Source organism: Cheilinus undulatus, linkage group 14, assembly GCF_018320785.1.
Source record: "Cheilinus undulatus linkage group 14, ASM1832078v1, whole genome shotgun sequence".
Taxonomy (NCBI): domain Eukaryota; kingdom Metazoa; phylum Chordata; class Actinopteri; order Labriformes; family Labridae; genus Cheilinus; species Cheilinus undulatus.
In genome coordinates, this window is record NC_054878.1 from 20,981,261 (window position 1) to 21,106,491 (window position 125,231).

Below are 125,231 nucleotides of genomic sequence, written 5' to 3' on the forward strand. Positions count from 1 at the left end.
CACTTTACCCAAACCCATTCAGATCCCCTTCAACTTTGGCTGGCCGGTAAGATCGTGAACCACTATTTATATTAGGACCGTTACCGTGTTTATGTGAGCTGCTTTGCATTTTGGGAGTGCACTTGTTTTGGTCAGCACATCTAATCCATTACATCACTTGATTCTCTCTATGCTAACAGCTTAGACTTTTAGTTTGAAATCCACACTTGTAATTTCTTCATAAATGTATTTTAAAACATCACTTCTTAATTAAATACAATAATCTAAATTAAATACAATTATTATCTTAATCAATTAAGACAATTAGTGCAATGTAAGTAATTAACTGTATGTGTTTCCTCCTTAGGGGTCATTTTCATTAATAATAGAAGCCTGGCATTCACCTTATGGAAATCTACCTGTAGGTAAGTGTTGCATTTTCCGCCACAGGAGGGAGCTCTTCCTGTATATATCACACTCCAGCCTCTCCAACTACTTTCTCATTTTGCACCAAAACATGCACCTGAAAAGAGAAAAATGCAAGGCTGTTAAGTACAAATCAATCCTTCAGCATGTTCTTGATTATTGTTCATAATTCTTACTCATTTTCACGCCTGTTTGCCCCTTTGTTATGAACTTCAGAACACCTTTTTCATTCTTATACCCAATACAATTGAACTTCCTGTGGTTTATTTTTGGCGTGGGAACGAGCTGTGGGCTTTGGTGAGAATACACAGCGCTTGCCAAAAAGCCCTGACTGCATCTTCCTGTATTTTACACCTTACTCTGTTCCGCCCTTTGGAAGAGAGGACCGGGCCTGGGAATGTTTTCGCTGACGGAAAAGAAAGAGGAAATTTCAACCTGAGTTTATCTTTCATCTGAGCTGTATGGGGTTTGATAAGGGATGCAGCTTGATAATGGGGCAGGTTATTAAAGCGAAAGTGGGTGACTTTTGAACCTGCGGGCCATTTATGATGCAGTTGTTGACATAAAACCACAATCATGAAGAAAATATCCTTCACTGATTCCTCTTCCTTCTCTTTTTTATCCTCTTTCAGACACAAACAACAAAGACTTCCTGATTAGCCTTTTCGCCATTCAGAGACAGCTGGGTGTGGGAACTGACTGGTCTCAAGACATGTTGACAGCAAAACAAACAGAGCTGAGGTACTCTTACAGATTCATCTGCAATGAGAGTTACTATGGAGAGAGTTGTTCCAAAAAATGCACACCAAGGGACGACAGATTCGGACACTACACTTGCAACCGTGATGGGCAGCTCTCCTGTCTGCCTGGCTGGAAGGGAAAATACTGCGAAGAACGTAAGAAATGCAACAAATCTCTTTATTTGGCCTGTTTTAACCTGGATGATACACTTTTTCTACATAGTTTTGTTTATTTGAATAGAGTAGGGCTCTTAACATGGCTAAATGTGATTTCTACATGTGAGGGTCATCCAGATGTTTGCAAATGACATGCAGGATTAACGCTTACCTAATAGGAGTTTCTCTTTTCTGTTTCACCTTTGACCCTTGTTATTATGGCTTCAGTCTTAGAGAGAAAAAAGATTTTGTGTGATTACAGTTATCAGCTGCTATTGAGAAGTATAATAGCTCAGGGGTCATCATCATCGAGGCCACAAGATGATGAGTACTTTAACAAGACATGATGTAATCATATCTGGCAGGTCTGATGGGCAATTTGGGTGTACAGTGCATTTTTCAGAGATATGTAATTTGTGTGATGTGAAATTGGTTGTGGGTTTGTGAACCCTCATGAATATGGGTTGAGGGACAGACGGCTTAGCATGACAACAGGCACATTATACTTGTGCAAACCCACTTGACGAAAATCACAGAGCAACACTCCCATGTTTTTGGACGCCTCTGAATGGGTGCCTCGAAGGAGGCCCGATGCCATTTGGCTCCACAATACCAAGGGCCCTTTTCACCAAAACAAATTAATCAAAGAGTAGATTGGAAGGAGGCACCATGAGAGTAATAGTTACCATGTGCTGGATGTATGCGACCACATGGGTGACAGCGGATCTGTCATCCATGTCACTCTGGCGGTGAAAGAGAAATTGGCATGTGCTATTTTGACTGTGGCGCCAAATTCTAACCAGATGGGCTCACGTGTTGCAATTACAGACACATCAATCGTGGGTGACTACAGAAAATATACATGAGAAAGATAGATGGGGTATCTTTCAGACGTATAATTTCCCCTTTCTCACACTCCCATACATCAGTTTTAAACAAGGCTGCTCATTTGGGCCTACATGTTTGGGTGAAGAAGCTGAGCTATTAAGCGCCAAAGAGAGTTGAAGATAAGCACAAGCTAGCAGTATTACATCATTGTAGCTAAAGATGCTGGCTAAAGCACGCCCGTAAATGATAATTAGCTTGTCAATTGTCATAGTAGCTTACACAGGTGCGCATTTACCTGGTATTTCCGGTGTTAAATAGAGTAGACATTGGCATAGCAGCCTATACGTCGCGTTTATAATCTTAAAAGTACCAGTTTTGTACCCTCATTAACTACTGTACCTCGCGTGTCCGGTAACATAATCCGCGAGCTGGTGGAAGAGGGGGGCGCGAGCATTGATTGGAGAAGCTCGGCCGACTGCACGCGCCAAGGTTAATCGCGGCATTATTATCCGCCACGCGCCATCGATGTTTAGTCCCCTCCATTGTTGGGCGCGCGGTAGTAGCAGCTGCAAATATGGTTCTGGCAGACCACAAACAACAATAGTGACAGCTGTCTGCTATTGAGAGCGAGCATCTGTTGTGGACTAAACCGGCCGCTTACCGTCAGCAGCCTGATATGAAGTCCTGAGAATCAGTGTCATGCAAGACCAGGACACTTAAAGCAGGACAAACAAACCCTTAACATGCCCCCCTATGCCAGTGAGGGGTGTGGCTGACACTTTTAGATCAAATGGAGGCTTTTAAAGTTGGGACACTTTGAGGACTCACGGAGGCTCTTTCAAAATAAAGTTCAGTTTGCTACATCAGGAAATAAGGGCGATGTTGGTATGGGGCCTACTTTCTTTCTCTATCCTGCATTTCCTAGGCCTATAATTCAGTTATTATGCTACTGCTTGTTTTGTTCAAATAATCTGAAAGTTCTTGACCTTAACTTAAAGTACTGAATATATTACCAGGAAAGTGCTTCAGTCTGTTTGTGTTCTCCCTCTTTGCTTCAGCTATCTGTCTGGAGGGCTGCAGTGAGAGGAATGGAAACTGCTCCAAACCTGGCGAGTGTGTGTAAGTATTAATAATTGTGAAGTGTTGAAATATGTGTTGGCTGTGAGCGTGTAGGCCGAAACACATATGGGAACAGTGTGAGTTACATCCACACAGAAAAGTTTGGTTTTGTTTATCTTAATTCATTTCTTCTTTCAAGTCGTTAATAGTATTAGGGACTCTTTCTCATGCAAACTCTGTTTATGTAAAACTAATTGGAGCTGGATATGTAATCCATTGCAGATGAATGGAGACAAATCATGCTTTTGTAGCACTTTCATGAGGACTAAAGTTCGCGCTTTCTAGAAAACTTCATGCTTTTCCCTCTCATGTTTCTTTGCGTCACTCACTAACCTCTCTGCTTCCCATGTTCTTTTCCTGTCACTACCCTGTCTCGCTCACTTACTCGCTCACAAGGACTGTTTCACACACCCCACACTGTGAGAAATTCCTCCTGAATCCTATTTTGCCCTCTTTTTTGGACACAAATCCATGACTCCCATTGCTAAAACAGGCCTAAATTGAGGTTAAACCCTTCAGATACCCTACACCATAATGCTGTGCCCATGCCTTTGCTCACTCAGCAGAATATGTTGCAACCTTAAAAGTACATCCCAAGTCTGACAGGCTGGCAAGGTTTCTGCACACTGAACTGAGAAATTGATATTCATGGGAAATGAGGAAAAAATGCTTTCTGTTTTGGCTTGATGCCTGATATTTTTTAAAGCAATGTTTCACCTCTGTCTGATCATGCCAGCATTACTTATCTGTAATGTGTTGTGCATACTTAGATGCTGTTTAAGTATAGGCTGTCTACTTAATTTGCATTCATATTGTTTGCTAAATACACAGTATACATATCCTTATTCACCTTGGTGATACAGAAAAGTTGCCTGTGTGCAATCACTGCTGTGCAATAGTGCAATAGGGCTAAGAAATAAAATTAAAAAACATGATGGCGCATTATGCAGTGATTGAAAAAATCTGTTTAAATTTTACACTTTCTGTAATGGACATAAATGAGATTTTAATGATTGTATCCAACTGTGCATGGCTTTTAATGTCTACTTACATGATTAATGACTAGTTTCATAATTGCCAGTTAATCCATGACGGCCTGTAAAGCATAAACGTCTGCACTCATTTAATCAAAGTCAACTGAATTGATGCTTAATAGAATTAACAGTGTCATTTTTTAGGTGTGTTAGTCATGGTAATTATAAGGTCTACATCATGGGGAATAAGAGTTTAATTAGGAAATGTATTCTGTCATTTTTCAGATGCCGAGACGGCTGGCAGGGCACGTTCTGCGACGAGTGTAAGAAGTACCCGGCCTGTAAGCACGGCACCTGCCAGCTGCCGTGGCAGTGTAATTGTCAAGAGGGCTGGGGAGGCCTATTATGTGACCAAGGTACACCCGACAACTCAGAGCACTGCTGCTGGCCTTTTTACAAAGATCTTCTCATGTTACCTACACGCTGTTTTCATTTGAATTAACTTGAAAGCATTAGTAAATTAGGTTTCCTCTGAAGCAAGCTTAGAGAGCCCTCCTGTAAACAAACTCTCTCCTCTCTCCTCTAGACCTGAACTTCTGCACTCATCATCGGCCCTGCGTGAACGGGGCCACCTGTATGAACACAGGACAGGGCAGCTATACGTGCACCTGCCTGCCTGGTTTTACAGGGGTCAACTGTGAGCTGGAGATGCAGGAGTGTGACAGCAACCCCTGCAGGAACGGAGGGATATGCACAGTAAGAGATACATTATCTGTTTAGTTTGCTTATCAAGGGTTATCATGCAATGACATTGATCATTCATACATAGAAATGAAAACATGGTTGCACCAGATTTAGTGAGTTGCTAATTTCCATCTATAGTCCCATGTAAACCTGACATTAAACATTTCATTTATTTATTTAACCTTTATTTAACCAGGAAAAGACTTGTTGAGATTACAATAACTACAATATTCACAGATGTATTCTAAATACATAGGTTGGTTCAAAAACATACTATATAATAAAATCGTAGATAAATCCTATTATATGAGATGTACAAAGTGCAAAGCTTTACCATAAACTAGGGGTGTCCAAACTATGGCACAGGGGCCAAATGCGGCCTGCCGCACATTTTTGATTGGCCCTCAGCAAATTCTAAAAATGCAATGAAATATGGCCCACATTAGACCACAAAGCTTGTACTTTATTGTATGTTCTTCCAAGTTTCAGCCCAAGGTGGTGCTACTGTGCAAATCCTGCAAACATTTTGACAAGATTGTTTTTTTATACTAAATTGAGACAACACTGTAAATGGTAAACATATTGGCAACCAAAATAATAATAGTATTATTATTTGTACTGTTCTGATGGCTTACAGCAGCAAACAGCAGTAGCAACTACATTCCAGTGACAAAGACAGTGGTAGCCAGAGCTCACAAGGGCTCCTGAAATCTGACTGGCCTACCCAAAATTTTTGTTAAATGATTGGCAGTTTGTCTTGTCAAACATTATCTAGGCATTTAAGCATACCCAGACATTTAGCATATCTTTACCTTCATCTAATTGGCTTTACTGACTATATTGTAGTGTTGTGGCCCCATCATCCTTATATTTTTCTGTATACAGCACTCAGTGGAAAAAGTTTGGACACTCCTGCCATAAATGTACCAGGATGCGATAGCAGCAATACAGAAATAAAGGAAAGCAATAATTATAGCATTACCAAGACACAATAGCAACATTATGTGGTGCCCCAAATGCAACAGTTAGATTAAAAAGTAACCAGAATACATCAGTAGCATTGTGAGCTACCAAGGTTTAGTAGCTACATTATAAAATGACCAAGATACAATAGCAGCACTATGAAATCATTAACTATAATTACTAAATGACTAAGTGACCAGATATAACAATTATATTACTGTAATGGCACCTCAAAATTTCTCGTCTTTTTTTTTTTGTTCCTCAAGAATCTGGAAAGCGGCTACATGTGCACGTGTCCCGAAGGTTTTGAGGGTTCCCACTGCGAACACAGCCTCCTGACATGTGCAGACTCCCCGTGCTTCCACAGTGGCAAATGCTGGGAGAAGGACAATGGCCGCAGCTACATGTGCGAGTGTCCCCGCGGCTACACCGGACTTAACTGCGAGAAGAGAGTGGACAAGTGCACGTCGCTTCCCTGTGCTAATGGTACGGTCTTCCTCCCCTCTTTGACCCCCTCCTCTCTCCTAACTGAACTTCCTCTCGCTCTTAACCCCCCCCAAATTCCTGCAACTGGAAGCAGTGTGAAACAACAGGAATCAGTGGGAACTTGGTGTCTATTGTCCTCCATGTAAACACTCGGCAGCTCCAAGCAGCAGCTTGTAAATGTCGCCACGGTTTGCTGCAGTTGTTGATGAAAGGGGACAAATATCCAGCGCAGATCGATTTCTGTCCTTTTGTAAACATGGAGGACTTGGGGGTTCTGAAACAATACAGAGCACTGTGGTCACATTGTAGATTTGATGGAGACGTGTGAACTCCTGAGGCCTCATGGAAAGGTTTATGGAGAACATGCTGTGTCCGTTGTAAAAATGCTAATGGCAGCTGACGCTAACTGTTCTCTCCTTTTTTCGATGTAGGTGGTCTCTGTCTGATCCACGGTGGCATGCGTGTGTGTAGTTGCCGTGCAGGATTCACTGGCCAGCGCTGTGAAATCAACATCAACGAGTGTGCTGGAAACCCCTGCCTCAATGGAGGAACCTGCCAAGACCGGATCAACGACTACACTTGTGCATGTCCTGCAGGTTTCGGCGGACGCAACTGTGACCGTGTCCTGGACGAGTGCTCTCTTTGGCCCTGCCTCAACGGGGGTGTCTGCACAGGAGGAGGTGGACCAGGGAAACCTCCAGCATCGTGTGTCTGCGCATCAGGCTTCACCGGGCCTCGCTGCGAGTTCTTCGCCCCTGTCACCTCACCTGTAGCCCAAGGAGAGATTCAAGACGGCTTCCAGTGGGCGGCGGTTTCTCTGGCTGTAGGGCTGGTTGCTCTCCTGGTTCTGTTGTGCATGGTGGGCTTGGCGTTGCGGCACATCCACAGGCAGGCCCAAAGAGAGCGGGGAGACACAGAGACTATGAACAACATGTCAAATGTTCAGAAAGATAACTTGATCCCAGAGGCACAGCTGAAAAACACCAACCAGAAAATTGGACTTGAGGTGGACTGTGATACGGAGAAATCAAACTTTATCCACAAAAATTATCACTTGGACTCTTACCACTCTAAATCAAAGGAGTTCAAGGATGAAATGTTACAAGAGGATAAAAGTCTAATTTATGATAAATGTTTAGAAGACAAAATGCCTTTGAGTAGAATGTACAGGTAAGACAAACTATTTTCGCTATGCTTTATTAAATATAATGTTTATGACATGATTAAAGCTGTGTCCTAATTCACAGAGAGGAGAGGGGTCTGGCTGCAGACTGTACATATTTGATGCCATTCACACAGACCATATCTGAGAAAGGAAGTGTCGTTATTTGCTGGTGTAACGTATTTCCAGTTTTAGATGTTTTAAAACTCAACTTTATTCATAAACAACTGTAATTGGCAGTTACATTCATGAAATAACCACATTGCAAACATTACAGACTAAGTAACATGTCAAAAATAAACCTGAGAAAAAGTCAGGGGTCAAATCCAGGTCTAAATTATGTAGAGACCAATTTTAAAAGTAGTTACATGATCGGTGGCTTACTTTTGCAATGTGAGCTCTAACAAATAAAGCTAAAACTCAGTTAACTACATAGATAATGTACCCACATGGCTTACATAGTTGCTTTGTGAGCTTAGCTGTAGCTACGTAGCTATGTAGCACAGTTTTCTACGTAACTTGTGTATCTAACGGAGCTTTGTCAGCTATTACTGCGCTAGAATGTTTTCATGAAGGATAAGCTTTTATTTCCAGCAAGCAGACTAGTTACTCTTCTTTATTAAACATTTTGTAATCAGGTTTTGCAGGTCACGTTTTTGACTTTTAACTTTTGGTATCTAAACCATACCATAACCCTTACACTTACCCTAAACAGAAGATTAATCTGATTTTATTTTGAAAATTTAAGCATGTATATCTGAGATATACAGCGTCTCAGATGAATGGTCTGTTAGATTGGCTGTCAGAAATTAATGCATGTATCCACCAGTAAGGGGGATCTGAAATGAGACAGTCTAATTTATTGAGGATTTCCTGTTTGTGCACCAGCTGTCCCGACCCTTACCCCGTCATTACTGCATTGGAACTAGCTAACGTAGCCAATGTCAGATGACTTATTATTTTAAAGATAATCTTAAATTTTGAGGCCCCTTTTGACATTTTAATATCTTTAGCTTCTGATTGAGATGAAGTTCTTTCAATGGGTGTGCTATGAATCATGGGATATGTCGAGCCATGAATGATGCACTAGATGAATATGTAGTGGCCTAGGAGGAGTAGGACACATTTGAAGGCGCCTTCCAAATGTGACAGCCTACAATGTGCCACTGTAATGTAATTTTTCTTGAAATGCACCCTTTGAAGGATGCTACCCCTGAATTGGGACACAGCTTTTTTTTTTCTGATGGCTTCCTTTATCTATGTTGTGTATGTTTTGAACCCCGCTGAGTGTTTTTAACTGTTAACGGCTGCTGTCACTCACACACAATTTTTTGAAACCAACAGTGAGTTCAATTACTTTTATGCTGGAACTAGGAAACCCTGCATTCTTCATTTGCACACAGTTTACATACATCTGACAGTTATATCTCTCTGCTGCCTCACCGTATATGTGCATGCCTGATGCAAAGGTTAGCCATGTGCTTCTAGTTTGTGTTAACTGAGTGTGATTTGTGTTTGCAGTGAAAAGCCAGAGTGTAGGATATCAACGATATGTTCCTCAAGAGACTCCATGTACCAGTCGGTATTTGTTATAGCGGAGGAGAGGAGGGAGTGCGTCATAGCAACAGAGGTAAGCCAAAAAAAATCACATCTTCATCTTCAGTATTTCCGCTAATCCCCTCCATGAGATGCATCCCCAAAGAACAATCCCTCATTAATGCACCACATTTTCTACGCTGGGGATGATTCTATTTGTAGAAAGTCTGGTATGTTGAAGCTTTTTGTAAATTACAGTGGCTATTCTTTATCTTGGCCATATGATGATTTAAAGTCTAAACTTATACTGATTCTTCACATATGTTTGGCTGTGTTTGGTCTCAAAGGCACTATGTTTTACTGCTGTGGCATTTAGAGGAATTTTCAAGGTGCTGACATCCAAAGAAAATATGTTGTTGATATTGGAGCGTGTGACCTTTAACAGTTAAAAAAGCAGTGGAGATTACTCCGCTTAAGGGTTATTTTAGGGGATTTTATTTTGAAGACTCCTACTACAGTTTTCCTCTCCTGTTTTTTTCCCACAGGTATAAACTGTGAGGGGGTGAAATCGAAGGAACATGGGGATAAAAAGACACAATCGAGGCAGAATTGAATATTCTGGATTGTTTACAAATGCTGAGAAGAGACTGGAGATTGTTTGAGACGTCCACTGCTGCTCTGGAACACTTGAGAACTGGAGGAAGAAACACTAAAAGGAACAGAACTGAGAAACTTTATGTTGACCGAGTGTTTGTATGCAACACATGTACAGTGAAGGACCTCAGATACAGACTGGCGGATTGACTGACTGCAGAATTATTAATTTATAATCTCGGACAGTAGAAGGAGGTGAAGGTGGATCGTTGCTTCTCGAGTCTGACCTGGCCTTGTGTGATAATCATGACTTTTTACAGCCAACCAATCAGTGAAAAAGGTGCCTATAAGATTTGAATCCGCCCCCATCCACACTCACTCCTGCCATCTTCGCCTGCTATGCAAGACTCAGGGTCGAGACGAGTGAACTCACCCACTGTCACAATCCAAACACTGAGATTAATGAATGTCTGAGACTAATCTTCAACTGTCAATCATGTGAAAATGACTGGTTGGACTTTTTTAATGCAACGGTGAAGATTGTATGCAGCCCAATTTCACTAGAAGCCTTAAACAAGAAGGGGTTTGGATTTTGAGCCCTTATATGTTTCTTGGATCATTTGCACTACAAGAAGAAGAAAAATCGGGGGGAAATACTTCTCAATCAACAGGGATTCAAAGAGAAAACCACAGGAGCGCAATAGTCAGTGCTGTGCCAGCAAGATCCAAGAGAAAAAGTTTGCATAAAAAGTGTTTTTTATGCAACCAGTGTGAGGAAAAACAAAGAGACTAACAAAATGAGGAGAAAAGACTGTCACACCACTGCCTGCCTATAATAAAATTCAAAAATACAGAACCAATAATGTAATTTTTTTAAATGATTATTTCCAGAGTTTAATTTAAATATGACACACTGCTCTTTATATGTTTTATAATATTATTTTGTATATAATGCATATTTATAAGGACCAAACTTCTGAAGAATAAAACTTCCTTGAAAACTGTTTTTAATTTGATGTCATTGAATGGAGAAAGGAAATTATTTTTTGAGGTGTTTTAATTAATGAAATTGACAACAAACAGTCTGATGTGTCTTTCATGTGTTTATTTATCTGGGTTTGATTTATGAGGAGATTATGAAGCTTAATCTCGTTTTAGTCCTGAAGCTGTGCACAAAAGTGTGAGCATGTCTGTGAATATGAAATCCAGCTGCTCTGCTAAAGTCACACATTTAATGTTCTGTACAGAGTGCCTGTAAAAAAGTATTCAACCTGTTAAATGTTTTACCCTTTTATTGATTTATTAATCAATAAAAGGGTAACGTAGTTTGGCTTTTTTGAAAAAAAAAAGGGAAAGCAGATTCTACAAATAAATGTCAATTAATAAGAAATATGTAATGCAAAATAAGGGATTGCATAAATATTCACCCCCTTCAAGTCAGTATTTAGTAGATCCTTTTTTAAGTCCAGCTAAAAGTTTTCTATTGGATTGAGGTCTGGGTATTGACTGGGCCACTCCAGAACATTCACCTTGTTGTCTTTAAACCATATCTGTGTAGCTTGCACTGTATTCTTTAGGCCATTGTCTGGCTGGAAAATAAATCTTCCCCGAGCCGTAGTTCTCCTGCAAATTGAATAAGATTTTACCCTCTACCTTTACAAGCCTTTCAGAGATGGCTGCCAAGAAGCATCCTCACAGCATGATGCTGCCACCACTGTACTTCACAGAGGGGATGGTGCCTTTGTGGTGATGTCCACCAAACATAGCGTCTTGTCAAACAGCCAAAAAGCGCCATTTTGGTATCAGACCAAAGAATTTGTCAAAATTTAATATGGCTTTTCTTCAACGGCTGCTTGCTCTCTGCCACTCTCCAATAAAGCTTTGACTAGTGAAGAACCCAGGCAACAGATGCTTGCAGAGTCTCTCCCATCTCATCTGCTGAAGATTGTAACTCCTCCAGAGTAGTCACTGGTGTCTTGGAGGCCTCTCTCACTAGTCTCCTTCTTGCACGATCACTCAGTTTATGAGGACGGCCTGATTTAGTCAGATTTACATGTGCTATAATTTTGTCATTTCTTGAATATGGATTTAACTGAACTCCATCCCCTGACTTACACTATTCAATAACCTTTTTTCTGATTTGCTTGGAGTGTTCTTTTGTCTTCATGGTGTAATGGTAGCCAGGAATACTGATTAACCAGTGACTTGACCTTCCAGACACAGTTGTCTTTATACTATAGTCACTTGAGACACATCACTGCACTCAGGTCATCATAATTTCCCTAACTGTAAGACTACTAGCATCAGTTAACTGGACCTTTGCTGAATTTGGTCAGTCGCTTTAAAGGGGGTGCAAATTTATGCAGTCACTTATTTTACCTTACATATTTTTGTTTAATTGACTTTGTAGGAGTCAGTTTTCACTTTGACATTAAAGTTTTTTCGTAAAATACATTTTTGTCAAAAACTCCAAGTTATATTGACCATGGTTGATTTATAAAATCCGTAAAAGGGTAAAAAAAAAATACAAGGAGGTGAATACTTTTTATTGGCACTATATAAAAAGTAGTCTAGTAATTCTTCTAGTAATTCCTGGAAACGCCTCTGGCTCCCACCTCGACTCACCCACCTCTCTCCCCCTCTCTCTCTCTCTCTGGTCCTAAATTGGCTTGAAATTCAAATCCGTTTCCAGGGATACCACCCCCTCAAGCTGGAAATGGCGAAACAAAGCCAGGCGCAGGGCAAAGGGGAACGCCCCCCCCCACCTCTCATAATGCTCACATACACACACTCAGAACCATCCAAACAGATGCCGTGGGGGGAGTGCAGAGTGAGTCTGCAGTGCCATAAAAACAGCAGCATATGCCAGGCCTCTCGCCCAGTGTGCATGACACACAGAGTGCACAGACCTCCTCCCATAAAAAAACACTCGAGCACTTACAGGCTCCCCCCAACTGCCTCCCCTCCAGGGTTAGAGGAGCAATTTTTCAAAGCTTGGTTCTGTACTACACGCTCCTGCAAACAAAGCTCGGGAGACGGCGTGGCACCAGTGGGGAGGGGAAACCAGATGGGAACTGTGAATGCACATAAATACAAAAAGATCTCTATTTGATGCACTATTCACACATACACAAATTTTCATAAAATACTCAGGGTGAGATGAATGTGCAGATGCACATAGCCAAATCTTTCATCTCTGGCTTTATCTGGGCCAGTCTCACATTTCTGCAAGACATCAGGGTTAGATGTTTTGGGAATACTGCCGGTAAAAGTCAGGAAAGTCAGCATCAGTGAGTGGGAAAGGGAACTGATGTTAGATCTTGAGCAATCTACAACTGGAGCAATTGTTGATGTGAGAAAGGAGCTACGAAGTATTTCTCTTCCTTTACATTTGTTCTCTGTTCTTAGATAAGCCCACTGACATGGAGCACTGATATGAAGGCAAAATCTGTCATCATAGCATGGGACAATTTTGGAAGACATCATGGGTAGTCAGTGCTAAAATTCTCTAGAAACTATCAGGACAACTTGACAGCTTTAAAAATTGACTTTTTAAAGTGTTTTGAGACACATTTTTATGGATGGCCCCATGGATGTGTCGTAAAATCTGTCCCTGTGTTTGAAAATCTGTTCTAGGACAGTATCCATTTAATACAGAGTAGTCAGTAAGTATTCAGATGTTGTATGTTGCAGCCTGATGCTACAGTCCAAAAAGTTCATTTTTATACTCAACAACCTAAACTCAGTACCCCAGCATGACAAAGTGAAAACAGAATTTTAGAAATTTTTGCAAATGTATAGAAAAAAATAAAATATCACATTGACACACGTATTCAGATACTTTAAAAACATTTGAAATTTAGCTCAGCTTCCTCCTATTAATCTTTATCCAATGTTTCTACACCTTGAGTGGAGACCACCTGTGGTGGCCTCACAGCTTACAATGCACATCAGAGCAAAAACCAAGCCATGAAGTCAAAGGAACTGCCTGCAGAGCTCAGATTGTTGTAAGACACAGATCTGCGGAAGAGTACAAAAAAATCTGTTTCAATGAAGGCTCCCTAGAGCACAGTGGCCTTTATTATTCTCAAATGAAAGAAGTCTGGCACAACAAGGACTCTTAGCTGGTCACCTGCCACACTGAGTAATCAGGGGAGATTGGGCCTTTGAAAGAGAGGTGACAAGAACCTAATGGTTGGAGCTCCAGAGATCCTGTGTGGAGATGGAACAAATTTCCATAAGGATAAACATCACTGCAGCCCTTCACCAGTCTGGGCTTTATTGGTAGAGTGGCCAGACGGAAGCCTCAGGTCGATGAGCAACAAATGAATGCTTTCACGTAGAGTGTTTTTCCAAACTCCAAGTTGGCTCTAATGTTTTGAACTGTCATCTCCATACAAGATCTCTGGAGCTCAGTCAGAGTGACCATCAGATTCTTGGTCACCTCTCTTATTAATACCCTTCTCCCATGATTGCTCAGTTTGGCCAGGCGATCAGCTCTTGGAAGCATCCTGGTTGTGCCAAACTTGTTCCATTTGAGAATTATGGAGATCACTGTCCTCTTGGGAACAGAGTTTTTTTGTAGCCATCCCCAGATCTGTACCTCTCAACAATCCTGTGTCTGAGCTCTGGAGGCAGTTCCTTTGACCTCATGGTTTTTGGTCATTGCCAGCTGTGAGGTCTATAGTGAGGTGTATGCCTTTCCAAATCATGTCCAATCAGTACAATTTACCACAGGTGGTATCCAATAAAGGTGTAAAAACATCTCAGCAAAGATCAAGAGAAAATGGAGGAACCTGAGCTAAATTTCAAATGTTTTTCCATATGGTCTGGATATGTATGTTTCAGTCAAGAGCACTTTCCATGGAGCGCATACCTAGAAAACCCCATATCGATATACATTTATGATAAGTGAATACCGTAAAATTAGTTTAAAAGTAATTAATCCATAGTAGCATGAATCTGAATATGAGGGTTCAACAAGCTTTATGCTATAAAGGAGGAGGCCGGGGTGGAGGAGGTTAAGCTTTGCCAGCAGCAGCATGGTGCAGAGATTAGTGAGAAGAACGTCATATTTAAATAAACTCATAAATGTGATATTTCAATTTTTTTATTTTTCATAAATTTGCAAAAAAATCTAAAATTCTGTTTTTACTTTGTAATGATGGGGCACTGAGCGTAGATTATTGAGATTTTTTTTTTCGATTGTAGCATAAGGATGCAGCATAAGAATATTAAAAAAAGTGACGCGAGTCTGAATACTTTGCAGATATCCTACAACAGCCAACACCCCTGTGTCAGCAGCACCCAACACCCAGAGCAGAGGATCTACATGCTTTTCCCTCACACATTTTCCTCTTGCATGTAAACCTGCAACAAGTTCATCTCAGCTACGGTAGTTTGTTTTGGATGGAGGGGTGGGGGTGTCACCTGACCCCGCCTCATTAAGTTTCATCCCTTCCTCATTTCACTAACACCTACAGGTATACAAAACCTCATTCGCACTTTTCCCTGCGACAAACACTTGCTAACACTCTGCTCTTTGGCCCCTGAGCCTCCATAACACAGCCAAGCATTTTCATTGTGTTATAATCACAGCATCCTGTTTGTGACCCAGTGACATCACTTCCTGTTTCCCTCACACACTCTGATTAAAAAAACTGCAGAGCATGCCGGCAAGGGCCAACTGGGTTTCTCACGCATCGCTTTTCTTTGACCTGCACTGGCTCACAAAGATGACACGAGTTTTTCAGGAAACAACCACAAAACAAGCGCGACAAACATACTAATCAGCTATTTATTCTGACAGGGGGAGAGGGGAAATGTGTGATACTGATGTCATGAATGGAGGGACAGGAAACAGATTTGATTCATATTTTAGTATCTTATGATAAGGAATGTGGAAGTGCCTTTACATAACATTTACATGAGCAAAAGTCTAGTGTCCATTTGATTTTAAATCTGCAGCTTTTTTATGTTGGGCCTTATTCTGCTATGGGCCATGCAAGTTTTTGTGCACATCATATTACTGCTTGATAATGTTGTCCTCTGTTACCTTCCCCTACAGTGCACTTGCAGTGGTCTCGTCAATTAACACTAGGTGTCAGTAAGAATCTCACACACACACACACCAAATGAATGCCAGAGTAAATCCCAACAGGTACAGTCATATTCAAAGCTAATAAAATGGCAATTTGTCCAATTTGCTTTCAGGCTTCTAATGATATTTTTCAAGTAATCAGCCCTGGAGATGCATTTCTTAAACAACATGCATGCCCCTTAACACTATGTTTGACAAGCAAAAGACCATGTAGTACCCCAAACTTTGATTACCTTCATAATACTCACATAAAAACAGACTTTAAGAGGGTCTCTTAGCTTAAATTTAACATCTGACATATTTACAGTGACTGACAATGAATGAAAAACCTACCAAACTGTTATTTCAGAAATTACAGTGGCTTGCCCCCCTTTTAATTTTGGAGGGAATACTATAGATGAAAGCTTTCTGGGGCCCAGCCATATTGGGGGGCCCATGGAGGTCAGCAAAATCATGGTTCATTCTAAAGTTAAGCTGTGATAACCATATTTTATGTTGAAATACATGGTGAAACTGGTCATAAGTGGCCAAAATGGGTGTAAAGTGGCAAAAATTGGCATGGCAAATAGTGAAATTTGGTTAAAATTGCAAATATGGGTGTTGAAAGTGGTGCAAAGGGATAAATAGTGGCAAAAAGGGGCACTAAAAGACACGAAGTGGCAAAAAATCACTTTAAAGTAGCAGAAATTGGATGAACAGGTGGTGAAATGGGATTAGAACGTGGCAAAAGGTGGCAGAAATAGGTGGCGTGATGTGTTAAAGTGGCTAAAACTGAGGCTTAAAATGACAAAAAAAAAAAGGTACAAAAAGAAAAAAAAAGAAAAAAAGGGGTTACAAGTAGCCCAAAGTATTTAAGTAGCAAAAATTGTCATGACAAACTGTAAAATGTGGTTAAAATTGCAAATAAATAAATAAACAAAAAAATTTGGCATATACTGTGGTGCAAAGTGGTTACTAGTGGCTAAAATGGGTCAGCAACAGACGGAAATCGACAAAAATGAATTAAAAGTGGCAGAAATGGGATGAATAAGATGTGAAATGGGATTAGAAAGTGGCAAAATGGGTTAAAGTAGAAAAAATAGGCTAAAGTGGCAAAAAATGGCAAAAAAGATGGTGATATGGCATTTTAAAAGTAGCAGAAATGGGTCAAAGTGGCAACATGTTTTCAAAGTGGTAAAAATGTGTGAACAGAGAAAAAAAATAGTGAAAACAAACATGGTGAAAGGGGGTTATGAGGGGCTTAAACAGGTTTAAAGTGGCAAAAACAAGCATAACAAATAGGGAAATACATTTACAATAACAAAAATCTGCTGGTGGAGCATTTAGCTCAGTTTAAGGTATACTTTTAGAGTATAGCTCTAGTATAGCAATTTTATTAGAACTGGGCCACATTTCTTTTTTAAAACAAGAGCAAAGAGCCACACTGAAAAAGCTTCACTAAGATGTTTTAGCTATTCTCCTCACCAGCCTTGGCATGAGTTTTATCCAACAACAAGCATTTGTTCATAAACTGCAGCAGCACCTTACCTGTGGAGCTCAGGTTACTACTGGAGCTGTACATGTATACTGTACGTCATTTTGTCTTGTTGCTCTGATTGGCCTCTGATGACTGCTACAGACAGGACGTTTGTCCAGTCAGCTTCTGAAATTTGTTTTAAAACTCCTGCCCTTCCCAAATGCTTTCTATTGGAGGTTTCCCAAATTAATATGAAATATATCCAGCTGCTTCATAGTATTTCTGATCTTTGGGTTGCTCACCACAATATATTTATCCCCTTTTGTTTATACTATGATTAAGTTAAATAACATGCAACAGTATGACCAAAAACTATCATTCCAGGCAAGATATTAAATGTTTGAAAAATGTTTCTGGTCTGCATGTATGGAGAACAAGAAAAACGTCAAGGCAGGACTCTCATTAAAATGCTTTTTTTATAGCATGTTTTTTTACCTTGTATCTCAATTTTTATGACTTTATTCATTTATTTATTTCCAATTGGTCACCCTTTACATCTAGTAAAGGAACAAATAATAAAACTTAAAAGTGTTATGGTTGTTTTCTTGCACATTCTAGGACCTACTTGTTGGTGCCACCAACCTGCCCCAGTAACCTTCCAGAAGCTCCTGACATCCTAAAGAATGTTTACATCATGCTAAAAAAAAAAAAAGCCCTAGGCATCCTTTGCTGCAGTATCGATGGCACACATGCAGCCATACCTGGTTTGTCTGCGTGCCATGCATATCTTGTGACTTGGAAAAGTAGCTATGTTTAACCAAGCTTTAAGTAATTTGATTTTTGTCTGTCTTTTTTTACTATTTATTTTAATTATAGCAGTTTGAGCACAAAAACAAATGAGTGGATACTGGACAAATGAACATGTGCAGCTGGTAGATATACAGCTTTACTGACTGGTGGAATGAATGGAAATTAAGCACCATGGCATGATGGGATGGATTCTTGTGCATGATGCAGGCCTGCCAATAGGCCAGGACTGTGCAGTGCTTTAGATTTATGAAGAGCTGATACAGTTGTCTGGCATCTTATCAGGGCAGATAATGCCAGCTATTTATAGATAATCTATCAATTGAACACAGATGAGCTGCTGTTATCACTGTGTATCAGGTCCAGCATGAGTGGCAGACATTTTTGTATGCTCTGCCAAGTGTTTGTTTTTTTCAAAGTGAATATGTGCTCTTCCCAATTTGTTAATGAGGTAAATATTAAACAGAAATCACAAAGTCTGTTTGAGTCTAACTTTGAATGTCAAAGCCAGATGTTTGGCAGTTAAACTGTGTAAAATATGACTGGTCTTCTTGTTTTGTGATTATTTGGTATATAACAGCGTTGGGTTAGATGAGTTGGGTTGAGTTAGATACCAGTCTAAACCCATGGGTGAGCGGGTCTTAGGCTCTTAGACAGACAATGTCAACAATTAAAAAAAAACAAAAAAACAAAAACTGTGATTACACAATAAAGCTAATTTAGGGAAACATGACTTTCCTTCCCTCTCTTTTTTTTCTCTCTGAAATTTGCTTTGATTGATGCTGTGGAGGTGAGGTCATCTGACAGTGACCTCTAATTTGATATTTGAGCTGTTGGTCTAAATTACAACCTTCACATGTTCTGGCTCATGTAAACTTCCATGTGAGTTGATTATTTGTCAACCCGCCTATTTGGACTGAGTTCTGTCCTTGTTGTAATTTGGCTCCTAAATGTGTTATATTTCATTTGTGTTAAGTTTTGTTTCTGTGAAATACCATTTAATGTTTTACTTTTCTAAAAGTGAAATCTCTTGTGAAATCCAGTACATCTCCCTATATAGACCTCTCTCCTATAGAGCATAGGTCTGATGCAACGTCTTGGTAAGTTGCCTTCAGGGTTTTGGCTGAAGGCCTGAAATGCTGGGGAATGTTGCATCAGCCAGTTTAAGTCTGAGCAATATGCAACTATTTCAGAGATTGACAACAAGGGCGTCCAATCAGAAATTGAGTGAGGTAGACGGACAGATAATAGGCCAATAATCATGAAAGGTGGGAGGGCTCCAGAAATAAGTCTGAGCCAATAGAATGAGCGGTTGGGTTGAAAGCCCTGCCTTATTCGGCGCACCGAAATCTAACTGGGTAAATCAAGGTAGCAAAGACATCCTCTTTTAATGTGATTGGTCGAAAATACAGAAACGGACCCGCCCACTTTAGCTGGCCTGTATAAAGACGAAAGAATCGCCTCGGCCATATTATCGAGGAAAAGCCGAGAACCGCCGGTGTAACTTCGCGAAGAGAAGCCTAAAAGCGCGGCGTTAACTCATTTACTTCTAAATTAGACCTCGATATTTCATTTATAACGGTTTTCTCCGTAGATTAACCGGCCGGCAAAGCAGCTGGCCGAAAAGATTTTCGATTTTTTTCCTTAACTGATCAGCAGGCCGAAGCGGCCGCCATGGATTTTTAAGGCATAATGCGGCACCTGTAATGCAATGGCAATGCATCGTGCAAGGCAAAATCAACTGCGAAATTCCATCTTCGCAACTGCTAAGCAGTTGGGCTCGAGTACCGTACGCGGTATACCTGCGAGCCAGCCGGTACCTCTCCTACTGGACCGGAGGAAGCTAACACTAGCTAGCTAGTCATTTAGCTGATCGCTTTAAGCTAAGAGTAAATCCATCTCTCCATCTATACGTCGCCAACACTATCGATCAAAAATGAAGCCTCAAGATATCATCACCGGGAAGACCAGCCTGTGGATCTTCGGGTACGGGTCGCTGGTGTGGAAGCCCGACTTCAAATACAGGAGGAGCAAGGTCGGCTACATTCAAGGCTACAAGAGACGATTCTGGCACGGAGACAACTTCCACCGTGGCAACGACGAGATGGTGAGGCATTTTAGTGTTTATGCTTACTTTAAACATGATGGTGGTTTGGTTTTTGTTGGCGCATCTGCTGTTAGAACTGAATGAGGCGTTGTCCATGACGTGACCCGTTTCTTTTCCTTTCCTTACAGCCCGGAAGAGTGGTGACGCTGATTGAAGATGATGACGTAAGTGGAAAGACATTTCCTTTGCATTTTATTCAAACAGCTGGAATTTTCCTCTGGAGTCACAACCAACTGTGGCCTGTTTGATGCCGCTTTAGCACAATTTCTTTGATTCTTTTTTTATATATATAATTTGGACGTCTTACAAAAAAATCTGTAAACTTATGTTAATGTATCAGCAGCTGATAACAAAGTAGTCGGTCTGGTTGAAATTGAGGGTATATTTTGTGGTTAAATAGCACATTTTCTTGTCAAATGTTGTTAAATTGCTTTGCTAGCATTCTGCCATTTCCTAGCTGACTTAAGGAAAGCTGGTGAGATATTTCCATTATGATGGCCAATGGTTTTACAAGTGCTGTATTTTGTTGCTCAATTGAATATAAAAGTAGATTTAACCCATACACTAAGTGTGACGTCAGAGGAAAACTAGTGCCACATCAACTAAGAAATTGCCATAAATATCCTACAATCTGTTAATTAAACTTGCTTTCTTTTTCTAACAGGCGAGCACTTGGGGCGTGGCATTCGAGGTGACCGGCTCCCAAGTTGAGGAGTCCCTCAAGTACCTCAACGTTCGCGAGACGGTCTGCGGTGGCTACATCACCAAGATGGTTGATTTCTTCCCTGAGGGGAAGGACGAGGCCCCAGTTCAGGCGATGTTGTATATCGCCACCCCTGACAACCCACTCTACCTGGGGCCTGCCAGCCCAGAGGAGATTGGCATCCAGATCGCTGTGAGCAGAGGGAAGACGGGCCACAACCTGGAGTATCTGCTCCGGCTGGCTGAGTTCATGAGGAGCAGCTGCCCACATGTGGAAGACCACCACCTATTTGCCATTGAGAAGGCAGCACTGACCGTGGTGTCCTTTCTGTTGGCAGCCCAGTAGCTCGTACCCTTTGTCTTATAAGCTTAGATAGTGGATGAACACACATACACAACACTGAGGCTTTTCACCTGTACTGCTAATACATCATTAAGTTGTAAAATTCATCTTCACACTACAATCCAGTGTACTTGATTCCATTAAATGCCACTGAAGTGTTTCTAAAAGGGATGCACGATGTTTGTGTTTTTTTTCCCTTAAGCATGACATGTTTATCTACATGTTTGTACAATGGTTAAAAATGTGTTCACACGGGTTTATGACTGTAAGATTGTGCAGTTTTTTTACTTTATTGCACATTAAGGTTTTTATTTGCACAGATCAAATGCTGTCCACTCAAGATGGAAATTTAATGTTTGTTCCAACTTTAAGTCGCAATTTGTTCATCCAGTGTAGTGACAAAGGCAAATAAAAATGAGTAAAACAAGCTTTTCTTGTGTGTATTTTTTCTTGCCTCACAGTGCCTGCAATGAGCCAGCATGTTCAGTTCACTTTGGAGCGCAAGCTCCATGAATGCTCCAGTAAAACCTCTCATATTTGTTTCCACTGTCAAGCTTTTGTTGTGAGGGAAAATGCTGGCATTATGAAGTACTTGCATGCATGTAAACAATATTGTATGGCTGCGTTGTATTCTATCAGTGGAAAGGTAACAAAGGTGGACTGATGAGTGAAAAAGTTCCCACCAAATTCTTTGAAGAATCTGGGAGGTAGGGGACAAATGGTTAAGTGTGAAACTTGAAGCAATTTTTTTTAACAAATCCTTTGAAATTATCTTGAGAAAAAAAAATGTGAATCACAGGAACCTAGGTAAAAGGAGACAATTTAAAGGGTCATAATGTACTACAAAGGTAGTTAACCACCAAATAATGTGTTATCTGCACATGTACATGCATGTTCTACATATGAGTTCTAGGGATCCGTCTGCATAACTTCATGTAGGCAACAGCAGTATCCAGAAAACTAAAACCTTGGAACCAGGCACTGAAAAGCACACATAGACAGTATACAAACATACATAAGACACTCCCAAACGTTGGCTGGAGCAGCTTGTACCCTGGAAACAGATTCAAGTCAAAGAGTATCGCAGTGCTTGGGCTTATATAAGCTTTGGCAGGGAACAAGCTCAGACCTGGAAGTCCTGTGTTTACAGTCTGCTCTGTGGTCATGTCAGGGTGCACCAGGAACAACGGACTGCAGAGGACACTCATCCAGATGATGTCATACTGACCCAACACCAAACCATGGGAAATGGTCATCACGTGAATGCAGGTGCACTTTTGAGGTTTGGCTCTGCTGCTCATACATTTCAGAAACATAGCTTTGAGCTTTTGGTGTTCAATCCATTTAGAACAAGACCTCATCAACTAAAATTGGTGGTTATGGTTGGGCCTTGGTGCTTCTACTGTATGCTTCTGCAAGGTATACAATGGCCAGACAGTGAAAGTGCAGTGGCTGGTCAAGATGGGTTGGAGTGGTTTCTGACCTCTTACTTTCAAATTGTACTCAGTTCATCCTTAGATCAGAGCAAGGCTGCCCATGAAGGGGAGAGAGAGCTTTCTGGGCCCATGGAGATCAGCAAAATCGTGTTCCATTGAGCTGTAATAAACATATTTGATTTTTTACCTGAATAATTACCACTCTTATCAAAGAATTTTTTTTAAATGGACAGAAAAGGTATTGAAATTGGATTTAAAAGTGGCAAAAATGGGTTGACAGAGGCAACAAAGAGGCAGAAAATGTCAAAAATGGGTTATAAGTGGCAAAATGGAAAAAAAAATTGGTGAAATATAAGAAATGGGAAAAAGTGGGTCAAAGTGGCAAAAACATAGGCAGAAAGTGGTAGAAAGGATTTAAATTGGCAACAACAGGCAGAAAAAAGCTAACAAGTGCAATGGACGTGAGATAAAACAAAAAATAATTGTGGTTGAAACTGCAGAAATTGGCATAAAAAGTGATTCAAAGGGGTCAATAGTGGCAAAAAATAGGTTAAGCAGAGGCAACAATAGGTGGATGGGGGCAAAGATGGGGGAAAATTGGCCCAAAGTGGCAGAAAAAGTGGTGAAAAGCATTTACAAATTACAAAAATGAATGTAAAGTGTTATCAGTAGTTCACTTATGAGCTATCTACTAGGAGTGATATAATGTTAATAATATTGTGCATGGCTCAAGGAAAAGCATGTCTACAAAATAAAATAAAATAAAATACATATAATTTGTTGGAAAAAAAAGAACTTATTCACAGTATTCTGTATGTAAATCGGGGGCGGGGGATGGGGGGGGTTCTGTGATAAGGTCACTTCATATTTTTCTTGCAAAACCATGAAAGACATCCATAATATTAATCTAAATAGTCAAGATCTTGAGAAAAACAACCCTGAAAATACACACAACAAAAAATAAAGTGTATAGACCCATGTCCAATACATGCTCTCATAATTGATAGTGATCATTGTGTTTCAGGGACATATGTGCTGTAACATTTAAATATCTATAACTGCATTTGTTTAGGGTGTCAGGAAAAAACAAGGTACTGTTACTGGCTAAAGCTGAAACATAACGCCTATTGGGAGGGGAAAAGAGAGAAAAAGAACCATAAACTAGAAAAGCATTCGGAGAGCGCACACCTCCATTAGCCCTATCTCCCAATAGTACAGAGTCCTTCAAAAAATTCCTGGATCCAGACGGTGATCCAGGAATTTTTTCACTCCAAAATCTAATCAGTTCTTCCTTATGCCATTTCTGATATTTCTTGAAAATATTTGATATCTGATATTTCATCAAACTCCGTCCATAATTTTTTGAGTTATGTTGCTAACAAACTAACAAAGTAACAAAGTAACAAACCCTGCCGATCACATAACCTCCTTGGCGAAGGTAATAACTGATTTCAACATCTGTTTTGCAGGCAGAGGCTGTTTTTGAACAGTAGTTGTATATGTAGCAATGGTGCAGATTAGGGCACTGGTGGGCTGGAGGTTAGTTTACATGCCCCATGTACAGAGGCTGTTGTCCTCAAAGTAGGTGGTCCAGTTTTGGCCCCTGATTTTCCAACTCTTTCCACTGTTGGGTCATTTCAATAAAGGCATAAAAAGCCCCCCCAAAAATCATAAAAACTACATTGTAGACTAGAATTAGTAATGCTTATGTGACTGAAAGAAAAGAATAAATCAACAAAGCATAACAAGTAATTTAGCACTCTTTTATTTTAGGTTGGCTCCTCCTGTTAGTAAAATGGCATATGCATTTCGTCATATGTACACATGAGCTATAAAAATAGACAGGCAAACAAGGGGAAAGCCAGAGGAAAGTGTCGCTCTCATCCTTATGTACATCAATATAGAACATCATATTTTAATCACACTATTAACACAAAAACAAACAAACCTAGAACAGATGTAGTGCTCAACTTAGGACACTGATGCAAACCTTTTTTTCATCTAAAACATCAATGACATCAAAGAGAACCACAGACTTCTCATCACAAGAAAACAACCTCTGAAAATAAAAATGGCTTCGGTACAATTTTTACACTGTTTTTACAGCTGAAAATCCCATTCACAGTCATCATGAACTGCCCCTGTTTTCACACAACTCAAATAAATTAACAATTAAACAACCAAATACTTTGAATGAATTCATACTTTTTCTCTTAGCAGCATTGCTTTATCATTTTGGAATATAATTTAACATCATTTTGGACAAAATATATATATAACTGATACAATTTCCGTCCATACAGCAAGAAATTTTCAAAACTCTAAGGCCTGCAATACTTGTTTGGATCCTAACATCTTTCTTACAAAAATAAGAGCTTTAGTAGAAAAGCTGTGGACATGTGGTTTGGTAAAGTCTTGGTTGGTAAGTTTCACATTATGCACTGTGGAATACAGATTCATCCACCAGTTAGCAGTGAGCATTTTTACACAACAGTTAAATAACTTAATGTACATGTAGAAGAACTAATAACACCAAATACCGGAAGACTTGGCTCAGTGCATTTGACAGAAACTTCTTTCACCCCTCTTCCTTGGACAACACAAGGATTTCACAGCCCTTAAAGCTACCAACGCCACTTCACGTCTTTTTCAGAACATCAGAACTGGGTAGCAAAACAAAGGAGTTTCCTGTCATGGATAAAAAAAAGTTTGTCTTCTCAAAAAGCACTTGAAATACTCTTGTCACAATGCAAAAAAAAAAAACTCAAGACTGATTTTTATCCACAAATTAAAATATGAATTGTCCCCAGGCTGCTGGGAACTGTACCTTTACATTACTGTGTGTGTCTGTAGGTGTGATGAAGGTCCTTTAAACTAGGTTTCCACTGCAGTTACCCTCGCAAGAGACTAGGAACTTCAGGAGGTACTCAGTAGGGTTGTCATACTACCAGATTTTTAAACCTCAATATGTTACCAGTAGAAATCCAATGATACTGACACCACACCACACCAAGTCCTAGGCACCTCAAATTAAAGATCCTGTTGCTGCCAATTACCAAAAATTGCAGGCTAACTCCTATTCACTGTCTAAACCATATTTATGTTGCAAATGTATTTGTGTAATGTAGACAGTGAGTGTCACTGCCACCATCTTTTCTAAAAGACATTCATGTGTCTTTTGCATCTTTCTGAGCCAAAAGGACTTATGAAATGTCAATATTAGCTGACCCAAGAAGGGTCTGGCTGCAGACTGTTCATCTCTGACCGTCACTCTCACGGACCTTTCATCACACTGTATGTCCCAGAAAAACTGCCGTTATTTGCCAGTACAACGTATGACAAGTTTTAGCTGTTTTTGTTTAAAAAAATCCACTTTATTTATAAAAAAGGTCTAGCAGCTACATTCATGAAATAACTACATAGCAAACATTACAGAGTAAGCAACATTTCAAACATCTACCAGAGAAAAGACCATAGGTCTAATCCAGGATTAAATTATGTACATACATGTTTTATAAGTTACACAGTTGCTTGCTTTAGGTTTGTAAGCTTTGGCTAAGCTAACATAGTTACGCTAGATACATAGTTAATGTTACTACATAAGTCAATGTAGCTAAGTTAGCTTTAACAACATGAGCTTTAGGTCATGTCGCAAAAGCTAAAGTAGCTACAAAGGTAAACGTACCTATGTAGCTTACTTAGCTGCTTTGGGATCTTATCTTTTGCTAGGTAGCTCTTTTATCTATAGCTAAGTTAGCTTTAGTAATGTGAGCTTTAGCAATCAAAGCTAAATCTTACATAGCTATACAGAAAATGTATCTATGTAGCTTACATAGCTGCTTTGTGAACTTAGATTAAGCTATGTTAGTTACATAGCTCCATTATATATGGGTAAGTTAGCTTTAGCTACAATTGATAAGCTAAAGCTTACTCAGCTATGCAGATAACATTGACAGTTATCTTAAATTGCTGCTTTGAGAGCCTAGCTTTAGCTATGTAGCTCTGTTATCTACTTAGCTCTGTTTATGTAGTTGGTGGAACGCTGTAAGCTATGCTTGCTGCTCAGAGTGTTTTACTGGCCGAAGAGCTTTCTTCCTAAAAGGCAGAATATTAATTTGGCTTTAATAACCGCTTTGTAGTCAGGTTTTCTATGTCAAGTTTTTGACTTTTAACTTTTGGCATCCTAACCCTTACCCTAACCCAAAACAGAAGTTTATTCTGCTTCTATTTAGAATGTTTTTGTCTGTATTTCTGCTCTGAGATATATGGCGTCTCAGATGAATGGTCTGAGAGTGGCAGTCTGCAGCCAGACTGTCTTGGCCAGTCTTGGATTTAAATGAATCACTGCTGCTTTCTGTATTGTGCCTGTGACAACTCCTGGTTAAAATTTTTGAAGTATTTCTATTTTTCTTTTGATCAATCATGGGTACTTTTAAACACCATCAACCAGTGGAAAAAAGACAGTTGCATTTATTTGAATTATTGGTTGTTAAAAAGTATTCAAGTATGGGACATTTTGACAGTCTTAGCACTCAGTGAAGACCCCAATCCCTGAAGTGGAAACACATTAAGTCCCAGGAAGTATAATTTTACCCCCAAAAGTTCCCAGACTAAGGAGTAGTACTTTCTGAGGGTGCATGAACTTCTGGATAGGACTTGCAGCACTGAACATTTCTTGTTTACATGAAACTTGTTGTGTCTAGTTTGCCTAATCTTCACCTCATAAGTCCTTGGTGTAAATACAGCTTAAATGGGCTGGAGGAACCTTAAATCCCTTGAGAAGCTGCTTCTGTAGCTATAAGTACTTTTCCTAATGTGGTTCCAGCTAGACTCAACTCTACTCAGTTTTGGTACCAGGCACTTTGTTTTTAATTACAACCTCAATGAAGGCGAGGCCATCATAGTGCAGGTGTGGGAAACTGCCATGACATCTACACCAACAATAATGGAGGACATTGAGGCAATAGTGATAGTGATGAATGGCTTTTTGCCACAGAAACGAGGCTACTTTTGTTCCAGAGAAATTTACTTCCAGCAAGAAAAAATGGTGTTGAAAAGCACAGGACAGTTTGGGAAGCTGTACAGTAGTACAAAGCAAACACAAAAAGGGGGTAGATTTCTGTGTTGGATATCCCACTCATGATGCTCCTAGTGACATTACTCTGGTTCAGCAGTGTCACGTTTTAGTATCAGCTCAGCTTGGATGGAACCTTGTTAGAGACGATACCAAAAAAAGCACCAGGTACCAGTTATGATCATTAACAGAAAATCAGTAGATTCAAGATGAGTTGAGCTGGTGCCACAAAGTGGAAAAGCACCACAAAAGTTCCTGGTATTTTTTGTTGGAAACATAGCTTTATCACTAAAGCTGTGGTGAGTTTTAGTAACTGTATTCATCATCAGATACTTTAGACGTAGTGTGTCTGTGGGGGTCACAGTGAGAGTAGGTCAGTCATGTGTTGTTTTGTGTGCGAGCATTTGTGCGTATGTACGGGGTTTATGAGTGCATTATCGAGCCCCGGGACCAGCAGGGCCCTTGCCCTTCCTGACTGCTCCGTGGCTGCTGTGGTGAAGGTGGTGGTGCCCGGGGGTCAGCTGTTTATGGGGGCTTGGGGCCGAGGTGCCTCCTTTGATCTGGGGGGAGGAGCTTCTGCTTGGGTTGAAAGCTGGGCTGGTACCAGACCGGCCCAGGGAAGGCTGCAGAGGGCTGGATGCAGAGAGGCCCACTAGAAGGAAGGACAGGGGCATGCTCAGTGTGGTGCTTTACTTAAACATACTGTAAGGTCTCAGGTATTGTCATCATTACTTCAGCAGCAGATGGAAACATGTTTTTCCCATTAATCATTTGGTTTTAACTCCAGACTATCTTTGTGTCTTCATTTGTTTCAAACCATGAAATATAAAGTGAATGTTCATTTTCACAGTGCTACTTCCATCAGCATCTTATTGTTCTGAGATAGTCCTTCAGACCCTTATGAGACTAACCATGTGTCTGTTGTCCAGTTTTTATGAAAAAAATAAATAAATCATGAAAATCTGAGATATAAGGGTTTTGGTCTGACGTGAACAATATGTATTTTTATACAGAGCCTTGGTTCACATTGACCTTTTTTTGTTCTCAGGAAAACAGCTTTATATGAGAATTCCTGGTATTGAAACAGTCCCAGTCAGCAGTTTTGGCACTCAGTTTATCAAAATATTTATGTAATAACCATTTTATATAAAAAAGAAATGCTATACTTGTCAATCTTACTGAGATTTAGGAAGTTGACTGCCAACTACACACCACAAAGGCAATATGACATATATTTATTTTTATTTATTGGCTATCTGTTGTTTGGATGTTCACCAAAGTATTTACAGCCTCTTTAACTTAAAAAAAATAATTTCCAGCTGTAAGAAATCGAAAACCTCTTTGCAAGTCTTCAGTTAAATCAAAAGTTTTATGACAGCATTCTGTTGCTTTAGAGCGACTTAACATTGCTGTGTTTCCCAGTGTGAACTCAAGTTGAAACCTGCTTTGAATCAGTATGTAATACTGGTTTGGATGCAGCTCACAGCTGTAACATACTGTTTAAATTGATATTGACAGCAGATTTTTCTCTGCCAAGGCTGAGTGTTTAAAGTAAAGCAACATGTGTGTTACAACTTAGGAAATAAATGTTTTTTTTTAAATAAGAAAAAAGGTTTTCCATAAATGAGAAGGCATAAAGAATACTTGTAGCAAGGCAATGATAATAATAAAAATAATTATAGTATCTCATCTGATTTTGCCCACTCACCTTTAGAAACACTGTAACCATAAGCAGCATAAGCTGCTGCAGATGCAGCAGCAGCACCAGCCATGGCTCCTGCCATAGCTGCAGCACTGCCTGCTGTTGACTTGCGCCCACGTCCTTTTCCTCCAGACTTGGCTCCGCCTCCTGAGCCTTTAGGCCGCCCCCGACTCCGCCCAGATCTGCCTCTGCCAGGGCTGATGGTATCAGAGACTGACACCCCTGAAGATAGAAGACAAACACAAAATCAGAAAAATCAGGGTTTTTTTTGAAGAAAACTGATAGATGGATTCTGTTGAAAGATGGGACAGCAGATAGAGCCTGAAATAGGGAAAGAGAAAGGGGAATGACATGCGGGGAAAGAGCCACAGACTTGAACTTGGGCCTCCCATTTCCATGGAGAGCAACCTAACCACTAGGCCATCTGCACTTTGGGCTCAGGTACACCCGTACAGCATGTACTTATACTCTGAATTGCACAGGAGATGTTGAAGTAAGAAAAGGGAATATGTTGGCATCTTAAAGATGCTAAAAACATCCATAGTAGTCAGGAGGATGGGACTTGATTGTCTGCACAGAGTATAACCAAATGTCAACCCAAGTCGTTGCTATCTTGTTTCATCTTCCTTCTTGTTGGTGGATTTTAAAACCTATAGACACCTTCTAGGGCTGGCCAATTAATTGAAATTTAGATTAAACTGCAATGTGTCCTAGTGTAAATTTCAACTTAAAGAAGGGGCAATATTTCTTTAACTTGAAATATGTTTCAAAATACCAGTTTAATACATTTTTTGCAGCAGAAATATGTGCCACACATTATGCAACTATTCAAGTGTCAGTTTTTCCTAGAATAATTTGCAAAAAATCCTACTTACCTTGTTTTTATTTGTCTTACTAAAAATATGGCTGAATAAGAATAAGACTAGCCTAATATTGGGTTATAAAATAAAATGATTTTTTGCTTGTTCATAGAGAAATACGTGCAGATTGACAAAAAAAAAATTGCGTAAAAATCACAATCACAACACTGGGTGTAGCTTTGCTCCCTGGCACAGTATGAAACAATCATCCTTCATGCTTAAACGCCCCTATGCCTGTTTTAGACTGGCAGTTGTCTCACCTGTCCATACGGCACACCGTCATGCCAGCTTTCATACTAGGTACGAGCATGCTGTGTGTTAGCTGCATCTCCCTGCAGTTAAAGTCCCATCATTCTTCATAACTTTTACCTCAATAAACCTCCATACAAGTGACTTGATGCAGTGTATAGGGGAACTGTGCCGGGAACAATTCAAAATAAAAGCATTCTGTACCATTGATGCAAGTTTCTCCAAAGAAATGCTAAACCGGGCTTTTACTTTGAAAAGCAAAAATCAGAATAGTACACTAACTGTTTACCTCTCCTGTGGAATATTGTGTTGTAAAAACAGAAAGCTTCACAAAAAACTTAAGAGAACATCTTTATTAAGCAGATTTGTTTTAGCTTGTGGCCTTCATCTGGGTCATCAAGAAACAGATTGCTAACATATGCTATAAATGTGGACGCATTTGCAAAAACAAGATAAATATGGCTCTCTATCATTTTTCTGTCTATTTTGGCCAATAACTGCATAGGTGAGATCTCAATTCTCTAGATTCTTCACATGTAAGATGTGGCGCTCATGCAGGCAGTCTGAAAGCCCTGACTTGTTAGCATACAAATAAACTGAAAATCAGGCAGTGTTGTCGCCAAGATGTGCATTTCACGCTGCCAGTCTGAAATGGCCATTAGAGATAGAGCATCCAGAAATCTCACGAGGCAGTCATCAGATGCTTCAGCCTTAAAGGGACACTTTAACATTTTCGCAAATTTGCCCATTGCCATAATTCCTATAGTCTTAGTAATAGGTTCGTTTCCTTTAGTTGTTGGTGCAAGCTGTTTCTAGATCTGGGGTGACTGATATACCAGCTGCACAACTAACACTATGGAGACAGATGGTATTTTTGGCTTTCCCCTCATCAAACTCATCAAATACACAATCCAACAACTCCAAAACGCTCTCGTGGACAAGTTGTGACCTGCACATTCACCACGCTATGAAATAATCATGGAACGTTACAAGACAGAGATGTTTTAAAGCTAAATGCAAAGCCAGAACTACCAAGTAACTACAGCACTGCCACAAGCGCGCACTGTGTCACTCCGTCCAGTGGTTTATTCGGAAGGTAGTTCAGAGTATTCGTTTCATGTGTCGTAATGTTACATAATTATACGTTATTATTTCATAGCGTGGTGAATGTGCAGGTCACAACTTGTCCGCAAGAGCGTTTTGGAGTTGTTGGATTGTGTATTTGATGAGTTTGATGAGGGAAAGCCAAAAATACTGTCTGTCTCCACTGAGTTGGCACAGCAGCTCCGAACTCAGCAGCGCTGATCTAAAAATAGCTTGCACAGACAACTAAAGGTAACGAACCTATTACTAAGACTATAGGGATTATGGCAATGGGCAAATTTGCCAGAATCTTGAAGTATCCCTTTAACCTTGTCCTTCATAGATACTACATTGGTGGTTTTTATATCATTTACACATAAATCCCAACCAATGATTACAATAAGTAGAGGCTCAAGCAAATTGCTCTTTTTCCATTACGTGTGCAGTTTAAAAAACTGATGTCTGCCTCTCTGGCAATGTACCTAATCCTTCCAGTACCCCACTCTCTCCACTGGTCTTCATTTCTTTGCATGTTTCCATCCACCCTGAGGTAAACAACCCTTCTCAGGGGGACATGAGCCTATCCCATCACTAACACTGAGGCACACATGAAAACCCCTCCACAAATCCCTCACTCGTCTCCTCCCTTTAGCTCCTAATCTCACTCTTCCTCCCCTTTTCACCACTTGTCCAAGTTTTGCAGATTGCTCCCTTCTTCAAACCATTCATTACAACATAATTCACATTTCTGAGAGCACCAACTTGCTCTTAGGCTGCTCTATCTATTTAGTAGGGTCATTAATAATCTCTCTGGCAGCAGCCTCTTAGCATTGCACCATAAATCCCAAAAGGGTTTCAATGAAGCTGCATGCATTTAGGAGGGATTACCTTATTGCAAAGCATCCAAAGTACAAATATACAGTCAAAGCCTTATAAACTATAGGCTCACTTTTTTATCTGGATCCAAAGGAACAGAACATGCTGGAACACTGTGGCCATAGCAAAATAAAACCCTCGTAAATCTACAAAAACACATACGAGGTACCAGACTACTTGTTTTAATGGATGCAAGCCTATTAAAACACAAGTCCTGATAGTGAAGAGAACAGACTGAACCGGCGTTATTACTGCACACAGAAGTCTGCTTCGCTTCTCTGACATCATTCCAACATGATAAAACTGCCTCGTGATGACGGGGGTCATGTTTTATTTGGCACATTTAGAGCTTTTAGAAAGAATACCAGCTCAGATACAATGTACAGAAATTATCTAAGATGTAGAAAACAGAAAATATAAGCATTTTGACATTTTATCATAAATAATATATTGTGCACGCAATTACATTCATAATATGATACATTTGGGACTTAATTAAGGTTTTTGAAGCTTAAAGACTCTCTTGATTATTTAACTAGAGGTAAAACACAAGTTTAAATCAAACCAGCAGTGAGAAGAGAGCTACTGTGAACAAAACAGCATAAATTATCTCTTTGTCGATCCTTTCCTGTATGTAATTTATATGTGCAGAACTCTATAAAGGAAACCCTCCTACTGCTTCCTTTCAGCTTACTAATGTGCTTCTCACTGTGAAACTTTGTCTGGATTAATGTAAACATAGCCTCTTATGGTCTGCATACTCTACATTACTTTGTCTGACTCCAACTAGTGACTGACATGAAAAAATAACTACCACTCTAAAGAAACAGGGAATCTTCAAGCTGATGATAGGCTAGTTTGTTTTTGTAGGTCATGAAGAGTCATTAGTCTAAATTTAGACTGTTTCATAAGTTAAAACTGCTAACAGTACATCTTAATGGTTAAAGAAGAAATCAGATTCTTTCTCTGGGTTATGTAACAATAAATCAGAGCAGCACTATATTGTAGCTTTGAATTCATAGTTTTTGGGGATTCATAGTTTTGACCTTCATTAAAAAAATGTTGATTCTGATTGTTGATTTCCTGTTTTTTTTATATTAGAAAAAAGGTCAAACAATGTATATAGAGTATAGGCAACACTGATACAAGGTATCCTGAGAGGCTTATCAACTCAATGTTAAATAGATCGACAAGATGTCTACATTTGTCTGAAGGTACTATAGAGTTAGCAAAGTTTTCCACAGAGCAACAGGTATCTACATCCCCATACATCATGTCACTAATGTCATGTAGAACATGACTTTGTCCCACCCCTTTATTTTCCATTGCTTATCAAAATGTAACATACCCATAACAGAGATTAAAAATTTGAAATATTTGTAACTCCATTGTTAACATGAAATATTTGCAAAATAATTGTTTAAGTCACAGAAAACTCTGTCAAAGATTCACTAAACTAAGTTTCTTACCATTCATGTTGTCAGAGACTGATCCTGACACAGAGGATGGAGAGTTGGTTGCCCGAGACTGTGGTGCAGAGGACACTGGATCATCCACGATGACCAGCATATCGCTGCTGCTCTCATCTGCATCAGCATCCGGGGGTAAAGATCCGGGCTGCAGCTCGCTACTCAGAGAGATCTGACCATGCAAGGGAGCAGACACAGACACAAACACAGGCTGGGAGTCAGCACCATGGGGAACAAGGGAAACAGGCTGGTACAGTCGAGGGAAAGAGCAGAGGAAAAAGGCAAAAAGGAAAAGAAAGAGAGGGGAGAACAGAATATAAAAGAGAATGAAAGTAAGGAGTAAAGGAAGTTGAAGGAATTTAGAGAGGGAAAGAGAAGTGGCAGAGGGATAGGATGAAAAACCAAAGTATTACATGACAAGAAATCATTACCAACGAAAGAAGTAAATATCAAGAGAAAACAACAGGCAGATTCGAGGTACACTGAGTTAGGAGCATCACATACAATTGCCTTTGTCTTTGATAAGTAATGCCTTCTGTCTTCCCTCACCTCACTAAAAGGACTGGGCATGGCTGAGTCCATCTCCACACTGATGAACGAGTCGTCTCCGTCTGCAGACAGGTTAGAGTTATCAGCTGACGGCGCATGAGAAATGACCAAGTTCACCTCTTTTTTCCTCTTGTTCTCTGACTCCTCATTCTTCTTCTGCAGAAAAAAGAAGCAGAAAATGTTAATGAAACAGGTTAGATTTCACAGATTTTATTAATTTGTTGTGCTATATCCCACATCTCTTATTTAAAACTTAAACCTTTAACAAATGTCAAGTGTTGAAAAAGTCTGCCTGTCAAACTTGAGTTTAGACTCTGATAACTCAACTAGTACGGACAGATTGCAAAGAAATTGATTTGCATGTCTCCTAGAGGATGATATCTAACGTTCCTCATCACCCTCTGACCTCACAGCTAGCGCTACTCTAATGTAAGACAAGGTATCTTTAACGAATGGCTGGATTTCATCAAATGAGCTCCCAATAAAAAATGTCCTCAGAGAAAAACACCAAATGTTTTCTGTGACTCTGCCTTTGGTTAACAAGAGAAAAGGTCAAACTTTACTGCTTTATAAAAGACAAAGCTTTACTACTTAAAGTTAGATTAAAATGCAGCTTGCATGACAGCTTAATTCCTCCAGAGGATGAACCCTTTCTGTTTTAGACACTTAATGGGTTTTAATATTAGCTACCCCATGGCTAAAATGTCATCTTTTAAGAAATTTTTTAATGTCATAATATAGAAAGAGTTTGTAATGTGATGATAATTTACACTCTCAAGGGGAAAACATTTAACTCTCTCTTTTGGGACCATCTTCAGAACAAATTAGCATGTTTTGCAGCTTATTTAGGCCTTTCCTGAATACTTCATCCATTTTCCTCACATCATTACTTTTCATTGTAACGTGCCACATTTCTTTCAGGCTCTTTTCTTCTTCTTATCTAGTACACACATTCCCTCTATGATCAATCATCCAACAGCTGCTGATGTTTGATGTTCCAGGTGATAATGTTATACGATACCTTCTCAGCATATTTCTCCCTCTTTCTCTTGCGCTCTTTCACCTTGCTGCTCTCCTCCTGCTGCCTCTTTTCCTCCTGTCTCTGACGCACTGCAGGAGAAAACACAACCAATTATAATTTTCTTTTGACCATATAGATTTTAAATCAAGTAGAAGATATCGACTTGTACGTTTGAAAATACTCACGTTTCTTCTCCAGCTCATCATCGTCTAATAACAGGCTGACCACCTCTTTGGGTTTGAGTGTGTCTGGTTTGAAGTTGCCTCCAGAGATGACCACCCTTTGGATCTTAATACACAAGAGCAGAAAAGTAAGGACACATTAATCAGCCATGTTAGGAATTAATATTTGCTGTGGGATAACATATTTTTTATTCACTGGTTGAACAAGATAAATGCTGGATTAAATTATTTATTCTAGCTTGATTTTGAGCCTTTGACTTTATTCAGAGAAAATAGTGGATGGAAAAGGAAAACCAGGAGATAGAGTTTGAAATGACTTCCAGGAAATGAGTCACAGAATGGTAAAACATCCAAGAAGATGAATACTTTATACAATTTAACCATGATGGACATCTCATCCAAAAATTTTTTTGATTGTTTCATGGGTACCTTGAACACTGGGTTTATTGTATTAAATTAAGTGTAATTAGTTATATCTACAGTGAGTTGGATTTTATCTCTCACCAGGTGATCAACCCAGTAGAAAAAGAAGACTGGGAATGTCATGTAGGGACATGAGGTGTGATCCTCGTCCAGTTGTGTATGATATACCGACAATAATCTAACTATTCTGATAAGTTATGAGTTTTTTCTTCTAAATTTAATATTAATGACTCAATGTAGGACATTACAGATTGTTAGCATTAGTACTGGAGTTTAAAATCATTGCATCTGCAGTGCTACAGGCTAGGAGAGATTATTTTCTCCCATGGGACTCCTTGCCTCCAACTGTGGCTTGATGCCGATTATATCTATGGGTCATGACTGAACCACTAGGCCATCAGCGCCCAGGAATGCAGTCTTTATTAAACTGCACATTTATTGTTACTCTTTGGTGTATTTGTGTTTGAATGTGTGCCTGTGTTTAAGACCTCGCTCTTCTCCTTGGCACGCTGTAGGATCCTCTCCTCAATGGTCCCCTGGCAGATGAGGCGATACACAGTGACCTGCTTCGTCTGGCCTAGCCTGTGCGCTCTGTCCATGGCCTGTTGGTCCACTGTGGGGTTCCAGTCACTGTCATAGAAAATAACCTAGAGGAAAACAAAACAAAAAGTTACAATTATCTGCAAGATTTTTCACATTTAATTCTGCTGTATTATTATTATTTATAACACGGTTCAATTTGTGTGATGCAAACATCCTTATTATTCTTTATTTTCCAAAACAAATTCAGGAATTTATTATCCCAAAAGGACTGCACTTTGACAGGATGGATGTTTTGTTTTAATAATCATTCAAAACTCATCATCAGAAAAGCTAAGCCCATTTGAATGAGGCTACAGGGACAGAAAAAGAGATTGTGCTAAGAGATGTTAATAGACTAAGAAATCATCATTCAACACATTCATACAGCAGTTTATGTAAACATGTTATTAATGCATAAAGACTGATTATTCCAAACTATTGAGACACTTTATTCTGGCTCAGCTTTTGGCAAATTAGGTAAAAATTTTTGTTGAACAAGCTTTGATGTTGAATCAGGGGGGTTTTGTTCTGTAATGTCCTGTTGACTCACAGTGTCAGCAGCAGTCAGGTTAATGCCAAGCCCTCCAGCCCTCGTACTCAGCAGAAAGACAAAGATATCCGTCCTACGGGAGGAGAGAGGAACACAGAGAGAATTGAAAGGTATTATTTACATCCGTGAAATACAATTGCATATGAAATCAGAGCGCAAAATTAAGTTAAAGTGCAATCTAAGAACCATCCCTGGCAGCAGACGAGGGTTTGGCACAGTTTTCTCCAGCATATTAAATTTAAAGAGGAGAAATCTTGAGAGGAGAAGGGTATATGATTCATGATATTTTAGAGCGCACCAAAGTAAAGCTGCTTCAATAAACCACACACTGTCTCACCTTCACAAGAACCAGAGGAGCACTAGTGCATTAGAGCTGCTTACTAATGTAAACCAGAGGGTTGCACTCAGTAGTAAATGCATACACACATGTGCATTTTTGGATCTACACATGCAAGATTAAATGGTTCACTTAATGCAGCGATATAGAAGAAAGGCAGATTTGCTGTAATTCATGGAAGAAGAGAGTTTTTGGTTTCATGCACACCCACACACACATTTTAGATCATATTTTTCTGTACCCACCGGCTCTGGAAGTCTGCCACCATGTCTCTGCGCTCAGAAATCTTAGAGGATCCGTCCAGGCGCATGTAGGTGTGCTTACGATAAACCATGTACTCCTGGAGAGAAGGGAGAGGAGAAAATTCTAAGGTTGTTTTCATGAAGCACGTTTCATTGCATTCTCAGACACTAAAAACATTTCTTTTCACCAAAGCATCTTACTTTTTCATACCATAGTCTGTATATAGAAATGGTTCTGTTGTGATGATTAGTCATTATCAAGTAGTCATTTTTTCTTAGTAGTTTTGTTGTAATCAGTTCAGTGAAGGCCACTTTGTCAAGAAATACACAATTTTCAGCTATAATTATTTCACTATTAGCAGTTATTAATTAGCATTTATTGCTGTTATTTATGTTTGGCGGTGTTTGGCTGTTCTGGGCCCCCCTGCTCTCACCCCCCTTGTCTGTTATGTACCTTATACGCTCATCAAAGTGACACAACATATAATGTAGTGAACATGCACCGGTGAGTAAACTACATAAGATGAGCTCGACAGGCAGCTACTATCATTGTTCACTAACAGTGGAGCCAGCTGGGGAATCAAACTCATTCTGAAGCAAGTCAGGAGAAGAGCAAAGACATCTTCTCTGCCAAGAAAAGCTTTCAGAGCAGTTCTCTGCTCTTCTTTCAGTAAAGAAATGCTGTTCAGCTATGCAGCTATAGCTACAACCAAGCTAATCGTATCACCAGTGACAGCCAGTGTTTACTGGCTTGCAGTACGACTAAACCACGACTGTATGTACTGCGTTGTTCTCCTCAAATGATGCCAGATCGGCCACAAACATTTACAGTTGGAGCTTTGCTAGATGGATCTGCCTGACAGCAGACATGGAATCTAGTCCATTGATCAGCTTTGCTTAGTGCCAACAACTTCTGTTTCAGAGCACTTCTAACTATCATAGGTCAAAACAGCTGACTTTTGCTTTCCTGCGTCGTAACTATAAGGTTTTTAAATAGCTTTGTGGCAGAATGTTTTCCTTTATTCGAGGGTAGTTTTGCACTGAGGACTCTGAGCATTGACAACACCGCAACACATTGGATTGGACAGAAAATGAGCTCTTCTAGCACAAAAAAACAAAAAACAAACAAACAAACAAAAAAACGTAACTGTGGATAGAGCCCTAAACGAGGAAAGGCATGAAAAAAACCCTAAAACTTACAATACAATCATACAATTTTTCATGACTAAGAGCATTCAACTAACACAAACATCCCTTCTGTTGTTAACCGTACAGGTCTGAGGGATCTTTGACATTTTATCAGTAAATTCAATGTTAGTACCAGTTTGTGGAAAAGGTGTGTCAATTCCGTGGTTCCATCAGCCAGCTCTGGTCTGCTCATGTTCTGGCTCTTAATCACATTACCAGCACAATATATTAGTACTTGTCATTAGGCTAATTTGACTTCACTTCTGTACAAGAGGGGAGACAGAGATGTGTTGTCCACATTGACAAAGTTTTGACCTTATTACAGGAAAAGTATTGGTTTGTGTCTTGCACAGATGTCAGTAACAAAAGTTTTTCAAATAACTGTTTTTGTTAAGCCAAGCCTCCCTGGATCACTTTTGTTATTAATTCTGAAACCATCAAAATTCAACTCATGTCACCCACACCTAATAAACTGAACTTTTTTCTTGGATTTAACATGCTGTAAAACATGCACTTCTATTTAAGTCTTCATCTAAAAAGCAGAAAAGTCCTTCAGGTCCACTTTTCGTCTTCAGAGGATTGAGGAATACAAGATTTTTCTTCCAATAGCAACTTTTGCCCTAAATATGAAAATCTCAAATTTCTTTGACACATTTTCTGGAGTTGAAACCTCAAACTCTGCCCAGGGAGACATTGAGAAATGCCGAATTTGATATTCTATCCCCCAAATGTCTCCTAAGCTGTTCTGCAAAAAGTGTGTGGGGGGTGTGTGTATTTGTGTGTGGGTGTTATGTCTGCTGGGAGGGGGCACTGATGAGGTGACATGTTGATCTCTCTTTAAGCATCCCAGCCCCCCCCCCAACTCAAACATGTCAGTGCCCCCCCCGACCCAAACCAGCCAACCAGTCACAACCACTGACACACATCACAACTCACCTTTCACCATCGTTACCAATGACAGCAATGATTCCACACCATGTTTTCTGTGACCCCCGCCCCAAACCCCTGTCATGACACCAGGGGCCTCTTGCCCTCCTCGCTCTGTGCGCCTGGCTCTGTTCCCAGCAGCCCCATCTGCTCTGAGTGAACACTACATTAGGGACCATTAGCCCAACTGCTGCTGACCCCGCATTGGATCAAGCTTTGATGGCGTGCCAGCAGGATGTTGCAGATCTTGCTGCTCTTCCAGAAAGCCTTACTCAGCCTTTTCCTAATCTTAAAACTCATCTAAGTCTTAACTTTCTGTCTTCACCACATAGTTTCAGGAGATCTGCTAAAACCTTTTAGACTCAGGATTCATCTGTTTCAAACTTGGCCACATTTAAATCACTGCCAGGATCTTTCTGCAACATTAGAACAACACTGAAATCTAACCTAAACATCTGGCAATGTATCTTATTTTTGTTGTGTCTTTTATATTTTTGTAATTTTTCCCTTATTTTCTCATTTGTTCTGTTGCAAATGTCTTAAATCAAGGTGTTGGTTTAGATTATCCTTGAAATGGACAAAATGTTGGTCTTATTCAACAAACTGTCAAGAGCTTATCATGTGCTTTAGTCTTTATGGTTTGATATCTCACAAACAAGTTACGAATGATGTCAGAGAGGAGAAAGGCTTGGGAGAAAATAAATTAGTTTAAAAAGTTTGAAAAAATTTGGCTGTCTGATAAACCTGTCTCTGATCTGACTGCATTGTGGCTTTGGCATTTTCATGACAACCAGCTTTTTAAAAAAGAAAGGAGTGGCAGCAGAGTTGTTCTCAACTTCCTGAACAAGAATGAGTCCCCAATGTGGAATAAAAAAAAAACACTCTGAAGTACATGTTATGATTTTTTGTTCATCGCCTTTTTTAGCTTGGGAACACAGTGTGCAAAGTCACAGCCTGTTCTTTACCAAACAACTTCAAAAATGAAAGGAATATGGTGCACAGACACTGTAAATATGTAAGGAGAATAACAGCCGAGTCCAAAATGTGATCATTGCTACACTGTTATATTAAAACTGTGCACAAATACCAATGCGTTATACCTTCTTGAGATGCCATCAAAAGGGCCATAGGGCCTTAAAGAACTGTTGTCCAGCTCTAGTAAAACTCCAACTACAGCTACATTGATGTTAATTTTGTCAACCAAAACTCTGACTAAAAATGTTAGTCAACTAACATTCTTCCATGAAAAAGACAGGAACAAGTCACAGTTCACACAGGAATAATATTACCTAAGGACCTCTGTTAATTTGTAATAATCACGCAGGACGTCTGTGTTTCTACTCCATACAAATCAACCATGCCTGTAATTTGCAGAGTAGAAATTCCAGTGCAGCTTACACACCATATTTCAACATACATAGTACCACAGGCAACTCGAATCCCATGCAAATTGACATCTCTGTACTTTAGAGTAGCAATTATGGTTTTTATAGTCTGTGTGGCTTTTCTGATCTAAGAAATGATAGCAGCAGCAATCGTTAACAAAGTCTGACACATATGAGTTTTAAATAGTGCCTCTCTTTTTGTTAATATAAGCTTATGTGTAAAATGGCTTTATTTTACTTAACTTATTTATTTAAACTATGCTGTCCAAATGTGCAAGCACACACCGCTGCTCTCTTCATATGTACAGCACTTCAGCTCTGCTTCCTGCAGCTTCTCTTACAAGTCCCTGATCTTATACCGGTATTATTAAGCCAAACATTTCATGCATAACACAGTTTACAATTTGAAATAAGTTGCTCAGGGGTTAGGCTTCAACAGCTGATCTGTGCAAGGAGGGTTGTTGTGAATGCAAAATTATCCCAAATTTATAGGGTGTAGAATAACATCAACAGCATCAACTGCATAAAAACTGTAAAAAGCAATGAGAGGTTCTTATTTAACATGAGACATCTCCCTTACTTATATGGGAGAGATGTTCGACTTTCGCTCTCTTCCTCTGTCTGATCAGCTGCAGACACAAAGGTGACTTATGCGACCTTAATGCATAATGGGAGATTAGGGGAATATTTTTCACTAACAGCTTGCTATGGATCTAAAAAATGTTAAAATACACATAGAGAGAGGGAAAACACACTTAAGAGCATGTTGTCATTGTATAGGTCTATGTATAGGACACGTGCAGGAGATGTCACCTGCAGAACGCAATGTGCATAATATTGCATTTTTTTGTATGAATTTTTGGAAATAAAAAATAATTGTGCATTTTCATAGCTGCAGCCATGCAGCAGCCTTTTCTTTTCCTTCAGATATGTCTGTAAATTTAAGTACATTACAGACTTTGACATCAGAGGGTAATAATCATCAGAGGTCCACAGGTTATATTAATCCAGTGTGAATAGTACTTAAGACAAGCTAAAAATAGATCTCTGATGTCTCAAACTCTGACAAAAAAGTAAGTTTAGAGTTAGAGACAATTAGTGACTACTGTGTAATTTAGTTTTCGTTGGACTTTCCAAACTCATATTTCTCTTCTGAGTAAATCCATCAAAACAAAATGCATCTGTAGCTTTTCTGCCTTTCAGCTGTAGAAAGCAGGGATCCCAGGTTTGGCAGAGTGCATGAACACACTAGTATGATTTGCCACCACATTAGGCAATGTTTGGACAGAAAGTAAAGACTAAAATGTAATCACTTCCTACGGACTAAAACTGGACTAGTAAAATGTCTTTGAGTTCTCATCAACCAAAACTATGAAGACCAGAAATGACTAAAATGGGAATTAAACTACTAAGTATCCTAATCTTAAAACAAAACTAAGACTAAAATCAAAAATAGGATCCAAAATTAACACTGTGCTACAGCTAGCTAGTCTCTTCATTGGTTGCCATTGTTTACCAGCTTGAAGTCCAACTAAAACACAACACCCTGTTCTCCTCAAGTGACATTTATTGATACAGTCATTCTATGGAAACAAGCATTTCAGCCGGTGAAAGACAAGGAATCTGGCCAGTCAATCACCTTTGCAAGGATATATTTTTATCAATAAAGGGCTTAAATACAGGAAAAATTTTGTGTCTAGGCTCTATGATTGGCGAAGAATAGGAGGAGGTATTGCAGAGCTATTGTAAAAATCAACAAAATCGGCTACATGCAATAAGGTTCTTGACAGAGTTAACTGTGTTCATAATGGTTGTTTGATAAAAATAAATGATGCCAGATTTTGAGTCAGTCTCATGTAAGATCAGTATCAAAGTTCAGACTATTGCATGATTGTGGTTCATGATAGAAGCTGGAAAAATTTTAGAGGTTTCCATCCTGCTGTAACAGACCGAAGTTTACAATCTCATTCAATAAAACTCTTCTACCCATGGATCATATTCCATATCTGAGTGCCTTTATTCCTGCTTTATGATTGTTAATAATAAAAAAGAGGAACTGACAGGCCAATTTAGTTACAGCTTTATTTCTGTAATTTGTATTCTTTGATATAACTCTACTGTAGACATGTCAGCCAGCTCTGTAATATAAGCCGCAGACTGACAGTACAGTAAAGTGCTGTCTAAGCAGCCACAGACACACAACTCGAGCAGGAGGGCAGCGATTTGGCGGTCCTGCTCCATTATTGGTCACTGCCAGAGAAAGCCGACTATGTTATTTTTCTTCAGGCCACCCGGATCTTTGCAATCCATCACCCAGCAAAGTGATGTCACCAGAAGAACGGGCAGCCGACTGGCGACGAAAACAATGACGCTAATGACAGAGATTAGCATCAGCCTCTCTTTTAATCTCTCTCTTAGTCACAGTCCCATGTTCAGGAAATCAACTCCATCTGCAGTATTTTTTACCCCTGACCAATGAGAAAAAAAAATATACGGTCCAAGAAACTGAAGCCAGATTGGGAGAATATATGATTTCATTCTTGGATCTCTTAGAGCTAATATAAGTGGAGGTGCTGTCAAAGACTCTCATCACTGTATGAGCTCACTTTAACTTTAAAAAAGGCCATGTTATTCCCTTGCTTGGTCTTGAAATCAAAGTTTTGGAAGGATGAATACAGGTGGAGTTTGTTGAGGGGAAGAACATTAACACAAACTGACTCGCATCTATTATCCAAGTCATCTTGAGCATTCCCACCACTGCTGTTTTTCCTATTGCTGAGTCATTCCCACTATTTCCCAGACGCACAGGAAGACAGTCCTTAACCACCTGGGCTGGGTCCATCAGCTATCAAAAGATCTGGTTGTGGAAACAGCACCGCACCATGTGAATGAGGAAGGAATTCCCAATGACATCATGCCAAAGGCTTCTGGTTCCATAGCGATACTTTCAACAAATAAGGAGGCAACAATAGAGCATTGCACCGAGGCTGTCAACACAAAATCGCCCGCAGCGTTGATTTGTGCTATTGTTTCCCAACTGAAAGTTTAGATTAATAGATTCAACGATAAGGTAACAGCTGACTTCCAGACAGAATCCGCTAACAAAGCTGTCACTGAGTTTTATGTTCTGTTTTTCTTAAGCATGACGATAAAAAGCCTTATTTTTACATTAACTAAACAATATGAAGACATATCAGTGTTAAATGTGTGGCCATCAAAGCACTTTAGAGCATCTATCCTCTGTAGATAAAAATTAGAGTCACCATTCATCTATCTGGTGTTTCTCTTTTTCTGGCTTTGTGTTATCTTCCGTGATTTGATCCAATTTTTCCCCTCCTTTGTCTCCAATTTTCTGCAGAATTTCTTTCTCTTCCAACCCAAATCATCTTGCCACTCCCATCTCCCCCCTCATCCCTCTTTCCTCACTCCTTGCAGTCCTCCCTCCCATCTGGCTGCCACCCCTGCAGATGAGACCCCGCTAATTAGGCCTGACCTGTTAATTAGCCATCTAATGATCGCACAAGCAAGGGACAGGAAGGCTGATTAGAGGCACTGGAGCTCAATACTTACCCATAGAAGCCTTCCAGTTAAACAGGTGGGGTCGAACAACACGGGTGCACATGCAAATAACTCATTTTAAGGTGTGTTGTCAGGGAGCCAGATAATTCCTTGTAAGCCTGTACAGATGTCTATGTGCATTTTGTGTGTGACAGAATAATTAAATGGGTACTAGATAAAGCGAACATTGTAATAAAAAAGATTTCATAAAGAAATAGTTAAGAGATCATATCATATGGTTGTCTGTAAAGTCGTCACAAAATTTTGATACTTTTCACTATTCTAAGTTTAAAAATATATAAATTTTGTAATCTTAAAGGTTTAAAAATGCCATATCTTTTTTAATACGACATGTTTGTAAGAGAGAAAAAAAATTACAATAGCAAAAATAAATAGTATGATTTAGAATGGGTGCAGGAGTTAGGACCTGTTTCCACAGTCACTGTCTTTGCTTTTTTATGCTGGCAGCATGCACAACCTCAGCTTCAGAACACTTGCCAGCATTTAATGTTGCTAGTTTACCACTATTGCCTTCTCTTTTCTTTAGTAGTATCCATAATGCTGTTTTCAAAAAGCCCTGTGCACTTATTTTTCTTTTTCAAGAAAACATGAAACAATGTAAAGGAATCCTGTTCTGAAATTAAAAGCAGCTGTAGACCTTAAAACTTCACCCTCAAAAAGATGAGTCTCCTCCAATATTGCTGTTAATAAGCAGGCATCATAAATTCTGTCTCTCTGAGAGACAAAGATGAGCACAGCTCTGTTCCAAAAGTTAAACTGTTTAAAGCTCAGTGCTGAGCGCAGTGACAAAAAACAGCTGGCGCTAGGGGTGTTTTTTGCACTCAGGACAATGAGCACTGAAACACTGGACAACATTGGTTTTGGATTAATAAGTAATGCTACCAGTGCCAAAAAAAAAAAAAAACAGCACACACAGGGTCTCAACCCACACTTTGCTTTCGACAAAAAATACCTTTTGGTTGATGCCCAGGACTTCTAATGTTGTTGCCATGGTAAAGAAACAGGTATCCTTATCACTGTATTTTTTTGCAAGAAACATATCAAAGTATTAAAATCTTGTATTGTCACACAGTGTGTGTTCATACCTCCAACAGGTCTATCATGCGTGTCATTTGAGAGTAGATGAGCACTCTGTGTCCCTGCGCCTTCAGCCGACTCAACAGGATATCCAACGTGTGGAGCTTCCCACTCTCCGTGATCAGGCTCTCTTTGTCTGGAAGAGGGAAAGAAAAAGAGATAAAAAACCCCAAATCAGATCGACGCTGTGAAGACTTTAGACATCAAGCTGCTGCGTGAGAATAAATGACTGTGGGCCAAACTGTCTGATCTAGGGGGAGACAGAGGTGCAACATCAGTTCTAAATGAACTTCTAGTGGATATATACGCTGCAATTCTCGTTGGAAAATTTCTACATCCACTGAATATAATTTCTGCACTTTACAAAACAGTGATTTTTACCACAGTTTAACTAATTTACTACGAGGGAATTCGTAGCACAAATATGCAGTCCTGCAAACCATCTAGCATTGTCTAGCCATATAAAGGGAGATAAGAGTCTTGAGGAGTCTTGTACTAATCTAAACCAACTAAACCTTGCAGGATAAACATCAGAGAGTTGATGAGCAGTTTACGAACTAGCCTGTGCCTCAAAATGTCTTTTTTATGTAAGCTGCAGTGACATGCTCCTGTTTGAGAGCTAGTTTCCTCCGATCTTTTGTGTTTTTTAATCCACATTTAAAAGACCAAACAACCAGAGCCACTGAGCCAAAAGCATGGCAAATCTGTACTGAACCGGACCACTTTGTGGAAACAGACCAAACACGAGCAGCCTGTCCGTGCTTTAGACAGGGGCTTTTTTAATTCCTTCCTGCTGCAGTTTCTCTGAGTTTTTCTTGCCTGAATATTTCACTACTTTTAATTCACAAAAGTAGATCAAAAATTAAGAATGTTTACATTTTTGCACTTTGAATGCATGGAATAGTCTTACACAGTTTAAAACATGGCCTTTTGGGTAGAGTATCTCTATGCAGAAACCATTAACTGCCCCCCAAGGGATAATCTCTGCTGCTGTGTGACATCATCTGCCGAGAACCTTTATGTTTCCCAGCCAAGCTCCATGTTCATCATCAAGTAAAGAAAATATAAAGCTGCTGGTCATATTAGGTCAAAAAACTTAGTTCTAAAGCACATTTAAATCAATTGTGAGGAACTTAGCTAAATAGTCTTCCTACTAAAAACTCATTCTGCTTTCTTTGCATAGGCATTACATACTGTTAATCTTTGCTTGCATGTCAGGAGGCTCACTTTTGAAATAATTATTTAGATGAGCGTTGCCCTGATGCACCAGTGTGGTCAGAAACCATGACTTAGAGGTAGGAGACAGTTTCAGTGTGCTTATCTGTTAATTCAGTGTTTGTTAAACATTTTTGAAAGGATAACACTGTTACATGTAAAGTGACACCCAGGAGTGCATGTACAAAATGACCCACTGACACCCAGGGATCCCCAGATAATGTGGCAGTATTTGCACTTTTTTTGGAGTTCCAGTTTATTTGCTTTCTCTGTTTACATAACCCAGTTAAGGTTAAAATACCTTAAGAGAGTTTCTCTAGAAACTGTTATTTCTAATGTTTTCACTTTCTAATTTGTACTTTCCTGAGCTAATGTTAATCTAACTTCCTGCTTTACTTAGAGAGAACATATATTTTGTTTTTGTAAGTTTAAAGTCAACATTATCTTAACTATAGAAATAGAACTTACAGATCAAAAAGTAAATGTCTCCTATCTGCTGCAATCATAGCAGGCATTGAAAGATTTAGGATTTTAATTCTAGACACAGTCAAACTCAAACTGTTTCCCTTGATTTCTGTTTTCTATTTTTTACATGACTGATTATACTATGCATTTGAGCTTTATGCTTATTGTGATGTTCCTGTGACTCTTAAAATATTCTTTTGAGAATATATATATATATAAAGATTTGAAAAATAACTGTAAGTTGTGTTGCTAATGGTCTTTTTCTATCATCTAAAGGCCTCAGTATTAATTCCTGTCTTCTATATAACCATTTGAAAACTCTTTTCAGGAGCTTTAGTCTTCTCCATTAAAATAAATCTGCAATTTCAGCTCATCATTTCTGTTTGTTCTCTCTTCTGGTAAATACTCAGTGTGCTAATATATACTCTGGCACATCTGCTCCATGGCAGAATGAAGAAAAAAGCAGCCCAATCAATTGAGATGTTATTAACTCTTCCCTGATCAATACAAGTCCTCGATAAGACTGGATTTTCGAGGATAAAGATCCTTTCACCAGAGCGGATCAGCCTGTGGATCAATCCTCCTAAATCTGTCCCTGATCTGCTGATTGTTTAAACAAAGCGTGTGCCCTTATTGACTGGACTGCTAATGAGACCAGAGAGTGAGAAAGAGACAGACAAGAAGAGAGGAAAGAAAGGAGGAGAAATTATGAAAAGGGGCAATTCATAATGCATTTAAGACCGTAGCAAAAAAAGCAGGACAAATAGGCCCAGCAGTTGGTCTTCCTATACCACGTCGGGTGTTCTTTAAACTTCAAATGATCGACTACAGAGGAGCAATGAGGAGCAATCTGACCCCGGGCGTGCTGTTGAGGTGGTTCCCTCAACGTCCAGCTGATGAGGAATTAACGTCACGAGGCACAATGGGCGCCATCGACCCAGTGACAGGCACACTATGGTGTTTGAGCGAGGGGTCGTGACCCTGAGTGTGGCAAGCCTATGGCCAGGTCCAGGGTCAGGGGACAGGGTCAGGCCAGGGTTACAAGAGAGTCCCTATGGGAGAGTCAGGCTCAGTCCGTCTTGTGCAAGAACTGGACACTTGTTCCCAAGCCCTTTTGTACAGAGAAAACAGCAGATTATAAATATTTCCATGTCTTATTTCCTTGCTTTGTCAATGAAATGTAACCAACCGGGTTTAAATCACGTTCCATTTATCCCAAACATGAGGTTGGAAAATTTAAACTCCAGCTGAGAAAACACATGGAAAAGACAGTCTGACGAATCGAATGCCCCTAAAGGACTGATATGAAATCATCAAAACAAAAAAGTGATAAAATATACTTGATGGTGCAGAAAACTCACAAAACTTCCCATTTTGAAGCAGTAGCATTTGATGCTAATGTGTACTCAAACTGAACCCTGACCCGTGACCCGAGTATAGCTGCCCCAAAAAAGGTCAGGCCCTGTAGAGGTGTTAAAGAGGAACTAATAGAACAGACGAACAGGGGAAACACTCTGGGGAGGGTTTGGAGGGCTCACCTTTAGGTCACTGTGGAGTGGGGTCACCCTGTCAAACATATTCAGCGCTGGTCACACAATCACGGAGCTGCTGGTCAAGTGTTGACAGGATAAGGCTGAATTCAAGTTGTATTTATGTCTTTAATGTCATATGTTTGGGCCTCCAAACAGCTGGAGGATTGGGGTAGATTTGCTGTTCACTTTAGTTTAATATAAAGCTAACTGAAATGACTTGGGATTACATTCAAAAGCTCCAGCAAGAAAAAAAATATGCAGAGATAGATATTTAAAAAAAGATTAGGGTTGGTGCAAAATAACAATACTGCAAAACAACGCCACTCTGATACAATTATTGAATCATTGATGCTAAATGCAGCCATTTTTATTTGAAATGATGCTGCAGATTTCCCTTCCACTTTGAATCACTACTTCAGTCTCACCAAACTTCTGATGGTGACATTCATGACATGTATTAGGGTAATATGAACGGATGTTGATTCCCTAAAAGCAGATGTCAACATTGGAGTAAAAGAAGAAGAAAGGGAGATAATGTTAGACGGAAATAAAAATTAGAACAGAGATTAAGTGTGATAAGAGGGGAAACTGGCAAAAAACTCTAAATAATTAAATTAATCCTACACCTTACTTATTTAGGATATTTTATATACTACAGATTATCAGATATCATGATGAATCATTTAATGGTCTGAAGATACTTCTACATTGCAATATCAAAGTGTCATGTTACAACTGTAAACATGAACAAGTATTGCATATCATATTGGACTACATCTAGGGCTGTAAACAGTATTTGACTCTTAATTTAGAGTAGGGCAATCATTGCAATGTGGGCCACTGCAATTTTCAAATTGCAGAAGGTGCAATATTTCTTTGACCTGAAAATACCAGTTTAAAACATTTTTTTGCAGCAGAGATGTTATGCATTACATGTCATGCAATCATCCAAGTGCCATTTTAAAAAAATAGTCTACAAAAAATCCTACTTTCTATATTTTTTTACGTTTCTCTTATTCAATATGAGAATGACATCAAAATTATCACTCCCTTCAATACAAGAATTCATGCAATATGAGTCAGAGTCATCACAATTTGATGTTTTTTTCAAAATTGTTCAGCCCTTGTTTTATCTAAAATTGTGCTGGTTATAGTATAGAATGATTTAGTGCTTGTGTTTGTTGGAAAATACATAAGATGAGGAAATTCAGAAAAAACTGCATATCAAATTGCAATTGCAATATTGGGTGAAAAAAACTGCAATTATTTTTCTAAAATCATTCAGCCTTAATTAAAAGCAGAATTTCAAAACTTAATCGTGATTAGTCACCTTTTTATCACATATCAGAAATTATTTATTTGCATTTCAAAACTGTTTAACTGCCATATTGACAATGTGAAGCCACTGTTACCAGTGTCCTGATCTAGGAATCAAATTAATACAAAAAGATGTATTTTTAAGAGGCTCACTTCTAAATGATCATTTAAATGAGCACTACACCAGTTTCAATGTGCTTATTCTGTGAATCTCAATGTTTGTTTTTTTAGGGTTTTTTGGGGGCTTTTTGTGCCTTTGATGCTAGAAGCGGACAGTGGATAGAGTCAGAAACAGGGATAAGAGAGAGTTGGGGAGAAACATGTGGGAAAGGGGCACAGACTCGAAACCGGGCCGCCCATGTACATTGGGTGTGCCTCAAACCACCAGGCCATCTGCGCCCCATGAATCCCAATGTTTGTTTGTTTTTCATTTTGAAAGGGTGACACATTAAGTAACGGACCGTTTTGGAATTAAATGACATTCAGGAGGGCATGTACAAAAACACTCACCGACATGCAGTGATTCCCTGATAATGCGGCAGAATTTGCACTTTTCAGGGGTTCTACTTGATTTGCTTTCACTGAGTAAGTAACCCAATTAAGAGTTAAAAATTAAGCTACAAGAGTTTCTCTAGAAATTGTTCTTTGCAATGGTTTCACTTTGTAATTTCTAGGTTCTAACCTAAGGATACTCTGTTTGGATAAATGTGCAGTTGTCACAACATTTTCTTGATTATCCATGAAAAAATAGCTTGTTGCAGATCAAAGAGTTAATGAAGATAGCTTAAGTGACTGGTACAAAGTGAAATGTTTGATATCACAAGATCATTAAGACCATAATGGTATTTGTATTCATCCTGAACCGTCATGGATTGGGGGTCATGGTTCAGTGCATGTAATCACACTCCAAATATGTCCAGACATATATACCTGCCAATATAGGTGGCAGTAATGTTTGTGTCTGCAAACCACTATCAAACAACCAATGAAGAAAAAGAGGCCAGCAAACACAGAATACAGACAAGCTCTGGCCATGTCCATTTGAACAGAGAGCATAAATTAGCCTCAAAAAGAAATAAAATAGCAAATATTAATGTGTTAAATGAGTGTCAAATTCTGACCTTTGTTGAATCACAGTTAATGTATTAACACTGACAGACTTAATCATAATGTGAATCACAATGTGATTCCCAGCCTCCATAAAGATACCAGTAAAACTCTGTATAGGAAAGTACAATCAACTAAATATAAAGTAAATCTAACTAAACTTTGGATTTGTTGTAGGGAATGAGTTGGTCCACATTCTTGTGGCTAAATTTGTGTATACCAGCAGACCAGAACATAGCAGTCCTTGAGGTACATAAACACTAGACCTGTAATTGACCTATAATAGGACTTGGCATCAAGACAGGGGATTGAAAATTGAAGTAAAAAGTTACAAGGAAGCAAGAGTGAGACATGCTGAAGATTAGTCATGCGTGGTCAAAGAATCATTTCAGACAGGGAGAGTAAAGGGGGTCTGAGGTGGCTCCGGCTAAAGTGAAGTGGTATTAGCACAGTGGTGGCGGCGGTGATGTTGTGGTTCAGATCAGACAGGGGCCTCCCGACCGCAGGTGCCAGTCTAACCAGGGTCGCTGCTCAGTCATGGGGCACATACCACAAGCAGTGTCTGCACTCCGTGCTACCAGTCACCAAGATGCAAACCACAACTTGGCAAACATGCTAACGTGCATAAAAAGGCAATATTGCTCAACCCCTGCCACCAATCTGTTTCAGTTTAGCAGATTATATTTAAGCCTCCAGACTCTGATGTCACGTTTGAAGATGGGTTAAAGCCCCCATCTGAGGGGTTTTGTGGCCAAACAGATCTAAATATTGTATGTATTTAAACTAATTCTTGAAGGGCATATACTGTAAATCTGAAAATCCCATATTAAGCAGTTGGATACCATTATTTCTGTATGAAGAGACATGCCAGTCAGGCTAATCCTCTTGTTTATGGCTGGATTATAAAGGAGACAGTTAATAGCTGAGCTGCTCTGCTTCTTAAGAAAGCAACCCTCTGATATTTGACTACACAGACAATATTTAATCTTTATGTACTGGCTGAGTGCACCATCTGACCAGAAAAATACCTAAAGGCATTCAGCCTAAGGAGAAATGTTTGGTGAATTAAAAAAAAAAAAAAAAGGTGCAAAATAATGAAAGGAAACCTGGGAAACAGATGTCCAACAGAAGACTGAAAAATAACATATCCACAGCTGACACTACCCAAACTCCCCAAAGCCTCGCTGTGTGGCTTTCAGAGAGAGGTGGCTGAGTTCAAAACATTTAGCGCTGCATGCAGAAAATCCCCGTTTCTAAATATCACTGCCATACTCTGTAAAGCGAAGCCAAGAGAATGAATAATTATGATTTGGGACAGCTTTGGTGGCCCGTCTCATTCCAACATTACACTTATGGTTTACTATATAAGCTAAGTGTAGCTGCAGTGAAATGTTGGACAGTGGGTCATAAATGTGAGCAAAGTGGGATGTGGTAATCGTGCGTGTAGCATGAATTATGGAGGGATTAGAGAGGTTTAAATGGATTTGTCTATACGTTTCACTTGTGTGGCTCAGGAAATGAATTGGCCTTTAAGGTTTGTTTACACAGCAACAGTACATTACTTGTGTGGCTAATGGAAAAAAAACAGAAAAGGAACTCGGATATTGAGCAGCAGAGATGACAAATTTCTTCTGAAAATGAACATATGGATGAAAACGCTCCAAAACAACTTTCTAATTCTGGACTGAGAAGGACAAGCATCGTGTTGAGACCACACCCCAAAAACACAAACAAATCCCACTTGGTGTCACACCACTCTGCCGTTGCTATGGATACACATATCAAGCTTCGCCACCTGCCCTGCCCCCCTTTCATGGCAGCCCCCCACCCACCTAAATCCAATCCAGTTTAACAGCGGTATTCAGCCAGCCTCCTCCTCCTCCTCTCTGTACCTCCTGCTGGCAGATTAGACTGCACTCGCCTGTCCCTCCTCACTCCCCCTTTTCTGCCACATCCATTGCTCCATCTTCCTCCCCCCTTTTACTGTCCGTCCCCTGGCAGTGTAATCCAATCCCTGTAGGGCCAGAGCCAGGGGCCTGACACGGTCCTGACCCAATTAGAGGCCTGCTGCCAGCTAATTAACCCCGGCCCAGCCCTGGTGCCTGGCGCCTGATACTCCCAAACCAACTACGGCGCTAATTTCATTAATATGCGCTACAATCTTCTGTCCTGTCCTCTTCATCCCTTCTTCTACTACTGCTTCTGCAGTAAAAAATAGAGAGCAGAGCCACCCTAACTGAGATGGGAAGCGGTCCAGATTCAATCGAAAAGGAGGCGATGAACTGTAGAATGAAAAACAAGTCTGATAAAAAAAAGATGGATGGATGGTTATGTGAGAAAGAGAGACAGATGGGGGGATCGAAGCGAGTGTCAGGTCCTCACTGTATAATGATACATTACACTGTGCAATCAATAAGTCAATGGGCAACACTTGTTCAGCACTGCTTATGATGGAAATATTACCCTGACACTTCTTTGCTGCTGCAGCACATATCGACATAAGTCAGACTTAAACTTAATTTTCTCACTGACGCAGCATCGGTGCAGTTAAGAGCCAGATGCCAGAGAGAGGATTCAAAAGCGGGGAGTGAAGAGGGGATGCTGCATTTTTTAAGCTTTTGTGAAGTTTCACAAATTCTTCCCAAAAATCTGTCTGCATGTTGAACAGTATCAGCACTGAAGGGGGGTAAGGAAGCATTCCAGAAAGCCCAGAAATGTGTCTGCATGACCTAAAGTGAGTGATGGGCTGTGATTACATGTGTATATATGGAACATGTTTGCATATAAATCACTGTCTCCCCTCAAAGATGCACACAGAGCAATTCTCTTGGTTCTCCAGGAGCTGTTAAGCAAGGGAAGAGACAGACTGTCTGATGGGAACTCATGGAGGGGAATCTCACCACAGCAGATCAGGGTGAACTCTGTCATTAAGATCGATTACTGCTAGTTACCCTTGGCTGGCTTGACTCGGCACACACCACAGATGAAGGCTAAATGGCCGAGAGACAGAGTGAGTCACATATGACTTCCTTGTTTAAAGACCCCATCACAGGAGGTGAAATGTGGTTAATGTCTCCCCCTTCAGTCTATTTTATGACTTTAAGTATCAGTGAATCAAGCATTAAGAGGCATAAATTAGAAAAGGAAATCAAAACATCCCACTTCCTTTACACACTTGGCTGCATCTTTTATTAAGAATTCTTTTTCTGATGGCGAAAATAGGAGCCAAAATTCCTGCAGACGGGTGCCGGTGCCAGCTTTAATGCAGACTGAGAGCGGCAGACGCTGATGTGGTGAGGCTGGGTGGTTTTCGTGCCTGTCTATCAGAGAGCCGGGGGGAAGCTTCCTGCCATTTTGCTGGAGAGCAGAGTTTCTTTGAAGGGACAGGAAGGCAGGACTGCATTTCCCACAGCCTGATGTGGGCTGCTGGGCCAGACCTGACCAGGCCCTCTCTGGTAGTCTGACTGAGACATATATACAACTCCCTTTTTTCTGTCTCCTTCACACAGACACAGCAGCACTGACAGTCATTTCCCAGCTCGCGACGATGCTGGAAAAAGAGTCGGGAGTCGGGGCTATAGTGAGAAGGCCGTCATTTTGCGGAGCCGCTCCTTCTAATTACGGCGGGCAACTCAGGGGCCACACAAACAGCCAGGACGCTTATTTCTGTGTCACACAGGAATGTTCTGCAAATACTCTGACACCACGCAAAACTATTTACTTTCAAACAGACTCAAAACATCTCTCTGCTCTCTGTTTGATTATAAAGTGACCAATTGTTGCTAAAAGTGAAAGCTTTAGAAAGTGAGAGAGCAATTTGGCAAACCAAGGACTGGAATATGTCTCTTATTTATGGTCAAAACCCCCTGGCTTGTCGTGCAATTGTGCCTCAAACTATGTGGCAGCAGAGACTAAATTCAAGGCTTATAATGCAAAGTATGCATCTTGTTTCCCCTGTAATCACCTCTTATTGGGCCTCAAACTATAACCGTACTAAAGAAGAACTTTTTTCTCGCAGTTTTCAGGAAATTCCGACATTTCTTCTCTGCAAATTTTTCTTAGCTAAGAACAAAATCTAAGAACACTCGAGGGCACTCTTACAAACACTGGAGTGCTGATATGACAGGATAAAATCTTCAATGTTGCACTCAAATGTGCTGGATTAAGAATGACAATAAATAGAATTTCTGAGTCTATTTTACTGCAATTTCTATCAATTTAACATTTGTAAACATTTAAATATAGAAAAAATGCATTACTTAAATATGATCAAGTGTTAGTTTAATTAAAAATTCAATGTTTGATCAAAGCTGCAAAAAGTTAAGTTATGAATATAATATCAGTAGATATAAATGTATGAAAATATTTTTTTTATCATTTAAAAGCAGGTTTTAGAATGAATGAATTTTTAATAACCACTTCTGGTGCTGAATTTTCTATTAAATGATTAACTTTTGGAGTCATTTGGGGCAGCACTACATCCACTTTAGAACATCGCAAATTCAGAAAATCTGACATTAAATTTAATACTTTTGAAGACCTTAGTCAAATACCCTTTCAACATATACTATATTGCCAAAAGTATTCACTCATCCATCCAAATTATTGAAATCAGGTCTTCCAATCACTTCCATGGCCACAGGCGAACAAAATCAAGCATCTAGGCATGCACAATGCTTCTACAAACATTTGTGAAAGAATGGGGTCGCTCTCAGGAGCTCAGTGAATTACAGCGTGGTACTGTGATAGGATGCTACCTGTGCAACAAGTCCAGTCATGAAATTTCCTCGCTCTTAAATATTCCACAGTCAACTGTCAGTGGTATTATAACAAAGTGGAAGCGATTGAGAACGACAGCAATTCAGCCACGAAGTGGTAGGTCACGTAAAATGATGGAGCAGGGTCAGCGGATGCTGAGGTGCATAGTGCGCAGAGGTCACCAACTTTCTGCAGAATCAATCGCTATAGACCTCCAAACTTCATGTGGCCTACAGATTAGCTCAGGAACAGTACATAGAGGGCTTCATGGAATGAGTTTCCATGGCCGAGCAGCTTCAACCAAGCCATACATTACCCAGTGCAATGCAAAGCATCAGATGCAGTGAAAGGAACCTTGAATGCTTTAGCATACCAAGAGATTTTGGAGAATTCCATGCTCCCAACATTGTGGGAACAGTTTGGGGATGGCCCTTTCCTGTTCCAACATGACTGTGCACCAGTGCACAAAGCAAGGTCCATAAAGACATGGATGAGAGAGTTTGGTGTGGATGAACTTGACTGGCTTGCACAGAATCCTGACCTCAACCCAAAAGAACACCTTTGGGATGAATTAGAGTGGAGACTGAGAGCCAGGCCTTCTTGTCTTCTTGGCTTCTGGAAGAATGGTCAAAAATTCCCATAAACACACTCCTTAACCTTGTGGAAAGCCTTCCTAGAAGAGTAAAAGCTGTTATATCTGTAAAGGGTGGACCGACGTCATATTAAACCCTATGGGTTAAGAATAGGATGTCCCTTAAGTTCATATGTGAGTCAAGGCAGGTGAGCAAATACTTTTGGCAACATAGTGTATTTTAAGACCCCATCCATCCTCAGTTTCTTTTATTGGTGACAAAGTTATTTTTTTCCTTTTGTGCGATGTAAGATAAAAATGTGACACAGTCAAGAAAACGCAGATGGTATCTGTTATGCCATGTGCAAAAAAGCTTTCTTTGATATGCTAGCATTGCTAACATTAACAGACTTTGTAAAACAATAGGTTGAAGCTTCACTGCAAAGCTGCTTTAATTTGCAAAGTCCTGTAAAATGTTAAAAGGATAGGTCCCAGCCTCAGCTCCAAAACTTTCTCCTTCAACCACCTCTTAGAAAACTTGCTTTAACCTGTCACGTTCATGCACTGATAGCTCAATGGGCCAGAATATAAACAAGTGTGCAGGCTGACATTGGATCTGGTGGAGTTCCATCAGAATCTCACTTGTTCTTAAAACTAACAGAGAAAACAAAAGCAGAAAAAATAGCATTCAACCTATTAGAAATATAAAAATTAAAACAGCTACAAAATTTAAGGTCTTGCATTCAAGACTTTTTAATACCCTTTGAAAGCCTTAATTTTTGCTTAAATGATTTATCAACTTTGAATAATTTTTAAGACCGTGCTGACACCCTTTAGAAATATTAAAGTACTTCAAAGTATTGTGGATTTTTTACAGTTTATCTTAAGTTAGACGTTACTGATATCTTCCTTCTTTCCCTCTCACTCCTGCGTGGTTTCTGTGTTTGCACACTTCCCTGCAGCCTTATGCCCTTATAAGGGCATTTCTCTTTGCCAATCAGGAGCAACGTGCATGTGTTTCCAGCTTTTGAAACACCTGGCATTGATCAACCTAAGAACACAGGTAAGAACAATTTAGGGGTTTAAGAACATTTCATATATCTATCATATGTTTATCTTAGAAAATTTAAGAAGAAATGTAAGAAAAATCTTAAGATATGGGTGAATGAGGCCCACTGAGCATCAGAACGAACACGTCATAATCATTTTTTCAGTATTTACAATGAGTAAATAATGGGACTCTCTAATGACTGAATACAATCTATCCTTTGAGAAATTTTGCAGAGTGACATCAAAAAACAAACAAACAAGAAATCTAAGGCCCAAGAAATTCCAGCTCCAATTGTTTTTTCCTCCTCTGTGGCTTGATTCTTAATAAGTCCTCTGATTAGATTCCACTGTCGATATCAGCGGGCAGCCATACTCACGCCATGGCGCTCAAAACAAACAGTTATTCAGCTCTGCCATTTGTTCTGGGAGGTGTGGGGCTGGGAGCACAGAGGAGAGGAGAAGGGGGGGTGGGAAACTTCAGCCGGGCTACTGTACATATCTGGGCCTTGATGTGGCAACAATGTGTTCAACGGAGGAACGGGTGCCGGACTGTTGGGTCACTTCCTTCCTACCGAGGCTGAGAAAGAGGTGGGAGACCAGACGGAGCGAGAGGCCGTGGCCAGATACTGATTTCACATCAGCGCGCAGCTTCTTTCTGTTAGTGTGAGGGATGGAGGTGTGTGACGAAAAGACCAACACCAGCGTGGGAGAGTGCGTGTGCAGAGGTGAGAGACACCTCAGGCCCCCCGTGTGAGCGCTGAATGGACTCGATGCTGTGCTGACACACACTCCCACACACACTCGCACAGACGGACCATCTATTAGTGTTACCTAACTGAGCACTTGAACAATGACCAGCGGCTAAACTTCCTCGCTTTGTCTGCCTCCGTATAACTTCACAAGAGCCCTCAGACTGTTCTCACACTGACACACAAACACTTGTTTGGTTCTCACTTTTACACACAAACACTCTCACGAGCATGTGTATACTCAGAGGAGAAGAAGAACAAAGCATTAGAATCTGAGAGTACGTTTTAGCAAATAAGGTGATAATTAATGCATTAAGATTGTATGTGACATACAACTAAGGCTTATAAACAATGTACTTAGGGCCAAGCATGTCCATTTTTGTGATGGCACTCTGTTACATCACAAACAAAAAGACTGCAGTCATCATAATCCATACCACAGTCAATTTATCAGAATCTGCAGGTCTGCTCAGGTCAGTGAGAAGGGAAGTGTTGTCTGTAGAACTGCACTGGCCTCTCTAACCCTGGACATCCATCAGCCATCTGAGTGCTGGCAGAGAATCAGCTCCCACTCTCCTCCAGCTGACCTTTACTTCAACAAGCTGAACTCTTCCGATAAAGCACACACGTATACCCACGTACACCTACAGCACTGCATTCACACCTCAGTGGAAATCCCTGGTTTGTATTTGAACTGTTGCAACAGCATTTTATCTCAGCATTAGATTGTTGTGAGGGAACGGCTGCCTGGCAGACGGACAGGCAGTGACAGAGGAGGGTGATGTACCCGGCTTTGCCCTGTTGACCCCGGGCTTGCCTTTGTAGAGTCTCCCACGGGCCTGTATATCAAGCCTCTGTCAAAAAGTGGATATCTACAGTTTGATAAAACTGTCAGCTACAACCACTGAATTGTCAAGCCTACAGGATGTTATCATAGAAAGTGTTGTGGTCTTTCTCCACAGCAGTGCTAAATGCTACCTACCATACATGTCTGAACTCTTTACTTATCAATTTAATCCTTTTTTTTTTCTTATTTTACCTTTAAGCAAAAAGCACTAAATCGGGGAATGAGAGCTAAACATTGGCTGTATATAAAGATGGACAACATATCACCTTTGAACAAAAGTGTAGCCAAAATACCTCCCAAAACATGTGCCGACATGTTGCAAGAATGATGCCATTTGGAGAAAAAGTTGCACCATGAAGACTCTTACAATTCTGCTCCTTCTGCTAACCAAATCGCCCCATTAAAACAATAAACCACCAAGTCCCTCAGGATGGTTTTTAGTCTACACAAAAGCAAATTCTTGTGTTATTTTGAAGCAGTCACTCAAGGTTAAAGAATGTTATATATAGGGTTCCTACACTTTTAAACATCCAATTTAAGACTTTTTTAAGACCTGAACTGGGAAAAGATTAATACAATTTTTTTGTACAGAAAAATCAAAGGTTGGGATTTCATGGCACACTGGAGTTCATCTTCTGATTTAATGCAGTGGTTATAAAAGTGAAATTGTATAAGAAAAATATATTTTTTGGTTATAGTTCCCCAAATTTGATGATTTATGGTATATTTTATGCCTCTATTGCATCAATTTACCATACAGTGATATTTCACATAAAGATTGGCAGGTACGTTGAGCTGAATCTGGTACGTATGCTGAGTGATAAAAAATCTAAGGGGGGTCCTCCAGAGGGAATTTTGAGCATCTTCTACTGTATCCTCTGCATTTTTATGAACATTCATGAAACAATCTGTGGTGGAAATTCAGTTAAAACAAAATGATTGATGTGTAACAAAAAGAGAATTCTATTTCCTTTAGAAAACTTACATAATGAATGCAGAAAGAACTAGGGCTGCAAGCAGCACTGAAGGGCCCTCAGACCCCGGTGCATGCCGGTGCATGCTGGGGTGTGACGCAACCACCAGTGTGTGGCAAAAGTGGGGTGTATGCAAACCTCTGCAGTGTGCTGCAGCACGGTAGGGAGACCAAGGCGATCCTCCTTTGAGCGTCATAACGTTTACTAAAATCAGCATGGTGCACTTTGTTTGAGGTAGTACTGCCCCTCAACAGTAGGTGGCAGTGTGTCAGAGGTGGATGTTAATATGTAAAGGTGATGAGGGAAGAAGTATTTATCATGTAAAATAAAAAAAAAATATCGGAATTTTTATTTTGGAGGTGCTAATGGCATCTCACAGTAGGGGTGCTAGAGCAAAACTGTGAAATTAACATTGGAATTTGTAGAGCGCCAGATGCCGATAATACATGTGAAATTTGAAGGCAATCTGATGTTTCATATGAGAGTTACACCCACTTCCTGTCAGATGGTGAAGGATCAAAATGGCCGACATGGCCACTTGGATGTCTGATGTTGATATCAAGAAGTGATGAGGGACGGACTATCTATCATGTCAAATTTAAAAAAAAAAAAAATGGAATTGTTATTTTTGAAGTGTAATTGCATCTTACAGTAGGGGGCGCTACAGCAAAACCATGAAGTTAACATTGGAATTTGTAGAGAGGCAGACCCTGATCATATGTGTGAAATTTGAAGACATCGGGTGTTTCATATGAGAGTTACATCCATTTCTTGTGTCATGGCGAAGGATCAAAATGGCCGCCATGGCCAATGGGGTGTCGCCTGCAGAGCACAAGCTGAGATGTCCATCTTGTCTAGTTTCAGGAAATACCAGTATGGAGTCCAGGAGAGAAGTCCCCTGGGGGGACTAATGGAGATGCTAATAGAATCTCACAGTAGGGGGCGCTAGAGCAAATCCATGAAATGAACATTGATATTTGTAGAGAGGCAGATCCTGATCATCTATGTGAAATTTGAAGGCAATTGGCAATCGAGAGTTACACCCTCTTCCTGTCCAATGGCGAAGGATCAAAGTGGCCGCCATGACCACTGGGGTGTCGGTTAATGAAACATGTCAATGTAGGAACAGATGTTGAGGACTTTGTGTGACATTCAGAGCATTAAAGGTTCAACACCCTAAGAAAAATGCAGAAATGACCCATTTGCATCACTTCCGGTTGGCAGAGGATGGCGCCATGATGAGCATTGTTTTTACACAATTTTTTTTCATAAAAATGGTGAAAAAAATGCTAGTCAAAGTTTGGCGGCTTATTACGACCCCGCCCCCTGGTGAAAACTCCTGCAGAGCACAAGCTGAGATGTCCATCTTGTCTAGTTTCAGGAGAAACCCCTTCTGAAACTAGAAAAGTCAATCGGTTAAGTCCCCTTGGTGGAGTTCGTTCAATTGTGAGTACTGTAAATTCGCAGAAAATGGCCAAAATTGGGCACAAAATGGCAATGATATCATTTCCTGTGCATTTTAGAGGATGGCCCCAAGAGGATTTTTTGTTCGTCTAGTCATGATACACATGTGTAGCGATTTTCATGTACGTTGGACAAAGTTGTGGGAGGGGCTCCTGATTTGTTGGGTTTGGGGCCCCTGTGGGGCCATTTTTGGAGACAGAAGTCTGGAACCACCAGAATACGAAATTTTTCGCCGGGATTGATGAGATGAGCCAAAATCCAGGACTTTTTAGGGAGTTTAAGACCCCCAAAACAGGCTGCGAAGTGTTGGAAAAATAATAATTTTTTGGACAAACGAAATCCATTAGGGTCCTCGCTGACCGAGGTTGGTGCTCAGGCTCTAATGAGATGGTACACTTGCCCTACGATTCCCAATCACAGCAAGCTCTCTTAACAAAACTAATAATACTCACTGCTCATTAAACAAGACAATATAATGTGTCACTTGTTTGTTAGAAATCTGTCCCCTTTACATTGCCAGTTAGGTGCAGACAGGGTTGTAGAAGCCACATCTGTCAACAGAGGTGTCAAGTCTGACATTTTGTACTTTTTTTATAGCATCAAGCTATAACTAATTTAAACCTAACTCAGAAAAACAAACATTGAAACATAAATCAGCTTAGTATGAAGTAAGTATATCAACAGAAACTATGCTTGAGGTTTTTTTTTTTTTTTGGTCTATATCCCATTTGGTAACATGGTGGAGGCAGGCTTTATGGCTTAATTAACTGAAAAATCAGAAGGATTGAGCACCAATGTTTCGGCTTTACTTTTGGGTTGCTATCAATTTGTCCACCTTTTTAATACAGCCTATAATGCTTAATGAGAACTACACATCCATCTGATAATGACACTGCAATAGAAAGTAAAAAACAGCAAAAAAAAAAAAAACTCCAATAAAGAAAAGAGGGACACTAAGCTCCTGCCTGGTATCCGAATGAAGGACCATCCATGCTGTGGGTAGATGGCCATCACACCCCCCGGGCATTGTGGGTGGAAGGAATTGGCCCTGGCCTGCCAGTCTGATGCGAGTTCAGGGGTTCCGTAAAGGAAGCACTGTTTGAATATGGTGCCCCCTCCGCTTTTTGTCACCCGCCACTCGTACTCTGCGCTGCGGTTGTCACAATAACGCTCCATGGGAACTGCTGTCACCTAGGAAACAACAAAAAGGAAGATTAGGTTTTCTATATTTGAAACAATAGATAATGTTGTGTGGCGGAGAAATGGAAGATTTGATGATAAGATGTTTGTTTTTCCTAAGCAGGGCAGTTTTTGTTATTTTTAAATGTAGCTTTTATTTGCATGTGGCTATCTTTGGCTTTAAATAAAACTAATACATTAAAAAAAGCAGAAAAATAAACCAAGCACAAATCAGTACAATAATACTGCACAGGCTGTTTTCAGTGAATCAGCAGGTTCTATATGTGTGTTTGTATAGGAGGAGGGCGAGAGGAAGCTTAAGAACTGGTGGCCTTGAGTAAGAAGCCCTTTTTTTTTTTTTAGAGCTTCTGTTTGTTTTAAATGCAGCTGGAAACCACAGCGGTCACCCCACACCCCAACCACACACAGTCATACACACACTCTGTGCAGATAGGAGCTGTTCATTGTTGAAGGCCCACAAAGGCAATATGCACAGCTCTTCCCTCTTCTACGACCACCCAAATGCTTGGATGTCTTACAGAGCAGCAACGACACACGCTGTCCACAAAAATACACCAGAGTGGACTTTTCAGGCCTCTTGCTGCTTTAAAACCACAGTTATTCATCTTGACAGACAAACATACCCTGGGTGTGGCAGCTAGCAGGAACTTGGGTGGCAGTGTGGGCTGGCAGGGCCGCACTGAGGAGGTGGCAGAGCTTCGACTGTGGATCATCACGTCTGTGTGTCTGATAATGCCAGGCCTGAAGGATGTGAATACCAGCTCCTGAAACACAGACAAAAACACCACATTATATCCTGTTTCATTACTCTGCTTAGTTGCTGATATTTTTCAAAGCATCTCAGTTGATATGTCACACAGTTGGCAAAACAGACTACTACTTTGATTTGAGTTATTATCCTTAAATTATAGTTAATAGAACCAACAAGCACAAAAGTATAAGGTACAGCACAATGGATTCAGGCAAATTGAAGCCTGCAGAGGTCATATGGTGCAGTCGCATGTTTTTATAATCTCTGATGGTATATTCAAGTTTCACTGGCAACATGTCTGTCATTTTAAATAGAACTCCAGCCAAATGCTTAAATTGTGATGTAAAATGTATGATTATGTAGCTTGTGATTTTCACTGCATACTTTGAATGCCATCTGGTCAGGCAATCTTTTTTTCTCCGGACACATTATATACATACTGTACATACTGAGGAAATGTTTATCCTAAAAGCATGTAGTGAATTATTCAAGTAAAATGCAGAGGAATGTTAAAGTTATGTATATAAAATATTATGAATGTGGATGTTTAGTGTGTGGAAGTGCAACATGATGGATACACAGTGCCATCTAATGGCTGAGTTTGTAAAATTACATCCTTTCTACCCACACTGAGGTCATTTTTAAAACAAGAACACAAGCACTCATTTACTTAACTGTTCAAAATCTGCACTTAGACAGCAGCAATGTATCAGAACTACAGCTGCTAAATTCAGGCAAAAATCATTATCATGATTATTTAATTGATATTAAGATCAGGGTTATTTAAAAGCACTATCCCAGGCAGAAAAACACCCACACACACCTACACACACAAAATAAGGGCTATGTAAAAACAAGACAAGATACAAATCAAGGAGGATTTAAATGCTAGGAAAGGCCAGAGAACAAAAGTGAGTCATCAGGTATTTTTTAAAGCAGTCCACAGAATCAGCTGATCATATTTGTGATGGTTATTCCTCAGTATTGGTACGGCTACTGAAAAAGCTCAGTCACCCAGTTATCAATATGATCACGGGATGGCTAATTGTCCTTGATCTGATGATCTGAGTGGCTTAAATGTCCTGTATGGTGATAGTTCAGTGATGTAGCTAGGAGGGAGGTCATGACGAGCTTTAAACACAAATAAGATAATTTTTTATGGTAGTCTGTACTAAATTGGGAGTCAGTGTGACAATGCTAATACAGGTGTAATATGATCGTTTTTTTTTACATTTGCAAAGGAATTGTGTAGCAGCATTTTGGACAAGTTGTAGACTATTCATAGAAGTCTGATTAATACCAAAATAAAGTGAAATGCAGTAGTCAAGTCTTGGGGATATCAAGGCATGGAGGACTATTTCTAAATCTTTATGTGAAATGAATGTCTTCTCTTAGAAATGACCCTGAGTTCAAAGAAACAGGATTTGATGGCTGTATTAATATCAGCTTGCTATCACAATTAATCCTTGATTTAAAGACTCTGGAAAAACAAGCATTAAAGAATATAAATTCATTTGAAAAACATATGTGTAAAATAATGACATGCATTCACAATGAATAAGGAAAAAGAATAGTTTTCATGGCCAAAATATCCCAACAAACACTGAAACATTTAACACATGGCAAAATGTGTGGAAAAAAAAGAGAGTAACAATGCATCAGTTTAGACTTTATGTAATAAAATCAATGTGTCCTTACGTTTAGGTGGCCTTCTTAGAGGGAGCTTAAGAGTTTGCAACCAGGTACAGAAGGTTAAGATGCAGGATAGACAGCATTAAAAACCAGATTGATTCTAGGCTTTATGCTTTTATTCAGATACAACAAGGGACATAGCTGGAAGCTAAGGAGAGATGGAGAACGGCATGCAGGGAAGGAGCTGGATTTAATCCTGAGCAGCCTGCATTGAAGTAAACAACCTCTGTACACAGAGCATGCAAACGTAACCAGTAGCCTTTCAATAATAGCCTATTTTCTATCTAATCAAACAGATAAAGTCCATTATGAGATGTATTAGAAAATATGAAATGTAAAAATCTATGTGTTTGTGTTTCATTTTGGTAAAGCCAGAGGGAGAGAAGGATGCAGAGGGGCATACAGCCCATTTAAAGCAGCACCCCAAAGCTATATGAGTAAAAAATGCACAGGTCTCCAAAGTTGCCTTGTTCTCTCAATTCCTCAACAGGAGCAGCAGGATAGCTAAAAGTAACTCTGAACATACTGTTAAATACACAGCCAGAGAGAGAGAGATGAGCCAGGCAGAGAGAAGCGGCCCTGAATGCCAGCTTCAAAAGAAAATGAGCAGTTGAAAGAAGTTGCTCTAAACTGTGGGGGTGAGTGATTTTAAGAAGCTGCAGTGAGAGTCTGGGGTCAGCGTGGTCATACGGTGTATACATGCAGTATTAGATCCCCAGGTGTTGGAAAGTTTCTCTCAAGTCTCAAATTTTTTAACTTGCTTTTGGAGTTTTCTGCTCCTCCGTTCCTGAAGACGCTCTGGGGGGGAACCTAAGACGCTAAGCAGCTGCCTGACTCAGCGATGAGGCCAAGAGGAGGAAGAGAAGGATGGAATTACCCCCACAGTGTTTTCTCCTGAGGACTTTCCGCATTAAGCAACATTCGATAGAAGATTGCAATTTGATACGTATTTGCAAGTTGGTAGCCGTTATCTGGGTGAACCGCTTAAAAGAACACTGTATAAATATTTTTTTACCTTAGAAGAATGATCTACCATCATCACCTACAGGCAGCAGTCCAGCTACAGACTGCAGCTGATCATATTTTTGGATCTGGTCAGAATATTTGAACTGGCACAGATGCTTTCTTCTGTCTATTGCCTGCTTACATTAGAGTTCCATATTGCCAAATAACACAAAAATCAGAGGAAATGTGCGCTTTCTCAATGGAACCATGCAGTTCTTATTTGAAGAATCCAACAAAAACAAAAGCATTTGTATACAGTTAAAGCTCCTGTGAGGAACTTTCAGTTTGTGTTGATACTGTCAACCCCTTCGGACAAAAAAGTACCCCGTTTCTCTTCCCTGTCCTGTCAATGCATAGCATGCTTAAAGCTTGAGTATGCAACATTTGATGAGAGCTGTGTAGAATCAACTCTACTCCCCCCCCCGCTCTTCTCTGTGTTTGAGCTCCATAGCTCCTCCCCTCTTCTCACATACCTCCTCGCGGATGTGCATGTCTGCTGAATCAAATACTGCTGGCGGCAAAGCTATCGTGGAGTGTTTTTGCTCCGCTTCTCCACTAAATTCAATGGCCGGATTACAGGGAAAAAAACAATTAATCTCAGCATAAACAAATTCTACATAGGACTGAACACCGCCATTGTATCAACTTCTCACTGAGCTAAGAGGCGTATGCTGTAGTAGCAGCCTACTGGCCGCTACTACAGCAGCTGGTTTTAGCTGTTTTTTTCTCAAGTGAGAGTGCAACGCAAGGAGGTGTTGCAGAAGTGTGTTATTCTGTTAGATGGCTTTAATAACAAGACCCTGACAGGTTGTGTTGTTTTTGTGGGCATACAACATTAAAATTTAATCGCTTACTACAGCTTTAACAGTCTAAGTCTACAGTCTATGTCTTAACAGTGGTGTTTTTTTTGTGTTTTTTTTTTTTGGCATTTTCAAGTTATATAGATGAGTATTAATACTGGTCTGTTTCATAATCAGTAAAAGACTCCTTTTAGGAGCTTTAAGATAACTTTGGAGGGCTATATTTGTTCTACATCCAAATATGCTTAATTACGGAAAAGTATTCGTGGAATGCTGTGTGTTACCACCAAGCAGTCCAGCTTGGTTCAGTATAGTTTGGAACAGTTTGGTTTAGTAAACTTTCATCCTGCTTGCATTTACAGTCTTACCCTTACTTGGTAGGCAGAGCTCCACTCTTTAGAGATAAAGGTCATTTTCACTGGGCAGTCTGGTTCACAGAAAAAACTTCAATTTAACAAAATGGAAATCAGGTCAATTTACACTGGACTTGACCATTTTTTTAGCATTTCTCAAATAAGAAAGCTGTGTTAGACATAGCAGGACTATATTTACAGTTATAAAACCTAATCTGTTGTCAATAGATGCCTTGCCACCTTTGATATGTTTTAACCGTATGGTTGATCTGCTGAAATTTAAGGTCTTAATTTTCCCTTAAGGTCAGAGGAAGGAGTATAGAGTTCAGTTTAGATTAAATCATCACCAATTGAATGCTTGCGGTAGCTGTAACAGCCTGGCTTCATCTTGTGCCTTTATTAACGTACCATTACGGCTCCAAACATTTCTATAAACATATTCTATCAGCTGTGGATCTGTACTGAGCACAGTGAACATCATCAAGATGTACATAGTTATTAAAATGACAGCAAATTACAGCTGAAATAAAGCAGTTTCCTGCAGACTTCCTTCTGATTTCTGTCACTTGTTCAGCTTTCTCCCACTCAGCAGTCTTAGCTGGAGAGACTCGCGCTGCCTGTGGCATCACATAACCAACACTATACAGTCCATCCACCAAGTGATGGTAACCGTGCCTGTGGAAACGCAAACTATTTTGGGGTTTACCGCACCAAACTGTATTCAATCAAACTGGACCACCTGATGGAAACTTGGCTGAAGGTTTGCTTGACACCTCAAAAGAGGGGTGCCAAAAAGTTGAATAGTTCAGATCTTTTTCTTCGGTACTTTTCCATCTTCAAACAGTGGAAACATGAAAAATTGCATACCAAACCAAACCGGACTAAACCAGACTGCTCAGAGGAAATCACCATTAGTCTTTTATTAGGATTTCTTGTCATTGGTTTTGAGTCCCTTGCTTTCGCAACACTTTGGTCTTTGTGAGCTGTTTTCCAATGCTTTTACTAATAACTTTGACTTGACCACTTATTTCCAGATCCTTTAATTGTCTCCCATCCAGATTCTGTTGCAAGACTCACTGCTCTCAGGAGCAGGTTTCCTGTAAGCATAACAACCTCAGCAGCAGACACATGCATTATTCTTCAAAAAAAAGGGAAAATGTATGTCTTAAATGTCTGGTTATCATCCATCAATATGCATGCCAAAAAAAGACAAATTAGCTCTAAAAACAGATGGCATATCATGGTGAAAAAATGGCAGAAATGCCTGATTTGGGGGGGGTGAAATGCTGTTGTTGCAAAACTGGGAGAAATGGATCACATTGAGAGGTGATAACAGAGGCATTTACTGATGAATGAACATGGATTTCCATCAGTGGAGAAGTATAGGATGAATAGATGGCCAGCTATATTTGATAACAGAAATAATGTATATAGAAAGAAAATGCTGAGGATGTGTCATTCTCAACACCTTATTCTCATTTTAGATATTGACTTTCCTCTAGATGTCCGACTGCAGTCTCTGTTGACTCACAGAGGGAGGGAGGACAGTATTACTGGGTCACTGGCCTTCAGTGGGATTGGGTTCCACCCTCAATCCCAGAGGAGGGGAGGAAGCACGGGGCAGAAAGCAAGCTGTGTGGCCAAATACTGACTGATGCTCAGGGGAAACTTTGGGCATTATCAGCAGCACATGGCTCCCCATTGGAGGTACTGTCGCACACCCAAATTTTATTGCAAATGGCTGCGAGAGGGATTTATTTGCATTGATTTTATCACATCTGTGTATTTTCTGGGCTTCTTACCTTTAGGATTGAGCATGTGTGCATGTTGGGGAAACTTGTGGGTCTGTCCAGCCACAGAATAAGGTCTTTACGAGACAGACACTTTGTATTCCTGGAAGGTGACCTTCCTCTGTCTTCTGAGTCTCTGGTTTCCTCCCGCTCCTCTTCTTCAAGGCTGAACAGACGCTGATGATGGAGCCGATACGCAGCTTTGAGGGAGAGAAAAAGGGCTAACCATCTGCGAGAGAAGAAACAGGAGAGGAAATTACAGAGAGAATTTTATAATCTAAAAACTCCTACGATCACTACTTTTAAAAGTTTGCCATTAAAGTGAATTCCAGGGTGCAAAGTAGGTTATAGAGCTGTTGCACATTTGGTGCTTTGCTAAGAGATTTTTGGACATCTGGACTTTCTGCTAAAGGGAACGGCCTTAACTTACTTATCTTTGTTAACTACAACAAACTCAAAGATATGACAGTGGACACTAAGGTCCTACCTCACTAAGGTGCCTTGTAACATGAGGTTGGACATCTCAGCTGGTGACACATCGATGAAGCGCAGGAAGGAGAAACAGCTTCCTTTGTCATCAGCTAGTTGAGTAAAAACAGAAAATATAATAAATAACGTAATTTGAGATTAGACAACAGAGAACAAACTGAAATAAATTGAAAGAGTGGGGGAATCATGCAAACATCATGTTTCTATGTCAAATAAAAAAATGATCTCAGAATGGAAACCTGAAGCTTCATATGTGCTTACCTCTTCTGTGAAAAAGTGACTGCTGGATGTTATTTGGAGAAAAAGGAGACATCAGCACTTGAAGTAATCTGAGGAAGAAGCAGAGACAGATGGGTTTACATTACAGACTTTGAGAAAAAGAAGAAGAATTTGGGGATTTCTCTCCATTGCCAGCCTAACAGCTATAATTGAGATAACTGCTCTGTGTAACTCCAAAATCAGCAAATATCCACAAGAACTATTTTACCATTGTTTTACAAGGTAATTACAAATATAAACCTAACTCTATTCAAAACAATTATCCATGTTCTGTTTTCACTGGATTTCATGCACAGTGTGCCTGTAAGTGTGGATTTGTGGATGAACGTACTTGTTTTTGGCCTGGTTGTGTGTGTGGATGAGACCGTGCCGGTACAAGAACTTTGACATGATGTAGGGCTTGAGGTACATGTGGAAAGGAGAGCGGGTTTCCTGGCGCTCGAACAAGTCAGGGTGGTTACACACCTACACAAAAGCACAGAACGGACAGCGTGTTTAGAGAAAATAAGAAAGAGGAAAAACATGACTGACCTTTATTTGCCAGTTCCCTGTTTGACTGACTGATTGTACAACTTTAATTCTATTCCAACCAATAAAACACAGAGCTGTTATTAGTACTGGAACATTAAAATCCCCCTGAAAATCCATTGTGGAAGCAAATATTCAGAGTTTTGATAATTTGATACCTATAAATCAACAGAAATAACTGTAATTAATCATTCTGATTGCTGCATCTGACAAAATAACCAAAGCTTTTCTAGTCATGCCTCATCCTCTTGTTTTTACCTTCCTGAACTGCATAACCAAGTTCATGAGGGACGAGGTGGTGCTGTGAGCCTGCTGGGCCGTGCCCATCGATGACTGCAGCAGATCCTCGATGGAGATCTTGTTCCTCAGAGCCTGGTAGAGCAATCTCTGTCTGGACGTCAGCTGGCAGTAGGTCAGGATCTCGATCTGCAGAAGGAGAGCAAAAAGAAAGAATCAACAAAGGTCAAATCATGATGAAAACTTGACTTTGGGGGGGGGGGGGGGGGACTGAGTGCTTTGCTTCCTTTTATTTAGTTATTTCATTGAAAAGATTTTTTGGAGTTGCTCCACACTAAAAAAAATCCAATTCACATTTTTTAACACCTCTGATACCCAATTGAAGGCAATCAGTACCATTTTTGCTCAATTAACATGGAATGTTTTGGACTTGCTTGCCAACCATTACCAGTTAGTTTTTATCTTGAAGTCAAAAATGACCTTAACCTTCCATTTCCCCATCTTCTTCTTCTCTCTTCATTCAATGGTATATGAATATTAACACAATACGCCACCTCAAATGTCATGAATTTTAACCCAAGAAAGCAAATCCATAACTGAAAAATGCAAAATTCATATATTGACACTGTAGATTAGATGCAATTTTCAGACATGTGTAATCAAAATTTAGCACCTCTCAAGAGTAAAAAATATGACTTTTTACAACCCTTAGAGGAACCCTATCCTACAGTTTTCCATTCGTGTTAATTTTCTCTTCTTTCCCATTGAATGATTTCCACCACGTATGAGCAGATACTAAATCCGATGTTGAAAACAGAACTTAAACAATAACTAATTATGATATTAATATTAAGTAATAGTAATAGTTCACAACTCTGGGCCAGTGATCACAACATTTAAAATAAAAACAACAGTGAACGCTGTTTAAGTAGTTATGGCCTTCATTGTGCAATTTCCCTCTGTTGTCAACTGCTCACTGTCTACTGGCATTTTTATTTTATGATGTAAAGCACTTTGTAACTGTGTTTCAAAAGGTGCTATAAAAATCTAATTATCATTATAATCATCATTATTACCTCCGCCAAGGAGGTTATGTGATCAGCAGGGTTTGTTAGTTAGTTTGTAAGTGTGTTTGTTAGTGTGCTCGTTTGTTAGCAACATAACTCAAAAAGTTGTGTACGGATTTTGATGAAATTTTCAGGAAATGTCAGAAATGGCATAAGGAGAAATGATTAGATTTTGGGAGTGCTCCAGATCACTGTCTGGATCCAGGAATTTTTTAAAGGAGTCTTTACTATTGGGATATAGGGCTTATGGCAGAGGTCTGCGCTCTCCAAACGCTTTTCTAGTTATTAATTTCTTTCCTTTTTTGTCTTCAAAAAATGGCAGCAAGAAATTATATCCAAAACTTACAAAAACCAAGAAAAATGTGTTCTTTTGATGACATAAAACTGGGAAATTCAAATAAAATTAAATGTAAATGGTTGGAAAAGCAGGATCAATGCTGATATTAAAGTTTTCAATAATAATCTAGCTGATGGTTGATACTGATGCCAACATTTCCTCTCATGTTTGACTATGAAAAAAGACCAGAGTTTGTCCAAGAGGTCCCATCTTCTGCCCAATAATACATCTCCTCTCTGAATCAACTGTTAGATATGCTAAAGACTAGCATTAACTTGATGCAAAACAACATATGAACATCTGTTACTGACATTGGTTCTTTTGCACAAGATAAGCAACTTGAAGCATCAAATCTCATAGCTCATTTGAAAAGCAAACATGAAGATTTACAAAGATGTAATGAGAAAACATCAAAATAAGAACCAGCTAAATTGTTACTTTAAATATCAGTAATGGTTCTTCATTTATCTTGCAGCTCAACTTTTTGGATCAATAAACAACATGTGTGAACAGCGAACAAAAAAGTTTGCAGCTGAATCTTTTAAAAAAGACAGGTTTACAGCGTGAAGGTTGGCTGCATACATAACAAATGAGACCACAGTAAAGACAAATGATTCAGCATTACTGGCATATTATTCTAAGATAACAAAAATACTAAGAATTTCACATGGGCTCAACACTAAATGAATTTATGGGTGCAGAATTCATGCCCAGCTAGACCCACATTCTTCAAACAAACTTCAAAATCTCTGCTTTTATCTGGTCTTGTTTGATGGAAACAGTAAAAACCCAACAACAACAAACCAAACCGTGAACCACAAGTGAACTCTCCTGGTTACTGTTGGCTTCAGCATGCAGACAAAACAAGAGAAACCAACAAGAGCGGAGGAGGAGGAGGAGGAGAGGAAGCGGGCTGGCAGGACTGAGTGTGGGTGTAAGGGGGGGAAAGTGAAGAAGACAGATGTGTGGGAGCCGTGAACTCTGACTGCGTACGGAGACTCCCACAGTGTGTGAGTGAGTACGTGTGCAGAGTGTGAGACAGCCAGAGACCCTGAATCCAACATCTGTCAGGAGGATCTGCCAACACTAGCATCACTCACAGGCTTATTACAAATGCTTTGTGTGTTAATGAGGTGTACAGGGTGGGCAGATGAAGGAAGGGTGCGGGTTCAACAGGAGAGAATAGAATTAGGGTGGATGGTATATGGACTTCATAAACTGCTTCTTTAAAGGATGAACAAACCTGACTTTGGAGACCAGAATCTTAACTTTGTATAATCTAGATTTTATTGTAAAGAACAAGGATTTATATCATGAAAGTTTCACATTTTTGCCAGTTTAAATGCACAGCTCAAGAGAAAAATCTTGTTCCAGCAAACAGATATTTTCCTTCTCACCTTGTCGGAGAGCTCATTTTCCACATCTTTCTTGATTCTCCTCAGCATGAAAGGCTTCAAGATCATGTGCAATCTTGAAAGCTGGTCTGAAAAACAAACACCAAACCATTATTAAGCCTTAGAGCATATTACATGCAAGAGTGAGCAGTGATAAAATTTCAATGCTGGCGCATGAAAGATAGAATTTCCGTATAAATATGACAAAAAAGTTATGTGCTATCGGCTGGAAAATGTGAACCAAGAACTGGAACAAGGGTATGAGAACTTACTCTCATCGATGGCGGACTTGTTCTCAGCATGGCTCTCGATGTCCCTGGAGAACCACTCGTTAAACTCTTCATGAGAATCAAACAGTGTGGGCATGATGAAGTGCAGCAGGGCCCACAGCTGAGGGACGGAAAAAGACACAGTCAGCATTAGTTCTGCCGTGGACACACGGACATATTTGCACACAAGAACGATGCTCACCTCAGCCATGGTGTTCTGGATGGGCGTCCCAGTGAGCAGCAGTCTGTTTCGACACTGGAACTGCAGCAGGATTTTCCACCGAACACTGAAACACCAGCATGAAGCTACATGACTTGTTATCACGAACAAAGTCCTTCCCACAATCAAAGGGCGAGAGGCAGACTGAACTCTTACTCTTATGAGCTAAAAAAAATCACATAAGACCTCCACCAAAAGAGACTGAACATGTCTAATAGTTATTCTCAAGGTCAAAAACCTCTGCCTGACAAAGTGAAAACAGCAAACTTCAGAGACAGCCTTATCTAGTTTTCAGTGGGAAAGATTTACAGTAATGCATTTGACCTTCAAAATAAAGCAAAAATTTTCGCAAGAAACGGTAAAACCTGAAGTTCCTCATAGGAGGTTTAAGATGAATTCTAGAGATGCAACAATGTTGGGATATGTGAAAATCAGGGCCGATATCAACACCAATGTTGAACATTCAAATTAAGCTGATGCAGATGCTTTCAACACTCCTAGCAAGCCAACATTTTCTCTCACATTTGACCATAAAATCAGATCAGTTTATCGGATAACTTTTTCTACCCTGTAAAAATCTCTTATTTGATTTGGCATCTAGATACACAAGATGCTTTCAGACACAACAGAAAAACACTGGTAACTGATATCTGTACATGACACATAATCTGTACATCCCTAATAATCTTATTTAATAAATTACGTTTTTGTGTCATCAAACAGAAGAGCACTAGTTGTAATAAAGGTTAGATAAATTAAAAAAAAAAAACATTTAAATGTATATATGCTTGTGATTCCAGTTGAGCTCGATAACATAACAGCCATGTAAATGTTTTACCTGCTGCTGCTCTTGAGTGCCTGGGCCTCATCCAGAACCATGTACTGCCACTTGACCCTCTGGAAGTACTTGACGTCCTGAACAACTAGCTGGTAGCTCGTGATCACCACGTGGAAAGGTGCATTTTGTGTGTAAAGGGTTTTCTGTTCAAACACAAATAGAGACAAAGTTGTTTTGGAAGGAAGAAGCTTCAAATCAAAGTGACTAGACATGTTAATGGATATAGCATAAGAAATACCATAAAAAAAATTTTAATTGATGTTAATATCAATCAACTTATCACTTATTGCATAACTTTATATGTATTTTTTAAATTCAAATCCATTTAAATTAAGGAGAATTTAGCTGGTTGTAAAGAGACTGAAATACTAATGCCACTGTATTAGCTCCAGAAGAAAACAAAGACATTCAGCATAGAGATGTTCAGATTTCTAATATTTTTTTTAGGTTGGAAACTGCTATCAGTGTGTAGGTGTCAGACAGTTTTAGTTTTGTTTTAAACATTTTCCAACTGCAGAGATCAGACTTAATGATTTTCCTTAAGATTAAGGTTGTCAAAATGTGGTACCTTTCCAATATAAGGGCTCTAAAAGAAACAATATGCATCATTTGTTATTGCTGTGGTATTGTAATGGGTATCAGTATCATATTATTATAATTTGCCCACAGTGGTCAAAAAAAATTTTACAAACCAGGCACTGCTCAAAGGAGATTTAGGCATTTTTGTTTCCAGCATTATTTTTGTTTTAGTTTTACAAGTTGGTTTTACAAGTTATTGCTATAAGCATTTCTTCATTATAGAACAAAGGGTCTGTCTTGGTTCTGTTTAAGTATCTGTGTCTTACCTGGCTCCAAAACTTCCTTATCACTTTGCGATCATGAGGGTTCCCCCAGTATGGCAACACCTGTGAAAAACAGGAGGGTAGGGTCTTTCAGCTCAACAAAGTAACATCCAAATAATCTCTTCTGTGGGAATCCATCTCACATAAACCTTGATAAAAAAACTTGTCCATAACACTTTACTGAGCAGTGTAACAAAAACAGAGCCACAGGGATGTTCCCAGTGGAGGCATTCAGGCATAGCATCATGTATGAATCACTGGCTCTGTCGCTGAGCTGTTGATGTACAATATAATGTGAAAAGATTTACACATCATTACATCACTCATCACTTGCTGGTATTCCATTGTTTTCAGTCAGTGTTGCTTTGAGTGTTCAGGAAGCTTATCTTCAAATTGTGTAATAGGCTCTTTTCACAGCTCATTAGCAACACAGACTGGGAGAGATTTATTTTCAAAGATGTGGAGAAAATGGGCAAAACAGAGTGTTGAACAACACAAAAAAGTTATGTTCAATATAGTATAGTGTGTATGTGTACATGTGTGAACCATCACTAACATGCTGATGTGTTTAATAAATGAGAACAGGAAATATATTTTTCAAAATAAAGCCACTGCAATGAAGGTATTTGCAGCTTTTGAGTCATGCGTTAACAGATGCTATGGTGGTGCAACATTGCCCCCTAGTGAACAGCTCTGGAAATGTTTGCAGATTGTCGCCATTCTTTCTGGATTATGCTCATTTTTTCTTAAAGCAGAATCACAGCACTGGGTTTAATTCATGAGTTAAATTGTTTTTGCAGGTCTGCCTGCCAGCGTGTCCCTCATCGGCACTCTCAATATCCTCACCTTAAACTTGGGCACAAAGCGGGTGAACTCCTGGTGCCAGTTGTTTAGAGTGGATGCAGGAGAGATGATCAGGAATGGACCCCAGATGTTGTCTCTCTGTTAAAAGACAATAACATAGTTTTTCAGCCACTGCAAGAGGGGTTTTTGAGCACATGAGTGTGCACGTAATTACAGGAAACTGTGGAGGAAGACAACATGAATGTTCCTGTCAGCAATACTTTAATGTTAAGGAGCACAGATTTCCCCTCAATTTAACTCTTCATTCCTTTTGTGCTATACGAGATCTAAAGAGCCAAAAATCAGCTAGTCACAACAACATCACAACTCACATGAGTCACTGGATTAAAAAAGCGATAGAAATTAAGTGTTAAGTGTTTTATAAGTGAGTAGGCAACAGAGATAATTAGATATCCTGCCTAAAGCAAAGGAAGAAAGTGGGGAGCATGACGGGAGGATCTGTGAGAAGCCTAAAACACAAGCAGGTTGGAAGTAAAGGAAGAGAAACACACGTAAGAGAAAAGCAGTCAGAAAGAAAAAACAAAGCATCGTGTTAATGTAGGGACAGGACTAAGTTCTTATCCTTTATGCCATGGTGATAAATTGTGTTGGTGAAGAGAAAAGAAAGTCAGAATAAATTCAAATTGTTGTGGTGGCTGCTAAAAAGTCTTTGGACATTGCTGGTGTTACCGGAGAGGAAGTGAAGCAGCTGCTGAAAGAGGGTCCCCAATCCAGGCTTCAGACCCTTGTTGAAAACAGAGGGTGAGATGATGGGAAATAGGAATGGGTGTTGATATGGTATCCTGGGGTATTTAAAAATAGCCCCTGTGTTGCTTTAATTACGATCATGAAGATGGTGCTGTGCAATGAGCCCATGTTTCTAATAAATGCCTTAAGAGTGCACAATCCTTTGCAGATCTCCTGTTAATTACGTCAAGCTAATTTGTCAAATAAAGTACTTTCCAAAAATAAGGGATTGGCTATTTAGACGTGCATATATACTCACATGTCATGGCATGTCACTGTGCTATGGTCCCTAAAAGCAAACAGTTATACGTGTATATCTGGTTATGATGCATGTATGAAGGCAGGGTATATACAGAAAATCTGTCATTAAATTTAATACCTTTATTCAAGATTTTCTTCATACATTTTAAGACCATATTTTGTGCTGATTGAAAGATAAAAATATGAAATAATAGAAAAAAGTATTTTTGTTGTAGCATGCAAGCTAAGCTTTCTAGTAGCATTTTAAGATCAGACTATGAGAAAAAAAATACACTTTAGTTTGATACCAAAAAGTAACTGTCAATGGAAGCTCAGATGTTTTTAGTTAAGCAACCTTAAAGTGGTCATAGTATAGTCATAATAGCCACTTTACTGTAGCAGCTGAAAAGCTATTGCTTACTATAGTTGAGTTCTATTCATTATAATACTGTATTTCCATAAGTCTAGATTGACTGAGTATTCTCCCAGCATACAACAGAAATACCAGCACATCTTAATTCATTGATTGTGTGCCTTTAGTATGTATGCACATAACAAAACCAGAAAAAATAGCCTACAACCATGTTTGATGAATATACAAGTTTTAATGCAAACAATTTTTAAAGCCTTATAATCTTGCATGTAAGACTTTTTAATACTTTTCAAAAGCCTTAATTTTCAATTGATTCTTTTTTTTCTTCTTTTAAGACCCTGCAGAAACCCTGGCAGATGACGTTCACCAGAACTTGTTGGTAATTTTGGGCGCCATTGTTGCGCATTGTGAAAATAAATTATATTTTTAGATTAAAGGCACTTTTTAAAAAGGACTGTATGAAATACGTGAAGAGGTGTGCTCTGCTCACTGTACTTGTACGTGCACGCCAGCAGATGCTTGGTCCAACCAGTTTCTCAAATAATGAGTTTTTAAACATCTGGCATTAATACCGTATTCCATGGGAAAAGTTTTGGAAGGTTTAAAGGGAAAGAAAGTATTATCCTTGTTATAGTAGTGATATACTGCAATCTGACTTCTAGTCCAAAGGTAAGCAGTCATGCAACTTTATGGCCAACCTCCTTTGAAAACCACCAGAGAGAAAGATGTCGACAAAGAAGGAGACAAAGACGAAGAAGAGGAAGAGAAAGAAAAAGAAGAAGAACTGAATATGCCATGACCCTTTTGAAAGAGTGTGCTGGAAGTAGACATTTTTGTTCTGGTGCCCTCTCTCTCACCTCTGCCAGGTGTGCCAACAGAGCAATGCTCTGCACTGTCTTCCCCAAGCCCATCTCATCTGCCAGGATTCCATTGATTCCCTGCAGAAAAAGAAAACAAAGAAAGAAATGAATCATCCAGCATGACCTTAAACATCACTGCTGTCAACCCAAAAAAAAAAAAAAACTGAGCGTTAAAAAGGAAATACTAAACAAATCCAGTCTGCTCTGTACTGACTGCCACACTGCTGTGTGTACCTGTTCGTAGAGGTTGGCCAGCCAGTTCATGCCCTTGAGTTGGTAACCCTTCAGTTTGCCGTTGAAAATTGTGGGCTGAGGAATCTCTTCACCTGCATGAATGGATGGGTTGGAGAGGCTGTAGCTCTCCCCAAACCCAGAGCTTGCCCCTGAAGTGGAGCCATAGGCCGTGTGCAGTGATGCACTGCGACTGTCCTTAGCCTCCTCATCAAACATGCGTGTCTGTATAGAGAACAAAACCATTAGCAGAGAAGAGACGGGATTTCTTTATGCATTTGCAGGTCAAGAGTTATTATGTGGATATGACTGCATCAACTCACCCTCTCCTGATGAATCTGGTAGGCTTCTTTGGCATTTCTCAAGGCCTGGGACTTGTAGTGTTCGCTATCTGAATTGACACATGTTCAACTTGTGAATAAAGATATTACTATGATTTAATTACACATTTACCCATATTTCAAACACATAAGGGTCAAAACAAGAAATATTAATTATGGATAGAAAAGAAACTTAAGAGGCAATAGATATTACCCCCCTGATACATTCAGAATCTCTGTTGTTCATTAAAAGGGACTTGAAAAAAATAACAAGTTTCAGTCCGTGACCGACTCTGCTCAAACAGAGTAAACATACCGTAGTCCTCCTGTCCCATGTTAACCATCACGCCTCCTCCGATGTCAATCTGTCTTTGCGCTGCAGTGTCTTCAAGCTTACTCAGGATCTCCTCCTGAGCCTTGTCTTCCTCTGGACCCCCCATGCTGGCTTTCCCACTCATGAAATGAGCATACAGCTCTGTCTGAGTGATGAGGAAATTCAGTTTACGCTGCTGACGCTTGGCCTGTGAATAGTAACGTGGAGAGAAGAAGGAAATGCTTTAACTTCCCTACTCAAACAGTTCGATGTAATGCAGTCAAATATTTACAAAGACAGCTATGCCTACTGACCTCTCTCATCTCCTCATCTAGTTTGCGTTGCTCCAGCGCCTCCTTCTCTGCCCTCTTCCTGTGCTCCTTCTCCACTTTGTCATACTTCTTCCAGTAAAGCATCATCTCCTTGGTAAGGCGGCGAGCACGGGGTAATGTCTCCTTGCAGTTCTTCTGGGCTTGGATGGCTGCACGTCGAACCTCTCTCATGCACTGATGGGCCAACTGTGTCAAAAAATACAGAGGTTTAAATTCAGCTTAATCTACAATTCATTTTTGATAAATCAGGAATTTTAGAACTAGAGTCACAAGGCCATAAGCAACAGAAGTATGAGCAATAAATCAAGTAGATTTAACTAAAAGATAATAAAGCTTTATGAAAGAATCTCTAAAACTTACCTTTTTAGCATTGGTTAATACCAAATTCTTTGCAGAGGTCTTCTGCTTGAAAGTCTGTATAGAGGCACAGATTGGAAATTATGAACATGACAAGCAATAATGCATTAGGCACTTCACCTAACAATTCGTGAAGTCATAAGATAACTTTTTCCCCGGTACTTTTTTAGTGTGCTACACACTAACCTTGGGGATCTCCTTTTTAGCGATTGTTAGCCAGACTTTACGTCTCCGTGCATTCAGCTGCTCAATGGTTAGATGTTTCTTCTTCACAACAGGCAGAGGAGCATCATGGGAGAACTTTGCAAAGATCTTTGTCACATAAGGACGCCCTTCATCCAGAAATTCTCCCTCTCCTCGTTTCTTCTTTTTCTTCACCTTTTTTAATTTCGCTTTAAAAAGAAAAAGTATGAAACCCTCACAATTATTGCAACACTTGCACAGTTTTTTCCTTAGATTGTAAAATTATCCCTCTATCAAATTTCTAGTGTGTCTTGTTTTGTATTTACCCTTAAATTTCTTCTCATCTTTTATCTTCTTCTTCTTTGGCCCCAGTAGGTGGCGTTGTTGCTCATAAAAGAGGTCATGAGTGGAGAGGAGGCCAGTGCTGTAATACTGATATTGGTGAAGCTGTTGGAAAAGTACTCAAATGTAAACAACAGTAGTGATAACAACATGGCACAAACGTGTGTGAGGTTAATTCTGATTATCACTGGGCACTGTGTGTGTTTATACCTCTCTGTCAGAGTGAAACTTGCTCTGATGCTGCCTGGTGAAGCGATGCAGCCTCAGCATATCATGCAGCTCCTCCCGAGATAAACAGAAGTCAGAGTCATCTGAGTCTGTGTCTGAATCTGTGGTGTCATCAATCAGCAGTATATTCTGCATGAGACAGAGGAAGAGGAATATATTCAGAGGATGGAAGAGATTTTTTATGGTGAATGAGAAGAAGGTAGACATATAGAAGCAGTCAAATGTTCTGAACAACGTGGTTGTATTGTGTAATCAAACTGTTAGAATACTTTGATACGAAGGAAAATACTTCTATAACATACCTTCAGCCATTTTCTGTTTTTCTTCAGCTTGGAAAAATTGTAAAAACTAGTTTTGTCTGCCTTTTGGTCTGTGGGAAGGGAAAACATACAATACATGAGCATGAAATCTTCCATAAATAGTAATGATGCCACCAAGAGTGTGTATGTTCAGTAACATGTGAATAACACATCAGTGATTCTTGAGTCTAACCTTGAAGCAGGATTCCATTGAGAGGCTTTCCTTCTGCCAACCCATCCCTTTCCTCACATGGCTCAGTCTTCACTGTCAGCGCTGTATGCTGAGTGGAGGGATCCAGGGAAAGCCCTGACCCCAGTGCACCATCACTTTCATCACTATCATCACTGTCATCACTGGAACATCGGAAACACATAGATGTGTGTCAGCTCTTCCTCTATAACTAATGCTTTTGCAGCACTGACCTCCATATACAAACAAGAGCTGTCTTTTACCTTCAGTTTAAAGTGCAACAAATACAAAAGCGAAGTACCCAGAGACTATAAGCAAACCATTAATGCCCATCATTTTTCCTGTACCTGGTTATATCTCTGTTGAAGACGGTGGCAGTCTGGCGCAGGAAACTGTCCAACCTCAGGGATCTTTCCAAACGCTGCAGGTAGAGAGGTTTGGCCAGGCCAGACCTCTCCGATGGTCCAACCTCCAGCCGGCCACCCTGCCCTGACGCCATGCAGCACAGAGAGCTCTGCCCGGCAGAGCAGCAACTTTTACTGAAGAGAGATGTAAGAAGGAGAGAAAAGGGAGCAGGCAGATGTCTCAAGGTCAGAATGAGTAGTGCAGAACACTGCTTACAGTGGGATGAGTAAGGCTCTGCTGATAAACACCTAAATCAAAGCTAAACCTAAAAGTAAAAATGTTGACAGCACAAGAATCTTTATAAATAACCTCCTTTTAGCAGTGTTTCACACCTTCCAATTACGGCCTACAGCTCATATCTTCTCATGTAGACAAAATAGTCCTTTAGGTCAAATTTCTGCCTAGCTAAAATCTTGGGCATGCAGAATTTCAACAGTAAAAGAACAGCAAAATTAAACATGAACAATGGACCTACCTTCTCAGTAAGGGATGTCATTGTTCTTTCTTCCAAGATTAACATTCATACAAAGGTTAAAACCCTACAAGATAAAAGTAAAAAGCACAGTTATACACTGATGTTCATAATAATACATTTATATTTTCTCTGTTCAAGTGATCTCTTACATGTGCTTTGTTTAGAGGGAGTTTATTTTGTTACACAATAATTGTAATCTGAATTTTATTCAAGTGTGCATGATTTACAGATTTACACCATTTCATTATCTCTATGCATACATACTGACAACAATGCATCTTTTGTGCATTATCACATGCATAGATACACTTATGTATGCTATCCCTGTGCATAATCTATGTATAAACACATCTGTACATACAAAGTCTATGCAAAGGGGCTATGTGCAATCACATCAGCACTTTAAATAAACATGCCAGTGGCAAATGTGCAACTTCCTCTCTCACATTGCAATTGCAATGTGCAATACATCAGCATGTTGACACCTTATGTACCTTCTGTCCACGTTTATTCATGTGCACTGAAATAAATAAAATAAAACAAATAGGCATAACTATTTTTTTTATAAAGAATATATTACAATGGATAAATAATACAGGAAATTGTAGGTCACATAAAACTACAATAAACACATTGTATGTAACTTACTTTTCTATTTACTATGGAGAATTTTATCTGTTGGTTTATGTTAACTATTTCTTCACCATTTTTGTATAAAACACAAGTTATGTTACATTAATTTCAGTAAATTCTGGGTAGATAAAGAGGTTCCCAATTAATTAAAATCGTTTAATTCTTCCTTCAAAATGGACTTTAGACACGTATTAGTATGAAATATTATCATTTCGTGTTTGAATGCTGAATTGTACTGAATGTAAATATTTTTTTTGTAAACTTAAATTACTTGTACCCTGTTATTACCAGTCATTATATATTCACTTGACTTTCTGAACAAGTTTCACAGCCTTGCCTATTTGATTATCGCAAATATTTGGATAAAGGAAGGGTGAATAATAGTTTTGCCTTCTTGTGAATTTTAGAGCTTCTTTAGCCTAAATATCAATAAGCTTCCTTTCCTATCTGTTCCGTTATGTTGTGATAAGCTTGCTAGCATGTCCAGGCTAGCGTTAGCCGCAAGCTAACCTTGGTTTGTGAACTGCTGTAGCTTTACAGCTAACGACCGTTAGCCGCTTTGCTGGAGAAGCGCAGGCAGTTACCTCTGATCTATGATAGTGAGGGGTCAAGGTACTGGTTTGTGCACACTGACAGATAACTGGCATGCGTAAACATCATTAAATATGTAGATTAGCTTCTGTGGTCGTTTCCTAAACCTTCAGCCTTTGTTTCAGAGCTAATTCCTCCGTGCTATCTCTTGTCTAATGTAGCTTTTCATCACAGACGTTAGCTTGTCGTATATTAAGGTGTTTTGACACAGACGTCCTCTCGCACCATAAATATGAAGTATTCAAATCGACCCTGTCTCTTTAAGGCCACCACCTCCCCGCCTAAACAATGTATGAAGATATGATATTAGTATATTGATAATTGTTAAACACGCTAGTCGTGATGCGGCGACAGCAAGGCCCTCCGCCCGCGCCTCTCGTACTCTTGCTACGGACACTAGCGGGGACTCGGTTGCCTGGTGAACGAATGATCCCCATGTTTTAATTCTCTCCCTCCCGGCCATCTTCCCCCATTGCTCCTTCGCCATAACAACCACCACGAAGTCTCTCACCTCGACCCCGTGTCCCCCTTTTCGCCTCTCTCTTCGTTGCTGCCGACTCTCGGTTCTCTGACTCCAAAATGGCGGTTTGAGGCGCCGAGCGAGTCTGTGAGCTTTGAGTCGGCAGCAACAGCAGAGAGGCGGCCACTTTCTGTTACTGAGAGAGCAGAGACACGACGCCATGGCGAGGATACAGCAAGGAGCAGGCGTCTTAATCAATCACAGAGAGAGGGACGCTCAAATGTCTATGTTTCCTTGGACATAATTGTGACATTCAATGCAAGCAGAGCCTTTCGCTGTGGTGGTAAAGAACACGTCCGCTACTGTGTGCAATTTTGGACCTTTGATGCGCAACTTATACACAGCAATCGATGAGTTTCCGAAGTTGATTAGTAGTGTCTGCTCTCAGCGAAGATTACCGAGCAACGTCTTACGTCACAGTAAAGGAAGTCCTTTTTAGGTATGGTGAGAAAGTTTGATACAAGAAAAATGTTTGTCACTTAGGAGAAATTTTCTGTCTTCCAATATAAAAATGTATGTATTTTATTGGCCCTGATATGATATGTCACTGCCAATTTATAGTCGCAATGACGATATAAAGTATTAGAAAAGTTGGAAAAATACATTGGCAATATAGTACAATTATTTATATTGCAGAATCAATGTACTCTTGTAAAAGGGAAGTGAGAATTATATTTAAAGCAGGTTACAGAGAGCACGCCTGCAGTCTGTTAATTAAAACTTTAAGATCTGGTGGAGTTGCAGACACTCAGTTATGTTTAGAGCAAAAGGTAGAGAATTACCTTTTCCTTATTTTATTCTTGAAGGTAGGTGCAGTCAGCTGCTTCTCTATCTCCTCTGAATGTTACTTTAATATCACTTTCTCATTAACTAACTTCGCAGGCCCACTGTTGAACAACCGTGTCTTGAGTGGGAGGCAGGTAAAATAATTATAAATAGAAATTATTTTTTCTTCTCCCTTTGCTTTTCTGGACATGGAATGTTATGGTATTGTGAATTATTTCTTTGTGAGAAAACGTGAACTTTACCATGACCAGAACAAATAAAAATGAATGAATGAACATTTCTTATGATAAAGCTAATGATATTGTAAATATGATGCCTACTGCCACGGAAGTGTACAGTCAAATCTTCAGTGGCTGAATGAACAAAATATTACCCCCTTATACTTTGAATATGAGTGCCTTGATCATGCTTCAGCATCATGATTTGCTGATTTTTATACTCCTATAGGAGCTTCAGATGTACACCCGAGGCACTGAGATTAGTATCATTCATTACCTTGGTTAAATTAATTTCAAAAATCATTTGGTGGGTATTAATTACACTTCAAACAACTTGAATAATCAGTCCATCAGTATTGACAAGCTTTAATTGGTCATATCTGGATTGTGAAACAGTGAGTTAATGCAGTTTTTAAATCTGACCTTCACTGACTGGAAGATAAACACAGAGCTGTACAGCAGAGCAGATAAAATGAGTAGGAATCATAGATATGCTCTAAGTGCAGGTTTCCAAAAGACAAAACAGTGCATGGCCAAGTGAGTTAACAGATGTTTAGTGCAGTTATATCTGATTACAGCTTTCAAACCCTTTTCTGCCTTTACAACCCAAAGGATCAAGCACATTGTACAAACTGTACAACCCTTTCTATTCGTTACATCTCTAGATAATCTTGTGTCATTGCCAACAGTTTCCCCTGTTAACTAAACATTCCTGTACAACGTGCAAAGGTCTATAAATTAGCCTCAAATACTGCCAGCAAAATAAGTGTTTTCTGAACTGAAGCTGATGCAGATTCCTGCAATAGGCACTTCCAACAGGCAATCAGGTAACGTCTGTGTCCACTGTACTGGTCAGTGCTACTGATGTTGCAATTTCAATCACATATAAATGGCATACATATCTTTTCACATTGAGGAAAGCTACGGAGGTTGAATTCATAGCCAGCTGGATTTCTCCTCCTCAAATTTCAGTGGGTCAATAAAAGGCTTGTCGATCGACTTGATCATCAGTTCGCCGCAGTAAACGCATTCTGACGCAATGATGTCATCAATGTCTGATTTTATCTGCTCACGGCTTGAGCCTGCATTGCCCTTTCCCAGGCTAGCCGTGTCCCCTTCATCCTTTGTCACCGTGCGATGGCGTGACGATTGTGTTGTTGAAGCCAGCTTTTTCTGCAGTTCTTCCAAACGTGTCTGCTTGTACACCGATAGGTGAGGGCTCACTTCCTAGAAGCCAGAAGTAAAAAAACAAAAAAAAAAAGGGAACACATGGAATAAATACTACAGATAAAAAATCACATGTGCAATGGCATATACCAAGATTAAAAAAGCAAAGTTAAGGTAGTTTTGTTTAAGTACCTGGAGAAGGCAGTCATAGTGGAACATGTGTCCACACAGAAACAGATAGAAGGGCCTGTTGAGTAATGGAAAGTCACAAGCAGCACACTTTTCTTGGGAATCCACCACACCATATTTGTTCCTCATTTCCTGGATGTCTTCTCTGATGCGTTTAGCGCTTTCCGTGGCCTCCTCCATTTCCTGCTTCAGCTCCTCAATGTGCTGATTGTACTCCTCCAGGGAGCTGCAGATGGCCTCCTAGGACATCGTATGGAACAGACATTAAAGTTGTTGAATTTAATCTATGTGGTATATGTTTATCTTGTTATATACACCAAACATGCATGTTACAAATAAGTGATTGTAGAAAACACCCAGAATTTTTAGCCAGTGGCACCCACTAGAGCTAATGTATTTTTGTTAATTGAGTTAATTGAGACAACACCAATCTTCCAGACCTTAAAATGGTCAATGGTGACAAAGTCTGGGAAGAAGGGCAGGATGTCTTCGATCTTGAGCAGATTGCAGCTGGACAGACAGTTCATGGCTTTTTTCACATCTTTCTCCTCCTGCACCACATGCCGGGCGATTTTAAGCCAAAGCTTTTTCCTCAGCTCCTCGTCATCCTCAGGTAGGTCTGCACAGGACTTTGCCAAGTCTACATCCACCTATTGATGAAAATATAACACAAGTACAAAACAATTAATCAAATTATGTATAAGATTTAAAGTAACAGGAATGTTTAATTACAGTCACGCTGGCTTACAGTTATATTGCTCATGCCCCTAATAATACACTACTCAATATCCTTATTTAAACCAAAATAGCAACAGTATGGGTGACAAATACAGATATTTTAGTTTAAAATAAACACATTACTCTGCCACTTGACTTACCATATCACCAAGACTTAGGGCAACACAGACAAAAGTTTACTGGCTGAGAAAGACGTTGACAGTTTATAAAAGGCAAAAAGAAAGCAGGATAATGTTAAAACTAATTTCATACTGCAGTGAATATATACATCAATTCTGCAATTTAAGAGACTATTTAAGCCGACAGATAATAAGCTTTTGTTATATACGGTTATACAACTGCATCACAATATACCAAATCACTGCATGCAGACATTTTTTAGATTTTATCTTTGGGCTTTTCATGCCTTTGCTTATAGAGCAAGACAGTGAATAGAGTCATAAAAAGGGATGAGAGAGTAGTGAATAACAGGTTGGAAGGGAGCCACTTGAACCCAGGCCACCAGTGTATATGGGGCAAAGTCTAGCCTCTTAGCCACCATGGATGGATGAGTAAGCTTTAAATGCAATCACGTACTTGCAAAGCGAGATCCACTGCCTCTTCATACAGTTCCATGATCCTATACACCAGAACACAAGCTTGGAGGTAGCCGTGTTCAGCACACAGCCTGAGAGCGTACTTCAGGTCATAGTGGATCTCTGAGGAGTGTGTTCCTGCCTGCTCCAGATACCACAGCAAAGAGTCTGGTTTATACTTTGCATAGAGCGACAGCAGGTAGTTGTGGATAGCCTCCTCGGTCACAGTCAGCTCGTACACACAGAACTCCATATAGCGGATGGTTTCGTTGATCTGCTGAGTGCTGCCCATCTGGCTGTAGTTCATCAGAGCCGGAATTAGCTTCTTTGGGTCCAAACGCTTCCCCATCTGTATCCATGCATCTACCACTTTCTTGGGAATGTGCTGCATGAGTACAGGGGAGAACTTGTAGAAGAGCTTTTGATCGCAGTGCTTTGAGAGGACTTCCAGAGCAGCGCTGAAGTCATCATGTTGGCAGTAGTGGGAGATCACTCTCTCGTAATCCTGCATGACAACTGAGAAATAAACCATGTCATCCACATTGCCGTGGCTGGCCAGCAGGTCGTAGATGGTGCTACGGTTGTTATACAGGCACTCTTTATGTTTGGAGTTGCTGAGGAAGTGGCGAAACTCCTCACGGGTCTCCTGGAAGATAACGCTGTTGCCATCACTCTCCAGCTGCCCGAGTCGGTTCAGATAAAGCTCGGCTAGCCAGGTGACCAACAAAGTGATCTGAGTTCTTTCACTTGGTTTTAAATTATGAAGTTTCTTCAGCAGAAACTCCTTCAGGGCTTCTTCTTGTTTGGCTTCAATGAACTTGAGTGCTATCTCTTCAAAGTAGTTCTGTGTCAGCGCATAGCATTTAGCGCTCTCAATGTAACGCTTGTTTTGGAAGCAGTGCTCTGCCTCCTTGGCCAACACCATGTCCATGCACTCAGGCCGATCTCTGCAGTACTCCTTCGCCAGATCAAATTTACTCATGCTCATGTACATCTGCCACACATCTCTGGCTTCACGCTGGACGTGGTACCGGAAAACCGCCCGCTCTGTGTAGATCCACACCAAGCCGCCTATTGGATCTTTGATCATTTTCTTAAGGGTACCAAATTTATCTGGGAACACATCCTCATAGACCACCTGTCCATTCAGGGTGCAGATGGCTTTAACCCGGTCGTGGAGCAGGAGCAGAAAGTGGAACTGAGTTAGCACAATGGAGATAGGCTTGTTGGCACTTATATCGATGTCTGGAGTGTACTCCCACACCTGTTTTAATGCAGGGAAAGAAATACAGAGAGAAAATGTGAAACAAATACAGAGATTAAAAAATAAAGTTAAAAAGAGCATAAATCTTTGCAAAATTACCTGCACATCACTCAAGAGAGAATCAGGCCTGACATAGTCCAGCTGACCATAAAGAACTCCATTTCCCATCATCCAGGCAAACGCTTTAGGGGAGGTGCGAAGCTTAGAGGTGTAGAAAGTGATCTCGCTGTAGCCCATGTTGGCTGGGAACTCCTGGAAACTAGGCAGCAGGTCCTGGTTCTGGCTGAAGATGGAGCTGAAGCCCTGCTGCTCAGAGCCCTCAGCCACTTTCCCCACAAACTGGAACAGGCGTTTGCGAGTGGTAGCAATGATGAAGTACTTGTTCTCCAAACCACGCTCCACCTCAAGACAGCAGACAGGTGCAGGCTTTCCATCCTCCTCCAGGGCATGGACCTGTCTCAGGCAGAAAATATGTCATTAAGGATGCAAAACAAATACATAAATCATGTTATTATTTTTAAGGGTGTTTTATGATTACAGATTACAGTTTGGATCCACAAAATGTAAATTCTTACAACAAAGTCTGAGAAAAACCCTTGTTACATTTTTTTTTCTTACATGCAAAAAACACCAGTCTTCAATGTCTAACCTGTCTGAAGAATTGATCTGGATTGGTGTTGAACAGACTGCCTTCAGTAGCAGAGATCTCAGCCTCAAAGATGATGCCTTGACTGGTGCCGACAAGGATGGGTCCAGTGTTGGTCTCGTTTCCCAGCATCTTGTTCCAGCCTACGCTCTCAATGAGGTGGCCTCTCCAGCGAGACAAGCTGCGCACCTTCTGAGTGTTCCTGTTGAGGTACAGACACTCACTGGTGCTCAGGCTGATCAGTAGATGAGAACCTGCAGTGGGAAAATAAAGAGGTTATAGTTGCTGTTAATAAGACATAATAATGATACTTCTAAAGTAATCTTATAATTTATTTAGAAACATCTTGTGTTTAATTTTAGAGCTGCAGTCTCAGATTTTTTTATTCCTGCAAGTAAGAATTTTTCCAACAAAAAACAATAAACGTTCTGTATACAAATCACTGGATTAAAAAGAAACAAACTAATATGTTGCAAGAGGGTTTACAGGACCATTTAATACAAGCTCCTGAATAAAGGCTGCAGTGTTAACAGTCAAAATTTACCAGAAAAGATAATGCAAATCTGCAGGTAATATTATAAAATGTAATATTCCAAGAAGTTTCAGAAAAATTCAAAACAGTCTTTATTTGTCTTTTGAAAGTAGTATCTAAAAAAATTTTTCTCACCAGTGGGGTCCAGGAACAACTTGTGCACTTTGCTCTCATCTTTCCTCCCTAATTCTGTCTGATTAGGTTGATCAGGCTTGGCCAGGTCAATCCTGTATATCACAACATAACATCTGAGATTGGAATCAGCATCTTGTAGAAGCTCAACTAAAGAACAGCAGCCAACAACAGATGAATGCAGCTCATTACAGTGACTGTGAATCAGATTAATCGAATCAAAACCATTAATAGAACAGTCAACATTATGACAGTGTTATGATTCTTCTATTTGCCTCAACAGGGTGTCCTTTCCCAGACTCATGCACAGCTGGTTGTTGCAGACAGCAAGATGGTTTATCTTCTCAGGTGGAGTAAAATCGATCCTCTGCTTGTTGAATATTGGCTTCTCTTCCTCGAGCCTCACATTCACAAATCCTAATGAACAAGTGTCAATATCACGTCAAGAATAGCCTCCATCGACAAAAACAATGTTAAAAGAAAATTTTCATGCGTCTAAGTTATTAACTCGTAATAGCATCTTCGCAGATAGAGCATCTCCACAAAGTGGAAGCAGCCTACCTGAATGTGTTAGCCCGATATTGGCAGATGACAAGCGGCCGTGCTGCTGCGCACTTTGCCTGGTGTTCTGAGAGTCCTCGTACTCATCAAGAATGGAAGCCATTGTTGAATTTCCCTTGTTTCACCTTCAAAACTCTTTGTGGAGTTTCGCAGTAATATAAAATCACAGACTAGCAGGATAGTTTTCCTAAAACGACATGGCTAAACAGCTAACAGGTTATCAAAACATCCAGCCGTTAAGGGCGTATGATGTATATCCTCTCAACGCATGCGCCCTAATTGATAAGCAGGATGCAAAATATATTATCTTATACCGTACTTTACATATGAATAGATTTAATTTCAATCATTCGTGCTACAATGACAAGGGCTAGGCTAGCTTCGAAGTACACAACAAAGGGTGGACCCGGAGAATCAGGTGACACAGAGAATCATGTGATCATATTTAATGTAATTCTTCACCCTGACACCAGGGAGCGCAGTTTGTTTATAGTATGAAGTAGTGGATCTTCAAAGTTTAGTCGGTGATGATTTCTGTGGGGACAAAAATTCTAAAATTCTTTGATTCAGTATTTGTAAGTGCACTTTGATAGTATTAAACTTTACAATGTAAGCATGGACAATGATCAGCGACACATTAAAGTTCAGTCTTAAATCAATTCAAATAACTATTTGAAGTCTAATGAAAAAAAGTACAATTGCAAATATAAACAATATACAATGAAACCATAGGTTTATAAACAACATATACATTATATTTATATCTATATACAAATATGAATATTATAAACAGACGGTTTCAAATAAAGGTTTCATATATTTAGAGTAACAACATTTAAATGGGCTACATGAATCAAACCGTGCAATTAGAGTGAAAAATATGATGCAAAGAGAAAAAGATTTAAACTGGAAATAAATATATAAACAGCCTGTTTATATATAGCACAGGGCAATGTGTTATGGACCACTTCTGAGTGAACAAAGTGGTTGCACTGTAGTGCAATAGAGTTTAAAAAAATGAATATATCAATATATCAGAGTAACACTGATTGTTGAATGGTGACTGGTGAGTAGTTGAGTGCTAAATGAAGATTTTCTGATCATTTCATTATTTCACAGTGTGTAGTGAAAAGATTTTGTCTTCTATCCAACCAGTAAACATATAGCCAACATGAAATAAATATATAATTCAAAGTGAAAAAAACACAGGAAAGTGATCAAAGTAAACATTTTAAAACAATCAGAACATATTCTTTATAATATAATTTAGATACACAATCTAAATAAACAATGGATGAATATCTTGGTACCTTTTGTGTCATGAGATATACATAGGCATATATTCATTTAAATGCAAAAAGTGAAAACCTTATATGATATAAAGAATTCACTGACTCAAGACATAAAAGATTCAAGGTATAACGCAACTACTATTATTTTAAATGGTAAACTTTTAAATAAATAAGCCTTCACAAAAATGTAGGCGTCCAAAACAAACTCAACTTTCCTTTATCTATCTATCTATCTATCTATCTATCTATCTATCTAGGAGCCTTTCTCTCTGTCTTTTCTCAGTGGGAGTGTCTATGCAAATCACAACCTGTCTGATCACAAAGTTTCCTACATCTTCCCTCCCAACTCATGTCTCCCGTCAGTCACAACAGGACAGACGACCTGGCGGTATGTAACTTACTGAACAGCCTCTCAGCTTTCATTCAGTGTCAGTGAGATCAGGAAAGAGCAGAGTCGGTGTTCAGAGCTTTAATGCGCGGCTCGACATGCCACCTAACATGGATTATTTCTACCACGAGTCCCGAGTCCCCTCCGCCTGCGGGCTGACCCGGGAGGACGAGCTGGAGCCCGGGGTGATCAGCTGTATGCTGGTGGGCGACGGAGCTGTGGGGAAGACTAGCATGATAGTTAGCTACACCTCCAATGGATATCCTACAGAGTACCAGCAGACTGGGTTTGATGTCTTCTCTGGTGAGTATGTTTTTTCTTAATTGTTTAGACTGCTTATCTGCCTAAATATGTCGTTTCTCAACTGGTGAGCCAGGACCCAACAGTTTGTCACGGAACTTTTTTCTCTAGTCCTGAATACATGCGGTGAAAAGTCTTTGATGTATGGAAGCCTTAAGCGGACCTACATTTACTTTTTTACCTCCAGTTTACCAATTGCTGATGAGATCTCTTTGGGTTGTTGGCTTGATATTTCAGCTCATTTGTGTCCTTTTATTGGGACAACAAAAGTGGTTTACTAATGCTGATACATAAATTTCTTGGGATATGTAGACAAAAACAAAAAAGTGCTAACAAGGCATTGAGAGCAAAGCAAAATGTTTGCATGCATGCTCTTCAAAGGTTTTTTTTAAAGAATTTGCGTTTCAAACATGTTTTTCCCTTGTCTTTTTTGTTAAATTTGGTTCTAAAGTCTTAACTGCAACATGTTTTCCAATAAATATAACAAGAGGTTGAAAATGTTTGAAATTTGGCTGAAAATTTATCATTAAGAGTGTGACAGTGGGTCCTTTGAGACTAGGCCAGTTGGGAACCACTGGTCTAAAATGTTATAAATGTCAATATTATATCTTATAATATGTTTGGACTCCCATTCATTATTAATGTGTTCTCTTTTTTGTTATTTTTTAAATATTTTTCAAAATTCTCATAGATAGCCCCCCTTATAGGATTGATAAAGTTGTTTGAATTTAATTAGATTGATATAAAAAAAAGAGATGTAATAACTTAAATTGACTTCCCATATATTTCTGAAGATGTTTAAATATGTAGTAAGGACAGAAGTTAATTTTGATAGTAAAAATATAGTAAACATTGCATAAAAGTGCAGAAAAGCTGAATATTCTTACATGGTTCAGTATTAAGAACACATTTTAAATAACAGACTTATAACTATAGATGTTACATGAGTTTACATGCCATACAATATATAAAGTCAAACAAGTGGTTCCTGAAACCCTAATGATTGAAGGGTTAATAATGTATGATAGGTACTGTGTGTGCATAAATTTATGAGCTAAAAATACAAAATAAACTAAATTATGACTCTTCTTTGTTTACAGGCCAGGTCCAAGTGGAAGGATCTCCAGTCAAAGTTCAGCTTCTGGACACTGCTGGACAGGTAAGAGTATAGTTTTGTTTGCTAATCCAGGATTTGTGTGGTCATGTGCCTCCATAATATCTTCACAGATAGTTTTTCTGTTGTACTTAGCCTTTATTTACAACTACAATCAGTGTTCCAAAAGTTTTCTGACAATTGAGGGCTTTGTTACAGTTGATATTTCCAAATTTAAACCATTGATAGCCGTCATTAAAATGATACATAGGTGACTTTAATGTTATGAAAGATGAATGAAAGTTCAATCATTGCTTCATCATCGCTTCATCCCATCTGTGACTCAGTAACAGTGAGGTTTCACCATGTATTTTAATGTATGACTGATCTTTTCCTGACTTTAGAGTGACTCAGTCTCTTTCACTCTACCATGTCTGCACAGTGTGATTGACACATCATTTCTTTATGTTCCCTTCAGGAGGAATTTGATGAATTTAGGGCTCTGTCATACGCCCACACGGACGTCTTCCTCCTCTGCTTCAGCATGGTCAACCCCACCTCATTTCACAACATCACCAAAAAGTGGGTTTCAGAAATCCGGGCCCATAATCCTTCCTCACCTATTGTTCTTGTTGGGACTCAATCGGACCTTCTGCTTGACGTGAATGTCCTCATCAATCTGGACCGTTCTAATGTGAAGCCAGTTCTAAGTTCCAGAGCCAGGAGCATGGCAGAGAAGATCAGGGCTACGGACTACATCGAGTGTTCGTCACTCACGCAAAAGAACTTAAAGGAGGCATTTGATGCCGCCATCTTCGCTGCCATTAAGAACAAGACTCGCAAGAGCAAGAAGAGGAGGTTTTCTGACAGGCGCACTAAAGCTTTCTCCAGGTGTAGCTGGAAGAAATTCTTCTGCTTTGTCTGAACTTATTAACAGACTTTAACCCTGTGGGACACAAAACTCTTATTTATTTATACTTTTGATGTTACAGCGCTGATCTGTGGCGGGCTGGCATCCTTCCCTGATGAATATTTGGCTTATTTTATTCTGGGATGCCAAATGGTGCAGGGAAATAAAACATGAGCACAAACAAGAGAGCAGAAAGGATTATGGGTCAATCTTTGAAAGGGTCTGGTTTCACTCAGGACAGCTTTGTCTATTTATATTATGTTTAGATATGTTCATCAGGGTCTTATAAAAATGCATCGTGTGTTATAATCAAAGTGTGTATATGCTCTCCTTTGTTTGCACCAATGGTAAGACTTGTGTGAAAAGCACAGTGAGTTGAGGTTGAGGGAGGGAAAGATATCACTAACACAGAAACAGAGAGAGAGCACAGGCCATCATGTAAATGTTGTTGATTTGCATGCTGTGCTTTGCTGCCTTGAATACAAGTGAAAGTGTCTGTTCTCTGTTTGAGCAGAAGGGCGTTAGCTACTTCTTGTATTCTCACTGTCTGGCCTCTCCAGCCTATTTATATGCAGCAGCTGCAAGTTCATGTTGCAGTGTGAGATGCCACATTTATACCTGCATGTGAAAGTTCCCCTGGCTGGTATTTTCTAGTCTACAAGTCGTCTGCCTACAAATCATCTGCAGGTTTATATTGTCACAAATCATGAATTATTGTATTACTTAGGTTTTGATTCTCAAATTGACACAGGAACTTAATTGGAAATCCTCTTGTCTAAGCTGAAAGGTTGCATGGGAGCAGCAATCATTGGCTTTTTGTCTCTCGCTCCCATCAATCTGCATCTGTGAAAGCTAGCACTGCAGGAGTCTTGACTTCCACCCTGCAGAACCTCCCACTTGGCTTTTTTTATTCACCTCTCTTTGTTTGTATGCTCAGTGCGCTCCTTATCTTATATAAGCCCTGTAAGCACTGAGTTAGAGGAAACTTACGTGCCTTCTTTTGAATGTAAGTGTAAACTTATACACACACTTTGATTTAAAAAAAGCCTTGCAGGTCTGCAATGTAAAGTGATGCCAGTTTTCACCCCCATGTAAGATTTGGAGGATCTCAGAGTGAGGACATAGCTTTATTATGCTTCTTGTGGAAGTTAACTGAATGTAATATTCTGTTTGTTTAAACAGTTTTTTTCATGTTTTCTGAAAATGAAATATAAAAGACATGGATTTTAAATGCATTATTGTACTCTACTGATTTTTTTGGTCACACTTTATGTCCCTGTCACTAATCTGAATAATCATCTCTTTCTCTAACATGTTTGTCTTTTTTACATGTCAGAGTGATGCAAATAAATGAAGTGAAAACTATAGCCCTTGTCTTATATGTGTTTTTAAGATAGCTTTTGTTTAATGTTATGACAAATAATTGCTTACCAGGTCTGACAGAATCAACTTTACATCCATGAGAGTCAGGTTTTTAAGGAAGTCATGAAAAGCACCAAAGAGCATTGTTCCCTGCAGGGATTCTGAATAATCCTACCTACCACTCCAGGTAGTTTTCCTGGACCATTACTCTATCTAAGGATATGATAAGTAACCCTTCAGCCTCCAGCTGAGCCTCAGGCCTACCATTTCTAAAACAATCCACATGATGGCTGACGAGGTTCGGCTCTGCCATGCTGTGACTGATTGCTGTGTCTGATTGTGCTGTTTTCAACCTGGCTGGAAAGATGGATGAGTGGCATTCAAAAGAAAGCAAATGAGACAAATTCACTGGTTGAGAATAATCAGAAGCATTGTGTTTGAGTTACTCTAATACATTGTGAAAGATGTCACTGAACATAACAGAAATACAGACTGTAATACGTTTGTTTTAAGCTGATGTTGGTGGAAAAGAAAATTCAGGGATGGAGGTGTCTTTGTGCACTGAGCTTAAGTATTTGTGACAAGGAGATAAGTGCAGAGCAGAGAGGGTTTAAGAAGCCATTTTCCGACCTGAATGCGCCACAATACATTTGTTCAAAGCAGATTGAATGAGTCACAGATGAGCAAAAAAAAAACACCCAGACTGATCCTAATTCATCAGAAATCTGTTTGCCATTAGTCAGAGCGCTGTCCATCCTGCAGTCATGTGTCAGGGTTCTGTTAAACGACTGTTATCAACAAATTAAAGCAGGACATCCTTCGTCTTGGCCTGATGACCTCATATGGAGAGGTCATAGAGAAGGGCTGATGTTTTGCCACCTGACACCACTGACAAGGCTGGACTGGAGATGAACTTTGGTTTGACCCTTAGGGAACCCGCTGAGGAGGTTTGAAAATCTCCCAGTGACTTTTGAAGGTGGATACCAAAAAGGGAGCCGTAACTTGAATTATTAAAGCTGCCTTTATATATATATATTTACAAGGCACCCATGTGGGGATAAAGGGAAGAGCTCTCTGGGGCCTGGCCACACTGGGGGCCAATAGAGAACAGCAAAACATGGTTCATTGTGAAGTAAAACTGTGATAACCATATTTTATGTTTTACCTGAATAAAAACCACTCTTATTAAAGAAACACTTGTTCTTTAAATGCCTCTATGCAGTCTTCGTCAAAAGTTAAACCCAATTTCTCAAAAAAAAAACAAAAAAAAAAACAATAGTGGCAAAAATGGGTGAAAATGTACAAAAACAGGCAGAAAAACTGGTGAAAGAAGTTTAATTGACCAAAATGGTTTTAAGGTAGAAAAAGCAGGCTGAAAGAGTGTGAAAAATGGATGAAAAGTTGCACCAAGACTAGCACCAAAGCTACTGCTCCAACAGAAACACTGATACTATCGATGAATTACAATTGGGGAGGACTTGTTCTCAGGCTTTGTCAGGGGCCCAGCCAAATCTGTGGACAGGCCCGTAAAAAGCGCATCAAAACAATCATACTGTGTGCTGGTTAGCTTGTGCTGATAGCTCCTTGGAGGTTTCAGCATCTTAAAAGTGATTTAAAGCTGATAAATGTTAATGTTGTGTTTCACTCCTCTGTCATCAGTATTTTCATCGCATGTTTAAGTAATAAAGCTGTAAAAGCCCATTGTTTAATACCGATCAAGTGATAGACAATAGCAGCTAGCTAGTGCCTGAATTGTTGGCTAATACAAAAAATAGTTCAAAGAGGAGTAAATGTTTGACTTAGATTTATGAAAAGGGGAATTGGACTTTGAATAACTGTTGTCCATTCCTGCTAAAGACAAACAGCTAACTGCTTGCCAACACAGTAGCCATTTAAAATGAATAAGCTTACTTTAATTGTCATTTCCCCATTTACAGCTAAGTATGTTCCTTTTTACAGGCCAAATAACAGCCAAGTATTATTCTATAAGGCAGAAGCATGTTGTAGGTCCTGTTATTCTGAATTTATAACCTCAGCCTTAACTGCAGCATATCATTAGCTAAGACTAACCCAAACCTGTGTTAAAAGCGAATGAGTTTTGTCTGTTTATGAAAGAGCCTTGAATAAATGTTGACTGTTTTGTGACCCACAAAAGCAAACAAGACCCTCAGTGACAAGATTGATTACTGCTTTACACAGTAACGCCTACCTCTGTGTATATGTCAGAGGTGGGCTTTACTTTAATGCACACTGCTGTAATAGACGTTATTTTCCACTGTAAGGATCCTTTATGTGGGATAAATGTGACCGTCAAAAGATAACAGGATAATATTTACTGTCAAAAAACATCACTTACTTGTTTCCAATACAAAAACAAAGGCAACACCAAATCTACATATGGTGAAAGTTATTCAAGGGAGAGTTTTAGGCCAGCTATTCAATACCTTAATCTTAATCAATAATGAAAGTACATGCCTTTCTAGACAGGTGCCAAACAGACAAGAGAATCAAGCCGATATCATGCAGATTTTTGGACAACAGGCAACTTTCTTATTTAACCAAGACTGACTAATAACCAGCTGTCCAAGCACAATGTTTTCTTTTATGTAGTAATGTTTCATATTGGTAAATCGCAGTGATAAATGAGTCAAACTGGTGCAGTCATAACTGAGAAAAGATGTTGAAAGTGACAAAAGTGAAACAAAAGTTCTTATCAACCACACAGGCAGTTTGCAAGAGGCTGGGATGAAATCCAGGAATCACATCTTATCAACAGTTGAAATCTGTCTAGATTGCTTTACACTGTGTCTGTCCTTTTCAGAAAGTATGGGGATGTTCTGCTTTGTGTTAAAGCAAGTGAGTGTCTGGAGCTCTGCTGCCATAAAGATCTTAAAAGCTTGCCGGGTCAAGGCAGGTCATGACTCTCATTTTCAAAGGTCATGCCTTATTTATGACTCTTTTCCGACCCAGCTTGCATTTTTCCATTAAAAAGGCGTTTTTGAAGACATCAATGGCCATGGTGGATAAGACATTTAAAAGTCCTGTCCACTGAAAGTTTTAGGGGGCTACTTGAAGATGTTGATCAAACTAGAAGGTCTGGAACACATTTTTTGGGGGAAAATTAGCTCTTGTCACTGGATTTGTCCAAGACTGTCTGGTTGCAGGCGATAGCTCTAAACACCCCCTCTTGCAGAACACTACAGTGAGACATTGCCTCTGTCAAGATAGAAATGCACACTGAAGCATAAAAATATCATTGGGTTAAAATTCTAGTTTGGGTTAGGGTAAGGATTGAGGTTAGGGTTGGGATACCAAAAGTTTAAAGTTAAAAACCTGACCTACAAAACCTGATTACAAAACGATAAAGCCAGCTAAACAGTCGGCTTACAGGAATAAAACTTGTCTTCCATGAACACACCCTAACACAGATAGCATAGTTGAAGCTGATTCAGCAACATCAGCTACGTAAATAACGTAGGTGATGTAGCTGACGACTGTGTACCTTTTACAGTTTTCCACATCTCATAAACCCATATTTTATTCACATGAAATAGCTACTTAGCAAACAGATCACGCTTATGAAGCTACGTTAGCTTATGCTATGCTTGATAAATCTAACTAGCAAAATTAGCTACAAAGATACATCGCCACATTGCTAGCATAGTTATGCTAGCATAAGCTACATTTGCTAAGGCTCATGTTGCGAAAGCAAGCATTGCTCCATTGGCTTATGTAGTAACATTAAGCATAGCTATGTTAGCTTTAACAAAAGCTAACAGAGCAACTGTGTGAGTCCTGTTAGCAACTTTAACACCAGCTGTAAGTTTAGTCCGTCATTGCCATGGAATCCAAAGTCATAGCATCACACACCAGTGACATGAACAGGGAAGAAACCGGCGCAGTGTGACATTACAAGGCCAAATCCCCATTTAGTCTAGTTTTATTTAATAAAACTTAAAAGGATTTTACTCCACTTTTAGCCAATAAAAAGTCCTAACATTTTAGTCTTTACTTTTAGTACAAACAGATATTTTCTTTTAACTAATTTATAAGCTGTATTTTAAAAATGATAGAATTCTAAAACATCCATTTTAATGCACCAGCAAGACTGTCATTGACTCAAATATATTTATGAAACATACCTTAAATAAAAAGGGGACAAATATGGATTAACGCCCAACAGTCTTGATAAAAAGTAAATCTAATTTTCGTCAGTTTTACACCAAGATTTAATTTTAGTTAGTCTAAAGTAAAAATCAAAAGTGTGAAAACAAAGTATTAGCTCTCTTAAGAAAAGTTGGATTTCATGTTTCAGTAGCAATACATAACAAATCCACCACTCATCGCCAAAAGCCACCAAACTCTCTCTACATGTTACGTACGTCAGTATCAGGGGGTCTTTACTTTCTTTGCAGTCAAAGTTGCTCAGCCATTGCTGTCTATGTACAGTCCATTCTTCTGTGAAAACTTTCTTACCATCAGTACTTTAACACGCACAGTCAAAGCTACAAATGTACAGTAAGACTATCAGGATTTTCAACTGGACAACTGTGCTTGTCCAAGTATACAAGAAAAGTGATTCATTTAACAACAAAAGCATGCTCAAATCTATTATGCAAAGTTGCAATATGCCACTTTTAGATCGTCACTAAAGAGCTCAACAGTTCCTGCCCACTTTTCGGCAGCATTGGTTCCAGAGGCAAAATAAGTCATTCGAATCCCCCATAGACATTTTGTAAAGCCTTTATTACTACGCTTTGACCAAGCTAACCAGCTGCCTGAGTACTCATGAATATAAAACATTTGATTCTGCGCAAAAATGGCATTTGAAAAATGGAGAAAAAGTTGAGAACTATGGATCCCATCAGCCATTGTGATTCATTTATTTGTTGTTATTAGTAGCTTTTTAAGCTTTCAAACCATGTATTTACCTTTTTACCATACACTTATCTTTATCATGCTGATTGTATATGGAATGATAATATTGCATTATTAGTCTTTTCCATTGTAACTGGAGACACCTTCAATTAGAGACGTCACTATGACACTCTTGGATTGTGGATATTGTAGTATTTTTGGCTGGAATTGCAAAAAAACTATGTTTTTCTTAAAATGAAGTTGATATCTTACAAATGTTCGTCTTCTCAAAGAGCATATACCTCTTGTAACTCTCAGGTAGCTCATGGTAAATCTGACTTGGATATTTCTGATGATATGGCTAATAATCAAATCCACTATGGAGAAAATGAATGGGATTATTGCTTCTGGGACCACACTGTTGAGCCCTATAGCACCTGATCACTAACAAGTTGGCATGCGCCTGACCGGTTGCATGTTGAATACAAAATCATAAATGCTTTTATAGCTTTGGACTTTTCTCACATCCTCTACACTTCAGTACAAATATCATGCACTTTGTCTCCCTATCTTATGGTGATTTCTAAAGGGAGATGAAAATGCATCTTCTGCACTGGTTAGCATTTATGCTGTTCAGCTTCCAGGTCAAAACCCAGCATGTAGACTGCAGAGCATTAGCAAAAAACCTAGTCTGATTGAGCTTTTACACATGGGTAAATCAATCTCCAGCTGCATTATCTAGGTTTTTTGCTCTGACTTGGAAAAATTTGAATTGGTATGACTTCAGTCAGACTAACCTGTTCACATGCATTTTAAACGTCTAGTTTTAGTCAGACTAACAATAATTCATCTTCTTCTAACTGCATGTAAACGTACTGATTGTCTCTGAACCATCCTTCTTTATGTCGTTGGGCACATTATTCATATGAAAAATTATAAGTGTTTACGTCTCGTCTTTAGATTGGATTTCAGTGACAACTACAAAATGTTTCTGGAGAAATGCTATTATAAATCAGGTCTGTCTTCTTTCAGACACTAAAAATCAAATGATCAAAGTAGACCACTAAATTAGATTTCTTCCCCTGCCTTTCAGTAAATCCCACAATACAGATGCTGTGCTATTATCTGACCATAATAAAACAAAATGTCCTGTCTTAAATGAGCATTGTTGAGCACTCATACATGATTCAAACACTGACACATGTACATGTTGTACAGGCACAATGCACTCTTTGAGCAACAGTGAAAGCCATGTCAGACAGGTTTTTGGTTCCCAGGAGTTCAGTGAACTCTTCCTTCTCTGTTTTTTCTCATGGTTAGTCATCTTTATTTTCTCTCATCCTCACACGGGGCTGGTCCTCCTCCCAGGATCTCCTGCTTTTTTACAATTGTGTCAGGAGCAGTCAGCCAGGTCTTCCTCTGGCTCAGGGCCAGTTTCACTCTTGCTGGGTTTCACTGTAGTTGAAGATTTGGCAACCAGGCCTGGGAATCAGCAGGTGCACAGACAGGTCTGCCCAGCCCAGGATGAAGCCGATTGGCTCACTGCGGCTGCTCCTCGGCCATTGAAATTGGCAGTTTGGACATTTGGAAGGAGACTTGGCGTGACTTTTAGCTTCTCTTTCACACAGAGAAAAAAAACTGTTGTTGTTGTCATTGTATTTCTATCTAACTGGCTGAGGCTGTATTTATGGGAATCTTTGACAGGTGTGTGACATTCAGACAGGCAGTGGCACACATAACAAAACAAACATAAAAACTACAATTCACTTGTCCTCATATTCATAGCACTTCAACAGTTCAAACAGAAAAAAAAATATTTAATAGCATCAGAACGTTCAAAGTATGGAAGCCCAAAGCAAATATATAACTGTAAGTTAGTTTTACTCTATCACATAATTATGAGCACTTTACACATATTTTCTTGGGATCTCTACTTATCAATATTATTTCTAGATAACAACACTGGTTTTTGTGATCATGGGCAAATTTCTGAGGTTCTCAAGAAATCTACTGTAATTAACTCAACATAAGAGGAAAACTGGTCAGTTCAATTACATGCAGTTAGCCATCACAATAACCTAAACACAACAAAATGTGATGAGTTATATCCTATTCCCAGACATATTCTCCCATCAACTGATTGATTCACATGCTGTGCGTGTAAAACCCCAATTCCAAAAAAGTTGGGACGCTGTATAAAATGTAAATGAAAACAATGCAATGATTTTCAAACCTCCTACTCCCCTATTTAATTCACAGTAAAACATAAACAACATATCACATATTGAAACAGAGACATTTTACCATTTCATGAAAAATATTAGCTTACTTTGAATTTGATGCCAGTAACACATCTCAAAAAGTAGGGACAGGGACATTTTTACCTCCGCCAAGGAGGCTATGTGATCGGGTGGGTTTGATCATTTGTTAGTTTGTTTCGTAGCAATATAATTCAAAAAGTTCTGGGCGGATTTGATGAAATTTTCAGGAAATCTCAGAAATGGCATAAGGAAGAACTGATCACCGGGTCACCGTCTGGATCCAGGAATTTTTTGAAGGATTCTGTACTATTGGGAGATAGGACTAATGGCGGAGGTCTGCGCTCTCCGAGTGCTTTTCTAGTTTCTTTTGTATACCATCCCATCTTCTTTTAACAGCAGTCTGTAAACATCTGGGAAGTGAGGAGACCAGTTTCTGGTATTTTGGGAGAAGAATGTTGTCCCGTTCTTTTGTGATGTAGGACACTAGCTGTTCACCAACCCTGGGTCTTTACCTGATTTTTGGTTTGATGATGCACCAAATGTTTTCTATTGATGAAAGGTCTGGATTGCAGGCAAGCCAGTTCAGCCCCCACTCTTCTACAGTGAAGCCATGCTGTTAAGATAGATGTGGTTTGTTGTTTAACATTGTCTTTTTTTAACAGTCAAGGCCTTCTTTGAAAGAGACGTCTAGATGGGAGTATGTGTTCCTCTAAAACCTCTGTCTACTTTTCAGCATTGATACTGCTTCTCCAGATGTGCAAGCTGCCCACACCATAGCCACAAATGCAACCCCATTCCATCAGAAATGAAGGCTTTAGAGCTGTGCTGGGATAACAATGTGGATGTTCCCTCTCCACTTTAGTCCACAGGACACATTGTCCATGGTTTCCAAAAAGAATCTCAAATTATGCTGACAACAGAACAGTTTTCCATTTTGCCTCAGTCCATTTCAAATGAGCTTTGGCGCTCCTGGATCATGTTCACATGTTTCACTTCTTTTTTGCGTGATTCAGCTTTAACTGACATTTGTGGACAACACAGTGAACTCACTGCCCATGCAGTGATTTCAAGTACAGAATCATGCCTGTTTTTAGTGCAGTGCCACCGGCCTGCAGAAATTGAGCATCCAATAGTGGCCCTCAGCTTTAACCCTTGCTCACAGAGATTTCTCCAGATTTTCTAAATCTTTGTGTGGTATTATGGACTGTAGATGGTGGGATATTCAAGTCTTCACAATTTTACATTCAGGAAGATTTTTCTGAAATTGTTCCACAGTTTTTCGTGGATAGATGAACCTCTGCCCATCTTAACTTCTGAGAGACTTTGTCTCTCTAATGCTCTTTCTATACACAGTCATGTCACGGACCTGGTGCCAGTTAACCTTATAATCTGCAAAATGCTGTTTTTCATTATCCCTTACTTTTGAAATCAAAATAAGCTCATATTTATCTAGGTCAAATTCAAATCATTGCATTTTGTTTTTATTTACATTTTACACAGCATCCCAACTTTTTTGGAGCTGGGGTTGTATACTGGGACAAGGACAGTAGTACAGTTAAATATCCTTATCAAGCTATTTCTGTAGTTGACTTTACTGTGCATGTAAACGCACTGTGTTGTAATTCCAAAATAATATGTGTTATCACATATAAATTTTTAAAAATGTACAATGCTTGTGCTCTTTGGGTTTCTGTACCAAAGAGGGCATTATCAGCGATTCCTGTAATTTTCATGTATTTTACTCAAAGCCTATATATGCATTACAAAAACAAAGCTGTCAATCACAAAAACTGTACAGGTCTGTTGATTAAGATAAAACTGTCAAAACATAAACTGTCAGTTTCGGTGTCGAGCAGAGCCAGTGAGAATCATCTTGGTTCCTGGCTGTGACTGTGCCTGCAGGCAACAACGCTTATTTCTGTCCCACAGTCAACAGCTCTGTGAATCTGCTGTGCTCGTCATTCATGCTGTTGAGTAACACACAGGGGGGTTAATATGCAAACAGCTTGAGACACTAACAAAGTCAGCAGCAGAGGATAATCAGAAACCTTTGCTCATCATGCAGGATAATTTAAACAGTCTAAGATACACTTCTTTTTTGCTTGTTGTCCATTTTTCTCTTCCTTTATCTTAATCTGCAGTCATCATACATGTAACGACTTCAGAGTGACCACACATGATCAAAGTCAGGCACAGCCAAAGTACATGCAAGGTTGTAGATGAGGCAGCTGAAGTGTGCGATCAGCACACAGGGAGAGATGAGATGATTAACACTTCAAACAGAGAGCGCTCGTTGTCACTGACGACCCAAAGACATGCAGGACATTCAGCAGCTCCCTACTGCTCACATGGGAAACGATGTGTGAAAAGTGTAAAGTCTACAGCTTTCATGAATCCACAATCACATCTAAAACATTTATTCATTTGAGTTTGTTATCCAAAATAGAGAGGAAGTGAGCCACAGCTACGAAAATGCACTCAAAAACACAGACGAAGCACATGTGAGACGTGAACACTGGCAGAGCCACCAACAAACATGACGCTGGAGTGTCTATGAATATTTATGCCTGGGTGTAAATGAAAGAATACAACCACACGTATGTGATAAAGTTATTATAAGAACTTCACTGCATTGCGTACTACTTCTCCCTGTTGCATAATAAGTATCAACAGATATTTGTAAAACTGGTGTAAAACTTTTTCTCAGGTAATTGCTACTAATGAAAGCTCTTCACTGGTGTTCACATGTCAGGGGCGTTTTTTTTTAAAACAGAAATTATTGCTCTTTTGTCATTTTTGTGTCCATCTATTTTTGAACTTTATTTCTGTCTTCTTCTTGCATTCCCAGTCATTAAATATTTGTGACTTCATTTTTATCATTTAAGCCTAACATCCCTCTTAAAAAACTTTCTCCCACTTACACCTGATAGATTGAAACATCAGCCTTTTCTTTAAACAGGAATTTTTTGGAAAAGTTCTTTTCCAAAGTCAAATTTCAAAGAAATTCCCTACAGTTTCTCTGCAAAAAAAATCGAATACATTTTAAAAATGTATCGTGTAAAAAAATCCCCAAATTTCATCAAATATTTTCAAAATGTTTAAGAGAAATTTTATCATAACGCCTAAACATATCAATAAAAAATTCCCAAAAAAGAAGAATTTCAAGCAAATTCCCCAAATTTCAAAGACAATGCCCCCTAAAATTACCAAGAATATTCTCCAGAATTTAAGAATATGCTCCCTCAAATCTCATGACAATGTTAAAAAAACTATGAGGCCCATGGATTGATACCTCTTGAGAACCATGGTACTTTGGAGCAGTGATGCTAAACCTGAGCCATGAGACCCAGCAACTTATAAACAAGAAATCAGGACTTATATTTATTAGTATGTTTGTCAGAATTAAATGTTTCAGATAATCAAACAACTGCACTAAATGCAGCTTTGAAATGAGTATTTCACTTATTAAAGGAAATACATACCCTAACCTACCTGGCCCTATGTGAAAAAAAATGCCCCCCAATTGAAAATAAAAGAATTGAACTGATTTCAGTTGCACCAACCACACCCAGGCCTGATCACTGCCAGACTTGTCGAATCCAAAAAAATCCCTTAGAACCTGTCTGACAAAGTGAAGTAGGCTAAAAGATCTCAAAAAGGAACACATCATACCCCGATAAGAACCAAGCCATTGATATCTATAAGTCTGGAAAAGGTAACAAAGCCATTTTAAGACTTCGGGACTTCAGCCAACCTTGATGAGAGCCATTACCCATAAATGGAGAAAATTTGGAACAGTGGTGAAACTTCCCAGGAGGGGCCGGCCTACCAAAATCATTACAAGAGTGCATAGATGACCCACCCAGGAGGTTCATCCAGAAGAACCCAGAACAACATCTAAAGACCCGCAAGTCTCACTTGACTTAGTTAAGGTCAGTGCTCATGATTCAACAACAACTGAACTTTCAACTGAAACAGTCCAACACGGTGGCGGTAGTGTGATGGTCTGGGGCTGCCTCGCTGCTTCAGGACCTGAACCACTTGCCGTAATTGATGGAACCATGAATTCTGCTCTTTACAAGAAAATCCTGAAGGGAATGTCCAGCTTGTGACCTCAAGCTCAAGCACACTTGGGTTAAACAGCTAACCTTGCAAAGCCAATGGATTGGCCAGACTCCATGTCTGTCATCAGGCAAATCCATCTTGCAAAGCACTCCTCTGCAACATTTATGGAGAACCAGATGCAGATTGGACCAATCAGCATTATTTTAAGGAAAACAAGGCAGTAGATACAGATTGGGTTTAGTTGTACTGTGAGCCAGCAGCAACTTCCGTGTAGTTTTATTACAACTGGACCACATTTCTTAATACAATAAAGACCAAGAAACAGCACTGAAAACTTTTCATGGCAGAAAAGATGTTTCTGCCCTTCTGCTGACCTGCTTCGGCATGAGTTCACAAGAGTTAAGGAGGAGGGGGGTGGGGGTGGGGGGGTTGTGCAGGTCTATACAATGGGAGCTGGTGGAGTGGTTAGCCTGGCAGTAGGTTTGTTGCAGAGTTGCACATGCGTGCTACTACACCACATGTTTTGTCACTCTGATTGGTCTGTGATGAATATGACGGGCAGAACAATCATCCAATCACCATTAGAAATTTTTTTAAAAAGTCCTGCCCTAACTAAAGGCTTTCTATGGGAGCTTTCCCAGATAAACGTGAAATATCCATGCAGTGGAAATATGAAACAGTATATCTGCATGTCAGGTTATTATACAGCAGGATAATGATCTAAAACACACCAGCAAGTCCACCTTTGGATCTCCTAAAATGACAAAATATAAGGTTTTGGAGTGGCACAACATGTTATTAGGTTTAGGGGGCAATTATTTTTCACATAGAGCCTCAAAAAATGAAATAATCAATTAAAAATTGTATTTTGTATTTACTCTTGTTATCTTTGTCTAATATTAAAATTTGTTTGATGATCTGGAACATAAATAACTTAAACCAAATAAACCAGCTTTTAAAACTGCCTTTTGGGGTTTGTTTTCCCATAAATGCACATTCTTTACTTTACATCCATGATAGTGTTTTTACCGCTGGCAAGGAGGTTATGTGATCAGGTGGGTTTGTTCATTTGTTATTTAGTTTGTTTGTTAGTTAGTTTTGTTGTTAGCAACATAACACGGATTTTGATGAAATTTTCAGGAAATGTCAGGAATGGCATAAGGAAGAACTGATAAGATTTTGGGAGTGATTTGGATCACTGTCTGGATCCAGGAATATTTTTAAAGGATGCTGTACTATTGGGAGATAGGGCTAATGGTGGAGGTCTGCGCTCTCCAAGTGCTTTTCTAGTTTTCATAAATAAATTTCAAGGTAATAGTAAACAGTCTTCTCCTTTTGCTCATGCATTTGTATATACAATGCAAGTTGATGTTGTTTATCATTTAATCATCAAGTCCAGTCTCTTTTTGTTAGTTCAAGCTTTCTTCATTGATGAAAGGATGTATTCTGACTTAACCCTGAGCGCTGCTTTAACTCACTAGAGGTGCCACAATCTTATCTACACACTGTGTTCCCTGCTAAACACATCTGCCAAACCCACTCTCTGTAAGATCACCAGAGAACGAGTGTTTTATCTCCACAGCATTCAGAGCAGGAGTTAAGTGGCAACACCTCCCTGCTGATTATATTCAAAGCAGCTCTGCTGGTGTGAGAAGACAAGAGTGTAATGGGGAGTGACACAACTAATGTCATTATCAAGAAAAAGATACACATTAAGTACATTTAAATGCAGGTAGAAAAAGTCAAATTATTTTTCATCTCATTTGTACCAAAAGTAAAGAGTGGAGTATGTATGTAATGAACAAAGATATAATAATACGTTTCTGCCGTTCACCTTACAATTGGTTGGCTACTGCTGACTTGTTTGCTACATTCACTAGAACTGAAATGGGGCATATTGCCATCTAGCATAGAAACATCAAACCCTTTTCTGTCAATAAAGACATTCTTCTTTGGTGCTTGTATGCTGGGACAAAGACAACAGTCCAGTTGAAGACCTAATTATATCACATCATAACAGTCCCTTAACTTGAATTACTGATTAATGCAGATTGAAAATAAAAATCCCTGTGCTCTTCAAGGTTAAAGTCTAAATGTGGAGAAAATATTCAATATGTTGAGTATAAATTTGAAAATTGCAGGAAAAAAAGTTGAAATACAAATTTCAAGTTTAAGTGGAAGTGTCAAGAAATCAAGCTGCGCAGAATAAAGTCGAAATTTCAAGAGTAAGTTAAAATACGGTTTCTCGATTAAGGCTGAAATGTTGAGAAAAAGGAAAAAAATGTCAAGAATTAAGTCAAAGTTCACTATAACAAACAGTTAATCAATTTAGTGTGATAGTTTGCGCTTTTTTTTCCAAAAATCTCACATATTTCTCGTCTACTAGTATTGCCTTACATAGAGGACCTGCCTCTGGCAATATGGTGTCAACGTCGATATACGGCCAGCCAGTAAATCCGGCGCCACATATTATCTCTGTTCCCAGTGATACATGAATATGGATCACTAAGTATAAAATGATTTATCAAAATCAGTTTGATGTCATCATTTTGCTTTTTAGTACAAAAAAAATCACAGATTCTTCATCTTGTATTTCCTGATGTGGCAGACCTGTCTCCATTAATTTGCTCGAAAACAACTCAGAAGACAAACTTCCACTATTCAGTTCAAGTGATATGACAGGATGAGGTACAGTGGTGCCCGTTTGACTTTCGGTAGGAAGATGAGGTCTGTTGTCTGCATCCAGGCCCATCTACGAAAGTTTGACTTTTCTCTCAAAATTGAATTTCAACCTGACATTTTGACTGTATTTTTGACATTTTGACTTTTTTTCTGGCCATCTCGACATTAATCTTGATGTGAAAAACGGTAAATGCTAAATTGTGGGATTTAAAATCAGATAAAAAGGATGCAAGTAATTGCAACTAAATATAGAAATCCTGAGGTTAAATACGATTAAAAATGTTATAATTTGACAGCCCTAGTTTTAAACAAAAAACATTTAAGACCATCTTGCAACTTTAGCTCAACTAAAAATGGGCCTGAAGGATTTGTACATATATAAGTGTATGTAAATAAGTGTGTAAATAAGTGTGTACACTACATATACATGCGTGTGCCCTGTACTACACAACTGGTTGTACTCTAGCGGTATATTTATCATAAAGTACTACAGTCAGATAAAGTGAAAGTGTAAAGTGACAGTTATTCATGTTTATGAGAGAAAACAGGGTGTCATTTACATACTGGGATAGTACGATACGATTGGTTGTGAGCCTGCTCTCTGGGTGTGTCCATGTCTGGGAATCAAGGGGGAGAGGTGTTCTCACAGTGCAATGGCGGGGGGTAAGGTAAGGAAAGGGGAGGGAGCAGGGGGGTTGTTGTGACATCTACACAGTACACATGGTGAAGCAAGTGAGGGCATGATGCATGTCAACACAACCCATGTTGTCCCACATACGCACTCCTACATGCACACATGCATACAGCTACAGCACATTCACTTATGAATGATACATCAGAATAATAGAGCAGTGAACAGGAGAATGGTTGACGATCATTGTCCTAAAAACACAAAGGCATGACAGTTTGCCAACACATGATGGAGTCTAGAGTATTAATGACAACATCAGTTGTTGGTTTCAGTGAAGTTTCTGACAGAGTGATAAGGTGTGTCTGGACTTGTTCAGCAGAGAGTGACTGGATGCTGTCCGGTTACTCAGAGCGCAGTAAATCGGCTTACTCAGCCTGTTTGTGTCACCATCAAACAAGTGTGTCTGTGTGTGTGCCACTTTTATCCACAACTGAATGAATGAGCAGGGTTTGAAAACATGTTTCTTTCTTGTTCAGGGATAAAGTCTGAAACTACAGAGGAAAAAAAACAAGTGTTAACACAAAATACAGTGCTTAACAACTTTATTAGACCACCTGTCATATTTGTCTCAGAGACCATTCAGCATCATGAAGTGCAAGTAACATAAAATTGCAAGCAAAGAGTGATTTAGCAGTCATGAAGCATCATTTTTATGCCATTTAAACAAATGCAAGTCCAATATTTACTGTCCATTAGCTTGATTTTGTTCACAGATACAGCGCTTAACAAATTTATTAGATCACCTGTCATATTTGTCTCAGAGACCAACCAGCATCATGAAATGCTTTAATGCGGACTCTTTCATTTTCAGTGAGCTCTCAACATTTTACCATTTTGAACAGGAATGAGGAATTTCAAACTGAATTCACCTTTTTATACCCAAATTTGAGCCAGCTCACTGGGCTTCTCTGAGAAGTCAGAAATTAATCAAGCATAATATTCAACCACTAAAACTAATTTTTCTGTTCAGGAATGCAAGTAAATAACCATAATTTGACATATTAATCAAGAAATAATAAAATTCCTTTACTATTTTTTCAGGTTTTGTAAATCAGTAAATTTGAAAAGTATATTTTAGCATTCAAAATAACATTTTGGTAAAAGAGCTTCTACATATTGGTGTATTAACCATTGCAGAAACATAAAAAAATGATGTTGGTAATTACCAATGCTGTTAATTAAGGGCACCTGTGGCATAACCCTTACTTTGGGTGGTGGTGTAATAAATTTGATAAGCACTGTATATTTAAAGTGTTTGGCATTTAAATTTAAAAATAAAATCAAACCAAAACCAGAGAGACGCATTTTTCAGTGTTTTGTTAAAAAATAAGACTACAGATAGTCTCTTTCGTGTGTTTACTGTGAATGGCATTTCTACCAATAAGTTAAGCAAAGATCAGCTTAGTTTATGGTGCAGTTCCCTTTGTGGTACTGGCCTGGCTTGGCCCAACTCAACTCTTCTCAGTATTGGTACAAGGAACTTGGTTTTCTATTACAGCATGTATTGCACCTTCTGAGGAGGATGATGAGGCAATGCCTGTTTTTTCTTCCACAGACAGTTGCAAGTAGTAGCGGGACAAAATACTGTTGAAAAGTCAGGGAAGTGTGGTTAGTCATACAGCAGCACAAAGCTGACAACAGGAGGGGTTTGGAGCTAAACAAACGTGGTATCTTGCCAGAGGTGACACCAAAAATGGACCAGGTACCACGAGGTACAAACCCTGCATTCAGACAAATTATTGACACTGAAACACAGTGGAAACATGATTTGCTTCTCATAAAAATAGAAAACGCCTCACACAGTTTTGCCTAAATGCATCTGCAAAGTAACTGTGTAACACTATGTATGTACGTAACTTGCCGGTTTTATCTGTCTCTATTAGCGATGGGTCTGTGTGAGTCATACAAATTAGATTTTTATATTTAGAATCCCAGGGCCATTTTGAAATATGCACTCCTAAAATTACATTGTGAGGATTTCTCACAAGGAGGGACATAATCCAAAAAGGGAAACACCGAAATGAACAAAGCAGGAGTTCCAATTCCCAATGTTTCATATCAATGCTATGTTTAACTGGATGTTTTTCTAATATAAATGAAATATTAATGGGAATTCAGGTTCTTTTTAGTGATCTGAGTCATTTGGCTCAGCTCAGCAAGAAGAGTCGACTCTTTTGGCACCCAAATAGTTTTTCATTTAGGTACCAGTTTGGCTTCATTTGATCTGCCAAATTTAGCAATATCATGACATATGATTGATATTGTGCTGGCATTTTACTCTAAATGTGCTTATTTTTTTAATTACTAAAAATACCAGGTAATTGTTTTTTAAAATACACTGTCACTCAAAAATACCCAATCACAATGTTATACCATCAAGCACAAGTCCTTATGCCCGTGGCGGAGCAGTGTGAAGAATACTAAACAAATAACACACGGAGACACAAACAAACTCTCAACCAGGATCTGGATCTTATTTAAAGAGCTGGATCTTTGAACCCACTCATTCTTGGACGACACATTACTAAAATGAGCGAATAGTAAACTCATACTGTTGTGTTTACAGATGTAGCTCATCCTGAACACTTCAGTAATTTTGGGGGGCCTTGTGCATGTGTGAAGACGGCGTAATAACAATGGATTTGTGCCATTTACAAAAAGCTGCCTTTTCATTTTTATTCCTAAAAGTTTATTTGGACATTGCAGCAGAAAAGTCACATGATTTTCCACATGCCAGAGCAAGGCCTTTTCACACTGTTTCAGTGGAGTTTCACTTGGTTCACTCCAGTTTGGTGCAGCGAACCCTGAGCTTTTTTGCATTTCCACAGCCAATGTCCATCCAGCCCCACTCATAGTGATTTTGGTTCAGCTCAACAATAAAAGCTTATTTATCAGCTCCCAAACAACTCTACATTTGGTAAAATTTTGTCTTTTTTATCACTGAAAAAAAGGGGGAAACAAAAAAAAGGGGAAACAAAAAGGAAATGAGTGAAACCCATTCTTAAATGAGAGCCATCCTCTGTTATTCTCGAGTGCCTCTTAGAACCGACTCTTTCATGAACAGCACATCTCATAACTTTTTGTCTTGAATTGAGTTGTCATTTCAGTCTAACCTACACCCTACTCTGTTTATTTGCTAAATCACACATCACCATTCCCTCTAGAAGCAAGTAAAGAAAAGCTGTTCAGCTCTGTATAAAACATGGCATGTTTTTTGTTGGTCTGTTATTACTACTGTTAGACTACTGGCCTAATTCCAGTCTCTAAGGTTGAATTGCAACGCTTGTTCCCTCAAGAGAAGGGTGCCAAAAAAGTAAGACACTACAGATCAGGTATTTTGGTACCTTTCCTAGCTTTTGATAGTGGAAACAACAAAACAGATTAAGCTACCGGGCTTCTAACTTCGTAGCTCTTTATTTATAGGCATCATCATTAGTGATTTAAAACAAATCAGATGTATTTAGAACCAGAATTTCCTGTGAAGTGGCTGTCTCATATTGTTGTATGTAATAACCGTCAGGGATTAATATGTGAGCAGTTTTGTTGTTGTGCTCGAACACTGTTTTGACAGGAGGTTTGAAGTCCTTTGAGGTACATGATGAATGTTTAAGGACAGTGCAAATGTGTCATGTGTTGATGACGAAACAGAAACTTGCTCCAGGGGCTTCCCAAGAGTCTGTATAATGACACAGCCTGCAGCATGAATCCCTACTGTTATTTTCCAGATAATGGGACCCTCATCCTCGTCTCCAAGTACATCTAAGATTATATTTAATCGGATTATATTGTCTTTTCATGAAACCTGTGCCTCCCAAAAACAATCTCAAAGACTGGATAAGGAAAGAGTGATTTTTAAACGTGGTACATGGTTGGATTTGAAGATAGAGAAGCATATGTGTGGGTGTGTTTTTTTTGTTTTTTGTTTTTTTGCAGCCCAAACACAAAATCCATCTTTTCTTAAGAACACAGTTCAATAATCCAATCAGTGATCTAAATCTTTGTTGTTTACTCATCCTTACTCACTTATCCATTGTCTGTATCGTGTGATGTCACTTTGCGTGTGGAGCGTGTGGCATGGGTATGTGGCTATAATGGGGGCATTTCCAACCAAGTGACATAGGAGGTTCAAAATTCACATCTCTGTCAGACCTCATTATTGAGCAGCTGTCCTGTACTTATCTTTGACACACTTATCAGAGCGTGTCTGTCTATTATCCAACATGAAGGAGAATGGCCTGTTATTACGGCTCTTGTTTAAGGGGAGTTTTTATTCTCTCAGTATTGGGATGAGTCACAGTTTACCATATACACCTGGCTGCAATTTTCTTTCAACATCACACGACTAGAGCATAGACACTAAAGCAAAACAGTGCTAGCTTATGTGTTCCAGATATTTGAAGACAGTCTGGCTGCAGACCTACTGTGAGATGCTGCCTCTTTCAAAACAGAAATACACGATAAAACGTTCAAAATAAAATTGGATGAAACTTGCAGTAAGAGTTAGAATTCCAAAAGTTCAAGAACATAAAGCTGACCTGCAAAATCTGATTACAAAATGTTTAATACAGCTAACTAAATAGTTCCCTTACAAGAAAAGCTCATCCTTCATAAAACAACCAAAAGTAGCTAACATAGCTAAGGCTATAGTGATGGAACTACGTTAGCTATTTTAGCTAAGTAGGTTATGTAGCTGAAGACTGTACTTTCACAATTTTACTAATCTCATAAACGCATATTTTTATAAAGGTATATTTGGGACTTTTTATGCACTTATTTACAGAGGAGGACAGTGGATAGAGTTAAAAGCAGAGATGAAAGCATAGGGGGGAGACATGTGGGAAAGTAGGCACAGGCCAGACTTGAATCCGGGTCAAAGTACATGCGGTTCCCCTTAAACCACTGTGCCCCGTAAACCCATATTGTATGTGTGAAATTGCTAGATAGAACATAGCTGAAGCAAGAGAAAATCATTGTCCTCCATGGAAAAACTCTAACAGCTACGGTAGCTAAGGCTAAAGCTAATGAAGCTATGTTAGCTGTGTTGGCTACATACAGTACATAATGTAGCTGAAGACTACATTTACAGTTTTGCAATTCTCATAACCCATATTTTTTCCACATAAAATGGCTAGGCTGAACATAGCTAAAGCTAAAGAAGTTAAGTCAGCTTATGCTATGTTTGCTAAAGCTAGCTAAGCTAAGTTTCTATGTGGCTATGTCACATATCTAGCTAATACAGTTGGATTAGCGTTATCCAGCTTACTAAAGCTGGCATAGCTACACTGGCTTACACAGTAACATTAACTATGTAGCTAGTTTAGGAAGCAAAAGTTTTAAACTTCCAAAAGAGAAAATAGATGAAAATCTGGAGAAACAAAACATATTCCAGGTTAAAACAACATGTTAAGAAACCCATAAGCTAATACTAGACAACAGTCAACTAGGACTTAACTAAATGTTAGCTAGCCTTGTAGCTCTAGCCAACAATAACATTGGCTATTTTTTTTCTCCTGTCTTGGGTAGGCTATCAAAACAAGCAAGCCGTAACATCAGGTTTGAGGGATTTCCTTGCTTCCTCCTTTAAGTTGTTGAATTCTAACGTAAGCTGTCTGACTAGTGTGAGCATATTTTCAAAACTCCACATTCATGGCTTTCATGTTACGTCACACACTCATTGAATCACCCCCTGGCAGGCAAGAAAGACTTCCTGCTGCTGGAGGAATTCCTGCTGCTGCTGTACTCAGTGGAAAAAATGGACGGTATCCTTTGCCCCCTATGTGTTTTAACCAGTTTACTTTATTTTTCAAATGAAAGAAGCTGTTCTTTTCAGTTTGATGCTTTAACCAATATGGAGACATGCCTAGGTTGTACTTCAACATAATTCTACCTGACAACACAGAAAGGAGTAAATAGTAGATAAAATGCTAATAGACATTAGTACCAAACAGACTTCTCATAATCCTGACATCAAATAATTGTTATGAAGTCCAAATATGGCTGCAATTTAACTAACATTACTGCTACAGAGCTATGTCTGACAGTGACTGGATGACATGAACTAGCTAATGTTTGCTTGTTAGCAGCCACCTGTAATTTATGAAGGCCCTCACTTGGCCCATACACATCCAAAATACATAAAGCTATCTATACTTTTGAAGACTTTGATCCTGGTGTTTGTTCAAAGATTATTCACTACTGTAGAACACCAAAGATAAGTTCTGGCATGGAACTTGCTATTTTTGGTGGTTTTTAGCGAGCCTGGGTGTTGAATACGAGTCCAAAGTGAAAAAAACTTTGTTTGGATTAACTTCTGTTTTTCTGCTCTTGTCAGGTGATGTAAATGATGACAGCTTTGAAGAGAAATGCCGGGTGCCGCAGCTCCATTTAGTGGTCAACAGTGGCTGCCTCTGTCCTAAGCTCTTTTGCCCTCCAGGCCTCTGTGCCATTCACATGAATGAAAGCAATGGATTTAGGCATTTTCATTTCAAGTCAAACCCACATGTGTGAGCTTGTGGTACAACAGGGTTTCATCAGTGCACCTCTCAACACCATTTAACACAATACACAAAATTGCATAGATTGTCACCAGCTTTTCCAATTGGACCCTAATAACATCGTCTCCTCTTCTCCCATGCGCTTCTGTAGCTCATTTTGTTTTGGTGTTAGATTTTCTTTTCCTGGTTTTCATGCTGTTATTTTCTGTCATTGATAGGAAGGTCTGAACCTTTCAAAATAATGTTTTCACACTTGGCATGAACCAGACTGTGGTTCAGTTTGGTCTGGACAGAGACCACCTCTTTTGGCCAGACCGAGGCCCAGCTGTTTGGCTTGGACCATGGTCCAAGGGATGTTTCACACGTATCAGTTTGGTACGGCTCAAACTGAAAAGTCAGAAAGTCGTAGGTGTGAAAGCACCCTAAAGCATCTCATTTTACATTTTACATGAAACTTATATAATCCTACCCCTTTGATTTAAAGTGAAATGAGACATTAGGAAGCAGTGGTGCTCTTGATCACTGTAGCTGCAGGAGACTTTACAATGGCTTAACCAAAGTTTCCTGAAATGGGATTAAAGCAATTAAAAATAATGCACTAATTATGGACCTAAATTGCATCATAATTGAGACATTAATGCTGGCAGCTCTAGTTTTAACTGTTCAAAACTGCAACACATCTATATTTTAGAGATATTTGTTTGGACTTTGGACATGGAGTTTAAAAATGGGGCTGTCAAACACAAACATATGGTCACTATGTCTGATGGTAGCAGGTAGGTGAACAAAGAAGCTGTTTTACTTTTAAATAAAGCATGATGCTGTCTACTCTCCTTTTAGTAGCGTTGTGTAAAAGTGTTAAAAGAAGATCATCAGTTTTCCAATATACTGCATAGGTCAATTGATAAAACAAAATTGCATTTTAGCTCACTATGAGCAAAGGTATCTTGTGTTTTTAGTATCATTGTATGTTTTGCTTTCAAGGTTTAGTCAAGCATCTTTGACACAGTCTTAGGTCACAGACATTGTGGCACCACTTAAATTGATGCTGTCATTGCAAAGTGATGATGTACATATTAGTAGTAAAGAAAAAGGAATTAAATCATGAGCAGACTCAGACACAAGCACACAATAAAAGAATAATCACTTATTTGCAGACCAATGAATGCACATATGACCAGAGGATTTGTATGTGGCAGTTTAGATATGCCTTCATTCACAAATAAACCCACATGCCCAGTCACACATTTGTTTTAATGGCCTGACGCTTTCCTCTGAGGGCAAACAGAGAAAACGGATGCGTTTGCAACTATAGCTTAGTGCTGTCAGCGTCCCGGACAGACCTGTAGAGCAGGCTTCTGGCTCTCTTATCTGCTGCCAGCTGGTCTGACAAGAAGTCTGTCTCACTTACCTCACATGGAGCAGGTGACGCTGCAAAGGCGTGGCCCGGGATCAGTCGCTTTTAATTTCTTTCATTGTACTTTTTTAAACACACTTTGCATTTAAACCGACCGTCAGATTAAAAAAACAAAAAACATAAAGCAGAAGTGAATGCAATGACAATGGGGTTCATCATGTCATCACCTGTGACAGGAGACGGAGGACAGCACTGGACTTTCCTGTCCAGGGAGGAAACTAGTCTCTTAGCAAATAAGCACAACTTTTCCCTTAGGGACAGAAAAAACAATAAATCACACTGTTTGCACACATTTAAAGCAATACAAAGTCAGAGAATTTAAGAGGTTACATAACCATTCCAGTTTTTTTATGTATTTTGAAACAAATAGTGTGCTATGCTCTCAAGATCTCTGTCAGGAAGCTTCACATTTGTTGATTTTAGAGAATTTTTCACTTTGAACTATCTATTCATAGGACAAAACATATGCCAGCAGAAAATACTGAAGCATGACTTTGTGCACACTTCTTAATGAAATGAAACTAGCACAGTCAGTAAGAATAAAGGATTAGGATTAATGCCTTTGGTTTTCGAACGTTACCTTGAGCTGTTTAAACTAGGCAGCTTTCTAGTTAGTGTATTGTGTTACCACAAAGAGTGTTTGATAGGTTTGCTTCTTTGTGCCAAGACCGGTTCTGCAATGCCATGCAGCAGACCAGGCTTATCCTGCAGCCATCAGCTCAGTGCATCTGCACCTCTGTTGGTGTCCATGTGAGTTTAATCGAGGATTGTGAACTGCAAAACAACTACTGTTGGGAAGATGTGATAATTGTCCATTTCTAAGCACACCCCCAGTATTTGAGAGACATATTGTCTTAGAAGTTCCTTTTCAGACTTACCTCTAAGTTTGTAATCCGTCTTTTTCAGTGAGTATTAATTCAATCCACTTTGGTGGCATGAATGTGACAAAATACTGCCAAAGCACTGATTCCAAAAGCATTACGTGACCAAAAGTATCATATAATCAAAAGTAAAGTTATAAAATAAAAATATATACAGGAAATAACAATGGTAATAATCAGTTTATTAAAACGATATAATACATAAAATTAACACCATCGACCACTATCTTCCTCCCCATGGTCCTGCTCACAAAGGCACAAAACTCCTGAAAATTCATGTTAATTTTGTGTTTTTGTAAGGACAAAAACACAAACAGCAAAATTTACAAAACATTTCATGAAGTTGAGTAAATGGTCTGCTTACAAGAACAAGCTCTACCTCTGTGAAAACATTCCAACACAGCAAACGTAGCATACGTAGCTCTGTAAGCTGTGTAGACTACAAAAAGAATGTAACTACGTGGCTAACAAAGCTAAAGCTAAGCTCACAAAGCAGCTACATAAGCTACCTAGATCACAGAGCTATGTAGCTAATGTAGCTACATAGTGAATGAGGCTAAGGCTAAGATCAAAAGGCAGTTATGTAAGCTACATAGATACCACAGCAATGTAGTGTATGCAGTCATGTAGCAAATGTGGCAAAAGCTAAGATCACAATGCAAATACAAACGCTATGTAGCTGCATTAGCTTTAGCAACATTTGCAAAAGCTAACGTTTCTAAAGCTGACTTGGCTACTATGTTAGCTTAAGCTTAAGCTAGTGTAGCTAAAGCAATCTAGTGTTTATGCAACTACTGCTTAAATGGATGTATACATAAATTATTTCCAGATCAGACTTCTGGCCTTTAACTCTGTTTTTTTTTTTTTTTTTTTAATGAAATGCTGCTTAGTCTGTAATGTTCATACTGTGGTTATTTCATCAATGTAATTTCTGGACTTTGTTTATGAGTAGAGAGTAACTTAAACAAAAAGTTTAAAACCAGAAATACGTTGTACCAGCGAATTACGGCACTGATGTTCTGACACTGATGGCACCTTTAATAAACTGTCTGTGAGAGTGGTTGTCAGAGATGTGCAGCCAGACTATCTTGAAATTTTTTACCATGACTTTATCAGGATATTCCTTCCAGCACCTTGGGACATCTCTGCACGATGTTGGCTGAGCTGATGTAAGAACACAGCAGGAAATATTTTGAAAAATGCATTCAAGTGGATAGGAGGGGGTGATGACTATTGCATCCTGTGCACAGTTTGCCAACCAGTGTAATGTCCATGCATAAAATGAAACTAACTCTTCATGTTGTCTGGTCACCAGTATGTAAATTCCCTGCTCTTCCGTTGATACTGTGACTATTTTGAGCAACTCAGAAGCTGTTAGCACAACATCAGCTTCTGGCAGTCCTCCACTTCTGCATTGTTCTTTCTGTGTCATGTTTGCCTCCTGAGAGCCCACCACTCCCTCCTGCCCAACAGGTAAAGTCTCCTGCTGTGTGGACCTTTTTTGAACAAGTACCTGGGGAAGATTTTGTGGTAACCTTGCTGAAATTTTCTAAAAATCATCAGGAGTGCCTGTGTGAAAACAGCTCATGATACATTTGTATTCACCGGCCTTTACAAGATGCATATTGTTTATTTGAATAGAGAGGTAATCATGTGAGTGTGTAGTGTAGAACAATAAAGCTCTACAGTTAGACTCCCAAAGGAAAGATCCAATGACAAACAGGCTTGGTAAACTGATATGGACACTAATAATCACCTGCCAAAAATGAGAAAAGTTATGTATTATCTCTACTTGCAAGAGAAAATGCCCAGTATTTACTTTATGACTGCAGGTAGAAACCAGCGTACAAGTTTATTGACAAAGTATATTTCACAGGAAGAGACACTTCCGTGTGACACCACACTGTGTGTGTGAAGTTGCCTGCTAAACTCCCTCGGACGTTACCTGTGAGTCAGGAAGTGTTTTGTTTTTGTTTTTTTTCAAGATTCAAATCCAAACAGACATCATGTTACACCCGCCTGTGTGGACTGGTAGGCAGAGTGGATAAACCGCCACATTTCAAACAATGTCACAACCTTTTTCTTCCCTTCACATCTGTCAGTCAGAGCGCTTAGAACACAAAGGCACATGCATCAGTAATTACTAATGTGAAACCAGCTTCTGTTGAAGCAGGTAAAGAGCAAACCTTTAATTCACATACTGTAAATAATACAAGTATATTTTCTGTTGTATTCATGCTGTTAGGCCGTTTTTTGTGAATTTCAGACTAAAGCTGTAAACTGCAATGATCGCTCTTAAACATTTCTGTAAACATGGTTATTCAATCCCCAAGGCTGCACATAAGGGGGGATAAAGAGAAGAGGAGGTCAGCAAAATCACGGTCCATTATAAAGTTAAGATGTGATAACTGTATTTTATTTTTAACCTGAATAATTACCACTCTTATCAGAGCAACAAATAATGAATATTACTTATTTATGCCAGTATGATATAGCTATTTTTCAGAATGTAAACCCCTTTTCTTAAAACAGAATGAACTTTTATTGCTAATATTAACAATGTGGATGAGCACACTGAACTAAACTATTTGGAACTTGTCAGCCTTGGGAGCTAAGCCACTATATGCACAAATGTCAAGGGGGCAGAAAACAAAGATGAAAGATGAAAAATCTAGACAACTTTGATGGAAAATAAGTATGTAGTTGTGAAAAGAATACATGCAAAAAACAGCAAACTGTCAAAAAAAAGTGGCATAATTGGCAAAAAACTGCAAAAATTGGTTAAAATGGCAAAAAGTGGCAAACATGGATAGAGAAGCAGCAGAAAAGTTGCAAAAAATGGGTGAAAAGCAGCAAAAATGGGTTAAGAGTGGCAAAAGGGGAAAAGCGACAAGAATAGGTTAAAGGTGGCAAAAAAGGCAGCAAAATGCGGTGAAAAACAGCTAAATTTGGTCCAAAGTGGTCAAGAAAGTGGCAAAACAGTGGGAAAAAATGGGCATTAAATAAAAAAACTTGGTTTAGAGCAGCTAAAAGGTTGCAACAAATTGTGGGCAAAAAAAAAAACAGGAAAAATGGGATAACAGTGTCAAGAAGCAGTGGGTTAAAGGGATACTTCAACATTTTGGCAAATTTGCCCATTGCCATAATTCCTATAGTCTTAGTAATAGGTTCGTTTCCTTTAGTTGTCAGTGCAAGCTGTTTCTAGATCTGGGGGGACCATTAAAACAGCTGCACCGCTACCGCTATGGAAGCAGATGGAATTTTTTGCTCTCGCTCATCAAACTCATCAAATACACAATCCAACGACTCCAAAACGCTCTCATGGACAGGTTGTGACCTGCACCTTCACCATGCTATGAAATAATTACTAAAATTATGTAACATTACGACACATGAAGCAAATACTCTGAACTATTTCTTGAGTAAACCACTGGGCGGAGTGACACAGTGCAGCAGCCATGTCTGGAGTGTAGTTCCGGCTTTGCATTTAACTTAAAACATCGCTGTCCCATAATGTTCCATGATTATTTCATAGCGTGGTGAATGTGCAGGTCACAACTTGTCCACGAGACCGTTTTGGAGTCGTTGGATTGTGTATTTGATGAGTTTGATGAGGGAAAGCAAAAATTCCGTCTGCTAACATAGCGTTAGCGGTGCAGCTGGTTTAACGGTTCCCCCAGATCTAGAAACAGTTTGCACCAACAACTAAAGGAAATGAACCTATTACTAAGACTATAGGAATTATGGCAATGGGTGAATTTGCCAAAATGTTGAAGTATCCTTTTAACATGGGTTAAAGTTGCAAAAATGGTTGAAAGTGGCAGAAAATGTTTTTAAAAAGGGTTTAAAAGCAGCAAACAGTAGAAAAATAAGGTGAAAAACAACAAAAATGAGATCAACATGGAAAAAAGTGGCAAAAAAAGGGTAATGGTTGCAAAAAAAATGGTGATAAACAGCAAAAATGGGTTAAAAGTGACCAAAAGAAGTAACAAAATTGTTCAGAAAACATATTTGAAAGTGCTTAAAAAAGTAGCAGAAATAAATAATTCCAACATTAGTAATAGTTTGACACTTTTTTCAGGTCCAAAGTAAAGTAACTGTTATCCAGGATGCTAGCATAAATGCTACTGATCCAACACACATGCATTGATATCATCAATAAATCACAACTGGGGAGGGTCCACTCTTTTGGGGGGAAGGCGGGTGGGCCCAGCTAATTCTGTGGCTAGCCCTGCTCTCCAGCTTTGAGTTTGATCAGATGGATACTACTGTTACACATTAATGGCTTATACTTTATGTAAGCTAACAGTTTTAGCACAGTCAAAGAAAACAGCTAGTCTGGCTCTTTAAGAAGCTAAGAAAGCCAACCTTAGCACAGCAATTCAGTTATTAATTGTTTCTAATCCCTAAAGCTCCTGTGAAGATTGTAGTGACCCTAGTGGACAGTAAAAGGGGTGCATTATGTCTTAATTTGTTCTGTTCATGTTTAAGTAGTGTTTTCAGAGTGTCAAACATGAACTCAATGGGAATCTTTGTTGTGGTAATAAAAAGGCTGTTTCCTCTGTACTCCATCTCTATGTTGATGATCTATTTCATTTGTAATTCTTAAAAAGCATCAGTGTTAACTCAAGTTGATTTTGGACCAGCTCAAATCTCCTAAAAGGTACTTGAAAAACAAATAACAAACTTCATTTTTAGGGGTTTTAATGTGTTTTGGGTACCTTTTGGACTAGGAGTGGCTAAAGACAGCTAAAGGTGGCAAAAAAAGTTGTTTCAAATATTTTTTTGTGTGAATGTTGTGGTGGTTGATGGTTATGTCTTTACTCAGATAGGATGGTGCATGGACATGAGGGAAAGGAGCCACAGGCCAGATTTGTTACAGTCACCTACAACAGCCGAGGTGCCCAGGCATAACCACAAGGCATCTGACGGCCCAGATTTCTTTTTTCACATGTTGATTCCTGTACAAATCAATGAAATAAGACGTAGCATGTTACCCCGAACTTTGAATATGGATTTTGTTTCCTTTTGACTGTGTCACTTGTGTAAGTGTGTACTGCAGGAGGTGAAGGGGTAACTCCTTTACACAGTAGGG

At 39.4% G+C, this 125,231-nt stretch overlaps 5 protein-coding genes across 5 annotated transcripts in view; 3 read left to right on the forward strand and 2 right to left on the reverse strand.

The window, feature by feature from the left end:
- dll4 (delta-like 4 (Drosophila)) overlaps positions 1-10,792 on the forward strand; it is an 11,577-nt gene extending 785 nt beyond the window's left edge. The window contains exons 2-11 of the mRNA XM_041805803.1: positions 1-46; positions 347-404; positions 1,038-1,301; positions 3,188-3,248; positions 4,508-4,638; positions 4,809-4,978; positions 6,196-6,415; positions 6,847-7,585; positions 9,099-9,207; positions 9,659-10,792. The exon at positions 1-46 is cut by the window's left edge and continues 215 nt beyond it. Coding sequence (XP_041661737.1) covers positions 1-46; positions 347-404; positions 1,038-1,301; positions 3,188-3,248; positions 4,508-4,638; positions 4,809-4,978; positions 6,196-6,415; positions 6,847-7,585; positions 9,099-9,207; positions 9,659-9,664 — 1,804 coding nt within the window. The 3' untranslated portion in view covers positions 9,665-10,792. The remainder of the gene's footprint in view (positions 47-346; positions 405-1,037; positions 1,302-3,187; positions 3,249-4,507; positions 4,639-4,808; positions 4,979-6,195; positions 6,416-6,846; positions 7,586-9,098; positions 9,208-9,658) is intronic.
- An 8,763-nt stretch (positions 10,793-19,555) lies between these two features.
- Positions 19,556-21,649, forward strand: chac1 (ChaC, cation transport regulator homolog 1 (E. coli)). Its single transcript, XM_041804645.1, has 3 exons — positions 19,556-20,177; positions 20,306-20,341; positions 20,842-21,649. The coding sequence occupies exons 1-3, from the start codon at positions 20,007-20,009 to the stop codon at positions 21,223-21,225; spliced, it is 591 nt and encodes a 196-aa protein (XP_041660579.1). The 5' UTR covers positions 19,556-20,006; the 3' UTR covers positions 21,226-21,649.
- A 2,758-nt stretch (positions 21,650-24,407) lies between these two features.
- On the reverse strand, positions 24,408-84,754 carry ino80 (INO80 complex ATPase subunit). The gene is made up of 37 exons (XM_041805219.1): positions 84,627-84,754; positions 82,892-82,955; positions 82,359-82,550; positions 82,015-82,175; positions 81,825-81,892; positions 81,505-81,651; positions 81,279-81,399; positions 80,956-81,161; positions 80,773-80,826; positions 80,395-80,598; positions 80,084-80,288; positions 79,771-79,838; positions 79,451-79,672; positions 79,214-79,294; positions 77,000-77,095; positions 76,157-76,216; positions 75,312-75,454; positions 74,456-74,540; positions 74,257-74,374; positions 73,988-74,073; positions 71,208-71,375; positions 70,753-70,886; positions 70,404-70,471; positions 70,141-70,234; positions 69,666-69,882; positions 63,886-64,026; positions 63,028-63,253; positions 46,022-46,149; positions 37,861-37,955; positions 37,279-37,351; positions 36,635-36,793; positions 35,727-35,829; positions 35,542-35,630; positions 34,521-34,676; positions 33,972-34,143; positions 29,441-29,656; positions 24,408-28,384 (listed from the first exon to the last, which is right to left on the reverse strand). The coding sequence occupies exons 3-37, from the start codon at positions 82,508-82,510 to the stop codon at positions 28,167-28,169; spliced, it is 4,734 nt and encodes a 1,577-aa protein (XP_041661153.1). The 5' UTR covers positions 82,511-82,550; positions 82,892-82,955; positions 84,627-84,754; the 3' UTR covers positions 24,408-28,166.
- Positions 84,755-85,989: 1,235 nt separating this feature from the next.
- vps18 (VPS18 core subunit of CORVET and HOPS complexes) lies at positions 85,990-91,838 on the reverse strand. The gene is made up of 9 exons (XM_041805831.1): positions 91,444-91,838; positions 91,158-91,299; positions 90,886-90,977; positions 90,222-90,472; positions 89,672-90,025; positions 88,310-89,572; positions 87,436-87,645; positions 86,999-87,235; positions 85,990-86,866 (listed from the first exon to the last, which is right to left on the reverse strand). Exons 1-9 carry the CDS (start codon positions 91,544-91,546, stop codon positions 86,576-86,578), a joined length of 2,943 nt encoding a protein of 980 aa, XP_041661765.1. The 5' UTR covers positions 91,547-91,838; the 3' UTR covers positions 85,990-86,575.
- Positions 91,839-93,099: 1,261 nt separating this feature from the next.
- Positions 93,100-96,764, forward strand: rhov (ras homolog family member V). The gene is made up of 3 exons (XM_041804647.1): positions 93,100-93,426; positions 94,524-94,582; positions 94,995-96,764. The coding sequence occupies exons 1-3, from the start codon at positions 93,222-93,224 to the stop codon at positions 95,439-95,441; spliced, it is 711 nt and encodes a 236-aa protein (XP_041660581.1). The 5' UTR covers positions 93,100-93,221; the 3' UTR covers positions 95,442-96,764.
- The last annotated feature ends 28,467 nt before the right edge of the window (positions 96,765-125,231 follow it).

Excerpts from the sequence above, each read along its gene's own strand:
- chac1 (XM_041804645.1), top strand. The coding sequence starts at position 20,007 with ATGAAGCCTCAAGATATCATCACCGGGAAGACCAGCCTGTGGATCTTC. Across the intron at positions 20,178-20,305 it reads ACCGTGGCAACGACGAGATG|CCCGGAAGAGTGGTGACGCT; the intron begins GTGAGGCATTTT and ends CTTTCCTTACAG. Across the intron at positions 20,342-20,841 it reads CGCTGATTGAAGATGATGAC|GCGAGCACTTGGGGCGTGGC; the intron begins GTAAGTGGAAAG and ends TTTTTCTAACAG.
- ino80 (XM_041805219.1), bottom strand. The coding sequence starts at position 82,510 with ATGGCGTCAGGGCAGGGTGGCCGGCTGGAGGTTGGACCATCGGAGAGG. Across the intron at positions 80,289-80,394 it reads TAGATGAGGAGATGAGAGAG|GCCAAGCGTCAGCAGCGTAA; the intron begins GTCAGTAGGCAT and ends TACTATTCACAG. Across the intron at positions 29,657-33,971 it reads AGTCTCTGACAACATGAATG|GGGTGTCAGTCTCTGATACC; the intron begins GTAAGAAACTTA and ends TTCTATCTTCAG.
- vps18 (XM_041805831.1), bottom strand. The coding sequence starts at position 91,546 with ATGGCTTCCATTCTTGATGAGTACGAGGACTCTCAGAACACCAGGCAA. Across the intron at positions 90,978-91,157 it reads GGAAAGGACACCCTGTTGAG|GATTGACCTGGCCAAGCCTG; the intron begins GCAAATAGAAGA and ends TGTGATATACAG. Across the intron at positions 87,646-88,309 it reads CAGTGGATCTCGCTTTGCAA|GTGGATGTAGACTTGGCAAA; the intron begins GTACGTGATTGC and ends TTTCATCAATAG.
- rhov (XM_041804647.1), top strand. The coding sequence starts at position 93,222 with ATGCCACCTAACATGGATTATTTCTACCACGAGTCCCGAGTCCCCTCC. Across the intron at positions 93,427-94,523 it reads TGGGTTTGATGTCTTCTCTG|GCCAGGTCCAAGTGGAAGGA; the intron begins GTGAGTATGTTT and ends CTTTGTTTACAG. Across the intron at positions 94,583-94,994 it reads TTCTGGACACTGCTGGACAG|GAGGAATTTGATGAATTTAG; the intron begins GTAAGAGTATAG and ends TGTTCCCTTCAG.